This window comes from Mirounga leonina, unplaced genomic scaffold (assembly GCF_011800145.1).
Source record: "Mirounga leonina isolate KUSES-001 unplaced genomic scaffold, KU_Mleo_1.0 Mir_150, whole genome shotgun sequence".
NCBI lineage: Eukaryota > Metazoa > Chordata > Mammalia > Carnivora > Phocidae > Mirounga > Mirounga leonina.
In genome coordinates this window covers 34,970,575-35,085,766 of record NW_023270374.1, presented here as the reverse complement: position 1 = coordinate 35,085,766, position 115,192 = coordinate 34,970,575, and the positions used below count along the sequence as shown (strand labels likewise).

Here is a 115,192-nt window from a genome sequence, read left to right as displayed (position 1 = left end):
GGGGAGCCTGCTTCTCCCCCTCCCTCTCCCCCCAACTCATTCTTGTTCTCTCTCTGTCTCTCAAATAAATAAAAATCTTTAAAAATAAATAAGTAAATAACAAACCTTAGTAAACCATAATATGATAATAGCTTAAGAGAAAGAACCAATGGGGCACCTGGGTGGCTCAGTCGGTTGAGCATCCAACTTGTGATTTTGGTTCAGGTCATGATCTCAGGGTTGTGAGATTCTGTGTCTGGCTCTGTGCCCAGTGGGGAGTCTGCTTGAGATTCTTTCTTCCTTTCTCTCTGCCCCTCTCCACACGTGTGCACACGCTTTTTCTTTCTCTCACTCTAAAATAAATAAAATCTTTAAAAAAGAGAGAACCAGGGGCACTTGAGTGGCTCAGTCGTTAAGCGTCTGCCTCTGGCTCAGGTCATGATCCCAGGGTCCTGGGATCGAGCCCCGCGTCGGGCTCCCTGCTCCCCGGGAAGCCTGCTTCTCCCTCTCCCACTCCCTCTGCTTGTGTTCCCTCTTTCGCTGTGTCTCTCTCTGTCAAATAGATAAATAAAATCTTTAAAAATAAAATAAAAAAGAACCAATGAGCAGGGTTACTCATATTTCATTCTGTGCTTACTGAGCTACATATGCCTGGCACTGTACTAGGCTCTGGCTATGTAACAGTACTCAGGACATAGATGAGTTCTAGCTTTTTTTTTGCAATTTACAGTGTAGAAGACATAGTTGCTAGAGAGGTAATGTAGTGCTAAATTATATAAAACCATAATGTGAGAACCTAACCAAGGCTAGTAGGATCATGAAAACTCTGAGAAGGTCAGAACACTCATTCATTCATTCATTCATTCAACAAATACATATCTAGTATCTGCTCTGGGCCAAGCACAGTACTAGGTGCAAAGCAGTGAGCAAAATAAAGTTTCTGCCCTCGTGGATCTTACATTTAAGTGGGAAAGGCAATAAGCAAAGCAACAAAAACCATATAGACCAAAAAAAAAAAAAAAACCCAACATCTGACCGAAATGAGAGACTAAGTCACACTAATACTTTTAACAAGTATTTAAGGCAGACGGAACAACAAGGGCAAAGGCTTGTGTTGGAAGAGCAGCTAGAATTTGGCATGTTTGGAGCAGAATGAGTAAGGAAAAGTAGGAGATGAGGTAGGAACTGTGGCCAGAGTCACATTGAATAAGGGCAATGTAAAGATGCAAAAAATTGCAAAGAGTTAGTTCAGTGTACCAGTTAACTATCACTACATAAAAAACCACCCCAAAGCCCAATGGTTTCAAAGTAATCATTTTCCAGTTTTTGGTTATTACAAATAAAACTTACAGTCATTTATGTACACATGTTTATATGGACATACATATAGGCATACCTACATTTCATTTCTCTTGTAAACACGCAGGTGAGAAATAGCTGGGTCATATAGAAGATACTTGGTTAATGTATTAAGAAACTGTTTTTCAGGGTGATTATACTATTTCACATTTCCACCAACAGTGTATGGGAATTTCAATAGCTCTATGTCATCTACACTTGGTATGATCGGTCTTTGCAATTTTAACCGATCTAATAGCGTGTAGTGGTATCTCACTGTGTTGTCTTTTTTTAAGATTTTATTTATTTATTTATTGCAGGGGGGCACAAGCAAGGAGGGAGGGGCAGAGGGAGAGGGAGAAGCAGACTCCCTGCTGAGCACGGACCCCGATGTGAGGCTTGATCCCAGGACCCTGAGATCAGGACCTGAGCTGAAGGCAGACACTTAACCTACTGAGCCACCAGGCCCCCCTCTCACTGTGTTTCTCGTTTGTATTTTTTCTACTGGCTAATGAGGTTGAGGTTGAGCATCTTTTCAAGTGCTTGCCATCTGTATATTTTCTGAACTATCTGTTCAAGTCTTTTGTCCTTCCTAAAATTGCACTGTTTCCTTATTACTGAGTTTTTAGTGTTTTTTAATATTCTGGATGCATGTCCTTTATCAGATATGTGATTTACAAACATTTTCTGGGGCTTGTATTTTCATTCTCTTAACAGTCTTATTTAAAGAACAGAAACTTTAATTTTTAAGTATAGTTTATCCACTTTTTTTCTTTTATGAGTCATACTTTTGATGTCATACCTGAGAAGTTTTAGGGGAAGAGACCAACCCTGCAAGCTCACGTCCCAGGTTCCCATGTCAGCTGACTTCTGGCCAGTTTCAGCCAGCACTGGCAGGAGACGGAGGGCAGAACTAAGAGAGAAGCCAGTCTTTCTCTCTCTTCTTTGCTTCTGATCAAGTATCCAACAGTAACTTTGTCTTCAGCTCCTCCTAGAGCATCCTTACTTGGCTCCAGCTTCTACTCTACTGCAGCTTCTGAACTCTGTAAATATCACTGATGAAGGAGCATAGGCAAACTGAGGGCAAAGCACAAGCTAACACTCCACAACTCTCCCACCCCCCCTTGTGGGATATGTGTGACATTCCTCAGGCACTTCTGGCTGCCCTAGAACAAAGGAGAGGAAAAAAAAAAAAAGGTTAACCAGGGCGCCTGGGTGGCTCAGTCGTTAAGCGTCTCCCTTCGGCTCAAGTCATGATCCCAGGGTCCTGGGATCGAGCCCCGCATCGGGCTCCCTGCTCAGCGGGAAGCCTGCTTCTCCCTCTCCCATTCCCTCTGCTTGTGTTCCCTCTCTCGCTGTGTCTCTGTCAAATAAATATATAAAACCTTAAAAAAAAAAAAATGGTTAACTGATGGCGATCACAGTCCTGCCGGATGCAGGACACAAATCTCCTTCAGTTTGCAACTGTCTTAATGATTTATAAGAAAAAAGCAATTTCCAGAAACCTATAGACTCAATTTCCTGGAGCCCTAACATCACCCTCCTCTCCATAGGATAGAAAATCTTTTTTTTTTTTTTTAAGATTTTATTTATTTGACAGAGAGAGATACAGCCAAAGTGGGAACACAAGCAGAGGGAGTGGGAGAGGGAGAAGCAGGCTTACCGAGGAGCAGGGAGCCTGACGCGGGGCTCCATCCCAGGACCCTGGGATTATGACCTGAGCTGAAGGCAGATGCTTAACGACTGAGCCACTCAGGTGCCCCAGGATAGAAAATCTTTAATCAGTCACTCCTCATAACCCTAGTGCAGCTCTTTCTACCCCTGGGTCCTGCCTCCATGCTTTAATAAAACCCACCTTTTTGCCCCAAAGATGTCTCAAGAATTCTTTCTTGGCCATTGGCTCCAAACCCCAACACTCCAAGCCATATCATCTCCATTTCCTTTTTATATTCAAGTCCTGGGCATAGTAGTCATTTCCTGCTGCTGCTGGCCTTTGGGCTCCCTCACCGTTCTCTGTTGGCTTCTTGACTCCTCTGTCACCTCTGACACCCAATTCCCTGAACTAACTTCTTATTTCAAATCCCTTTCATAAACCATCTTACTCAGTGTTTTCAGATTAGATCATGATTGATACACCTGAATTGAAAAGCATCCAGAACTGTAAATTGACAAATTATGATGCTGTCTCTACTTCTTTCCCCAAGACTAATTGGTTCATTATTTGGAATCAGCATATAAAAGTATTGGCTGTGCCTGGCTCAGTTAAATGAAATGTAAGATTGTCCTGATTCTTTTTTTTTTTTTTTTTTTAGATTTTATTTATTTATTTGCTAGAGAGAGCATAGGCGAGAGAGAGTGAGCAAGAGTACAAGCAGGGGGAGCTGCAGGCAGAGGGAGAAGCAGGCTCCCTGCTGAGCAAGGAGCCCGACGTGGGACTCAATCCCAGGACCTGAGCTGAAGGCAGCCGCTTAACCGACTGAGCCACCCAGGCGTCCCAGACTGTCCTGATTCTAACACATCTTTACTCACCAGTGTCTCTCAACCAATGAAGGCAGAGATATTATTTAAAGAAACTACCAATTAACCCTGAAAAGAAGTGTTTAAATAACAAAAAGATTACTGTCCAATAATAATGTCTGTGCATATTATCTCACTCAGGAGACTACAGCTATAATATCTATTCCTTCCCCATTAAAGCTGAATACAAATTAAATATGACTTTGATGAGATGGTTAACTCAGAGAGATGAAATCTTAATAAATATCAAAAAGTTATTTCCTGCCCCAAAAATAGAACCCAAATTTCTATCAGCTGATAAATGTATAAATAAAATGGACACCCAAAATGTATACAATGGAAAATTATTCAGCAATAAAAAGGAATGAAGTTCTGATACATGCTACACCATGGATGACCCTGGAAAACAGTGTGCTATGTGAAAAAAGCCAATCACAAAGAATCGTGTGTCATATGATTCCATGTACATGAAAAGTCCAAAATAGGCAAATCTATCAGAAGGTAGATTAGTGGTTGCTTTGGGTTTGGGCTCGGGGATGGGGGAGATGGGGTAGGTGAATTGGGCCTGATGACTAAAAGATGTGGGGTTTCATTTTGGGGTAATGACAATATTCTAACATTGATTGTGGTGATGATTGTGCAACACTGACTATAATAAAAACCACTGAACTGTACACAACTTTAAATGGGTGAATTTTATGCTAGTGAATTATTTCTCAATAGTTATTTTTAAAAAGTCACCTCCTCCTAGAAGACTTCCTCTCTGCCCGGACTCCCCAATAGCTCCCTCCCCTAAATTCTTTCAGTTCTGCTTTTATCAGCTCTGCATTTATGGGAAGCATTGTGGGAAGGGATTACCATTTATCAGTTGCTGTGTAAGAAACCATTCCCAAAACTTAGTGGCATAAAACATTTTTTTTCTCTCACTCATAAATCTACAGTTTGAGCATGGTTCCACAGGGAAGGCTTATCTCTTTTCCGTGGTGTCAGTCAGGGTCAGTCACCATTTGGATGAATTCTTACCCAAAATGCCTCACTCACATGGCTGACAAGTTGGTGCTGGCTGTTGGCTGGGAGCTCACTTGGCGCTGGGGGTAGAGAAGACCTCTCTGTTTTGGTTAAAACAAATATGGATAAAGGCTAGGTTCTGAAGGATATTTGTGAGGGGGAGCCAGGAGGAAGCTGCAGTGCCTTTTAATGGCATAGTCTTGGGAGGTAGATAATGTCCTTTCCACTGTTGAGGGGACCCCAAAGTCCTGTGCAGTTTCAAAGAGAGCTGAATAGACACCACTCTGCATGGGGGAGTGGCCAAGTTCTGGAAGAGGGTAGAGGACTGGAAATTATTGTTTTGGTCATTTTTGGAAAATACAGCTTGACACAGTTGTACTTGTCTGGTGTACCATTTAGAATATATCCACCTCCAAGCAACAGAAAAAAAAACAACTAAATGGTGGCTTAAGGCCCCATGACATTTGTTGTTTATTAATAAGTAGCCCAGAAGTCAGTCCTCCCAGGGTTGATTCAGGGGCTCCCCAATGTCAGTTTCATCTTTCCCCTCCCGCCCTCCTAGCACATTGGTTTTTCATACCTGTGCTTATTGCCTCACAATTGCAAAATGACTACCACATGTCCAGGTGAATATCCTTAACCCAACAGTACCCAAATCATAAAGAGAGCAAAAGAAAACGTTATTTTGCAGTCCTGTACCTCTTATCTGGGAGGAAGAACTTTCCCATAAGGACCCAGCAGACATCCTGTAACTCATTGGGCAAATCACAGGCATGTCCACCCCTGATGGATCACTGGCAAAATAGAATGAGATTATTGTGATTGGTTTAAAGAAATCCTGATTCATTCCCTGGACCAGGAGAATTCAGACTTCTGGAAGCAAAGATGGAAGCTGTTGAGTAGATAACCAGCAGTGTATGTGCCTGGTCAGGTTTCCCCACCACACTAAGTGTTCATTCTTTCCTTGTGTAGGGCCTGTGCTGGACTGAGGGGATTCAGATGGAACAGCAACTCAGAAAGTTTATAGTCTGGTTGGGTTGGGTTTACACAAATAATTATAACTAAATTCCTGAGGGCAGGGACCAGGTGTCTGTCAACAGACCTTAGAACGGCATGTTTGGTGCCAGATCCGGTTCGGTCTTGTGGAGACAAAAATAAAGACCTATTTCCTGCCTTTAAAGACCTCACAGTCTTTGAGAAAAACTATAAACTGACAATCACAGAGTGATAAGTGCTAAATGAGGGATAAACCTTGGGAGCAATAGGAACGGAGGAGGGACAAGGTGAAAGACGTGAGGAGTCAAGAAAGGCTTTCAGAAAGGATGGTTGAGTTGATTATAGGTGGAGTCAGGATCAGGCAAGAGGAAGTGTTTGGAAAAGAACTGCAGGAGAGGGGCACATAAGCCAAGGTCAGGAAGCAAGAGAAACAGCTTCATGTGCGTAGGGGACAACAAGCAATTAAAAACACTGGCACATCAAGTGGGACATAGAGTTAAGTCAAAGGACGCTGAAGATAAGCTTAAGTTTCCCTCAGCGAAAGATCCTCATGAACCTATCAGTGCATTCATTTATTAAATCGACATCTACAGAGCACTAGGTACCAGTTAGTTTCCAGCCTCAGTGCCTTTGCACTTGCTATCTCTCGGTCTGGAATAGCACTCCCTAAATTTTCTCAGGCTTCTTCAGCTCAATTAGTCACCCAGAGACGCCTACCCCACCCCACCCCCCCTTACCTAAAATAGTCCCCATGTGGTCATTTTCCATTACATCACTGTTTTGTTTTTCTTCTAGCATTAATCACATGAGATTATCGTCTTCGTTTGCTCCAGAGTTAACAGCCTGTCGATTCCCACCAGAATGTAAGCCCCTCGCGAGCGGGGACCCGGCCTCTTTCATTGTTTCACCCAGAGTTTTAGCATCCCCAGGTTCTCAACCTACCTCCAGGGACCCTAACGCGCCTCGCTAGGTAAGTCCCGACCCGAGCCTGCGCAGAAGGCCCCTGGCGCGCGCAGCTCTGGCCCCGCCCCGTGCGTCCCGCCCCCTCCCGGGGTGGTTGGCCGTCGCACTCACGTCCTCGCCAGGCGGTGTTCCCGCTCGGACGCTGTTGCGCGCGCCTCCGCGCGGTAACGGACGCGCCCCCCGGTGCGCCGGCCCGGCCCGGGATGGGCCCCAAGCTCGCAGACTCCGTGGACGGGCTCCGCGCCGCCGGCAACCAGAGCTTCCGCAACGGCCAGTTCGCCGAGGCCACGGTGCTCTACAGCCGCGCGCTGCGGATGCTGCAGGCGCAAGGTACGACCCTGGCCGCCGTTTCCCCGCCAGGCCGGCCACTCCCTCCGGGGTCCCCCGCCGCGGCCGCCCAGACCTCGCTCCTGCCCGGGGTGCTTGCGACTTGATTTCCCCGCGGCCAGCTGGCTCACCAGGCCCACCGGGCACCCTTCCCGCCCATTCCCCCCTTCGGCATCCTACGAGAAACTTCCTTGGCCCTCTCTGCCCCCCCCCCTTTTTTTAAATTGTAATACGGTTTTATTACTGGTTCTTTTTCACTTACGGGCATATCAGAAACATATTTCCATATTAATGGGTGTTTTATCACATTTTTTTATCTCGGTAAAAAAAACCCAAAAAACCCCACAGCATTAAATTCACCGTCTTAACCATTTTTTAAGTGAAGTATTAAGTACATTCACGTTGTTGTGCAACAGATCGCTAGAACTTTTTCATCTGCAGCAGTGAAACTCTGTACCCACTAAACACTGATCTTCCTTCCCTCCCCTCAGCCCTTGGTTTCCACCCTTCTACTTTGTGTAGCTATGATTTTGACTAGTTTAGATAGTTGAGATAAGTGAAGTCATACGGTATTTCGCTTTTGTGACTGATTTCGCTTAGCGTAATGGTCCTGAGGACATTATAATCCATGTTGTAGCAATGTGACAGATGTTTTCCTTCTTTTTTAAGGCTGCATAATTTTCCATTGTATGGATATACCACGCTTTCTTTATCCAGATGTAAACAAGGCCTGTCTGATAAGGATCAGGGCTGCAAAGAAGACAAATACAGTGATGTGGTAAGAGAGGTGACTGGGGAGCTCCTTTGGAGTGGAAGGTCAAGGACAACTTTGAAGAAGAAGTGACCTTTGAAGTGACATCTGAATGATGAGAAGAAGCCAAGTGCACACAGTTTTGGGTGCTGAGCATTCCAGGTGGAGGGAACTGTTCATTCCACGGGCCCCCAGACAGAGTAAGCGTGGTGTTGCAGGAGCCAGACCATAGTGAGCCAGTGGGGAATTGTAAGTATTGAGGGCAGTTAGATAGGCAGAGCCCTATTGTGTAGGCATTTTACGCGGTAGGCTGTGGTAGGGAGTTTGGATTTTATTCCCTGATGGGAAGCTACTGGGGAGTTTTATTTTAAAAAGAGGAGCACCATGTCCTTTATCAGTTCTCCCAGCCTCCAGCTCCTGGGTAAGACACTTTGGAGAAGAGGTAAGCCTCATTCTAATCAGCCCGTTGCCCCAAACCTCTCCTCCAAAGTGTCTTACCCGTGCGCCCTCATTTTCTGTAGTACCTATTTCCCTTTGCCTTCTCTTCTTGGCTAGCATTTGTTGAGTGCTTTTCTGTGTGCTAGGCACTACAGACCTCATTCTTTTTTATCTTCTTACAAACCTACAGATAAGACTCTTTATGGACGAGGAGTCCAGAAGAGTTCAATTTGTCTACACTGGGTTATACAATGAAGACATATCAGAGGCAGGATTTGAATGCGCGTCTGACTGATTTGCAAGTCCAAGTTTTGAGTCATTTTGCTAGGCTTCTCCCCAAATCCTCTCCAAATTCCAGTCTGTCTTATTTGAACTTCTGCAATTTCAAGCCCCTCTTTTGCCCCCTCTTGTTTTTCTAGAACACTCCTCTTTAGGCCCGCCTCCTCATCTCAGCCTCACTTGATGAAGTCACTGACGAATCTGAGATATTGATATTACTGCCTTTTTCTTTCATCCTACCCCAGCTGGTCTGGAAAAGCATGTGCTTTTGTATGGATTTATTCTGGATCCTTAGAAGGGCTGGCCTGGGGTCTAGACTTAGTAGGGGAACAGCATTTGGTTCTGCTCTTGCTGTTAATTTTCCAGATGATTTCTGGGCAAATCCCTTGATTTCTCTGATCACTTTTGCTGACCTTGAAAGGACGGCAGGGAACAAGCTAACAAAATGAACCGTTCCAGCAAGTCTGTGAAGTGATATGTTTATGTGATAGGGGAGCACACGCGATCAGAGGGATTGAGTGACTCGTGCGGGCTCACGGGCAGGATCCTCAGTTCCTCTGCTGCCCTTCCCACCGCACCTCTGCTACTTGAGACTTGATATGGACTACGAGTTTTGAGTACTTGTGCTTGTTCCTCAAGGGCAAGGATATATTTTACTTTTTTCCTGTACTTTGATGTCTCACTCAGGGCCTGGCAAAATAAGGGGGAAAGTTCTTATTTTATTAGTTTGTTAATGTTGATATTGAATGAACGCCATCATGCCTCAATGGTATGGTAACATACTTAGTGAAAAAAGAGTAAGTTGCGGAAGGATAGGGAGTAGGGTGCCACTTAGTTTCGGAAAGCTTTGAAAGATATAAAATGGTATATTCTCTTCCCTGTGAATGCATATGTAATAGAAGTGGGCAGACATGCATACGGGAGGATGTTACCTACCAGCTTCAAGACTGTGCTGACATCAGGAGGTCTGGGCAGGAAGCAAAGGGAAAAGGGTGAGGATGAGTGGAACTTTAGCCATCTCGAAAATGAAAAAGGTTGGAAACAAATACAATGTATGCCAAGTCCAATGATGGATGTCAAGCATCTGTTTTACTGTTTTCTAAATGTTTTGTAATTTTCAGAAGAGAGTCTGTTTTACTTCTTTGGGGTATATACCCAGGAGTGGAATTACGGAGTCAACACTTAATAATTTTCGGGGTGTTTTGTTTGTTTGCTTTCCATTATGGCTTATGCTAGTGGGTATGAAGTGGTTGAAAAATTACTTTTTTAAAGATTTTAGTTATCTATTTGAGAGAGTGAGAGGAGAGCACGGGAGGGGCGAGTGTCAGAGGGAGAAGCCAACTCCCTGCTGAGTGGTGAGCCCGACGAGGGCTCGATCCTGGGACTCTGGGATCATGACCTGAGCCGATGGCAGACACTTAACCAACTGAGCCACCCAGGTGCCCCGAAAAATTATTTTTAAAATTGAAAGTCATTGTGGCTACACAGTAAAAGACATGGGCTTTTGTGATTCCTGAGGATAAGGTTTGCCTTTAGAGAAGTGTCTGATAATTCTCCTCCACACTGGGTCGCTTGAATCTTTCCTCTGATTAAGTTCTGCATAGCCCTGCCAGACCCAGAGGACTCTTCCCTGGCAAAATCCTTTCTGATTTGACCAGGTAGGATTAGTCTCTTTCTCAGAGTGAAGGAGACTTCAGTCTCCTTATCACATTTTTCTTTTCCTTTTTCAGGAACCCCTCTTAATTGGGTTTACATGCTTTTTGTAACAAAATTCACACACGTGCGCGCGCATACACACACACATAGTTACAGCATGGATCTCCTTGAGCAGAAGCCAGCTGGTTCATGTTTTGTTTTTTGCCTGGTCCTAGCTTCAGTGCTGGAGTGAGTGGAGAAGGTGTTTGGTTCCCCGTGAGTGGCGGGAAGCTTGCTGCTCTCGCTCCCATGTGAGAATGACAAACCTGGCAGCCCAACGAGCCTGAGCGGGAAGCCCAGAGAGCTCCGGGTATGAAATACACCCCAGAGTGCCGGGGCATCCATTTCCCACCCTGTTAATCTCGTACTTTCTGCTTCCCCCTGGCCAGGTTGTTCGAACCCCGAAGAAGAAAGTATCCTCTTCTCTAACCGTGCAGCCTGCCACTTGAAGGATGGCAACTGCAGGGACTGCATCAAAGACTGCACTTCGTAAGTGGGCGGGGGCGACCTCCGGGGCCTCAGGGTCTCCGGAGGGGAAGCTGTGTTCATCTGGCCTGTTCTCTTCTTGGGGTCAATCCCAGCAGTTAACAGCTGTGTCAGATAATGAGGACGTGTCCCTAAGTGTCACCAGCTCACTGAGGATAGGAGGCTCTACTTGGTGCTTACGGCCCCTGACTTGTGTCTTTGGAGTCTGCCAAAAGAGCAGGAGTCAGGTGGGGACTTAGAGGTGGGCCTTATGGGCCTTGTAAGATCGGGGACCTGAGGATGAGGGTGAGTTGCAGGCTAGTGACTGGCTCGCCCCGGTGTTTTCTGGGGTGGACGTGTGTGAGAGGGAAAGAAAGAGGGACCGAGGTTAGTGAATTGCCGCAAAACAAGCAAGGAGAAGAAGTTATCCATCGATGACCTGTTGTAACAGGTGTTCTACGGTTTGTCATACTTCTTTCTTCTGCAAGCCAGTCTGACACCGCCTTCTCTCCTCCTCACTGAGCTGACACACGTCTGCAGTGTCACCTTAGGTTTGTGCCCTGGTGGTAGCTGAGGGAGGAGGAGAGGGGAGCGGGCTCGTGGGGCCTGTGCTCAGTGGCTCCGTACCAGGCCCGTGCTAGGTTTCCTCCGCGGAGGGCTCATGACCGCCCTGCGGGGTAAGTTTACCATCCCGCCCAGGCTAGAAGTGGGTTGCAGCCAATTGAGGCCGTAAGGTGATCTGCCTGGGGTCCCGTGGCTGGTGGCAGAGGTAGAATTCAAACACCACTCCATCTGACTGCGGAGCCTATTTCTCCCACCGGGTCGGACTCTGTAGAAACACATGGAAGAATGAAAGCTACAGGCGCTTGTTCTTGATCTGGGGGGGTTGCGACTCGAAAATTGGTGCACGAGCACACAGATTTCACAGTCTTAGTGGTTTTCTGCTCATCGTACCTTCTCCACTTTGGTCGAAGATAGAAAGTCCCTCTGCTAAGGCCTGACATTTTTAGCAGCGTCTCTGTGCCAGATATGACCTGTACACTGAATGCTGTGGATGACGCTTCCTAGAAGGAGCTGCGGGGGGCGGGGCGGGGGGTGACTCAGCAGCTGGTGACATTTCTTCTTCTGGCTCTAGAGCACTGGCCCTGATGCCCTTCAGCATGAAGCCCCTGCTGCGGCGGGCATCGGCCTACGAGGCCCTGGAGAAGTACCCTCTGGCCTATGTGGACTACAGGACCGTGCTGCAGATTGATGACCGTGTGGCGTCGGCCCTGGACGGCATCAGCCGGTGAGCCTGACTCTGCAGACGGTCTCTCTGGACTCACTCGGGACCATGGCTTTGGTCATCTCTTGGGGGTCCCCCGAGGCCTACTGAGCACGTGGGGAAAGTGCAGGAGGACAGTCCGCTGTTGTGGTTAGCAGGGGCCTGAGGGGTCAGAGTGAGGGGACTGATGGATCGATGGCCCAGCTGCTCCCGATTCCTTACTGGGGTAATAAGGTATTGAGCTCTGTGTAAGGGATTGTTCCAGGTGTCCTGGGGAAGACCCCACTTGCTCCACAGACCTAACTAGAGCGGGGAGAGTGGGACACAGGTGCAGGCAGCCGGGACACGAGGCTATAGGCTGGTGTTTGCAGGGACGCGTCGGCCTGTGGTACTGTGACCCCTTCACGAGGCTCATCAGGCGCCATCAGGCTCACTGGCTGCCGTGTTGCAGGATGACGTGAAGGAGAGAGAGCAGAGTCGGAAGGGCTGGGCGGGAACTCAGATGGTGGAGATGCTGGAAAGAGGACAGTGGGACCAGTTCTGGGGACAGTTAGGTAGTAGTTTGATGAATCTGGGTGTTGGGGGTGGTGAGAAGGGAAAAATAGGAGAAACATCCTGGTGGCTGACATGTTGAGTTGGAGGGGACCATGAGACGAGAGACATGAGGACAGTGGTTGGTATTTACGTGGGTTTTGGAGCAAAAAGAGACAAATACAAGGCAGACCTATGGATTCGAAGGTCATCAGCATAGAGGTGGGTTGAGGTTGTGGGAGGAAAAAAAGACCCCCACAACAAGTGAGCCAGGGGAAGAGGATGGTGCTTAGAAAACTGCAACATTTGAGGGACTTCGGGGGAACAGCGGCCAGAGGGGAGGAGGAAATTCGGAGCCTTTAGGGAAGAAGTATTTCCAGAAGAATGAAAACCTCACTCCCATCAGGTGTTGCGATGAGTTAGTGGACTTCTGAGTTTAAGAAAGAGAGTTACTGGTGGTTGTGACGGAAGCATGCAGCGGGTCAGAAGCCCGGGTGGCAGGGGGTTCAAGAAGCCTGGCCGTGAAGAGGCAGAGGAGTCCAGCTGCGATGGCAGAGTGGGGTCTCCAGGGGGGTCTTACTAAGTGAGGAAACGGTTCAGTGCGGCCACCTGGAGTCGGTAGAGAGAAAGGCTGAAGCTAGAGGAGAGCTGCTGGTGGTGGTTCCTGACAGAGGCAGGACGAGGAGAGACCCAGAGCTGAGGCAGAGAGACTGGCCTCGTCACTTCTTCATCTGTGACAGGAGAGACCTAGGAAGGATTCAGTGCCCACGCAGGTGGGTTTGCATTTGTGGGACCTGGAAGTTTGCCCTGAAAAAGGAGGAGGGTAAGGGAGCCGGGCTGAGGAGGGTAGAGGTTTGAAATAGCTGTGCCAGTCAGAAAAACAGCTGTGAGGGCTTAGTCAGAGGCGGTGAGTTTGTAGTGATCGCCACCTGGGACGCCGTCCTTCTAGTCGCACGGAGCACCGTGGTTGGGGCAGAAAAAGCATACAGTTGGCTTTATTCACTGATCGAGCACATGCTTACTGGGCCCGGGCGGGTATCAGGTGATGTGCTAGGTGCTGGAGATTTCTTAGCCAAACGGACGTGGTCCCTGAGCAACATTTGAAGCAAGTTAGCTGGGCCCAGAAGGGGGGGGGGGTGGAGAGTGAAGAGATCATTCCAGGTAGAGGGAAAAGCATGGGCAAAGGCTGGAACATACGGATCAAGAGGGAATGCGGCTCCCGGTAAAAGTGGAGCGGGGGCGGGGGGCACACCAGATCTCGGGCCCTGTCAGCCTAGGGAAGTGGGAACCGCTGGAGGAGTTCAAAATTTGAGAATGACACAGGATTTGTATTTTATAAAGATCTCTGAGCATTGATCAAAGGTCAGGTGCTTGCCTGGCCTTTTAATAGATCCACTGAGAAAATATAAGATATGTGATCCTTCCTTGGGGGCATGTGTGGTCCTTTGGGGGTAAGGTTTAAGTACCCTTAACAAGCAGCCATCCCCACTTCGGGCTTAACAGAGTGTGGCCAAGTGACGGCCAGGTGGGGCACGAGTGTCATGGTGGCAGACATCTGTTCCTTTCCTGCTGTGTGTCAGAAGGTTGTAGAGGGATGGTGGCTCTCTCTACCCCCTCTGGATTTATGAGAGGGGGAGTATCTTCTTGACCCAGCTGGAAACCTCCCTGTAATTCTGTCTGCCTTTCCAGAATGACCAGAGCTCTCATGGACTCGCTGGGGCCCGAGTGGCGCCTGAAGCTGCCCGCTGTCCCCTTGGTGCCTGTCACAGCTCAGAAGAGGTGGGATTCCGTGCCTTTGGAGTACCACAAAGAGAAGGCTAAGAGAAAATTCAGAGAAACCACAACTTCCAAGGGCAGAGGTAAGCTGTGACTTCCTGCCCAGAGTGTTAACAGTCTCCCTGTGGCCACTTCCTTTAGAGTCATCCTGTAAAAATTGGCCTTGCTTAAGCTGAGCTCTAAAAATTATGGTGAAACAAAAAGTCTTCACCTCTTAGAGTCTTCTCAATTCTATCCTCGATAGAATTGAGATGCGAAAGTCCTCCCACTGCTGTCTGGATTCAGAGATAGAGAAGGCACGTTGGACGCTCAGTGTGGCTCAGAGGTATACAGCTTTAGTTCCCTTCTCTTTTCTCTGGCAGCAGTGGGGATGGATGAGCTAGGATGGTTTAGAAAACTCAACACTTTGGTAAAAATAACAAAGAGAACGTATTGGCTCATGTAACTGAAAGTTCCGCGTCAGGTTCAGGCAAGGTTTGCTCCAGCAGCTCACTACATTATCAGACTCGGACTCCATTCCTCAGTACTCCTCTCAGCTCTCTTCTCTGGTGTGTCTGCTTTGTCTTGGGGCAGTCTTCCCTCCCAGTGGTAAAACAGCTATAAAGTAGTTCCTGGCTTCGTCCCCTTAGGCCATGCCTCATGGCCCAGAGGAAGAGAAAGAGGTGATTTTCTTCTGAGAGCTCCCTAAGAAAGGGTTTCTTTCCTTTAAATCCCTTTAAATACACTGTCTCGGTGTATTCTGGCCTGTTTGGTCACAGGCCATTCTCTGGGAACTGGTCACTGGGACCAGGGGCTGAAATTTTGTGATGACCTCTGTCCTAAGCCATCTGCCCCCACCTTCATAGCGAGAGGGTGATGCTTCCCCAGGAACACACACACCACGTGAGGCCCTGGAGGTGGAATAGGGAGGGGCGATCAAAGCCAGGTAGCCCCAAAACAGGAGACTGTTCACCTTGACCGTGTAAAATGGAGGGGCCGTTCTTCAGGCAGCGGTTCACCGGCACCCCAGGGAATTAGCTGGGCCCAGTGAGCTAGGTGTTGAGGGGCGGAGATGCAGCAGGTCTGAAGGCTGGAGCCTGCCGTGGGTGGTAGTGGAGGGCAGGGTCACCCCCCCCCCCTTCCTGGGAGGGAACGTGTCTGGCCGTGGGTCACATTCACTGGTTTGTGGGAACCTGGCAAGTGTCCCCCGACTCTTCTCCAGAATGGAAATGTGGGGCGCTAACGAAAATGGCTTCAGGGCACCTACCAAGTATTTCATTCTTTCAGAGTCACCGAGCCATCTGTTTTCCAGCTCTGTGCCGAACGGCGTGACACAGGGCCTTTAGTGTTTGGGGAGTTTGAAACGGGCACCAACACGCGTGCACTTGGAGGAGTCGGGGAAAGGCTCCCGGAGGAGGTGACAGGTTGAGCTGGACATTGCGGGGGCTGAGGGGGGCGGTCTTCAGCTGGGCAAGGGGAGGGAAGGGCATCTGTGGCAGGGACGGTGGAGAGAGCTAGAGAATGCAGTGCAGTGGGTATCACTGGGGAGCAGTGGGAGTCCATCCGCGCGCCTGCGGCTGGTGTGTGGAGAGCTGGGGCAAAGCCGAAGGGGTGTGGACGCCGCAGCCCCCCCAGGAGACGCGCAGGAAGGTTCACAGCAGGGTGTTTGCAAGAGCAAACAACAGAACCGGAAACAGCGCAGGGCTCTCAGTAGAAGGGATGAACGAGCCGTAGCACAGCAGTGCGAACGAACTACAGGGATCTGCATCAGTACGGCCGAATCTGAGGAATACTTGAATTATTTATTCTTTTATACGAGATTTAAAAACAAAATGAACAGCAAACGGTTTGTAGGAACTATCGTATATAGTTAAGCTACCAAGAAAAAAAAGGGGGAAGGAAGCACAGGATTGGGGATCACGGTTTCCTCCAGGGGTGGATTGACTTGGGGAGGGGGGCCCCACAGGGCTTTAAAGGTCTTAGTAAGTGTTCTATTTCTTAAGGTGAGGGATGAGTTCAAGGGTGTTAGTTTTGTTCCTAAAACCTTACCCATGTTGCAAATATTCAGGATCTTATAGAGTTTTTTAAAAATTAAAGAAACCCGGTGATCTGGGAGCTGGGGCTGGAGCATTGAGTTGCGGCTGCGCAGTGAAGGGCCTGAGGGCCCGGCGAGCAGCCCGGATTTCACCTCGTGTCTCTGTCCGTCAAGGCTGGGGCCACGCGGCGAGGGGTAGGCGAGGGAAGGTGCAGGCTCAGACCAAGCAGAGACGGGGAACGGTGGGCTCTTCTGCAAGCCCGGGAGCTACACCCTTTCTTTCTGAGATGCTTGCTTATTGAAATACTTTTTTTATTCTCCTGCTTTAAGTTTATAGGGTGTTCCTCACTTTGTGGTGTACTCTCAGGTTTTGTCCTGACACTAGCCCTGGGTGGGGTAGCTGATGGCCCAGCGTACAGAGAAACTGAGGTGCCAGAGACTTAGGCAGGTCGCCCGAGGTCCCCGGCTACTAAGGGGCAGTGCTGGGGCTAGAACCCAGCTTGCTCTTTACCACGTATCTGTTCTTACGTGCATGTCTGTGTGTGTTTCCATCAGGACTCCCCAACCTCTTCTGACTGAAAACCTGTTGAATTTCCCAGAAGCCCTGTGAGGGGGGCTCCTTCCCCCCGGGAGGCTGCTTCCGAGCAGTGTAGGGAGTCTCGGGGCGGGGGGAGAAGGCCGCAGACGACGCGGGACAGCCGATGCCGGCGAGGCCTCGTGGATCTCGGGCACCCGCTCCATGGCTTTTTCCTCTTCTGAATTTGCATCTAGTGTCTTCTGCTGGGGATGTGGAGAGAGCCAGAGTTCTGAAGGAAGAAGGCAATGAGCTTGTAAAGAAGGGAAACCATAAGAAAGCTATTGAGAAGTACAGTGAAAGCCTCTCCTTTAGTGACATGGAGTCCGCCACATACAGCAACAGGTATCTGCCACCAGCCGCTGGCCTGGGGGATTTCAGGACGTCGGCTGCTGTCCGTAGTCTTCTCTCGGACTGGGGCGGGCTCTTCATTCCTAGCGCTTAGTCAGTGTGTCAGTGTGTCGCAGCTCGAGATAGGCATTCCCAGTTGTTTTGGTCCCCGTGAGGCAGGTGTGGCCAGTGGCATTTGCTCTCTTAAAGGAATAGACACTGGGCGATGCCGGGGCGCCTGGGAGGCTCGGTTGGGCGACTGCCTTCGGCTCGGGTCGTGGTCCCAGGGTCCTGGGATCGAGCCCCGCATCAGGCTCCTTGCTCGGCGGGGAGTCTTCTCCCTCTCCCTCTGCTTGCTACACCACCTGCTTGTGCTCTCTCTCTGTTAAATAAATAAATAAAACTCTTATTAAAAAAAAAGAAAAGGAAAGAAACTGAGCGATGCCAACATGGAGCCTGGGCTCTGTCAGCCTCCCTCCCCCTCAGGTTTTCATGAACCTTCCAGAGGAGCACACTCCATAAGTAAGAGCAGTGTGCTTGTACAAACACAGCCTCAACGTGTGTCTCGCAGCCCTCCCCCTTTGCCCCAGCCCCACGGGTTCCCCGGACCCTCCTGTTAGAAGGCTTGGCACCGTCTCAGCACCAGGACAGAACCCAGGGTGTGGACTAACTATCGCCTGGCCCGGGAGCGAGAGATGGTCCCGTCTAGCCTGAAGGGTGTGACCTGTGGCGCAGCTGAACACCCCGCGCCACGAGCTGCTGGACGTGAATGCCGGTTTCTTCCACCGACAGTGGGGTCACTATTCCTTTATTGGGTGGGAGTCACGGTTTTGCAACACACTCGGGCGTGCTGGTGGTAGGTGGTCTTGCCCTTTTAAAGTCAAGAAATCAGAAGCTCAGAGCCAGAAGGGCTTTACCTCTGCTCACCGGCCAGTAAGTGGCGGAGACAGACTTGCAACCTGGCTCCGATGAGGTCTTTCTATCAGTTTTACTGTCAGAAGCTTGAAACATTCAGCAAGGGACCTTATCTGATCCAGATCTTGCTTATAAAAGATTTACTACCCAAAATATTATAAATTGTTTCTCCCGCCCTGCTAACATACACATAACTACTCTTGAGTTCAAAAATCTTGGATCTACTATAGTCTTGCCATTCCCTATCCAAAATTCTTGGGATAAAATGTGTTCCAGATCTGAGTAAGGTAATCTGGTCTGTATATTGGATCACATAATACTCCCACAGGGTCTGGGCAGTGGCTGAAGTTCATTGTTAACATTTCTGCCTGAAACACGGGGAAATTCCATGTAACCTCAGGCCTGTGCAGGTCAGGTTTTGCTGTCCAATAAGTTCAAAAGAGAACTTTTTGTTTTAAAGCGTGGATTTTCGAATTTGAGACCTGTGGTTTTACTGGCTGATTGGACCAGGGATGCCTCAGTCTGCCAGGCTCACCGAAGGAAGGGCTGTTGCCCGTTTGTTCTAGGTTTCTGCTGCAGCATTTTGACGCCCCCATCTCTGGGCCCTCTGGACTCACTTGCTTCATACTGAGAGAGACCTCTATTAGCCTGTTTTCCTGGATTTTTAATACATTCAAGACAATGCTTTGTTTTGTTTAAATACAATTTTTCATACAAGTATGTTTTTGCCACAGGTTTTTTTTAGCTTTTATTTATTTATTTGACAGACAAAGAGGGAACACAAGCAGGGGGAGTGGGAGAGGGAGAAGCAGGCCTCCCACAGAGCAGGGAGCCCGATGCGGGGCTCGATCCCAGGACCCTGGGATCGTGACCTGAGCCGAAGGCAGATGCTTAATGACTGAGCCACCCAGGCGCCCCTGTGCCACACTTTTAATTATTAGTGCTTTATACTATCTTGTAGGGCTGGTCTTCTCCTTGTTCTTAATCAGAGCATCACTGGCTATTTTCCCAGGTTTGTTCTTCTAGCTAAACCTTCGGATCATTTTGACAGACTCCAAAAAGTATCTTGGTGGGCTTTTGGTTGTGGTTACATTGAATTTATAAATTTAATTTTGAGGACGGATAACTCGACACAAAACTGAATTTTCCATCCATTGTGGCTGAAATTATACCACATCCTGGATGCCATTTTAATGCTCCGCCTTGTGCCTATGCAGCTCTGTGTACCAGCTCATCATCTTTGGCTTCCTTCCCTTCTCTCTGTGCAGTTGGTACCTGAGTGGGGATATCACTCGGGTGCCCAGCACCTACAGCTTGCCCTGAATGGACCTTCAGAAGAGTCTCATTTAAAATTAAAAATGAACCTGAATCCCTACCTCACTCTGTATTTTAAAGTAAATTCTAAGTGGATCACAGTTTCAAATGTAGAAAATAAAACCACCAAGTTGTAGAAGAATGCATGGGTTAATTATCTTGCAGTGGGGAAAGTATTAAAATAAAATTGTTGTGGGGTGGTGGGGGATAGGGACCAGAGAGGTCGTTAAAGGAAAGGTAAATTTGATTTCATGACGTTAAAAAGCCTTATGTAAAGATACTGAGCTTTGCCCATATTTAAAGCAACTACATTAAAATGGACTTTGTTTTCTTCCATTATTGACTGAAGTTAAAGATTGACCCCAGGGTTAGTACAGTTACAGGAAAATAGACAGTTACTGATAGCGCCTCAGAGAGCAGCTCCTTTGCAGAGTATTTTGGCAATAATAGTCACGATTATAAATGCACGTATCTGCTGACCCATCCGTTCCTCCCAGTAGGCATCCTGAGTTTTATGCACAAGGATGCTCATGGCAGCATCTTGTATTAGCAAACCGGAAGCAATGAAAAATATCTCCAGATAAGGAATTGGCAAAATAAGTTGTGGTTCATCCAACTGAGTGAATAGTGCTCCCATCGGGAATGGTGAGGTAGAGTGGGTGGAGTTACAGAAGGAGAGCCAAGACACACCTGTTCTTAGTGGCCATCTCCGGAGAAAAGAATGGGGAAGATGTACACACTTTTTTCCCCGTCGATGCAGAACATTTTGTTGTATGGATATATGCGGCTATTTTTTCCCCATGATTATGAAAGTTTTCACGGTGTAAGTTGAAAGAATTGTACGTTGGACACTCACACCTACGACCCAAATTCCCCGTTAACATTTTGCTACGTTTGCTCTATCGCACGGAGCCACTGACCGGTGCCGCTTGGTTTGGGCGCATTTCAGAGTGAGCCGCAGACCCTGCACCTGCCCGCTGACGTGTCCGCGTGCGTGTGCTCAGGGTCCAGTACTTACGGTAGAGGACTTCTCAATCCGTCGGGGGCGGGGCGGGCGGGGCGGGCGGGGTTCAGGAGCAAAAGAGCGCAGGCTGGGAGCGGGAGGCAGCCCAAGGGACAGGCCCCATGGCCAGGACGGCCGGGACGTGGAGCGTCCGCCCCACGGCAGCCCTGGTGCTGGCGCCGGTCCCCTCGCCCCCCCGCACCGCGAGGGTGAGGAAGCCGCACGGCCACCGGCCCCGAGCGGTGTCTGCCGCCTCCCAGGTCACTGCTCGGCTGGTGGGCGGCCGCTGAGCAGTGACCGGACCCTCCCGACGGCCTTTCCCGGCAGAGCGCTCTGCCATCTGGCCCTGAAGCAGTACAAGGAAGCGGTGAGGGACTGCACGGAGGCCCTCCGGCGGGATGGAAAGAACGTGAAGGCGTTGTACAGACGAGCGCAAGCCTACAAGGCACTCAAGGTAAAGAGCCTGACCGAAAGGCACCAGCTGAGACGCCTGTGCCTGTGGTGGCCCCACGCCCCCAGGGCAGCCCCCGCGGTGGCTCAGGGCAGGCCCGCAGGCTGGGGTTCGAGACCCTGTGGGCCTTGGCAGCCCCGGCCCACCTCAGTCAGGTCTCCGTTCTCAGCCCCTTCTCTCTCCTCTCAGGACTACAAATCCAGCTTGGCAGACATCAGCAGTCTCCTGCAGCTTGAGCCCAGGAACGGCCCTGCCCGGAGGCTGCAGCAGGAAGTTAAGCAGAGTTTAAACTAAAGACCCAGAAGGTTAGCGGGAAGCCTCTGCCCGAGCTCCCTCCTCTGTGCCTGCTCCTGGGACCCAGCATGCCCCCGAGCGAGCTCTGAGGCCACTCAGACGTGCTGGCTTCCCACCCCTTAAGAGGCTTTGCTTTGTTCAGAATTAAGCTCAGAGTAGTAAAAAGAAAAAACAAAACAAAAAACCCCCAGATGGTGTTCTGCTGGAACGGTCCCCACTGCCGCCTGCCCCGGACAGCTAGCAGAGCACTTGGCTCCGACCCTGCCCCAAGCATGCTCCCCACGGCTGCCCTCCTAGCTTCCCCAGACCCATCTCACTGTGGTTCATCTGAGCAAAGTGAGCGCGGGGGTCGGGAGGTGGGGAGGGGTAAACTAGAGCCCAAAGCAGCCTGTTGAGCTGGTTCTCCAGGGCTGCCATCCCCACCCTGTCCGTCCCAGAGCTCCTGGTGTTCTGAGCTCCAGTGCCTTTTGGCTGGGCCCTCCTCTGGTAGGGACACAGAATCCTGACCCGCAGGTGGCCTTGTCTGTAGCTCTGGGCTGCTACCCCCTCCTGCGGGGAGGTGCCTGAGCGGTTTTAAGAGTCCGGAGGTGTGGCCGCTCCTAAAGGTGGGATGGAGAGAAAAGGCCTTGAAGTCTGTGTCCTTCCACTCTGGGCAGGGACCATCTTTTGACCTCAACAGTGGCCCCCTCCAAGCTTCTTGGTTCTTTGTCACGCGAAGTTAATTTGAACTAAATGGACTGATTTTGTTGAACTGTGTATCCAAGCTATTGCATTAAACATCTTTCTGGTACGTAGATGCCTGCCGTACTTCCGTACACTTCGTGCTTGGAACTTTGCAGGAACAAAGAGCTACAGCGTGTTGAGCACTTGCGCACTCGTCGACCAGACTTCCCGGACTGTGTGCGTGGGTCAGGCTGTGTGTACAGTGCGGGGGAAAGCACGGTAACCGACACGGTCCCTGCTCTCGGATGGCTGAGGCCGAGAACCCCAGCAGCAGACTGCAGCCTGCGCATCTTAGAGGAGCCATCGTGTGGCGCTTCTCCCCGACTTGGGGGGCAAGGGGTCCCTGAGGAGGTAAAGCTTGCATTGAGTTCTAACGTGAGAGTTTAACTGGGGAAGAGGGCAGAAAGGCAGTCCCAGCAGTCCCAGTTCCTTTGTAAAGGCCTCAGCTGGGAGGAGAGGGTGAGGACCGGGACCAGAAAGTGCTTTCCTGGGCTGTGTCCCAGTTAAAAAAAAGGGGGGGGGGGGGGCAATTTTTTTTATTTGAGAGAACAAGTGGGAGGAAGGGCAGAGAGAGAAGCAGACTCCCTGCAGAGCAGGGAGCCCGAGTCGATCCCAGGACCCCGGGATCATGACCTGAGCCAAAGGCAAATGCTTAACCGAAGGAGCCCCCTGGGCGCCCAAATTGTTTTCCCCTTAATGGAGCAGCGAGCAGTTTGAGGACTCTAAGACACAGCAGAGGGATTTCATTGTCCCTCTGCTTGCTGTCACAGGAGTGCTGAGCACCATTCAGCTGGTAGCACAGCTTCTGACCTCTGAAGGATGAGTCCACAGACCTCTGAGCTAAGCAGATTTTAGGGTTCACAGAGAGACCCATATGCGTGGCCAAGGGACCAGAGTGGGGAGCTGTACCCCTTTTATTGTCACCTCTCAGGCAAGACTCTTTAACTGATGGGAGGCAGGCTTAGTGGTGACATCCATTCACAATTGACGTTTTCTTCTCAAGGTCTGGAAGGCAAGCATCTTGATTTGCTCATGAACACATAGAAGGTAAAATCATGACTTGGGCAGGTATCCGAAAGCGATTCTGTGTGGTTTCTTCTAGAATTACGTTACACAGCCCCTCAGTCAGCCAGAGCCCAGAAGCAGTTGGTGCTTCTGGGGTGTATACCTGCGCTGCAGGGCACTCAAGCCAGGCGCCCAGAAAGCTCCATGTGCGTCAGACATGGGCACCCGTAGCTTTAGTTCTTCTCTCAGTGCTGTGTGAGGAGCACTGCTGGGTGCGGATCTGCTCGCGTGCACACACCTACTGCACTCTGGGTTTCTGCTCCTTCCAGGCAATTCCCCAGCCCAGTCAAACCCCCACCCCTTGCTCTGCCCCACCTCCCTCAGACACAAGAAGGCCTCCTGGGAGACAAGACCGAGTTTGCAGCACTTTTAATGCACAAAGCAAAAGGTGATAGGCTGGCGGGGTGACTAGCCTTCGTTCCACATCCAGAGCTCAAGTACAGATACGGCCCCGTGGGGAAATAAGTGACGGTTCCCAGGGACGGAGAGCCAAGAGCAGGAAACGCCATTCTCTTGTCAGCCAGGGGAGTGAGGATTCCGTTTTCTGGGGATGAAAGGGTAGGAATAGATGTTTCTGACATAGAGCAGACTCGCGGCCTTCAACGAAGAAGGTAGTGGGCCAAGGCAGGCCTTCCGGCAAGGAGTGTGAAGCCGGCCAACGCGCAGGGGAGCCCGGCCCGTCCCCAGTGGGGCCAGGCGGGGTAGCTGGTAAGAGGACACCGCACTCTGCGTGGTGGTCGACACTCCTTCTGATCCTACCGTCTGTCCTTTTCCTTTGATCCTGACAGCTTCCCCCAAACTCCTTGGTGCCTCAGAGAAAGGCAGCCACCCAGTTTCTGAAAGTCAGTCCCTGACTAGTTTTTCCCCGCTTCCCTTGGGCTCCGCGGCTTCCGTGTCCGTCTGTGCCCCCGGCCCCACCCCGAGCCGCCCACCTGGTTTCAGAGCACGTTCCCCGTCGTCAGCTCTGCGGCCTGGTGTGCGTGCAGCACCGCCAAAGCCTCTTCCACCTGTGGGACACGGGGGGGGGGGGGTTGGTGCCGCTGCCCGGCGGGCCCTAGGAGAGGAGTGCCTAAGCGTGCCGGGCACTCGAAGTCCCCGCCCTCCGCGGCACTGCTGCCCCCAAGCACCCCTGACGGAAACCCAGTCACCTGCTCCCGACAGGTGTCCACTGCTGGACAGCTGGGACAATCTTAACCCTATACTCCGCCACAACACAGCTCCTTGTACCAACACCTTGCACGGGGAGCTGCTGCAGAGAATAATCTGGAAGGGCCGGGATAGTACCCCCCCCCCGCCCCCCTGCCGCTCAAAGATTCAGCAAGTGCTAGCTGGCATTAGGGAAAAGGGAAACCGTCCCAGCCACAGCCTGGGAGCCCTTCTGGGAGAGGTCTTTGTCATGAGCTCTCGCAGGGCACCCTGGCACCCAGACCACCTTGGCATTGAGGGACTCTGGGGACTCCAGCATGAGCAGCAGCTCCGAGTTGTCGATCTCCAGCAGCATGCCCGTGATCTTGCCCGCCAGCTGGGTGTGGGTATCGTAGATGAGGGGGTACAGACGCTCACCTGTATAGAACACCTGGCTGATACCCCAGCAGCCCAGGGGCGGGGGGCAGGGTGGTGGGTACCGTGGAATGGAGCAGTGAGGCATCTGGGGGCTCGTCCCAGAACTGCTCCTTCCAGGCTGTGTCCCTGAGCTCCACTGGGAGCCTCTTTCCCAACCATAAAGTGCGCAGAGCAAACCCTGCTTCGGAGGCTAATTTGAAGAATCAAATTTGATATTCTAGGTGAAGTTACCTACACAGGGTCGGACACTGACTTGGGGTTTAAAGACTACTCTTGCTCATCTTAAAAGAAATAGTTCCCAAATACACACTGAAATTCTAGACAAGATATGCTAATGCCGAACTGGACTTTTGAGGGGGCGGGGGGAGCCACATATACAAGATAAATTCACCTTCCACCATCAGGCACTTCTAGTGACAGGGCCTAGCACTGGTAGCCAGCCCCTCTCGGCCATGTGGGGAGGGTCTGGCCAGGCTGGGGTGCTGGGGTGGGAGAGGTTTTCCCACGAGTAAAGTGAAGAGGTTTACAGGGAACGGCTAACAGCCTCCTGCCTCCATGAAGCCCATGAAGAATTTCCTTTGAGCAGTGGGAAGTGGCAAGACCCCAAGTGAGCTGAGGAAACAACAGGGTGGTGGCAAAGGGGGCCCTCAGAGCGGCTCTGGACATCTTGGTGGCCACGGACGGAAGAACCTGCCACCCAGTAGCAAGCCTGTCATTCATTCGACAGTGAGTGGCATCCTTTGGCAGGGCCTGCCGTAGACACTGCACTGGGGACGAACTGCACAAGGAACTCACAGCCCAGCAGGGAACGTGTGTTTGCCCCATGCCCCATGCACACTTATCTCCCACCTCCCTGCAGTGGCCACTGGGAGCTGGATGACATGTGGGGACAGCCTCTTCCCCTTCAGGAGAGGTGAGGAGCTGCGACGCCCACCGGCAGAAACCCAAGACCACACCCTGGCTCCTGGCCCCCAGTCTGCCCACAGCTGGGCTCTCTCCAGCCCATCGGGGGCCTGGAACAGCAGAGCTGAAGAAATCTCGGGACCATCTGCTCTGACCAGTGTTTTAAGAGAGGGAGGGAGGCCGAGAGAGCAGAGGCGACCCCAGCAAGGTCACCCAGCAGGTCAGTCCGCAGCAATGCTGGACCTCGTCCACACGTCTGACCTCCACCCAAGGTCTCCCCCCACCAGGCTGGCCCCCTCTCAGCCCCCGCTTCCGGCTGCAGCCACCCACCGATCATCTGCTTTTGCTCGGGCAGCGGTGCCGCGGCCAGCATGGACGCCGTCAGGGGCTCCTGTCCCGGGATGCGCACAGCGGGCTCCTGCATCTGTACACGGGACAGGAGGGGAACACGTCCCTCAACCACCACGGACAGGCAAGGCCTCGCCACCCTTACCCTGTCAGCGGGGCACAGGCCTCCAGGGAAGCTCTGGAGAGCGGGGCAGGGGGCAAAGTACGGACAATGTCCCTAACAAGGGCACAGTGGGCTAGACACTCCAACTCAGATGCCTTCCCCAGTGCCAGGAACCTAGAACGGCCCCCGCCTGAATGCTGCCGCAGGAAAGCATTACTATTCGCTTTGTGCCAAATAACGTACTTTTTATCACGTAGCTTTATGGCCACGTCCCCAGCATACTCCTGACCCTTCCACATTACGGGAACTTCTAGCGCATTTTGCCGTTTAAAGAGGACATCTGTTCTTTTTGCAAGAAAGAGTTTGAAGTATACACATTGAAATTCTAGACAGGCTAGGATAATGCCGAGTTTGGGACTTGGGCAGGGGGCAGGGAGATAAATACATAGCTTTTTTAATCACAACCTTTCAAATATTCAGCGTATTTCTAGAAGCTCTTTCCTTGCTGCTCAACGCTGAATACTAAAGAAACCCAGATTAATTTTTCTAATAACCCAGGCAGAGCAAATCATAATTAATAAACCAAATGTGATCTTGGCCCTTTCCCTCCTTCTGTTAGTAAAGGGGATTGTTTCTCGATTGCACACATTAGTAAATGAAACTTCCCAATTCAAGAAAAGAAAAGAAAAAAGACAAAAACGAAAAACAAGGCCCAGAGAGGGCCAATGCCTCCAATGCCTTAGCCAAGGTTCTGAGCCAAGCGTCCCAGAGCCCGGACTAAGAGGGCAGTCAGGCCAGCCTTACCCCAGGGTTGTGTGGTGCTGAGGGATATTTGTGCGTCAGGAGAGGCCCGCTTGGTGTAGAATATCCCACCGCACTGGCTCCTGTGGTCTGGGTGCCGATGTTGGCTGTAAGAAATAACGGGGCTGTTACGGCCTGACAGCGATCGAAAGCCACAAAGCCTCAAGATGAGCATCCACGTAGCAGCCCAGCGCGAGCCAGGAGGCCGGCACATAGATGTGCACACGGCTCCCGCGTCCTTGCTAAGGTCCGATCTGAGGCTAAGCCCTGGCACGTGTGAGCTCGTTCACCCGCAGGACCAAACTGGAGTGCTATTTTCATCCCTCTTTTAAAGATGAGGTGATCAGATGGTTAGCAAGGCCACAGAGTGAGCTGGCCCCAGGAGCTGGGTCTGGGGGACTCCGGGGCCCACGAGAACTCCTATGCCACACGGCCTCCAGTCGGCGCTGCTCGCCAAGAGGGCCCATGACGAGGTCCCCGTGGAGGCCAGTCCTGACTCCCCACCTGGGCCGACCCAGCACCAAGCCCTTGCCCCGCCCTCCTCACACCCCCATTCGTCTTGGCCCTGCCCACACTCACCCACTCTTTGGGTGTGGGGCAGCGGGGGTGGCACCTGGGTAGAGGCCTGCCTGACACTGCTGACCTGGGCCGGGGGGCGCCGCAACATGGCTGGTGGCCGGACCACTGAGGCAGCTGGAGGATAGGTGGCTTGTGGCACAGAGAACATGGACAGAAAAGTTGGTGGGGCAGGACAATCCGAGAGGCCCACTGCACCCTGAAGGTCCCAGGGTGAGGAAGGGAATGGGAAGGGGGAACCAGAACGTTCTCAGCAAAAAAGATGAGTGAATTCACCGAGTCAGGCAGACCCGGACTCCGGGGAAGGGGAGTGTGTGGAAATCTACAACTACAAAGCCAACTTGTTTCTACCCAGAGCCCAGGAGGCACAGGCATCATGATTGCACCCACGGGGCCCCCAAGACACTGTCAAGTCAGGGTGAGGGCCCCTCCTAGGGAGGGGCCATCCATCAGCAGCACAGCCCCAGGAGTTCATTGTGACGGTCACAGACCAGTCTTGGGCGCTAACTGAAGAGAATGGCTACACCCGCGAGTCTTTTACAAGCTGGGCACTGCGTGGTGCTTCGTGCACACCTCGTTCAGAAGAGGAAACCAGAGGTGAAGTTACCCACCGAATGAACACCCAGGGGACTAGCAGAGCCGGGCTTGCCCCCAAAGCCGGTGTCCTTAGCCCCGGGTTCCACACTGCCCTGCGGGGCCCACCCCCGTGGGCCAGGCTGAGGGTACCAGGGGCTGAGTCACTCACAGGAGGGTCTCGGAGGCTGGGCCGTCCACCTGGGGGCGGTCTGCATGGGGGGGCCGGAGGCATAGTACGCAGCCTGGGCTGGAGGCTGTGAGGGAGAAGACGGGTAGTCAGGGGCCTGCAGCAGGTGAGAAACCACATCCCCTCCTGGACACCCCCGAGGGAACGCCACTGCCCCCTCCAGGGACTGGTTAGTGAGGCCCCACGAGCTGGGATGAGGCCCCTGCTGCTCAGCTCAGGCTGTCCGTGAGCCCTAAGCCCTCCGGGGAAAGGGCTTAGGTTCAATCCTTGACCCTGATCAGAGCGGGTAGCCCAGAGAGCGGCACGAGATGGTCACACCTACTCGGGCCTGTGCTGGCTGAAGCTACCGCTAAAAGGAGCCGGTATGCCCATCCCAGTAGCTGCTCATGGCCAACACCTTTCCGCTTCCTCTAAGGCCCGTGGGCTCCCTTCGGAACACAGGCCTCCAGCAGGGAGGCTGGCGGGCGGCCCAGTCAGGACCGGCTGAGCCGGGGAAATGCTACTTGCTCTCTGCTGGGGTGGGGAGGCGCAAATGCACAGCAACACGTTAGGGGAGAGTAATGTGCATAGGCGAGTGTCGTGCAGCATAGAAAGCTAGGTCCCTTTTATTTAATGCATTGTTTCTCAAACTTACTTGACCGGACAGGGTCTCTGCGCAGAACACAAATCTCTCCCTGGGCGGGAAGGGCTGTTCGACAGCAACACGCCTACCCGCCTCTTACGGACCGGGTTAAAACGGCCTGCCTGCCGAGTTTCCAGCAGAAACACGCGGAGAGCCCACATCTACCTGGGAAGCCGGCGTCCTGCTCTACCTGGCTGTCAGGGAGGGGGCGCGGGCGGGTCATCACCTGGGGCACGGCGGGCAGGAAGTAGCCGGCGGGCTGCTGGAAGGAGCCCAAGAGGGGGCCGCCCAGCGCCCGCACCGTGGACAGACGCTGCATGTACTGGTTGGTCAGGATGGCCTTCCGCTCCTCTTTGCGCTGGGCCAGTGCCACGTACAGTGGCTTGGTGCCCACGATGCGCCCGTTCATCTCGGTCACGGCCTTGGTCGCCTCTTCTGGAGAGGAAAAACACACAAAGCCAAACCCCTTGCTGTGGCCACCCTCTGTCATCACCTAAAAGCAAGACAAGACAAGGGCTGCTGGGGGTGGGGAAGGAAGACTCCTGGGGGCTGTGCTCCCCTCCTCCCCGCCCCAGGTCCCAGCCCGGCACTGAGCAGGCCCAGAGAAACCGTCCCCCCGACATTGACTGAGGCCCACTGCATGCCAGATACTGGATGTGCCTTCTCATGTCACGTGTACCGCCACCTGATGGGGGGGCACCCGATGGGGGCGCCACTCCCACTTCACAGGCGACGGAAGTGGGGCTCAAGAGTGACTTGGTGGAGATCAGGCCACTTGCTAACTGGGGGCTGCTTGCTGTTTAATAGGACACTCCCCAGAGTCCGTGGGAACCGCTGCATTTCAGGATTTTTGTATTTTCTTCCTGAAATGATTTTCCTAAGCTGTGATGGAAAGCTGGTTTAAACAGAATCTACCTTCATCACATGGGCTATCATGAAGGAAAAGGATAGTTTAGGATTGCTTAAAATCTAAGAACAGGGCAGGGTTCTTTTCCTAGAGCCACAATCTTAAACACTCCATTTGAGGTCCCGGTGATGAAAATCCGCATTTCGACTACTCTTTGGTTTTTTTAAACTACCCATACAATTCTTTTGGTTTATTTGGGAATTAGGGAAAGAATACAATGTTCTTAAGAGTAAGTTTCCTAGGCGCCTGGGTGGCTCAGATGGTTGGGCGTCTGCCTTCGGCTCAGGTCATGATCCCGGGGTCCTGGGATGGAGTCCCACATCGGGCTCCTGGCTCAGCGGGGAGTCTGCTTTTCCCTCTCCCTCTGCCTCTCTCCCTGCTCATGCTCTCTCTCTCTCTCTCTGTGTCTCAAATGAATAAATAAAATCTTTAAAAAAAAAAAAAAAAAAGAGTAAGTTTCCTAGAAAGTCCAATTAGATTTGCATGGAATATAAAATGATTTAAATTTATATTTTTGGTGACTTATTCTATTTTCTTTGTGGTAGAAATAACAGTCCTTACTACAATTAAAAAAAAAAAAAAAAAGCGACTTCTCTAGGGTCACCCAGCCTGTGGACACCCATCAGCCAGGATTCAAACCCAATGCAGTGTTCTGGTAAATGTCCACTGCCTCTCCAAGGCACTGAGCCAAGTTCGTTAGGAGTCTGGGAAGAGGTTCTTAGCTTTGCTAATAACGTTTAAATTTTGGAATAACTTTAGGGCACCTGGGTGGCTCAGTTGGTTAAGCAACTGCCTTCGGCTCAGGTCATGATCCTGGAGTCCCGGGATCGAGTCCCGCATCGGGCTCCCTGCTCGGCAGGGAGTCTGCTTCTCCCTCTGACCCTCACCCCTCTCATGTGCTCTCTCTCTCTCAGTCTCTCTCTCAAATAAATAAATAAAATCTTTAAAAAAAAATATTAAATTTTGGAATAACTTTAGATGTACAGAAAAGTTGCAAAAATAGTACAGAGTGGCTATCTTTCAGCCAGCTTGCTCCAATGTGAACAGGGTACATGTGTATATTAACATTGGGACAATACTATTATCAGCCACAATGCTATTATTAACTGAACCGCAGGTCTCATTCAGCTTTCACTAGTTTTTCTAATATTTTTCTCTTCCAGGATCCAATCCACATTGCATGTATTGTTCGTAATCTTTTTTGGGATCAAGACACTGGCCTGGCTCACACATTTGGACTTGAACCGACATACTTTTTAAATCTGCTCTATTAGAGCCCGTGTTCTACATAATTGGTGTTCAAACTGCACTTTGCTACCCATTCACATTGGGGCCTGGGCCTGAGGGTTCACAGATCCCCCTCAGGGAGGCCAGTGGATAGAAGTCAGGAGGTCTATGAACTTGGATGGGGGAAAAAATGGCCTCTTTGTTTTCACATTAGCGTTCCCTTCTATTGTGAATATGGGCAACAAAAATAGGGGAGTCTTGGCTGTGCTTGGGATTTTGTCAGGAAGAAAATATTTTCATATCATGTTAATCACTGCTGCCCCCCACATATCCTCTATGCTAAGGCCACCTCCCTAGATCATATAGCTGGGTACAGTAAGGAAGCACCTACTTCTGTCACCTCCATATTTTGAGAGTTGTGTTTCAATATAATTGTTTTTTTGTAATCCTCTGAACTTTTTTTTTTAAAGATTTTATTGATTTATTTGACAGAGACAGAAAGAGCATAAGCAGGGGGAGCTGTAGGGAGAGGGAGAGGGAGAAGCAGGCTCCCCGCTAAGCAGGGAGCCCGATGTCGGGCTCGATCCCAGGACCCTGGGATCATGACTGAGCCGAAGGCAGACGCTTAACCGACTGAGCCATCCGGGTGCCCCTCCTCTGAACTTTCTTTTATGCATTGAAAAATATTCTCAGAAGGGATCCATAGGCTTTCATAACCCAGATTTTCTTGGCACAAAAGTATTGTCTTAACAAGTAAATAAGAACTTCTGTTAGGTAGTAAATAATGACAAAATACATTGATGCAGCTTACTATAAACATGATAGTACTTTTAGCACTTTATATGCCTTAACTCATTTTCATTCTCACTGTATTTTATATACAATCGAAATCATAAATATAAAGGTACATAAAATCCCCACTTTATAACCTAATTGGTCAATTAACAAGATAGTGCTGCAACTCTGAGCAACCCAGATTTTTACAATTCCCTTCCCTCAAGGAGTCCTCAAGGAGGTCGGTGAATCTCCAGAAATTAGACACTACGTGTGAATAATCAGATCATCATTTCACTACTTGTTGTGGGCAGGTGCTCTGCATGCAGGCTCCTTAGTGCTCAGGATACCTCGAGAGGTAGGTAATGTTGCTCCCATTTCACAGATGGGTAAACAGACTCCAAAAGGCAAAGTCACTTCCCTCAGATTCTACAGTAGTTAATGTAGGACTGGGATTTACACCTAGTTCTAATTAACTTTAACATCCCAGTTTTCAACCACAATACTACACAAGGTATATATTTGCTGGGAAAGAGGGCCCATAGCTTTTTCATAACGTTTAAGCAAATTTACTGATGCTTATTTACATGTCCCATAGCTCTGTCATTTTTTCAAAGATCCTTAACTCAAAAATTGTTAGAACCTCTGCCCTAAACACCAGGCTTCCTGAAGGACATTTAAAATTGGATTCAACAGGGATGCCTGGGTGGCTCAGTCAGTTAAGCATCTGCCTTTGGCTCAGGTCGTGATCCCAGGGTCCTGGGATTGAGTCCTACATTGGGCTCCCTGCTCAGTGGGGAGCCTGCTTCTCCCTCTGCCTGCCGCTCCCCCTGTTTGTGTTCTCTCAGACAAATAAATAAAATCTTTAAAAAAGATTTAAAAATTTAAACAGTGCAATTGGATTCAAAAGGCAAAAGAACTTCTAGACCACTTCCCAAGAACCCAACCATCACATCACATATTCTGGTCTCCAGCCCCATCACTCACACTGATATCTTTGGAAAGTTCTTCATTCCTCCCTGTAGCTCCCTACCTCCTCACAGTCAAGCCAAATGCTTCTGCCACTGCCACTTCTTGCAGGAAGCCCTCCTTCCTGTTCCCCTGAGCTACCACAGCTCTGCCTCCAATACCCCCAATCACCCCACAAACACCTTATAATGGATTTGAGTTAGTGATGCATCTGACATCCTCACTTGATTATAAGCTAGTCAAGGGCAAGAACCACATCTAACTCGTTACTATAGGCTTCCCAGAGGGCCTGGTAAGACAGGAGGTGCTTAAGTATGGAAAGAACGAACACTGGGTTATATGAAAATCATCTGAGGAGCTTTAAAATAAAATGCCCAGGCCCTACTCTGAAACCTTCCATTTGTCTAACTCAGGTATCTGTAAGAGCTCCCCGGAGGGAGGGGTTAATAAGCCAGGGCCGAGAAACATCCAATGAGCCCAACACTCTCATCGTATAGATGAAGTTCAGAAGACATGGGCTAAAAAGTAGAACAGCCAATCATCACGTGTCAGGTGCTAAGTGGGCTGGGCACGTGGCAAGTGCTCAGTAAATGGGGAAGAATGAATGACAAATGAAGCAGCCCAACCCTCTCATTTTCCAAATGGGGAAACTGAGGTCCAGAAGACAAGAGTCAGCGGAAATTCTGAGACATGAATTTCTAGAATCTGGCATACAGTAGGCACTCAATAAATGCTTTTTGAATGAACCAAGGTTATAGGGAGCCCCAATAAGTCCAGCTGTGTGACTGGGACTGGACTTCCACCCTCTGCCCCTCCAGAGCAGACAAGGCTGCAGATGGACATCAAGCTCCAATGGGGGTCAGACATAGCCCCCCAAACCCTAAAAGGAGTAGCTCAGCACCAACCCCTTGGAAGCCACGAGGGAGGGAGGGAGGGAGGGAGGGGTGTGCAGGCAGCAGGACAGGACAGGCAGGCTCTCTATCCCCTGTAAGTGCCCCCAGTCCTCACCTTAGCACTGGTAATCACTCCATAGGGTGAGAACTCTTTTCTCAGCTTCTCATCATCAATGCAGTCATCTAGGTTCTTAACGTACAGGTTCACACCCTAAAAAGAAAGGTTATTGCTCAGTGTGTCCCTTCCCCTCCAAGCCCCAGGTAGCTTTGTGTCAGAGGCCAACGCAGGCCATGGTGGGGCCTGGAAGCCCTGGCCACCCAGCCTCCTGTTTCCAGTCTTGCATGGCACCCATGCCCCCCACTCACTCAGCCTGCCCATCCCCTGGAAGCTACAGCCACCGCCCCCCTGCCCCCCCTTTAAAGCCAAGTTCCCAGACGTGGGATTGCTGGAGGAAGGCTTCCCATTCAGGGCCCTCCACACACGGACACGCTCACTTAGCAGGGGGCTGTCACCTGGTAACGGGTCAGCCGGTCCTGCTTCATCTGCTCGAACCTGCGCTTCAGCTCATTCTGCCGTTCCACACGCTTCTGGGCCCGGCCCACGTACAGCAGCCGCCCGCTCACCTCCTTCCCATTCATGTCCAGCACAGCCTGGCCAGGGGAGGGGAGAGAGTCCTTGGTAACCACCTCCCCCCACCCCTCCCCCGGGGCCCTGGTCTCCAGTCCCAGTGTCCGGTCCTGAAGGGAGCCACCTGCAAGCTAGGCCAGCCTCGCTGGCTGAGAATAATTAGAACCAGGATAAAGGCCATTTAAAGTGAATCCACTTTTTGAAAACATGGGACAAAATTTCAGAGTAAACCACAGATATAAAAAATGTGGAGACGCCTGGGTGGCTCAGTCAGTTAAGCGCCTGCCTTTGGCTCAGGTCATGATCCCAGGGTCCTGGGATCCAGTCCCTCATCAGGCTCCTTGCTCAGCAGGGAGCCTGCTTCTCCCTCTGCCCGCTGTTCTCCCTGCTTGTCCCCTCTCTCTCTGGCATATAAAATCTTTAAAAAAATAAAATAAAAAATTTGATTGGAGTTGTACTTTAAAAAGTGAAATTGAAATAAGCAAATTTCCCATATTTAACATTTAGGTTCTTAACTGTATCTACACCTGAGACTGCCATGTCCTAAATTGTCAGTGGCTTTCTCTTCTTCAAGACATGCAACTTCTCTTAATGCATTTATCCTGAACTGAATTTACATGGACTCATCTGCAAAAGGTAGACTCATGTGTGTACCAGCTCAATGGTTAGGATTAGACACTAGCAGTAGTGAGGAGAAATGTTTGAAAGGGGACTTTTTAAAGTAAGCCCTATGCCCAAAGTGGGGCCTGAACAAAAGGGAACTGACTTTTTAAGTGGTCAGCTAGTTAGTAAATATTTTCACATAGGGGCCTGGGTGGCTCAGTCAGTTAAGCATCTGCTTTCAGCGCAGGTCATGATCCCAGGACCTAGGATCAAGCCCCACATCAGGCTCCCTGCTCAGCAGGGGGTTCTGTTTCTCCCTCTGCCCCTGCTCCCCACTTGTGCTCTCTCTCTCCCTCTCACTCACTTTAAAAAAAATATTTTCACGGGGAGCCTGGGTGTTAAGCGTCTGCCTTCAGCTCAGTTCATGATTCTGGGGTCCTGGAATCGAGTCTCGCATGGGGCTCCCTGCTCCTTGGGAGTCTGCTTCTCCCTCTACCTCTCTCTCTCTCTCATGAATAAATAAAATCTTTAAAAAAATAAAAAAATACTTTCACATAATTGTGACTTTAGCATCCCCCCCTAAACATGCAAATCCATGTAAACATACTCTCGGGCCCCAATAAAGTTAGTTCCACCTCAGTCTTAAAAGGTCGTTACCTGGGTTTTCTATTCTGTTCCATTGATCTGTGTGTCTATTTTTGTGCCAGTAACATACTACTTTGATGACTACCGTTTGGGATTATTATTCAGCCTTAAAAAAGAATGAAAGCTTGCCATTTCAAGGACATGGATGAAGCTAGAGAGTATGATGCTAAGCAAAATGGTCAGAAAAAGATAAATATCATATGATTTCACTCATGTGGAATTTAAGAAACAAAACAAATGAGCAAGGGGAAAAAAAAGAGGGAGGCAAACCAAGAAACAGACTCTTCACTATAGAGAACTGATGGTTAGCAGAGGGGAGGAGGGTGAGGGATGGGTGAAATAGGCTCATTAACACAGTATAATATTAGTTTCAGGTGTACAATATGGTGATTCAACACTTTCATACAGTAGCCGGTGCTCATTCCAACAAGTGCACTCCCCAATCCCCATCACCTATTTAACAAGAGTTCATTTTTTATAGGTAATATTCCACTGAGCATGTGTGTATAAGTATATACATACACACACACACACACACACACAGCCCACATCTTCTTTATCCATCTGTCAACTGATGGACACTTGGGCTGATTCCATAATTTGGCTATTGTAGAGAATGTGGCTATAAACATCACGGTGTGTATGGAATTGTTTGGAATTGTATGGAATCACTATATTGTACACCTGAAACTAATATAACACTGTAAAAAAAAAATGTACGCTTACAGAAAATAAATAAAAGTCATTGCCAAAGTCTCTAAGACCTTGGCATCTATGGATCCCTGAAGCTTCAGCCACCTATTCCACTTGTCATTTTACAGTTGAGAAAACCAAAGCCTAGAGAGAGGGTGGGATTTGTCCAAGGACACGCAAGAGGTCACCTTTGAAACGGGCCATTTGCACTTAAGAACAAAGCTCCGAGGTCAGAAAGAGCGGGTTCTAATCCCGGTGATGCCTCTTACCAGCTACACCCTTGGAGCACTTGGTGAAAACGGCCGAGCCCACGCTGGTGGAACAGAGAGGAGAGTGCATGCAGCCCTTAGCACAGTGCCTGGCCCCTGCTAAGTGCTCAGGGAGTCGTGGCTGCCATCAAGGTGGCACCGGGTCAGATCTCTCTAGCCAGAATCCACAGTGAGCTGAGATCCCCCATGTCCAACGGTCTTAATGGGGCAGCAGCCTGGGAAAGAGCTTTAGAGTGGAAAGCCAAATAGGAAAACATTACTCCAGCTCTGTCACGACGTGACCTCGTTCCATTCACTTGTTCAGCCAATAGGTATCTGGTATCTATTGGCAGGTGCAACACCAGAGATTTAGCTGTGAAATGAGACCCAGTCTCTCCCCTCAGTTCTATACATGGAGATCTGTGTTACTGATGGAGAGAGGCAGAAGGGGTACCTCGCCAGAAGCATGAGGTTAGAGGAGGCTTCTCGGAGGAGGGAAAGTATAAGGGGAAGCCCACAGGGTAAGCGCTAAGTTGTCTAAAGCCACACTGTCCAATATGGTGGTCACTAGCCACATGGAGCTACTGAGCACTGGAACTATGGCTAGTCTGAGTTCACGTGCTGGGAGTACCAGATTTCAAAGAATTAATACAAAAAAAGGGGAATGTAAAATATCTCAATTTTTTTATTGAATATACACTGGAGTGATAATTTCAATATGTTAAGTTGAATGAGACATTATTAAAATCAGTTTGTTTTTTGTTTTTTGTTTTGTTTTTTTACCCTTTTTAATGTGGCTGCTGGAAAATAATGTGGCTCCCATTATATTTCTATTGGACAGCACTAATCTAAGGAGCAAGAGAAGGGAAACATTTTGAGAAACAGCATTTGCAAAGGCCTGGGAGCTAGGAATCACATAGCACTTCCCCTCCCCAGCCTCAGTCCCACCATCAATTCAAGAGGGCCGTGGCTATCTCAGAGGCCCTTCCACCTCCCATGTGGGCAAGAATCTATGAAAAGCAGTCGGCCTTAGGGTTTGGAAGCACCCAAAGGAGGCTACAACCTTCTGCCTTTGCCACAGGCAGGAAGGGCCCTGACTGGTGTGGGCCCAGGCTGGGGAGGGACTTTCTTCTCCTCCGTGGCAGCTGGAGCCCCCTGAGCCTGATCTCCTTTCTTCCTAGTGCTGGCTTGGTGCCTCCTCCATGAAACAGAGCCATGGGGAGGCTCCTACCTTCTGGGCTTCCTCATGCTTCTCAAAGTTGACAAAGCCGAAGCCTCGGGAGTGGCCACTGTCGTCCCTCATCACCTTCACACTCAGCATCTTCCCTGGGAAGGGCCAACCTGGCTCAAAGGGGAGTTTGGGAAGCCCCAGGGTGTTCCCCTCCCTTACCCCCCCAACCCGCCCCCACCCTCTGGGGGCTTGAGACTACTTAGTGCTGCCTCCTGCTGACTCCTCAGGAAGCCCCCAGAAAGGCTGCCCCTCCTCCTAACCCAACCTGGGGATAGAGGACAAAGTGATCCCTGATTCCTTTGGGGAACACACCCACCAAACTGGGAGAAGAGGTCCTGCAGGCCCTGCTCGTCCACGTCCACATGGAGGTTCTTCACATAAATGTTGGTAAACTCCATGGCCCGAGCTCCCAGCTCTGCTTCCCGCTCTCGTCGGGACTTGAAGTGGCCGACGAAGCTGTGGACACACTGACGGGGTAGGCAGCCGCCAGCCCTCTGCCACCCCCATCCCACCCGGCAACCCTGGGTCACTGACATCAATTGCTGCCAGCCCCCAAGGCCCCTGTATCCCGAATCGGGAGGCTGGGCAGGGCAATACTCTTTAGATGGACTACAGTCAAGGCCAGACCACTTCCAACAGCCAAGATTCTATGCTCTAGCATAAGGTTAGGAAGAGTTCGTTCTTGGGGCAAAAGCACAGGGAACTCCTACCATACACCAGGCAGCTGCGTGTGCAGGAGAGAAGAGCAAGCATGAACTTGAGAGTCATATAGATGAGGGCCTGAATCCTCACGCTGCAGTTGCCTAGCGGTGTGACCCTGTGCAAGTTACTTAACCTCTCTGAGCCTCAGCGTTCATTCCTATAAGACGGGATGAAGGGCGCCTGGCTGGCTCAGTCAGTGGAGCATGCGACTCTTGGTCTCAGGGCTATAAGTTCAAGCCCCACGTTGGGTGTAGAGATTACTTAAAAAAAAAAAAACAAAAAAAACCCTACAGGGGCGCCTGGGTGGCTCAGTCGGTTAAGTGTCTGACTTCGGCTCAGGTCATGATCCCAGGGTCCTGGGATCGAGCCCTGCATCGGGCTCCCTGCTCAGCGGGGAGTCTGCTTCTCCCTCTGCCCCTCCCCCTGCTCATGCATGCTTGCTCTCTCGCTCGCTGAAATAAATAAAATCTTTTAAAAAAAATACAAAATAAAATAAAAACTGGGGATGAAACTCTGATCACAGGCATTTGCTTATTCATGTAACAGGTACTGGATGCACTAGGGAAGTAGTGGTGAGAGAACCAGACACGGCCCACGCGAGAGTTACCCCATGAAACAACACAAGAGGCTTAAGAAAAAAATTCACAGTCATGCCAAGAAGGCTGGAAAACAGCCCTGAATCCAGCGGTGATCTGGCCATTAGCTGTTCCTGCTGGAATTTCAAAAGCCCCTCACTTACGACTCAGAGCAATCCTCTAAAGAATATCAGCAACCCCGTTCTTCCCTGGGGAAAGGGAGCTCCCGAGGGACTGAACTGTTCCGAGGTCACACCGCCAGGAGAGTTCTGGCTGAGGCTCAGTGTCCGGTGCCCAAGAGGTGGTGACGGGCAGCCTCTGGCCCCCCCACGTCCCACCACTCACACTTTGCGGTCATTCAGCAGCATCCCGTTCATGGTGGCAATGGCCTGCTGTGCAGCCTCATGGGTCTCAAAGTGGACAAAGCCGAAGCCTCGGGAACCGTGATCATCACACACCACCTGGGCCACAGGGGAGAAGCAGGGGGTTGGGGGGGCCCCCCACAGAGGGTTCAGGTACAGAAGAATGGCAAAGGTAACAAATAACTACTATCTGAGCGCTTACTCTGTGCCCCACACAGAGTCCCTCCACGTTCCACTCCAGCCCGAGCTCTTCCACCCAGATTTAATCATGTTGACTGGGGCCCCACTCTGGGCCAAGAACCTGCTAAGGGGATCACATTCTTATCTTGTCCTATTTGCTATAAGAGCCCCTCCAGGCAATTCTTAACCTCTGAGCCCCCACTGCTTGATGGGGGGAAATGGAAATGAAGGACTAGTCCAAGGTCATTAGCCACCAAAGTTTTTGATTATGATAGCTACCATTTAGATGGTGAACAGGGTGCTGGGTGTCCTTTCAATGTCGTGAAGATTACCAGACTTAAAACACATGCACAACAAGCCTATGAGGTAGGTTCTACCACGGCCCCTAACTTTTAGAGGAAGCCGAGGTATGGAGAGGTTACTCAGCTGGTCCAAGGTCACAGTGCCAGGAAGTGGAAGAGGCGGAATTTGAACCCCAGACAGTCAGTACCAAAGTCCAAGATCCGACCGACTGTGTTGTGCTGACTTCTCAGTGGCTGGCCGGACTCCACGGGTTTAGTGCTCTTCCCACCCCGCTACAGAACCCTTTCCAGGGCAGCCCCGTGGAACTGGTTTCTATCCTGAGCCTCTGACTACACGGCTCACTAGGCTTCTCCCGCAGAGCCCAATTTCCAGCTTTTCCTAAAAGTCTCACCGTCTCCAACCAGTCTGAGAGCTCCCAGGGTAGGCCCCACACCGTGCGCCTTGCATCTAACCTGGCCCACCACCACAGTGGGTCCTCGTTAGGCCTCAGAGACTCGCCCAGGTCACATCCAGCTTTCTGACCAATCCTCAGTGGCCCAGAGGAAGCCTCGAGGCCTGACCGCCCTGATGGCCTTAATTAGCAGCCTTCCGGTATCCATGCCCTTTATCCTGTCGTGTCTACTGTCCTCTCTCTCTCTGAATTTGGACTGGTCTTACGACTTGCTTTGGCCAACAGAATGCAGTGGAAGGAACGGCGGGCCAGTTCTGAGCTTACATCTCAAGAAGCCTGGTGAGCTTCCAGTCTCCTGGGACGCGGCCCTTGTCATGAGACTAGCCTGGGCTAGCCCACTGGAGGAGGAAAGACCGTAGGGAGAGAGCCGAGGTGCTCCAGCTGACAGCCAGCCACCTCTAGAAGCAGAGCCAGTCAGCTTGCAGCGGGCATATGAAGGAGCCAGCTGAGAGCAGAAGTGCCCAGCCAAACACAGCCCAGATTGCCAACTGCAGAATTATAAGCTAAAGAAAGCCTTGTTGTTGACAGCTCAGCAAGGTGTGAAGCGGGGTGCTGCTTGGGATCCTTCTGCCACATGGGTATTTAACACAGACCCTCCCCCGCAAGGACACACACCCACCTTGCAAGAGAGGATGTTCCCAAAGGTGGAGAAGGTGTCATATAAGGCCTTGTTGTCAATGGAGTCCTCCAGGTTCTTGATGAAGATGTTGCCCACACCCGACCTGCGGAGTCCTGGGTCTCGCTGGGACCACATGATGCGGACGGCCTGGCCTTTGATCACTTCAAAGTTCATTGTGTCCAGTGCCCGCTCCGCTGGACGGGGTGGGGGGATGGGGAGGAGGAGAAAAAGGAGCAAGTAAGGGTATTTCTTTCCCTGAGCCCCCAGGTGCTTCATTGGAAGCAAAAGAGGGAAAAAAGAAAAAAAAAATCACTGCCTGGGTCTCACTTGAGAGAAGAACCTGGAGCCTCAGGGGAGATATGCAGAAAGAATTAATGTGCGGCACGCTCCTCCCACCTTCCCATTGGGGTCTCATTCAGCTCCTCGTAGAGCCGCGTGAGCATGGATTCCTATCCCCACTTCGCAGAGGGAAAAGAGGCTGGGAAAGGGGGAGGGTCAGGGGCGGAGCAAGGTCCACTGCGGTTTTCGAAAGCACACCAAGTAGATGAAAACAAAAAGGAGAGCCCATAAGACGAAGAGTGGCAGCAGTTAGGGGAAATCAGAGCTCAGAGGTACTGAGGAGCAGAGTTGAGACTCAATCCCAAGTCGTAGGGCTCTGGGGGAGAACACCTCTCTGAGCTGCTTTCTTCACCTGTGAAGTGGGGATGAGGAGACAATTACCCCCTTTCCACATCCAACAAAGGGGGATAATACTATCTTCCTCCAGGGGGTCGGACAGGTTGAAAATTAAATAAGATACACAAGATGCCTCACACTTTGTGCCTGGCACAAAATAGGAGGTTGGTAAATGGTAATGTGTCTGAAAACAGCAGGCTACGCCCATCCTCCTGCCACTGCTAGAGCCTGTTCCCTCCCAGCGAAGAGGCAAAATCCTTTCTCTTCCCTGGAGCTCCATTTATCTCATCTGTGAAGTCTGGCAGAAAGGTCAGAGCGTGCAGGGCTTGGAGGAAGAGGTTAGAGGCAGTGGTGGGTAAAGCAGAGCAAAGGAGAAGGCTCTCTGGAATCCAGCTCAGTCACCTGCTGGGAAACAGGCAGAACCACCCCAGCAAACCCTTGTTTGGGAAACCTTCCCACCCACCCAGGGTGTTTTACCATGCACCAAAGGATACTGGAAATACTTCACTGACACAGCTCACTCCTTCTGTGCTATTGGGGAATAAGCCTTAGCCTCTTTTCACAGACGGGAGAGGTGTGGAGTTTCGTGAACTCTTGCTCAAGTTCACACCCTGGCGGCAGAGCTTTAGGAAAACCCGGTGCTCTTACTTTTTATCCTCTCCACTGTCGCAGAGAGTGTGGCCATAACCACCCAAGAAACTCTAATCAATCCTATCAGCTCTGAGAAACCGGTTTTGGGGCCTGGAGTGGAGACCAGATCTGGTGCAAACTCAGATCTCGCAGCTGGGAAAGGCGCGAGCCCAAGGCCCGGCTCTCCTGGCTTCCCCACCCATCACCTGCATCCTCACCAGGTGCTTTGACTTTCTCATCCTCCCAACCACTCTATAAAGGCAGGTACGCTCCCCATTTTTCAGACAGGCAACTGAAACTCAGAATGGCTGAGTAATTGCTCAAAGTCACACAGCTGCCGCCTTGCTAATCCGAGGTCGGCCCGACCCCAAAGCCCTTGGTTGGCTGTTTTCACTCAGCCTAATATTTGTCCTCCGCAAGACCGAGCACCAGTAAAACACACAGCAGGCGCACGCTAATTGCCCGTTCCCGTCTCAGGGCGAGGGCCCCTTCCAACGCCCTCTGGGCCTCAGTTTCCCTGGCTGCAAAACGAGCCAGAGATGCCAGCGCAGGCCCCGAGCTGCTGTCGGTCGGCCCGGGCGTCCGGGTGTCCGTGCGTCCGTGCCCCCTCCCCCGGGCTCACCGTCGGCGGGCTGCTGGAAGTTGACGTAGGCGTAGCCCAGCGAGCGGCGGGTGGCCACGTCGCGGCACACGCGGATGGACAGGATGGGGCCGGCGGGCGAGAACTTCTCGTACAGCATGGCCTCGGTCACGTCGGGGTGCAGGTCGCCCACGTAGAGCGAGGCGAGCGGGTAGCCCGGGCCGCTGGCGTTCATGGTGCTCGCCGAGCCGCGGCGGGGCTCTCGTCCCGAGCGGCCGCCCCTCCCTTTAGCCCCCGCCCCGCCCCGCGCCCCACCTGGGACCCCTCAGCGCTCCAGGAGGCCCAGGTGGGGCCTCTGGGAGCCCGCCTCCGGAGGCGGGGCGCGCCCTCAACCCCGCCGCGGGTCGGGCTGCGGGGACGCGGGTCAGGGACGGCCCGAGACTTGTTCCAGTCCCGAAGGTCATTGCCTTCTGGGCCTCTGGGTCCATTTCCCTTCGCAGTGAAACCGGGACGGCGCAGAGGGGAGCCGGTGCCTTCTGGGCGTCTCACAGACGAGGAGAATCCTGAGCCCGACACCCAGTTTCAAAGCTTGTGCCCCTTGCCTCCTGGAAGGAGTCTTTTTCTCAAGATAGCCCAAATCCAGTACCCGCTCTGGAACCGGCCTTATGACCCGGGACTGCCTGCTCCACTTGAGAATTCGAGACCAAGGCCTTCCTTGACACTGACTCTCCTATCACCAAGGGATATTCCTGGCCCACTTTTTTTTTTTAAGAGAGAGAGGCGGGGAGGTGCAGAGGAGTGAGAATCCTAAGCAGGCTCCACGCGCAGTGTGGAGCCCGACACAGGGCTGTGTCCCACAACCCTGAGATCATGACCTGAGAGGACATCAGAGTCGGATTCCCAACCCACTGAGCCACCCAGGCGACCCCCACCCCACCCCAACTTTCTTTTGACTAAGCCATTCCACCTGCATTCCATCAGGAAGCTTCAGTTACTGTATGGGGACAGAAGGGACCTCACAGCACAAGGCGGTGGCAGTAGCCCCAAGGTGCGCTTGCAGCCTCAACCTACCGGTGGTGTGGAGGCACCTAGAAGAAAAGTTGCAATGCGCTGTGGGCCAGTCGTACTTCCCAGTATCTCCCCTTGCCCCTCACAGGGACTCCCCCGGTTCCCTACTGCAACGAAGCAGGCAGGCTCCCACTGACCTTGCTTGAGTGTGGTTTCCACAGGCGGAAGAGCTCTGAACTAGTCTGGTTGCTCAGCTTCCATGCAGTAGCAAGCAAGCGCCACTTATTCTAATCTTGGGCTGAAAAATAACCCTCATTTCTTCCCTCTCCTTATGGGAGTGTGGAAGTTTTCAGAAAGGGGACAAATGCCATGAGGAAACAGTGCTGCGGGCTCCCAGAAAGTGTTAGGACAGAGGACAGTCTGGTAGAAGCCTGCGGATGCCCAAGCCTTAGGCAAGCATCTCTAACAGGCTTGGTTACACCTCAGGGTCAAAAAAGGGTGTGCGTGCGTGAGCGCGCATCTTGATGGGATGCAAAGTAACTGTTCGCAGCAAATCTTCGAAGCTACAAGAGGACCTAACACCTGGATGGTCTGTTGTGGAGGGTGGAGAAGCGTCCCCTAATAGGTGGAGAGTGGCTGCTTATTAATGGTAATTTCTTCCCCTTTACAACACCTTGACTTCTGGTTCTAAATAGGATGAAATAAAGATGTTCCCTACTTTTAAAGAAAGAGGAGAGCCACGAGTGAGTGTGACCAGAAGAGGTAGCTGGTCCTGGCAGTGACAGAGATGGCGCCATACATCCGTTCACAGGCAACTGATAAAATTTTTTATTTCACTTTTGAATTTTTACACTTTTCCTGATTATTCCGTGTTAAGGTGGGAACTAGAACTTTTAAAAGACATACACAAATCTAGTACATCAATAACCGGGGATTTTTCTTTTTCTTTTTTTTTGCTATACTATTTTCACAACCACAGGAGTGCTTGCTAGGCAATATGACCGTCACAGAAGCAAACGTGAGGCAGAATACTGGTAAGGAAAAACGGAAGCAAGATAGAGCTACCAGATATACAGACAGGCTCGTTCCACATTCACTACTGCATTTTCAAGCGCCAAGTATTAACTGCACATTTTTGTTCAGCTAGAAAGGGGGGAGGGATTTTTTTTCTTTTTTCTTTTTTTTTTTTGGTTTTAAATCAGTGCATGAATGTTTCTTTTCTCATTTCAGCAGATGGACAAACAGGTGGACACTACAGCTACGTGGAATGTTCAAGGGAGAGGGGGTACTGTGAGACTGGTAGGCCTGGCTATTCTGGACTCTCCCCACTGTGGTGTTCATGCAACTTCCCTGCATTATAGGGTCTTGTTCAAACAGGTCTGTGAACTTGGCTGGAGGAGCACACGTGGGAGATCTGGTGACAGGTACTAACAAGCGTCATCAGGGCTGGCTGCAACACAGGGAGAAATCATGGGTATTTAAAAACACTTCTTTGATTCAATCTTGGTCTGACTGAAGAGCAAAAAGCGTGCCGAGAACCGGAGGAAGCCAGAGCTGTGTGCTGGAAGCTCTTCTCAACTCTCTGAAGCGAGGCCTGCTGACCAAAGTGCTCGCCATCTTTGCTCACCCCCTTCAGGCCCCCACCCTGCCCAAACAGTATTAAACAAAGAACAGAAGACAACGACAGAATTCAAAATGAAAAAAATGTTAAGGAAAGAGGACAGAAACTTAAAGAGGGAAAAGAAAAACCAAAGTCAACAGTCAAAAAGGACAGTGGGAAGAATGTTTGATTTCAAAATTTAAAAGCCCCAAGCTAGGAAGCACCCAAAGACTGAGTACTTCTTAAGTGAAAGGCAGTCTCTGCAGAACATGACTCTTAAAGGTATCACCCAGGAAACAGATAAGGCCATTCATGAGATACACGGCTTTTTTCTTCTTCAGGTCCTGGTTACAAGGAAAACAGATTCCACTACTGGAGCACAAGTTGCAAATCAGTAAGATGGCTGTGGGAAAGGGGTGTCAGTCACGTGTTCTAGGAACACTGGACCTTTGCATGGTGTCAAAACCCAATTATCTGCCACAAAGAGTTTCCATTTCAGGCTTCGAGTTTACTCAGAGGAAGACACTGTGGACATCTGCAGTCACGAACTTTCGAGTGGCAACAGCCCAAACTGGCCAAGTGTCTATAATCCCCAAAAAACAGGCAGAACTACTGTGAGTTGCTGTCACACTTGAATGTCACAGGACAGGTGTCTCACTCCACGTCCCAATATAATCTCTATAACTTTCTGTACAACTTTACAATGGAACTGTTATTTCAGTGACTAGTTTGATATCAGATTAAACTTTCCAAAAAGTTACACATAATTCAGGTCTAGTTTTTCTACCAGTAAGAGTTCTGCTAAGTTACAAAACCCCATAATCACAGTGTTCAGTTTAAAAAAAATTCAACACACAGTAATCCTATCAATGTTAATCAAAATCAAAATTTCAGAATGCCGTGGCATTTATGTGACCAATCTGAGTTTTAGATACAAACACCAGCTGTTTATCCCATGGACCATTTTGCTAGGCTGAGGCTGTGAAAAACTGAAAGTCGACGTACGACTCTTTTTTTTTTTTTTTTTTTATCGCACAAAGGGATATATGTGGAGGGTACAGAGTGACATTGAACAGATCACGAAGCACAACAGACATTAGTTCTCTCCCTCCCCAGCATCTCCTTCATCTCCCTGGTTTTCCGACGTCCACAGCTGCAAGAGAAAAACAGAGCTCTAATCAAAACAGGGCTCCTAAAATGCACTCAGGGAGGCAGGCCCAGTCTGGACCACCTTATCTCACTTAACTGCTTCCAATTCTTACTGTCTTACTGCAGGCCGCAAGAACTGCGAAGGCCAAAACTTCAGCAGTCATTTACAACCAATTTAGCAATTTAGTACATTTAACTCTACTTACAGGGTCCAAATCCCCTCAAGTTTTAGGCAATAGTGAATTCTTAGGTCGGTGATAGGAACAAGACTCTAAACCCTCCAGAAGCAGTGTTGTAAACCAGCAGTACTTACTGTGAGATTGTCCCTAAGCAACTGCATGATCAGGGTGCTGTCTTTGTAAGACTCTTCATTCAGTGTATCCAATTCAGCAATTGCTTCATCAAAGGCCTACAACAAAGAGCCTTTAGCTGACTGTCACAGGTTCTCTGGAGCTAGTTTAGCCCAATTTTTTTCTGTTAACAAATGAATATACTTTCTTTTCCTGTACAGTACTTTGGGGGAACTGAGGCTATTATTAATGACCTTGTTTGCTAGTTGTTTCAACAAACAGATAATGCATGTTTATAAAGCACCAACCAACAATGACAAAAAATTCCAGATAAGAACTTCACTATATGTGATAAGACAGCAGGTATTACTGTCAACCCAGCACAAATCCACATAATTTTTTAATTGCCAAAGATACTTCTGGTAATCCTTTTCTTTCTTTACTAAAACTCAAAAGGTCTGGATACAAGGAATAAAGGGAACACCGAAGTTCACACCACTAAATCTGATTCAATTAAGTGACAGACCTTAGAGAATTCATTTCATGTACTTTTTCCAAAATAAAAAAAAATTTAAATAACACTGTGCATGTTGAAAGACTAAAAAATATGTAGAAAAGGCGACTGAATTACTAATAGAAGATAGGAGGTAACCCAGCACACACAATGAAAACCTGGTCTGAGTTCTTTCACACAGCTGTAACTTCAAATCTCGGTACAAGGACTACAATACGTTAACAGAGGCCTACAGAGCCCAAAGCTTGACAAGAAACAACACGCTACCTTCCCCCTGAATTTTCTACAACCACCCCCAAACCAGTAATTACACAACGAAAACAAAAATCAGCAGGAAGTGTTGAGAAGAAATCAAAAAGTGACAGGTCTGTATTTATGTCACAAAAGATCTACTCCTCTCTCCAGAACATCTTCAGAGAGGTCTAGGACAATCAGTTGTTAAATTCAGGCAATAAAAAGAAGTTATTAAAAAAAAAACCACCACACACACACAAGCAGTGTTTTACTACAATCAGAAACCACAGAGGGTCTTTCTCACCGTTTTTGCCAGGCTGCAAGCCTTTTCAGGAGAGTTTAGAATCTCATAGTAGAAGACTGAGAAATTCAGTGCCAGGCCAAGTCGAATTGGGTGTGTAGGCTGCATTTCTTTCTTACTAATTTCAAATGCTTCCTGGTAAGCCTGCTGGGAGTTCGACACAGTGGCTATAAGAAAGATAAGAACATTAAAGGGGAGGTTCTTTCCTAGGTCATCACATGCTGGATTACCATCCAGTTATTTTACCTCAGCACGCAGGAATGAGGAGTGATCAAACAAGGGGTCAGTGTCTCCACCATCTGATTAACAACCATTTGTTACATGTTTATTCTAAGCCAAGTACTACATTAAATGCTTTGGGGCAAAGCAGAAATAACCTTCAACAAAATAGAACATGGGAAACAATATGCTCCAGTGGAAGAATCATGGACTTTAGAGAGTCAACAGACTCAAACTTGAATTCCCAACACTCATTCACTAAATGTGAACCTTGGAATAAGTGAAAACCTCCGTGAGCCTTGGTTTCCTCATCAGAAAAATGGGCAGATCCCCACCGGAACTCACAGAATTGTGTAAGGAATAAATAAGACTCTAAAATACTTGGCACATAGTAGGCACTTAATAAAGCAGAGCTGTAGTTCTCAACATCACAAAACGCTTATGTGATAAGGGAAACAAATCACTATTTACTACGGTGGTTTTGTACTATCAGACATTTTGAAGTTTTACTTCTAAAAACAGAGATATCGGGGCGCCTGGGTGGCTCAGTCGTTGAGTGTCTGCTTTTGGCTCAGGTCATGATCCCAGGGTCCTAGGATTGAGCCCCGCGTTGGACTCCCTGCTCGGCAGGAGGCCTGATTCTCCCTCTCCCATTCCCCCTGCTTGTGTTCCTTCTCTCGCTTTGTCTCTGTCAAATAAATAAAATCTTTAAAAATAAAATAAAAACAGAGATACCAAATAATCCTCAAGTTGTTGTTGTTGTTTTTAAGAAAAAGACCTCTTTAGGGGCGCCTGGGTGGCTCAGTTGTTGAGCGTCTGCCTTCGGCTCGGGTCACGATCCCAGGATCTCGGGATCGAGCCCCGCATGGGGCTCCCTGCTCAGTGGCAAGCCTGCTTCTCCCGCTCCCACTCCCCCTGCTTGTGTTCCCTCTCTCACTGTGTCAAATAAACAAAATCTTAAAAAAAAAAGAAAAGAAAAGAAAAAGATATCTTTAAATGCACTACTTCATCACACTTTTAATGTTCCCTGCACTTTCCCCTTAGATACATTAATTTGTCCACCCCCATTATGCTGACCTGCTAACCACAGGTCAGCATAATGCTAATGGTCTTTTAAATTCTCAGTACTGTGATGTTCGTATCTATGGTAAACAAAGCAAAAACTGTTTAAAATTAGTAAGGAGAACTGGCTCCACTATTGATCAAATTTCTTAAAGAAAAAAAAAGTTACTTACTTTGTTTATTATCTCCAGATGCCACCTCAGAAAGATATCTAAAATAATCTCCTTTCATTTTCAAGTAGAACACCTTGCTTTCTGGTTGTGTAGCATTGGGAATAAGATATTTGTCCAACAGCTCCTAAAAAATGATTCACATTCTGTTAAGAATCTGGAAATATTATTTACAAGATGTTAAAACTATGTTTGAGATTCAAGACACACTACCACTTCTAAATAATTTTGAAGATTAAAAAATAATAATAATTTGCATCCAAAGCTTTTAAGTGGTTTTTAGCCCAGGTCCTAACAGCAGATGCCTGTATTCTTCAATTAAAAATCACTCTGACCATCCACAAGGGGTTGATTAAAGTATAGCCATACAATGGAATGCCACGTAAGGCCTTAAAAATGATGATGCAGAACTACACCGGTAACATGGAAAGGTTCTCAAAAGAAGTCTGAGTGAAACAAAAAGATCATAAGTACCACATGAATCCTATTTTAATATTAAAATATGTATGTGTACACGCAAATACATAAGGGAAAACTCTTGAGGGATATTGATCAATATGTTAATAATGATTCTCTATGTGATGGGATTAGAAATGATTTTTACTTTCTGATTTATACTCTTCTGCCTGGTCACCCCCCGCCCCCTTTTTTAAAACCATGAACCTGTATTACTTCTGTAATTTAAAAAAAGAAAAAAAATCTTTCTTTGGGGAGGAAAAAGGTGATAATAGAGCAAAACTGCCAAAAACTAAGTTGAAAATCAATCAGACCTGGGTAGAAATCCCTCCTCTGCCGTTTACCATCTGTGCCCCTGGACAAAAGATTTAAGCACCCTGAGCCTCAGTTTTCCCGGCTATACAATGGGGAAGCACAATAGCCATCTTCTAGGGTAGTTATGAGGATAAATGAGCTAGTGTACATAAAGCGCTTAACACGATGCCTGGCACGTAGTAAGCACTCAAAAAGTAGCTAATACTATTATTAATAATAAATTCCTTTAAACATTTATGCTTACAACAAAAGCAGTTCTGAAGGAGTCCAAGCTTCGTATACAGAGCAATATTTTCGAAGAGTTGTTTTAGAATGTGGCATCCTGAAAAACTGGTTAAGAGGCAGTAAGTACCATGCTTTTCTTCACATTCTTTCAGATGCTCTTAAAAGCTGGTCTACATTTCAGGAATTATGGAACTTTCTTGCCCTTGGAATGCATGCCATACTTCATGTGAATACCAGATGCACCTAACATTCAGGAATTAGTGCACCATTAACAAACCCCCAAATTACCAGCAGGCAACAAATTTAGCCGTGACACTCTTATACCATGAGTCTAACAAGAGCAGCTCAATGCAAAAGCTTAGTTGTAAGGGGACTTAATCAAAGTGAGAAGACGCAAGGGGCAGTAGTCATTTTAATACTCTTTGCAGACAGACAGGGTGTAACTCCTTATGGTTTAGGGAGGAGGAGTACTGCCTGATGGCTGACAAGCTTTGTACTGGTTTTCAAAAGAAAGGTGTCATGGGCAGTAATTCGGAGAGGCAGCCAGCAGGGGAGGAGGTAGATCCACAAGTGTGAATTCCTTTTCCCTTCAAAGCAGCCCTCACCGTTCATTTTTACCTGATTTCACCTGGAAGAAAAAGAAAGTTCCCAGTGGGCTCAGGATGTGAGGGAAAGACAATATGATCATGATTTGCTCTAGGATACGCACCCCTCCCGTCCAACCCCAGACCTTGGCCAGAGCGAAATAGTTACGAATCAATCATCTGACTAAGGCTTATATAAAACCCAGGAGATGACGATCCCCAAACCATTTTTGATTTGGCTTTGGAACGCAGGCCGAACTGACAGACGTCGCTTACTTTCAGGACCTTACGCTGTGCGGACATGACTGGGAGAGGGTGACCGGGAGCTTGGCTTCTTGCTCCCGCCTCCCCGGCTGGAGATGACATCGCGGCTCGGCCACAGAACAGCCTATCTGTGGCTGCACCTACCTGAGAGCCTGCCTATATGCACTCAATTTCTAAAGAAAAGATGGAGGGACGTGGATGCATCGCTCCTGTTTGTCACAGGTCTTTTTGAAGGGAGAGGAAAATACCCATTCGTGATGAGCAACCTCTGATCAAACAGGAGGTGAGAAAAATCACATCATATGCTTAAAAATCAGTTCCGACTGCAGCTTTCCAGTATATTCAGACACCTTTCTCTCATGAGCCGTTTGAGAGTTTGCATTTGAACGTTACATTAATACTGTTTGGAAATCGCCGTTTGACACTGAAACCCTGGCCTCTTACCAGAACATCATTGCAGATATCCTGCAGTTCGGCCTCTATCTTCTCCCGGTACTCTTTGCCCATCTGCTGCTTCTTCTCATTCCTCTCAGTTTTCTGCTCAATGCTGGAGATGACGCGCCAGGAAGAGCGGCGGGCGCCCACCACGTTCTTGTAGGCGACGGAGAGCAGATTTCTCTCCTCATTGGAGAGTTCGTGCCCCTGTTCCGTGACGGCCTTCATGGCTGCAGCCATGTCGTCATAGCGCTCGGCCTGCTCGGCAAGTTTGGCTTTCTGTACCAGCTCACTTTTATCCATGGTCGTTCCCTAGAACAGGAGCGAGAGAGAGAGAAGGGAGAGAAAGCAAGTGTCAGGCTTCAGGGCCCTGGAAATGCATGTGTGAACCTCCTTCCAACCCGTCTGGCAAGAATCATGTGTAAATATGAAACGTGCAGTTGCAAATGCCCTCCGCCATACTGAACATGAGCACTTACAGGGCTAAGTACCTTGCTAATTGTTTTGCCAATTAATTTTCCTAACAGTCTAAAGGGTAGATATGTTCACAACAATCCCTTCCCCCTCTTTCGAGGTGAAGAAATGGAGCTTCAGAGAAGGCAAGGGTTGTGCCCGCAACACTGCTAAGAGACCGCACACTCCAGTCTCTCTGTCCCCACGAGCCTGATCTGCGTCCCCAACACATGCAGGCTGCTGAAGAACTTATTTCTTTAGAAGCTTATGCTAAATACACTTCCTTAACTTCTTTCAGGAATTGTCTGGTTTTGCCAAATCTGGTTTTCCCCCACAGTATCAGGAAAAACACCTTAAGTCTGAGGATTGCCTCAATCTTAAAGCAAAGACAGGACTTTAAATGTTACATCTGGCAGTGCCCATCAAGCAGGAGGAACCTGAAAAAACAGGAGCCATTTTTGTCTTATCTTCTGCAATTTGCTAACTTGGAGGACACACGGTAGACAAGAGCATAAACTAAAGGCAGGCAGATCTGGCTCTTTCTAGCACCAGCTCTGCTACTTACAAGTGGAGTATGACCTTGGTCACATCACTTAACCTCTGAGAGCTTCAATTTCCTTACTGGAAAGTAAGAACATTACCTACTCTCTGTGGGGCTGCTGTAAGAACAAATGACCTAATCTACGTAAAGGTGCTTTGAGAAGTTTAGAGCATTATGTACAAATTATCAGGCACTAATTTTCTATATGGTATAGGCTGTAAGAGATAGGTGTATTCAAGACACAACTTCAAACCATAATTGAGTTCATTTAAAATTTTTTCTGAAGTAGACAAAAATTTTAGTGACTTCAGCTTACCAAATCCTCTATACACCGATCAGGAAATACCCCTCAAATTATTCACCTCACCTTAGTCAATTCCCCACTATAATAATAACTATTTAGAGAGAATGCAGTAATTTTTGGATAATATGTAGCTAAAAATTTTTGTTAACCAATAAGTTTTATGCACTGTTAATTTAAATTTCGATGTCTCCATCTGTGCCACAGTGTAAAAATACACTACTCTCTTAAAGTATAATACGGTAAATACTACTTTAAATAGTAGCGGAAGTATCAGTATTTTTAGAACAAATTCTTACAGGGACACCTAGCTGGTTCAGTCAGTAGCACATGCAAGTCTTGATCTCGGGGTCATGAGTTTGAGCCCCATGTTGGGTGTAGAGATTACTTAAAAATAAAATCTTAAAAAAACCCCCACAAAACCCCAAATTCTTTCATTACAATATACACAGTATCACAATTTAAGACTGAAAACAATTAATAATTTTAAAATAGCAAAAGAAGGGGCATCTGGGTGGCTCAGTTAAGTGGCTGCCTTCGGCTCAGGTCATGATCCCAGGGGCCCTGGGATCGAGCCCCGCGTCCGGCTCTCTGCTCAGCAGGGAGCCTGCTTCTCCCTCACCCTCTGCCAAATACGTATTTATTTATTTATTTATTTTAAAGATTTTATTTATTTATTTGAGAGAGAGAGAATGAGAGAGAGAGAACACCTGAGAGGGGATAGGGTCAGAGGACGAAGCAGACCCCCTGCCGAGCAGGAAGCCCGATGCGGGACTCCATCCAGGGACTCCAGGATCATGACCTGAGCCGAAGGCAGTCGCTTAACCAACTAAGCCACCCAGGCGCCCTGCCAAATACATATTTAAAAAAAAAAATAGCAAAAGAAGTATTGCCCTCTCCTCACAAAATGGTTTTGCCTCAAGTCATTTCTGTATTTTCAAGTGAGAAATCCTACAGACAGGGCCCTACCACATGAAACTGTTTTATTAGACGGAGCACAATGGTAAGATCTCCCCCAAATCTAAACAACTGAGAAGGAGTTGGTTCTGTAAGTCCAGGACTCCTATTTTTCTTCCCATGGCTTATTATCTAAGTCATACTCGAGCTGTGTCCTCTATAAGGCTCGCCAATTCTAAGCTTCCACTCAAGTGAAGCAAGTCTCACCTGATCTGCCTGACATCTTCACCCACGTCACTGGAATGAGACTGTAACAGAGATAATAATCCTCACAAAACATTCCACTTGCTCTCCTACATTTCCTGGCAGCCCCCAGGCCCTCAGGATGGGTCACAGGGTGAGTTACGTCATGAAACAGCAGAAATGATGCCATTTCCAGGTGAAAACTGTGAAAAGCCTGTATGTCATTTGCCAGGCTTTCTTCTCTGACATCAGGCGCCTAGAAGGCCATGTGCTCTCGATGGTGGCTAGTGCCTGTAGCCTGAGTCCCTGAGTGACTCTGTTGTACAGAGACTCCTATAGGCTGGCACTGGCCATGGCAGTGTGAAAAAGAAATCTGTTGGGTAGGGGCGCCTGGGTGGCTCAGTTGTTAAGCGTCTGCCTTCGGCTCAGGTCATGATCCCGGGGTCCTGGGATCGAGCCCCGCATCGGGCTCCCTGCTTGGTGGGAAGCCTGCTTCTCCCTCTCCCACTCCCTCTGCTTGTGTTCCCTCTGTCGCTGTGTCTCTCTCTGTCAAATAAATAAATAAAATCTTTAAAAAAAAAAAAAAAAGAAATCTGTTGGGTGAAGTCACTGAGATGTTGGTGCTGTTTGTTGTCACAACACAGCCTAGTCTACTCTGATAAAAGTACATCAAAAGGGATGCCTGGGGCGCCTGGGTGGCTCAGTTTGTTAGGCGTCTGCCTTTGGCTCAGGTCATGATCCCAGGGTCCCTGCTCAGTGGGAAGCCTACTTCTCCCTCTCCCATTCCCCCTGCTTGTGTTCCCTCTCTTGCGGTCTCTACCAAATAAATAAATAAAATCTTTAAAAAAAAAAAAAAGGGACGCCTGAGTGGCTCAGTTGGTTAAGCACCTGCCTTCAGCTCAGGTCATGATCCCAGGGTCCTGGGATTGAGTCCTGCATCGGGCTCCCTGCTCAGCAGGGAGCCTACTGCTCCCCCGGCTTGTGCGCGTTCTCTCTCTGACAAATAAGTAAAATCTTAAAAAAAAAAAATAAAAAAAAAAGTACATCAAAAGGACACCATTCTGCGGCTTCCAATTACATACTTTCTCAGTTTATGTCTAACTTTCTTGACCGCAAAGTCTTTCAATCAGGATACAACCTCCATCAGCAAATAATCCTACTTCTTTGTTCCTCAAAGTGAGAAGACAGAAGTTAACTTTTAAACAACTTCAGAAATGTCCAGTCTGCAGACAAATTCGAAGTTAGCAGTCATTCAGCGGCCCACTCCAAAGTTCATCAAACAGCACCTGCACAACTATACCAGGAAAGATTCCAATTAATAAAGTACTGGCCAAAAGCCAATTCAGAGCTAAGCCACCCCCTGCAGCATTATAAAAGAGTAATAGAGAAATACAAAAGACCAACACTGCTAAAGATGCCATGAAGCTCTTTGGCCTTACCAGGCCCCCCAATTAAGCTCCCCTCCCAAGCACTGAAAGTTCAATCACACCTCTCTGGAGAACCCTGACTGCTCCTTGGGAGCTCCCAAAGGTACATGCCCTATTTCTCTCAAAATCAAATGTGGCCTGTTTGGGGAGCCAACTATTTTAAGATTCTTTAGGATCACTGGAAGAGCCCTTGGACACTGAGAGCCATCATGATATGGTAAGACCAAATGCATGCTTAAAAAATGTACCCATCTGTTTAAAAAAATGTAATTCCACACACACACACACACACACACACACACACCCAACTACAACAAACAAAATCCACAGCTAAACGTCCTGCTGCCTACTGCTTACGTAACTTTTGACTTATATAACACGGATTTTGAAGCAGCTCGACCAATTTCAACAGGAAATGGGTTACACAACACCCAGCAGTTTGGAGGAAGGCAGGAGACAAGGGAGATCTGGAATTCCTCCTAGTTCTACATCTGCACTAAGCCTCCCATTCACGCTCTCCCTAGATCCACTACCTGCAGTCCCCTTCATGTCTCTATGATCAGACCCATTCTTAAAACCTTGATCGAGTCACTTCCTGCTCAAAATTCTTTAAAGTTCCCTCCTGCTGATATAGCCAGATTCCCTCCTGTCATTGAAGATTTTCCAACTTATCTTCCTCGACTTTTGCCAAAACATGCCTTCCACACAATTTGTGCTTCTGCCAAACTGGTTTTCTTACAGAGTCTGCTTTTGTGTCTCCTTGTCTTTGCTCACCAAGCCACTCCCTCTGCCTGGAATGTCTTTTCCCATTTACTCAGCATACAAAATTCTTCACAGCATGGCTCAAGTGCCATCCCCTTCATGAAGCCTTTCTTAAGCCGCTAAGCTGGAGATGTCTCATATGATAGCCACCAGCCACATGTAGCTAGTGTCACATGTGGAAATTGTAATATACTCTCAACAAAGCATTTCATCTATACCTCGCTTAATGTCCTATCACATTTCTCCAGTACTAAAATTATCTGTATATATCTTGAAGTCCCTCGCCACACCATCAACTCTTTCAGGCAGATCTCCCACAGTGCCTTGCACATAATTAGTATGAACAAGCATCTGCTGAATGAATGAACAGATCCCCAAATGAAAGAATAAAACTGCAAATTTGGCAGAGTTCTCTCTCTGCTCAAATAATTCAAAGCACCTATTCTTTACAAGCACATTAAATCCTCATGTTTTGTATTCCTGCACCCTACTTTAAAATTACTCAGTCAAAGGTGCAGCACAGGGAATGTTGTTAGTGGTACTGTAACAGCGTTGTACAGTGACGGATGGTGGCTACATTTGGGTGAGCACAGAATTAACACATCAACTCGTCGAATCACTATCTCGTACACCTAAAACTAATGTACCATTGCATATCTACTATACTTCAATTAAAAAAAAAAGAAGAAAAACAAAGTGACTCTTAGTCCTGCCGTCACCCTCACTCAGTCACTTTGAATGACTCTCTTTTGGGCAGCTCCATCTAAACTCTGCCTGGCCTTCGAAGTCCTTCATGATTTTGGCTCTTCCATACCTGTCAGGCTTTATCATTGGCCACACTCCAGAATGCTCTCCTATTTATTTCCTTCTATGCGAACTCTATCCATCCAACTGGCTAAAAAGTCTTCCATGGTTACCCCAGCCCCCAACTGAGGTACCAGCCTGTGAATCCAAGCGCACCTGTAGCCTATCACACCGTCCGGGGCCTACACTACATATGTTTGCTGGTACAGATGAAGAGTAGTGTCCTTTTACAAGCAGTTCCACGTGTATATGTCCTCAAAGGAAAGCTTCACATTTGTTTCTCATTTAAGGTCTCACACTGTGCCAAGCACAAAACTAATGCTCAGATAAGTAGCTGTAATTTTTTTTTAAGATTATTTATTTATTTGAGAGAGAGAGAGAGAGAGAAGGTGAGAGAGAGAGCACAAGCTGGAGGGAATGGGAGAGGGAGAAGTAGACTCCCCACCGAGCAGGGAGCCCAATAAGGGGCTCGATCCCAAGACCCTGGGATCATGACCTGAGCCGAAGGCAGACGCTTAACCGACTGAGCCACCCAGGCGCCCCTGTAAATTTTTTCAACAAATCAGTACTGAGAGAGCAGAAAGAACCCAGGGCAGCTGTATGCGGGAGAGCAGAAAGGCAGCACGACTAGGTCTAACAGAGGGATGTGTATTACAAAGCCATGTGCACTTGTTCAACGTCAGCCTTCCGATCTGTACACTGGAGATACAGCACCCTCCTCAGAAGACGTGCTGTGAAGAGGAGATGCAGGGAATTAAAGGAAATCTTTTCTAAAAATGCATCGTGCAAACCAAATCGAAGTACTGTTGTTCATCTCACGGGACCTACATATCACTGTTTCAGACCACAGTGTGAGCTTGGATTCTTATTTATTTATTTGGCAGAGAGAGAGAGATAGGGAGAGCAGGAACACAAGCAGGGGGTAGTGGGAGAGGGAAAAGCAGGCTCCCCACAGAGCAGGGAGCCCGATGTGGGACTCGATCCCAGGACCCTGGGATCACGACCTGAGAAGGCAGTCGCTTAACCGACTGAGCCACCCAGGTGCCCGGATTCTTATTTATTTAACATACAACCCATGAGAAGGAAAGCAAGTCTAGATTCATCTCCTACAGGAAGGGAATATGTTACAGTGTTAACGTTAACATTCCTAGATAAGACTCCACCCTTCAATAGCCTCAAAACGGACACAGGTTAACTGTAACACTTTTATCCAATAGTTCCTAATTGAATTTTCTTGAACTGAATGCTAAGAAGTGATGGTTTATAATCAGGACCTACTTTTCTTCTAAGACTTTCAATCAATGTCCTACACCAAGAAAAACCTCAGCAACAGAGCCTTTATTTGCCTCCTAAAAAACCTTAAAAGACTGCAGTTTCACCATCAGGCCTGATACTAATAGCACAAAGACACCAGAGCAAACTTTTCCTTGTGCTGGGCACAGATCTGGAAGACACAGAGATGCCTCCGAACAGTTCTCAAGCACAGCCACAGGATGATGATGGGTGTCTATCTGTTCTAAGCCACTGGATGCAGCACTTTAGACGAATGGGAAGCATGTGCTGGTTAAATCGGCAATACTTAGTGAAAAATTGGAAACAATCTAAATATCTAACAGGGGAGAGGTTAAGAAAAGGGACAGTTGGTCCAAGACTATGTGGTTGTCAAAAGAAGAGATTTAATGTCATAGATCTGGTTAAAGAGATACATATAATAGGAATAAGGAGAAAAAGATGTGCAAAAGTATTTTATTTTCGTAAAACACCCCTAAAAAGAATATTATGAAAAATAATTCTAAGGGTGCCCATGAAATAACAGGATTTCCTTCAAATACATGAAACCTCAAATCTGACAGTAAATGCTGAAACAAGAGTATCTATGAACCAATCAAGGTCCTCTGTTTCAAAATTCTTTGCCTAAGGGATTTCTCTTATCCAGGTTCAGGATACTCAGAGGCCATCTCCCAGGGGCCAGAAGTAGACATCCAAGTATAAGAGGGAAAAAATAAAAATACAAATGACTTTTTTTTAAAAAAAAAAGCAGCCTTGCAAAGGAAGGAATGAATGAATGAATGAATGAATAAATAAATAAATAAATAAAGCAGCCTTGCAAAGGAAGAGAATGACCTTGTGAAATGTGACCTTTAGAAGTACTGAACTTTCAGCTATGTTTTGTTTTTAAAGAAAAGAGGCTCAATTTTTTTTTAAAGTAGGTTCCACACCCAATGGGGGGCTTGAACTCACAACCCTGAGATTAAAAGTTGCGTGCTCTACTGACAGAGCCAGCCAGGTGCCCCATGCTCAATTCCGAAATACTGAGCTTTAACTGAATTTGATAATTTCCTAGAAATTTAAAATTATGGATTCCATTGTCTATCATGTGTGAGGATTACTAAACCTCTATAATGAAACACACAGGAATGGAATTTGTTTCTAGGAAAGCCCTACATACTACAAACCTCAGCTTCTAAAGAGAAATCAGGCAATTTTTAGAGTAACTTCTCTGAACCTGAAATGTTAAAAGGAAACATTAGCAGCTTTCAAGGATGTACAAAAAAAATGGCTAGATGATGCCGGTCAGAGTAAAGGCTCAGTAGATACATTCTTACTCTTTTTGTTTTGGTTTGGGCTTTTTTTGGAGGGGGGTGACAGAGGGAGAGAGAATCTCAAGCAGACTCCACGCTCAGTAGGTGGAGCCCAACGCAGGGCTGGATCTCACGACCCTGAGATCATGACCTGAACCGAAATCAAGAGTAGGACACCCAAATGACTGAGCCATCTAGACGCTCCAACACATTCTTACTCTTATGCTATTTCATAAAAATGTAGTGCATATAATTTAATGTGTGTTGAAACCACTGTAATGAATACATTACCAGTATGTCCAGGAACTTTTCTCAAAATTCACAAGAAATACAATTAGAACAGCGTGGTGCTCGCCTCTGAGAGCTTACACTCCCACAGTAGGAAAAGAAGACGGCACATATTTAAGGGTTATAAAGCTTCTTGAAGAAGCAACCAGCTAGAATTAGAGGGAAGAGGTTTGGTTTAAAAGTGGCTGGGACGGGGCGCCTGGGTGGCTCAGTTGGTTAAGCAACTGCCTTCGGCTCAGGTCATGATCCCAGAGTCCCGGGATCGAGTCCCACGTCGGGCTCCCTGCTCAGCGAGGAGCCTGCTTCTCCCTCTGACCCTCCCCCCTCTCATGTACTCTCTCAAATAAATAAATAAATAAGTCTTTAAAAAAAATAAAAAATAAAAAAAATAAAAGTGGCTGGGTCCTCACTGGTTTTCTGGGCTGGAGAGGTTCTGCCAGGAGAGAAAAAGGATACTCCAGGTAGGTACAAAAAACACCAATGTATGAATAAAGAGCATATTATGTTTTTCTAGACGAAACTGAGGAAATCAAAGGCCAAAGGAGATAAAGAGATGAGCAGAGTTATGAATCTGGAGAGAAAACTGACAGGAGCATCTTAAAAATCCAGACTCACAAGCTTCCATGGGGTAAGGAACTGACAGTAAATTCTGACTAGTGTTCACAGTGGTACCATTCCAGACAGAGCACCCACAGCACCACAAGGCCAGAGTTACAGTTCCGGAGTCACTCTGCTGAAGGAAAAACAGATGCCAAGCTACAGCAGGAGGGACTTGAGAAAGTCAGTGGGGCCGGGTGGTTAGGGGGTGTTACCCAGAAAAAGTGAAGTACTCCTAGCTCTTATTCACTGAAAAACACCCACTCTAAAATTGTCTCTGTGCCATTCTACACACAAATTTCACAGTCCTGTCATAAACTGAACTCCATTCAAACATTTGCCAGCTCTCTGTTAGAAAATTAAACCCAGCATGTCCTAAGTACAAAATCATTAGCACTGATGTCCAGCAAACACAGAATTGTGGAGGGAAACTTCACTTCCACTTCAAAATCTCTTCCCTCTTCCATATCAGTTGTTCAGTATCACTGTTAATTATGTCCAATTAGCCAAAATTAAACTTTAAAAAATGGGAAGTATTGAATGACATGCCCAAGGTCACGCACTGTGAATCAACAGCAGACAGGACAATAAATTAACCTCTTGGCGTTAGGTGATCAATCCTAGACAATCTGCTAATTCTGATCCATAAACACAGCTCCATTGGTCAATTCTGTGAATAGGGTTCAAAAGCTTTGAGCCCACCAACATAATGGACTGACCCAGCCCAATTTACCAGTACCATACACCAACGCCATAGGTTACCTGATCTCTGTTTTCTCATGCATAAAATAGGCAAATCTATTTAATATGGCTCTTGGAAAGAGTAACTTAGTTCATGATGCAAAATACTGAAGTCTCTACACACTGTAAGCACTCAAATGGCAGCCACACAAAATTCTAACGAACGTGGTCAGCCAGGGAAGGGATACTTCCTACACACCTCATTTCTTTTAAATCCAGACGGATTTCTTCAAAGACTTTCACAAGAAAGGCACATGTTAACTTACCTATGCCTATTTCTAAAGTAGCACTTAGCATAGTTTACTGTAAATGTCTTTACTGACTCCCACACTGGACTGTGAGCTTAAGGTAGGAACCCAGACTTTTATCTTTGGGTACGCAACGTGTGGCACAATGCGTGCCATGCTGAGTATGACTATTTGATCACTTGGTGCACTTTTTAAAAGAAGTGAACAAGGCTGTTATTTCCTATGTGGACAGAGGTAAGTAGACCACTTCTTACCTATAAAGTACAGACTATATTTATCCTCTGCCTTAGTCTACTTTAGAATAGAGCCACCCCAGCTCCAATCAGGAAACAACACTATGCTTTTTGACTAACATTTCTTAGCTACCAATTTTTATATTTATAGATTCAAACTGAGTTTCAACAAGCCCTTGGAGTACTTTCTGTCCATCTCCTCTTTTCCCAAATGTCCATACCAGCTAACTGATTCAGTAAACATAACCAAAATACCCATCATTTATAGTTTACCCAAATGTGTAAAGCACTAGGGCTTTATTATCAATGCATTTAATCCTAAACATTCTATGAGGTAGGTGCCACTGTCCCCTTTTATAGATGCCTAAAGTAACTTGCCCAGGGTCACACGGTAAAATGGGTACACACCTTTCCTGTGTGGCACTAACGCCTAACAATCAACTATGATTCTCAATGCTTACTTTTGGAAAAGACAGAATGGACAATTTTTCAAAAAAACCATACAGAGTTATCACAGCGAGGTTTCAGGGATTGGCCTTAATTTATCTAGCTTTAAAAATCAAACTTAAGTTAAAAACAGCACATGCCAAAAGCTCAACAGACTATCAAACAAGCTTTAAGGTGAGGTTTGTGGGCAAATAGTAACAATGGCCAGGACTCAGATCTACTTATATTGTCACCTCTGTCCAGGTCAAGGCCATTCAGAAATAACTTTTTACTGCTGGGTCTCTTAGGGAAAACAATGAAATAAAACTAACAGGAAGAAACTTACGTAAGTGAGGACTGGCCATATTAAAAAAAAAAAAGTCATCCCTCTAACCTACAGTCTGCTGGGAATGACTTGTTCTCTTGAGGCCATCAATCAATCTCATCTCATTATAAGTACATATTAGAAACACGTAACTATGCCTATATTAGAAGATCTTTTAGCCCAGAAGCAGTAAGCTTTCTTACTTGGCTTTTAGCACACGTATCCCAAAATAGAAAAGTACTTTAGTCTCTTTTTCCTCCCTAAGTATTCCCCTTAGAAAAATTCCCTTAGAATCCAGCTCCAACTGTTAAGTTTCTCCCCCATGACATACAGATGACTGCCAGAACCATACTCGTGTGGAGACCAAGATGGTTGTAATGCTTAAAAATTGCTTTTATCCAATGAATTTCTTGCCCTCTTGCTAGTGTGACTTGTCTGTCACCTCTCCCTAGAAAAATGTAGGAACCAAGGAACGAAAGTCCCTTTACCAGTCAATCTTAGTTCATTCTGGGGTATCCTTATTCCTTAAAGGAAAATTGCCCAGTTCGGTGCCTCCGAAAGAACAGGAAGCCAAATAGGACATAATTCACTATTATAATTTACTATTTCCTCATCTCTTCCTCCCTGACAAAATATGGAAAATCTAAAAATCTACAGAAAAAGTAGTATGATAAACCAAAATTAGTGATGGGAGTCCTGACCAAATTCTGTTAGATGAAGAACCAAGTCTTAAGATAAATCAGCATGGCACAAAGTAACTGATGAAACACTGGGCTTTTCACAAGCTTGCTTCCTGATGCACACCAGCAGTATCATCCCCACAGGCCAGAAGGAATATAGTCCCTCCAATAAATTACACATGTATCTTCAAAAATAGCTAAAATTCCTGTCCAAACACATTCAATAGGATACATGTAAAGAAAAATTAAGGACTGGGCGCCTGGGTGGCTCAGTTGGTTAAGCGACTGCCTTCGGCTCAGGTCATGATCCTGGAGACCCTGGATCGAGTCCCACATTGGGCTCCCTGCTCGGCAGGGAGTCTGCTTCTCCCTCTGACCCTCCCCCCTCTCATGCTCTATCTCATTCTCTCTCTCAAATAAATAAAAAATCTTTAAAAAAAAAAAAAAAAGAAAAATTAAGGACTAAACGGTGTTCACATGAAACATGCTCCACCACTGCTAGACACTTACCATTAAAGCCAGACTGCCTGGGGTTGATTCCTGGCTCCAGTACTTACTTACCTTGTGCTGTGTGGGTGTGTGGGTGTGTGTGTGTGTGTACCCCGGGGAAAATTATTTAACTCTTCTACGCCTCAGTTGCCTCATCTGTAAAATGGGGCTAACAATACTTACCTATCATTGGTTGTTATGAAGGCTTCGTTAGCATGTGTAAAGGGCTTAGAACAAAGCCTGGCACATAGTAGGCAATGTGATACTATTATTATTATAGACTATTTGCCCTGATGCTACCTCATCAGTTGCTGAATAAATCACATACAGATAGAGTCTATGTGTCTATGCTATATAGCAATATCCTGTATCTAGTCTCTATGTATATTCACGGATATGGTCAAATAATATTTATTAAACACCTACTATATCCCAAATGCTTATTTTGATTATTGAGTTTATCACAGGAACACAACAAAGACTATTACCATTTGCATTGTACAGATGAGAAAACAGGCTCAGAAAGACTGCAGATGCTGTACACAAGTTCTACAATAACATATCAATTTTTGAAAGCAACACGTATACAAAGCAGGGGTGGGTCTCATCAGAATGCAGCTAGAGAAAAAAGAAAGCCATTAATAGTGAATTCTGTGATTAAAAAAACAAAACCAAAAGCTTGTACTTAACAGTTTACAGCTTGTAAAAAGGCCCCAAGACAACTCTGGAGATAGAGAAACTAAGAACCAGAGATTAAGTAACATAGTGAATATCCCACAGTTAGAAAATGCTGCAGGCAAGACCTGAGTCAAATTTATCTGACTCCGGGTCCAGTGCTCTTTGTTTCTGTATGCACAGCCAAATGAGCAAAAGGCACTTTTCGCAGTGGCTCAAATCTCTGGAGACTCTGCCTCCAGAACTAGCATCAGGGGATTTGCTCAGCCTGGTTTTATGGAGGCTGCCTCCCTGATCTATAGAGCTCCAATTCTAAAATGGCTTCAACATAACACAAGCACTGCATGATGGGAAATGTACAGAAGATTATAGGGTAGGAGCCATACTCCAGGGGCTGACAGTCCAGAAATATTTGCTCCTGATGAATGAGGATATTCAATCTAAAAACTAGGCGTGTGGTCTAGGCCAAATTACCTCATTTCTCATAAAGACTTCATCTGTAATATGGGTGAATGGTTTCTTATCTCACTGAAAAGAGAGGCTAGGAAGATCATTCAGCAGTTGCTACTGGATTATTACTCTTCCATTTGGAAGACCACACCTAAAATTCTAAGTTGGGTCTAGTAAAACTAAGAGGTTTTACCCTCACCCTCCTGTATGCTTCTAAGGAAATAGATCCAAGAAAAATGAGGGCTCAGACAACTGAGATATTCCTGAGAAATGGGGTACACTGGAAGCAGTCAAGAAGAAAATCACTAAGAATCAAACATTATTTATACATACACATTTCCAAAGAGAAAATGCAAAAAGCTGAGTAGCCACGTGTCCAGTTCTATAAACTGCCTATATGTGTGGTTTCGTATGAACAATTGAGACACAGTGAGAAATGCAGACAATTTTCATATTCTTGAAAGTGCTTCATCTTTCTTTTTGGATCCTGTGGCCACCTGATTTTGTATGTTCCCAACATCATCCTGCCAAATCCGGTCTCCCACATACAGCAAGTAAAATCAGAGTCTGATGCTTATCTAGCCTTACTAAAAAGAAAAGAAGTGAAGACAAGGACAAGAGACATGCATTTTTACGGAAAGGCTGGCAAATTGTCTTACCAATACTGCCACCTTTGAAAACCCCATTACATGCATTCTCCATTTGCAATAGACAAAGATGTACTCAATCCTCTGAAGAAAGGGGGCCCAAATCAATCCTATCCCTTCCCTACCACCAGGGAGGCCACCAGGCAAATTTCAGTCCTAAAAACGTGGTAACACACAGTATGGGGGAATTTGGGGTGAGGACAAAAGACTCTGGCATTAAATGACGGTAAATACCGTGGGAAAACGCTCCCGATTTTCAGTCTCTGATCTTTTTTTTCCTGGAGATCGGGCCTGACTCAGTAATCGGTTCCAACAAATGCCTTTTCTTGACTCAACCCTCAACCCTGTGCTTCTCAGGAAATCTCGGGTCCTGCTAGGCTCCCAAACCAGCGAACGATGATGAAATGGCTTTACTGCAAAGTGGGAGGGGGGGTTTTCCCTCTGCTCTCTCCCAAGGTTAAACCCCTTACCCATCCAGAGGGGGTCAACAGAGGCCCTGGGGCTCGAAAACTCGCCCGTGTTTGGTTAAATTTTAATTTTTGGAAACCAGAAAGCAAGGAGCAAGGGTGACAGGGCTTAAAGGGTCGGTTTTCGCCGCCCGAGGAGCAGGGAGGGGTCGCGCGGGCATCGAAGGTAGGTGGGGAGGGAGGATCGGGGGTCCGCGGCTCAAGGTCCCTTCCGACCCCGTACGCAGCCGCACCCCGCCTGCAGGGCAGGGCCGCAGGCGGCGAGGGCTGCCTGGGCCTTTCCGAGAGCTAAAGGGCCCGGCCCCGGAAACAGGGAGGGGCCGCGGCCAGGCCGGGCCCGCGCCACAGACGGCCGCGCGGGGCCGGGGAAGCTGCGCGCCACCCACTCCCGGGGCCCACCCGCGGGTCGCCCGCGTCGCCACGGCGGTCGCCGCCGGGGGGGGCGGGGAGGACTTCGCGCTTGGGCCCCCAGGGGCCCCGGGCGGACCCCGCGCCGCACTCACCGGGGGAGGGCAACAGGAGGCAAACACGCTTGTGAGCGAAGCTCCGAGCGCGGTGACCGCTTCCTTCCCAAGCCCACTCCTCAGGCGGCAGCGGCGACGGCTGCAGTAGCGACGGCGGCAGCAGCTACCCCGGCTCCGGAATCGGCGGCGGCGGTGGCGGCAGCTCCACTTCCGCTCCGGTCACCACTTCCGCTCCGGCCCGAGCCCCGCCCCGCCCCTGCGCCGGCTCCTCATTGGGCGAGCGGGGCACGGGGTTGCCCCGGCCGCCCGAGAGGGGCGCTGGCGGAGGGAGGAGGAAGGAGCGCGGAGACCCGGACGCCGCGGACCGGGAGCGAGGAGGAGGCGGGCTGAGGAGGACGGAAATGGAGGCGGGGGGCGGAAAGGCAGTGGGAGAAGAGGGGGCGGAGCTGGGGGGGAATGTGTGGGAACCGGGGGTACTGGGCGAAGCGAGGGCTTGGGCGGGCCCGAGCCCCCGGTGCTGTGCTCCCTCCTTGGGCTCGAACCCGGCAGGGCCAGGCCCACAGACGCCGGGGTCATCGGTTCCCTCCCCACCCAAAAAGGAATCGCCACCGGTTCGGAAGCTGAGGTCAATCCCCTTTGGCTGTGTGGTTTGGGAATACTGGACCTAGGGAAGGACAGAAATTGCTCATCCCTCAATTGTCGCTTAATCTTCCGTTCAGCCCTTCGAGGCACTCATCATTTTCTCCTTTTGTGGACAGGACAGGCCACGTGAAGTGCCAGGAATCGAACCGGCCAAGTCTTTTGTTTTGTTTTGTTTTTGAAGCCTGTGTCTCCGATCTCTTCGTTGAGACACGCCCTGCCCAAGGCTCCTAGGGGAAGCTTAAGGAAAAGAAACCGGCCTTTACAGCCCCCCACTCAGTTCTCCAGAATGTCTCTCACCTCCTCTCCCTCCCTTTCATTCATTCTTGGAACAAATATTTATGGAGCAGGCTTTGTACTTAGTGCTGGAGACACAGCAAGCACAAGGCTGCTGGGCCCTGCTGTCCTGGAGTTTACAGTCTGGTACAAGAAAGAACAAAGTAAATAGGCCTTTGTCATCTCTCCTTTACTCTTACTTAGCTGAATGGTGGACTTCTAACTCATCACCCTACCGTCAGCCCTGCCCCCATCAACTCTTTAAAAAATGCCATTCTTATCTTCCTGTTCTTGCTTAAATCCTTTGGTGGTTACTCAGACCTGGAAGACAAGTGATAAGCTCCTTGAGTGTGACCGTGTTAAGGTTCCCCAGAAGCCGCCCTTAACCTTCCGCCTTTCCTTGCTATTTCCCCTCATCATAAAACCCCATTTCAATTGGATGATGCCTTATCCTCCCACTATGCCCGCTCCAGTATTTCTAAACCATTTGTGTTAGTTGCCAACATTTTTTAAAGACTGAGCGATTTCTGTGTGACCAGAAATCGGCTTCAGTGCCTTGTCTGGCAACACTGTGTCCACATTTCTGTGTGGCAACAATTGGCTGAAGCCAAGGAGTGACTGCCCACTCTAGGTCAGGCATAGACTTTTCAAAGTGCCAGGGTCCCCTCCTGACTCGAGTCTGCTTTTCTCATTTACGTTATCTGTCATATAGGCATTTGTGCCAGTGACCCCTACACTTTTAACTTGAGCAAGAGTGAAAGAGGATGTTGTGTAATGTAAACAGCATGGATTTGACATTAAAAACACAGGATTTGGGGCACCTGGGTGGCTCAGTTGTTGAGCGTCTGCCTTCGGCTCAGGTCATGATCCCGGGGTCCTGGGATCGAGCCCCGCATCGGGCTCCCTGCTTGGTGGGAAGCCTGCTTCTCCCTCTCCCACTCCCCCTGCTGTGTTCCCTCTCTCGTGTGTCTCTCGGTCAAATAAATAAAAATCTTAAAACGAAACAAAACAAAGCACAGGATTTGAACCCTGGAAGAGTTTCCCAGTGCAAAAACTTCTCCATGGGGATCCATCTTTGGCAAACCAAAAAGATCAATAGTCTAGAGATTGCTCAGGTTGAAATAAGACTTAATGTAATCGGACTGTGCCTTCTGTCCCCATCCAGAAAATGCCTTGGTGGGTCAGAGGGCTCATGAAAATTACACCCAAGTGATGTCATCAGTACGCTGAGGGAACAGAATGCCCTTTGCCAGGCATCCCTGAGTATCTGCTAACTGGTTGCATGGTTACCTGCTTTCACCATCTCTGCATTCCAGGCCAGAGGTCAGCAAACCACAGCTATTAATTGACAGACACAAACAGATATTAAAATGTTACAGATGCAGCCATAAGAATGTAAATGCCCAGGATATTATGGGAGCCTGGGGGAAGGGCCCCAACCCATCTTGGGAGTGTGGTGGGAGAACAGGAAAGACTTTCTGAAAGGGAAGATACTTGAGCCTTGGATTCCATAAAGGACTTTTTTTTTTAAATTAATAGACTATTTTTTAGAGCAGTTTTAGATTCAATAGAAAATTTAAAAAGATAGTACAGAGAGTTCCCATATACCCAATCTCTACCCACCCATAGTTTCCCTTAATATTAACATCTTAGTTTAGTGTTGTACATTAGTTAGAATTGATGTACCAATATTGATATGTTGTTATTAACTCAAGTTTACATTAGGGGGAGAGAGGACATGAGCGGGGGTGGGGGAGGGGCAGAGAGAGAGAGAGGGAGAGAGAATCTTAAGCAGGCTCCATGCTCAGCGCAGAGCCCGACTCTATCTATCTCACAACCCTGAGATCATGACCTGAGCCGAAATCAAGAGTCAGATGCTTCACTGGCCCAGCAACCCAGGTGTCCCAGGGTTCATTCTTGTACAGTTCAGTGGATTTTGACAAATGCATAACGTCCAGTATCTGCCATTACAGTACCATACAGAACAATTTCACCGTCTTAAAGCTCCCCTGTGCCTTCTGCCCCCTGGGGCAACAAGAGAAGATGCTGAACAGGAGGCAGAATTGTGCTGCTTGTTTTGCCCCATCCTGTCCCCAGGGGTCTGTGCTCTTTCTAAATAACATTTAGGCTAAAAGCAAAAAAATAAAAGACAAAAAAAACCACAAACAAAACTCAACTATTCACTTATTCAACCCTCACCCCCTGCCCTCACCCTGATCCTTGGCAATCACTTCTCTTTCACACTGGCTTTAGTTTTGCCTTTTCCAGATGTCCTATAGTTGGAATCATATAGTCTGTAGCCTTTACCGACTGGATTCTTTCACTAAGCAGTATGATTCAAGGTTCCACCAGGTCTTTTTATAGCTTGAGAGCTCATTTCTTTTAATCACTGAATAATATCCCATTGTATGAATGCACCGTAGTTTGTCCATTCACCTGCTGTAATGGATTGATTCACGTCTTCCAAAAAGATATGTTGAAGTCCTCGTTCCTGGTACCTGTGAACGTGGCTTTATTTGGAAAAGCCTTTGCAGATGTAATCTAGGCAAGATGAAGTCATTAGGGTGGATTCTAATCCACTATGAATGATGGCCTCATAAAAAAAGGGAAACTGGCCCTATGATGACAGAGGCAGCCACAAGCCGAAGAACACCAAGGACCCACAGCCACACCTGAAACTAGGAAGAGGCAGGAAAGGACTCTACCCAGAGTTTCATAGCGGGGGGACCTCTGACCCCGCCAGCCCTCCTGACACCTGGATTTCAGACTTCTAGCTTGTAGAACTGTGAGAGAAGAAATTCCGTTGTTTTAAGTCACCCAGTTCATGGTACTTTGTTATAGCAGCCCTACCAATACTTGATCTACCTACTGAGGGACAGCTACCTTGATTCCGTTTCTGACAATTATGAATAAAACTGCTATAAACCTCCGTGTGCAGGTTTTTGTGTGGACATAAGTTTTCAGCTCATTTGGGTGAATACCTAGGAGCATGACTGCTAAATCACATTTTAGAACTATGTTGAGCTTTGTTTTTGTTTTTTTGTTTTTAAGATTTTATTTATTTATTTGAGAGAGAGAATGAGATAGAGAGCATGAGGGGGGGGGAGGGTCAGAGAGAGAGGCAGACTCCCTGCTGAGCAGGGAGCCCGATGCGGGACTCGATCCCGGGACTCCAGGATCATGACCTGAGCCGAAGGCAGTCGCTTAACCAACTGAGCCACCCAGGCACCCTATGTTGAGCTTTGTAAAATATTGTCAACTGTCTTCCAAAGCAGAATTGGAATTTCTACCAGCAGTGAAAGAGAGTGCCTGATGCTTCCTATTTGTGTCAGCATTTGGTGTTGTCAGGTTTTGTTTTTTATTTCAGCCATTCTTATGTAGATGTGTAAAGTAAGAACCTAGTTTGTTTCTCTAAAAGTTTCTTTTTGTTCCTATTACTCTGAAATTTCATGGTTAATAGGCTTGAGACACCCAGTGGTCCTCCTTCCTTCCTTCTTTCCTTCCTCCCGCTTCACTTCCCCTCCCTTCCTTTTCTTTCCTTATTTCCTCCATCCCTTCCTTTTTCCTTTCTTTCACTTTTTATTATGACAACAATTTTCAAACACAAAAGTAGAACAGTAAAGTCCACGTACCCATCACCCAGCTTTATTTTAATATTTGATCTATCCTTCATACCATTTTTTTTTTTTGAGAGAGAGAGAGAGAGAGCACGTGCATAGGGAGAGAATTTAAAGCAGGCTCTATGCCCAGTGTGGGGCTTGATCTCATGACCTTGAGATCATGACCTGGGCGGAAATCAAGAGTCAGATTTTTTTTTTTTTTTAAGATTTTATTTATTTATTTGGGAGAGAGAATGAGAGAGAGCACATGAGAGGGGGGAGGGTCAGAGGGAGAAGCAGACTTCCTGCGGAGCAGGGAGCCCAATGCAGGACTCGATCCTGAGACTCCAGGATCATGACCTGAGCCAAAGGCAGTTGCTTAACCAACTGAGCCACCCAGGCACCCAAGAGTCAGATTCTTAACCGACTGAGCCACCTAGGCGCCCCTATCCTTCATACCATTTTTGCAAGAGGATTTTACAGCAAATCCCAGATATTTTATCATTGTATTTGTAAATACCTTAGTATGTAGCTCTAACAGATCTCTCTATCAGATGAGAATTTAAAAACTAATAGTGACATAACTGCCATTCTGTGATCTCACTTAAGGAAATTAACATACTGTCTATGTTTGATTTTCCCTATTTGTCTCAAAAATGACTCTTTTAATATTGGCTTACTTAAGTCAGGATTCAAGGTCTACCAACTGTATTTAGTTGCTAATTCTCATTTAATCTGTAACAATTACTCCTCCTCTTTTCTTTTTTTTTTAATACAATTGATTTGGTTGGAAAACCTGGGTAAATTATCCCATAGAATTTCTCACAGTTTGAATTTGGCTGATTGGGCCCTTGCGGTGTTTTTTAAAATGTGACACCATGACTTGAATATCCTGTAGTAGATTCCAGTTCAGTTTTTGGCAAGAATATTTTACAGGTGAGATTGTGTATTTCCTATTGCATCATATCAGGAGGCACATAATGTCTAATTGTTTCTCGATGATCTCTTTCCATTTGAAAAACTTCAGCTCTGGGATATTTTTGGGAATTCTTTCTTTGAAGATGTCTTTCTTCCATCTCCTATTTTCTATGTCTTTACTTTCTGGAACTCCCAATTATTCACATATCTGAGCTCTTGGAATGATTTTCTAATCTTGTTTTTTCTCCTTTTCTTATGTTTCGTGTGTGTGTGTGTGTGTGTGTGTGTGTTTGGGTCTCCTTTCTTAATATCATCTTCCAACCTGTATTTAGTCAGAGTTCTGTGTAGGAGACAGAAGCAGAAACCACTCAAGATATTTTAAGCAGAAAGGAATTTAATATAGGAAATTAGGTGCTTGCAGACTCATTGAGAGAGTTGGCATTGCCAACTTGGGGAGGGCGGGAAGGGGGAGGGCAGGGAAGGGACAACTCTCGTTTTAAAGTCACCACAGCTGTGATTGAGAGGTAAGGGTTGTTAGGGCTACTCCTGCTGCCCGTGAAGCTGGGGACTGGGCACGTCTGGCCACTGACATTTGGGTCAAAAGTAGAGTTCAAAGACAAGAGAGTTGTTGTCTGGCTTGAATAAGAAGTTGAAATTGTGGGGTAGTCTACGACAGGTCAACTCAGTGAGGTCTTTGATATCCATCCAACCCATTTTGGCTTTTTGTTTTAATGGAACAAAGGCTGAAATCCTGATTTAGATCAATCTGTATGATCAGAAACAGAGCTCCCATGGCTCTCACTAACTTTGCCACAGAAGAGTAGACTGTGTCAGGAGACCAAAATTCTCCAAGATCGCTGAATTGAATTTTGGTCACATAATCACCTTTGCTCTCATATAAATGAGGTCATTGAGGAGGCAGGCATCATTAACCTAAAAAAAAAAAAAAGATTATGAGTCTGCATTTCAATTTCATGATAAATGAACCAGAGAGAAGTTTCACAGTGTGTCTAGGTTTTGCCTATTTCTACCTGCAGAGAAAGTGGCAAGGCATTATCATGCTCCAGTACTTCCTCTAGCCCTGGAAAGTTCTCAGAGCTATCCGCCTCCAGTCTGTTTCTTCAGAGTACCAGCTGGGCAAAAAGAACCATTAATTTGTTGAGTGTTTGTGTGTGTATTTTAAGAATGATATTTTTTAGCATTTAATTTTAAGTAAGAAAATACCTGCTGTATTCATTTTTAAAAATGTATTTTTGTTACATGGTGATGCAAGGGTATACTTTCATTGTAAGAAAACTAAGATATTAAAGATTAAAAATTAAAGTCCCCTGTGATCCCTGCTCCCCAATGCCATCCCCCGTCCCCCCCCAAAGTAACGAAGTAGCAATTATAGAGCAGAGCTCATTAGTCATGGTAGGTCAGGTTATGCTGCAATAACAAACATCGTCAAAATCTCAGTGCCTTACAACAACAAAGATTTCTTTCTTTCTTTCTTTCTTTTTTTTTTTTTAAGATTTTATTTATTTATTTGACAGAGAGAGACAGCCAGAGAGAGAACACAAGCAGGGTAAGTGGGAGAGAGAGAAGCAGGCTTCCCTCTGAGCAGGGAGCTCGATGCGGGGCTCAATCCCAGGACTCTGGGATCATGACCTGAGCCAAAGGCAGACGCTTAATCTTTGAGGCGCCCCTCAAAGATTTATTTCTTGATCCTTACATGTTTGTCATGGGTTGGCTGCAGCTGTTTCTCTGGACATAGGTTGAAGGAGCAGCCAGGTTGTGCTAATCTCATGGCAGAGGGAAAAGAAAGAATGATGGAAGCTTTTAAAGCTTCTGCTTATGGGGCGCCTGGGTGGCTCAGTCATTAAGCAACTGCCTCCAACTTAGGTCATGATCCCAGGGTCCTGGGATGGAGCCCCGCATCGGGCTCCCTGCTCAGCGGGAGGCCTGCTTCTCCCTCTCCCACTCCCCCTACTTGTGTTCCCTCTCTCGCTATCTCTCTCTGTCAAATAAATAAATAAAATCTTAAAAGAAAAAAAAAAGCTTCTGCTTAGAAGTATCACGTCATTTTCACTCACATTTCCTTGGTCAAAGCAAATCATATGGCCAAGCCCCACTTCAGTGGGGGCAGAGATGTATAATCCTTCCACAGGGAGGGGCAGTGAAAATTTCTCCATAGTTCTATAGAATTCATAAAACTATAGAAATAGGTATCATTTTAATATAATTTATGATGGTACTGAATCTTTCTTTTTTTTTTAAGATTTTATTTATTTATTTGAGACAGAGAGAGAGCAAGAGAGTGAGAGAGCACAAGCAGGGAGAAGGGCAGAGGGAGAGGGAGAAGCAGACTCTCTGCTGAGCAAGGAGCCCGATGCGGGACTCAACCCCAAGACCCTGAGACCATGATCCAAGCTGAAGGCAGACGCTCAACTGACTGAGCCACCCAGGCACTCCTGAATCTTACTTTCTGCATGCAAAAATATATCTTAGAAGTCTAAGTCTTTCCATGTTATGCAAATAGATCCATCTCCTTTTCAAACAGCTGCATAATATTCCATAATAGGGATGTACTATAGCTTATTTAGCTATTTCCCTATTTGAAGACGTTTAAATTGTTTCTAATTTTTTCTTATTGCAAACAAGGGTGTAGCACATACCCTTGCACTTGCCCCATGGGCATATGTGTAAGTGTTTCTCTAGGGTGGGTGAGGAGAAGTGGAATGACTGATGAATATCTCTGAATCTTAATATGGCACACTCACAAGAGAATTCCAAAGAGAGTTTAATAAAGACTGCTTACAAAGAATAGTGCAGCGCTCCAGGGCTGGTAACCGCGGAGCTATCACCAGCCCTGGGCCGAAGGAGCAAGATGAGAGAGCAGGGAGTAGAACAGGGAGGAGAGTCATGTGGAATGGGATGGGTGAAGCCAGCCCAATATGGTCCCACAAGGAAGGAGCCGAGGGAATAAATGGCTCAAATCACTCTTTTCCATCTGGTCTACTACTGGGAACTGAACCAGATGACTGAGGACCAGGGAATCTGTTGCTATAGCCCACACAGTCCTGCCCCCTACCCTAGGACACGGAGGAGGAGGCAGAATAAAGAGCCAATGTGGAGAACCAAATAGAAGATATCCCCCCAAGTCTCCTACCCACAGGACAAGAAATGACTTAACTGTTTGCCAATATCATAAGCAAAAAACCAATACTTAAAAGTGCATTTTGGGGGCACCTGGCTGGCTCAGTTGGTATAGCACGTGACTATTGATCTCAGGGTTATGAGTTCAAGCCCCACACTGAGTGTGGAGCCTACTTAATTAAAAAAAAAAAAAAGTGCTCTAATTATTAGCAAGGACTTCTGTTGATAATTCAGGGACACAGATTGTCTCTTCTTCCCTGGATACTGCTTCAGGAATTGTGTAATCATATTTGGGCCAGTGGGCAGGAAGAGCTGAGAAATGGGTCTGGTAGCATCTTTTGAGTCCTGGATCAAGCCTTACCCAAGGCTGCACATGACTATTTGGTAACATGAGCCAATGAATTCCCTTTTCTTTCAGAAAATTTTGTTGTGGGTGTGATATGTATGTGTGTTGGTCACTCATAACTGAAAGACCTCCAACTGATCTGGGATTTGAACCCCATTCTTTGTATACTGTATCATGTTTTATGTATGTTTTGTGCATATAAATTTAGGGCTGAATGAGACCTTAGATCATTCTATTCCAATTCTTTCATTTTCATGTATATATGCAAAGGTTTAAACATACAAAATCATAAGGCAGTAATGAGACAAATCTCTTGTCAGTTTTGCTTCTAATTTTAAATAGTAAAAATACAGAACATTGTAAATAAAGTTAAAATCACTTTCATATCCTTCCTCAGTTCATCTCCCCAGGGGAAACCACTATCTGGAATTGGTTATATATTTTTTCCCACCGTATTTTAATAGTTTTACCACATACATATATATCTATGAACAATACGTAGAATTGCTTTCTGGGCTTAAAGTTTTTTATATGAATGCCATCTTGTTATATGTAACATTGTGTACTTTGCTTTTACCATTGAGCATTAGGGTTTCAAGACCTAAACATGCTCATACACACAGATATGGTTAATTTTCACTGTTATGGGGGCGCCAGGGTAGGTTAGATCGGTTAAGCATTTACCTCTGGCTCAGGTTATGATCCCAGCATCTTGGGATCAAACCCCACATCGGGCTCTTTGCTCAGTGGGGAGCCTACTTCTCCCTCCCCCTCTCCCTTTGCCTGCCACTCTGCCTGCTTCTGCTCTCTCTGTCAAATAAATAAAATCTTTAAAAAAATTAAAAAAATTTTTTTCACTGTGGTGACAGTCCTCCATTGCCTGAATATATCACAATGTATTTATCTAATCTATTTCCATAACACACATTGAGATTATAGGTTGTTTCCACAAAGCTGCAATGAACATACTAGAACATCTCATGGGACACACTCGCAAGAATGTCTCTAGGGTATGTATTTAAAAGTTGAGCTGCTACATCATAATATATGCACATTCTCCAGCCTTACCACAAATCGTTAATTTACATTGATTGTACCAAGTTACAGTTCCACCAGCATTGTATGAAAATCCCTGTTTTCTCCATATCTACATCAACACCTGGAATTATTAGGCTTTTTGATTTTGCCAATTTGATTGGCCTGAAATTGTATCTGCTTGTCTTAATTTGCATTTCTCTTATTCCTAGTGAAGGTAAGCACCTTTTCCTATGTTTATTGATGATTCTGCTTCCTCTTCCAACCTTCTCACTGTACCAGTGGAAAAAATATGACAAAGATCACACAGTTTGGGGCGTCTGGGTGGCTCAGTTGGTTAAGCATCTGCCTTCGGCTCAGGTCATGATCCCAGGGTCCTGAGATCAAGCCCTGCGTTGGGCTCCCTGCTCATTGGGGAGCCTGCTTCTCCCTCTCTTTCTGTACCCCGCTCCCTGCTCATGCTCTCTCTCTCTCTCAAATAAATAAATAAAATCTTAAAAAAAAAATCACACAGTTCATCAGCAATCGTGCTGGGTTTAAAACTTGGGTTTTCTAACTCCAATCGAGTCTTTTTTTCCAGCACATTGAACCGCTTCCAGATATAAATTTTTAAAATGCTATTGTTTCTACTAACAGTTACAACAAAGAAAAGATCTTTTTCCTTCTAGTTAGATGTTAGGACTATGAATTGTCAATAGTTGGATGCTGTATCAGTAAGGGTTAGGTTTGTCTGTGAATAAAAGAGATGACAAATATCAGTGACTTTAACAAGTTAGAAGTTGTTTTATTTCCCCTCTCTTGTAAAAGTGGGAGACAAGAAGTTTGGCATTGATATGTGCCATGAAGTCTTCTGGGACTTAGGTGCCTTTAATCTTGTTGCTTCATTCCACATAGCTGCTAGTTCCAAGTTCGCCTCAGGTTCCAAAAGAGCTGCTCCAACTCCTGCCATTACATCTGCATCCAAACCAGACAGAAAAGAGGAAGAGGCCAGGGGAAATGGTGGAGGTATTGGATGCAACACAGCTGTCTCTTAATGAAGGTTCTACAATCTGCTATGTGATTATCTGATTTACATCCTATTGGGCAAAACTCAGCTACATGGCCATACTTGACTATAAGGGTAGTTGGGAAGATGAGCATTCATTTGGGGCACCATGTACTTAGGCACAAGGGAGATGATCTCTACACACTATTCAGATTCCAGGAATTGTACACTCATCTTTCTATGGCAGGTGAGTTGGTCCTGCTTTCTAGGAGGAGTGTCCCTGTCCTCTGACCTCCATGACCCCTGGCTCTTCCCTCAGGGAAACTCTGCCTTGTCCAGAATCCTCATGGCCGTATCTAATAGACACCAGTGTCACATTTTGGGGGCCTGCACAGATTTTCATAGTCCTGTTTCCCAATGGTTTGGGAACCCTGGAACTGCTCATTGCCTTGTAGAAGAGAGGGAGACACTTACTGGTCTCTGCCACAGATGCTAAGAAAAATGTCTGGCCCATTTTTTTCCATGTTTGAGTGCACGAGTCTCATCCTACATGGAGATTAAGGTCTAAAGACAGTTCTTAAGGAAAGATCATACAGAGTTGAAATTATTCTTGACATATGCATGTGTAGTATCCTCTACGACTCTGGACATGTACCAGTCAGTTACTGCTGCATTATGAGCCACCCCCAAACTCAGTGGTATAACACAACCATCATTTATTTTCATGTCTACTTCTGCAGGTTGACTGATCTAGGCTGGGTTCAGTGGGGCTTGCCTGGGCTTGGCCCCAAGCTGTAGACGAGGTCAAAATCGTTCTACGTGTCTCTCATCTTCTTTAGATTAGCAGGCCAGCCAGGCCATGTTCTCTGGGATTACAGAAGCTCAAGAGGGCAAGGTGAACCATGCAAACACATTGCGAGCCTCTGCTTGTGACAAAACTGCTATCATCCCGTTGGGAAAAGCAAGTCACACCGCCATGCCTAGTGTCAGTGGGTGCAGAAACAAGGAGTACAGGGCTTTGCCCCAAGCTAAAGCAGGAGCATAACCAAGCCCACCAGCCTCCAGCATCAAAAGTTCTCTCCTTCTATGGAGGTGGTGTAGGGGAAAGACAGAAATATTTTTAAACAATTTGTTTTACCACAAAGTGATTTTTATTTATTTATTTATTTATTTATTTATTTATTTATTTATTTATTTTTAAAGATTTTATGGATTTGAGAGAGAGCAGGAGCGGGGGGGGGGGCGCAGAGGGAGAGGGAGAAGCAAGCTCTCCACTGAGCAGGGAGCCTGATATGGGGCTGGATCCCAGGACTCCAGGATCGTGACCTGAGCTGAAGGCAGACGCTTAACCGCTTAACCAACTGAGCCACCCTGGCTCCCCAAAACAAAGTGAATTTTTAAAAATCAGTTACTCCAGGGGTGCCTGGGTGGCTCAGTTGTTAAGCATCTGCCTTCGGCTCAGGTCCCAGGGTCCTGGGATCGAGCCCCACATCGGGCTCCCTGCTCCGTGGGAAGCCTGCTTCTCCCTCCCTCACTCCCCCTGCTTGTGTTTCCTCTCTCGGTCTGTCTCTCTCTCTCAAATAAATAACGAAAATCTTCAAAAAAAAAATAAAAAAATAAAAATAAAAATCAGTTACTCCAATGCATTAGTCAAGTCTGTGGCCCTCAATCCCTCTGTTCCTTATTTGAGGATGTGAAGAATCACAATCACTTGCCCAGCTAGCCGAACATTGTATTTTACTTCTTTGTTAATGGCTTGGAACCCATGAAATAATCTATATATTATTTCTGTATGAATTGGTCAAAACACACTGATTTTTGCAGCTGGATGGCAAGCCTGGCCTGAGCCACAGGTTCATTGCGCCAATGGTGGGCAGAACCACTTTCGCGATTTCAGTCCCCCTCCCACTATGCATGCCACTGACATTGTCTACCTACCAACTGTTCCCCTTATTTGAGCGGCACTGCAGATAAGATACGTGACTGGCTTCATAGTGGAAACTGTGGCATGCTGCCCAGAAGCCCCACTCCCGGACCGAGGCACCTAATCCCCCAGCTGCCGGGAGCATTGGCGGCTGACGGTGCTCAACTGAGTCCCTCTTGGGGACTTGCCCTTGGCTGAAGAGCACAATCTAGCCCAAGTACTGCATCTAATGACTATGAAGTGGGAGTCGCAAGGTCCAGCCTCCTTGCCATCCCCGCTCCATACTCCTCCTCCCTCCCCCCAGGGTGGGCATCAGCTGAGGCCTCCCATAAGGCGGCATTGCAGTTTGACTTGTCCCTTGCATCTGTGCTCCTGAGAGCACTCTGCAGTAAGCTTTCTGCGTGCACACCTCCATGTTAGAGTCTGATTCCTGGGGAACCTCACCCTCAATAGGCTCTGAAGTCACACAGAGCTGGGTTTGAGTCTTATCTCAAATACCCACTATGAATCCACTGTAAGCCTCTGTAAGTCTCAGATTTTTAATCTCTAAAGACACAATAATAGTAGTATCTGCCTCTTCTAGTGACAGAAGAGGATGAAGAGAAATAATGCATGTAAAGCACTTAGCATGGTAGCCGGCGCATGTTAGATTTTGCTGAAATGTCCCCCCCACCCCACCCCCCACCGTTGACTCAGCTCCTTGCAGGCATTTCCAGAAGCCTGCGTCCCCACGCGCTACTAAAGCAGAAACAGACCTGTTGTGCTACCTTGTGTCCAGCAGATGGCGCCAGCGAACAAGACTGCAGTGCTGTCCCTCGCGGTTACAATTTCCACTTCTCACAGATTATGCATCAGTTTCCCATGCATTAGCTCATTTGATTCTCCTTCATCAACCATTTACCAAGTGCTGACTATTCTATTGTTTATTCTTTCATCCCTTCCCCAACAAATGCTACTGAGCACTTCCTCCCGCCGACGGGCCGCTTTAAATCTCTTCCAAAACGTCATAGTGACTAAGAAACAACAACAACAAGAAATAAAATTCCCAGCCCCTCCTAGAAAGTTGGATTGTGAGATGAAAAGACAAGTTGTAGGCCCTGGTATTGCGCCGGTGCCAGATCGTTCAGGAAGGAGGCTGCTTTAATAAAGTTGTAAAGCTTAATTGAGGAAATGTATGTCAAGTGGTTACGCGGGAAGCTCTCACTAAATGATAAATATTTATTACTAGTAATACTACTACTACCAATCAATGGTTCTTATGATCTTCTCTGATGTAATTGCTAAGGGCAAGGTTTTATTAAAGGCAATCTACAGAGACATTTGATTAGTTGGGGGTTACAAGAGGATCCAGGACTCTGAAAGTAAAGAGAACACCAAGTCAGGGAAAGGGACACACAGATGAACTCAGTCAAATTTGTTGAATGGATGGCTGAGGGGGATTCTCTTCTAACAGCAAGAATTACATTCATGATTCCAGCAAGCATTTATGGAGACCAACTCTGAGCGCGGCACTGTGCTTGCTGTTCGAGCCACAGAGCTGAATAAGCATCCTGTGTGTTTTCAAGGCGCTCCTAGTGCAAGGGTGGAAAGCCAAGGTGCCTAAGGGTCTAGCCTGGTCATGGAAATGAGGGAAGGGGATGAAGTATGAAGAGGGAACATGGGTAAAATAAATATTTTACTTTCTTCCTTAATCCACTATAAAAAAAACCCCCCAGTATTGCAAGAGTTATGACAAATAGCTCTGATATGAGGCTTTAATGCAGAGACCATAGGGCATGGTGGGGACTGCAGAGAAATAGAGGAACCATGCTCAGTCCAAAGGGGCCTGCTATCTCAAGGGTGAAGGACTGTACCCATCTTACTGGATTTCCAATTTGTCAAGAGAAGCCAGAAGTTGGAATTTTTATGTGCAATCTCTTAATTTTTAATTTTTGGCAATGAATGCAAAAAAAAAAAAAAAGTAAAAACTCCATGTGGGCCCAAATAGTGCAGGCCAAATAAAATATAATTCTGTCTGAATGCCAGATCTAAGCCTTAGGGTCCAGTGTATGATCTCCAGTCCAATTGGAAAGACAGATGCGTGTATGGGCAATTTTGACACAGCTTGATAAGTTTAAAAATGGCAAGACGGGATGTGGTGGGTGCACAGAAGAGCTGGGCGCAGGGGGGGGGGGGGGGGGCATTGTGATCTCTGAGGAGGAGAAGACACCTGATTTGAGTCCTAGAGGAAGGGCCCAACTGGCCCAGGAACTGAGGTCTGGCAATCCATTCAGAGGGAATGGCATAGGGGAGTTCAGGAGCCCCTGGACCGGCAAGGCTCAGGTGTCAGATGGGGCAGGGAGCAGGGGGAGATGAAGCTGGGGAGGTGGGCAGGACCAGATGAAGGGTGGCCTTAACCGCATCATCTGTGTTCAACGATTTCTTAGTTTCCCCTCCTTGTTATTTCTGCTGATTTTGATAGAAAACCAGAGGTTGTGTCTGTGCCCCCAAAACAGCCATTTCCTGTGATAAGAAGAAGCTCTTTCAGCTCTCAAAGTTGGCAACACCCCTCTTTCTCCTTTCCCCGCTTTGGCTCACCCTCATCTGTGCCTCACTCTGATCCCCACAGTATTACAGAAAATAAATACTTTTGACCTTTGTCAGAACACCTTGGACTTGCCAGCACAAAAAGAAACAAATTTACACAGGAGGAAATGATTCCGTCCCTCCCAAATGAATGCTTCTCTATGTCCAGAGCCAAATTCGGTTCTGATTCAGAGACCGTAGGGCTGGCCAGCAGGGCCCTGGGCGGGAAGACAGGAGCCCATTCTAGTCCTGGTCCTGTGGATTGACTCCTTGTGTGGCTGTGGATAAGAGCTGGCCACTCGTGCCTAAGCAGGTGGGTTGGACGGTCTCCCAGAACCTTCTCTGTCGGGACCTGGGGCCCAGATCTCTGTGCACAGAGCCTCTCTGGACCTGAGGTGTGTGATGGGTCGCCAATCTAACCCGTGCATGCTGCATGTCAGGCGCTGTGCCAGGCTCTTGCCATACACGAAGATTTCACGTAATCCTCATAATAGTCTTGCCCCACTTTATAAAAAAAGAAGCCGAAGTCTGGGAAAGTGGCCCAACGTGGTGAATCTTGTATGTGCGACCTCAAAGACTATGTTACTTGAAACAAAATGGAGTTCATTGTGATGGTGAGTTCTCTGTGTCAACCTGACTGGGCTGAGGGATGGCCAGAGAGCTGGTAAAATGTTCTTCTTGGGTGTGTCTGCGAGAGTGTCTCTGGAAGTGATTAGCATTTGAATCCGGAGACTAAATAAAGAAGATCAACCTTGCCAATGGTGTTGGGGGGGGGGGGGATCACTCAATCTGTTGAGGGCCTAAATAGAATAAAAAGGCAGAGGGAGGGTGCATTTGCTCTCTCTTCCTGAGCTAGGCCATCTTTCTTCTCCCGCCCTTGGACACTGGCACTCCTGGTTCTTAGCTCTTTAGACTCAGACCAGGACTTACACCGTCTGCTCCCTGGGGTCCCAGGCCTTTGGTCTGTTACACCACTGGCTTTCCTGGTTTCCAGCCTGCAGACATCAGACTGTGTGTGTGTGAGCCAATTCCTGCAGTAAGTCTCTCTCTTGCTCTCTCATACACACGCAAGTACAGACACATGCATATCCCTATCTGTTCTCTGGAGAGCCCTGCGAAGACGTCCATACATGTGGTGATACATCAAACAGCACGGGACCGTTTACCATGAAAAGCAAACTCTCGTGCCCATATCCCAACTCCCTTGGGGCAACCTCTGGTAATCATTTTGATTTTCTAGTGATAATCTCCCTAAATATGAACAATAGCTAGGCAATATTTACTGTCTGTAAAGTTTACTTATACTCCCTGCTTTCTTCTACTGTTGATATTTATATACTTACTTGTAGTTCTTGTTTCTCCCCATAAGTTCAATAAACATAACCTCTATTTTCTTCTTCCCTCACGTGGACAATCCCTTTTGACGCCCTTTCCAAAGGGGAAGGCATGAGCAGTATTTTTTCTCTGTCTTTCCTCCCTGCTTCTATTTTCCACCTTTTGTCCGCTTTGCTGATTTCAGAAGCTCCCCACCCCCTTTTAGTTGTGTGTAACCATGTGACTAGTGCTGGCTGAGGGGTTGTGGGAGGGAGTGACCTTTGTCACCCTCGGCTGGAGCGTCTAATGGCTGTGGGAGTTCCATGCCCTGCACGAAGACACTCATGCTCTCCTGCCTTTTGCTACACCTAGCAACATTCCACATGGAAGAGTCTCCATTCGTCTGGGTCCCAGGAGAGCAGAGCACCCCCACCCGTAGACCGTCAACGTGTAGTCTGAGGGAGATGTAAATCTTTGTTGTCCTAAGCCTCTGAGATTTGGGGGGTTATTTGTTACTGCAGCATAACCAAGCATATCCTAACTGATGCAGTGAACATTATTATATTCTGTCCTGCAAACACAACCAAGACATCCATGTTTTGTCCATACCTTAAAAAAACAAGATTACAGGGGCGCCTGGGTGGCTCAGTCGTTAAGCGTCTGCCTTCGGCTCAGGTCATGGTCCCAGGGTCCTGGGATCAAGCCCTGCATCGGGCTCCCTGCTGAGCAGGGAGCCTGCTTCTCCTTCTCCCTCTGTCTACCACTCTGCCTACTTGTGCTCTCTCTCTGTCAAATAAATAAATAAAATCTTTAAAAAAAAAAAAACAACAAGATTACAAAAAAAGACAAACTTTTTCTTGTCCTGGCAAGTCTGAAAATGTCTTAAATTTACCCTCCTACTTGATTACATTTGGCCAGGAATAAAGTTCTAGGTTAAAACTCTCAGAACTTTTAATATACTACATTATGGGCATTTGGCTTTTCACTTCTGATGAGAAATCTTTCTTCTTCTTCTTTTTTTTTAAGTAGGCTCCATGCCCAGTGTGGAGTCCAACATGGGGCTCAAACTCATGACCCTGAGATCAAGACCTGAGCTGAGATCAAGAGTCAGCCACTTAACCAACTAGCCACCCAGGTGCCCCATTCTGATGGGAAATCTAATACCGGTCTGAGTCTTTTTTCTTCATAGATGAATATATATATATATATATATATTTTTTTTTTAAAGATTTTATTTATTTATTTGACAGAGAGAGAGAGAACAAGTAGGCAGAGAGGCAGGCAGAGGGAGAGGGAGAAGCAGGCTTCCCGCTGAGCAGGGAGCCCAATGCGGGACTTGATCCCAGGACTCCGAGATCACGACCCGAGCTGAAGGCAGCCGCTTAACCGACTGAGCCACCCAGGCGCCCCCATAGATGAATATATTTTTAATCCATGAAAAACTTTTAGAATCTTTAAAATGTGTTGTGTCTGACACAGTCTTTTAACCGAGCCACCCAGGTGCCTCTCTCTGTCTTTTCCATCTCCGTCTTTTTGTTCTATGTTGGGAGGACTTTCTTCAATTTCGATTTCAACCATCTATCAGTTTTCATTTTAGCAGTAATATATGAGACATTTTAATACATATTTATGTAAGTATATCAAACAAAAAAAGCATGAATCGTAAGTGTACAAATGGATGAATTGTCACAGCCAGAGAACAAGACTGAGTCAAGAAATAGCTTCTTACCAGCAAGCAGTTGGCCCCCTGTGCTTTTCCCAGTCACTACCTATCCCTTTTCCCCAGAGATCACCCATTCTTCTATTCTAACAGTGTCAACTAATTCCTTTTGTTTTTGGAACTTTATATAAATGGAGCGAGTCATTCATCCTCTTGAGGGATAAATGTTTCCTCAGCTGTAAACTGGGAGTGAAGATACAACTGAAAGAATGTGCTAGATTACAGGTGCCTAGTATGTGTTAGTTAAATCTGTAAGACCCATTGTGCCACAAATCGTTCTCACATATTTATCTTACCTCTCGTGGACTTGGCATAAAAACAGATAATGTAGTCAATTAACCAGACAACTTATGGGTCTGGGATCTGATGTCAGGCAGACTGGGAGGTGGAAGGCCACTCAGTAGGAAGGGGGACATTTCTCCAGACACTGTACAATGAATTAGAATTGCTGTCATTCCACATCCTCACCAGCATCTAGTGTCGTCGATACTCTGTGGAGTTTGGCCCGCCTCATGGTCGTGTGGTAGTGTCTCATGGCATTGATTTTGCATTTCCCTAATGATGTACGATGTGGAACATATCTGCGTATGTTTATTTGCCATGTATGTATCATCTTTGGTGAGGTGGCTGGTAGGGTCTTTGACTTATTTTTTAATTGGATTGTTTGTTTTCTTATTGTTCCGTTTTAAGGGTTCTTTGCATATTTTGGATTGCAGTCCTTTATCGGATGTGTCTTTTGCAAGTATTTTCTCCCAACCTGTTGCTTGTCTTTGCGTTCTCTTCCGATTATCTTTTGCATAGCAAATGTGTTAAATTTTAATGAAGTCCAACTAATAATCAATGATTTCTTTTGTGGATCGTGGCTTTGGTGTTATATCTAAAAAAGCATCACCAGACTTAAGTTTTTCTGTTATCTTCTAGGAGCCTGGGATATGTATAATTTTATCTAACCTGTGGCTGTTGCCCCATCCAGTTGGTTTCCAACAATGTCCTGGGCATATAGTCCTCTTACGGCCTTGGCAGTGTTAACATTCTGCAACCTTCTCTCCCTTATCTTGTTGAGAAGCCATTTTCAGCCCTGCATTTAAAACCTACCAGTACTTATGTCTGCCAGATTACTTCCCCTCTCTTTACAAGTCTTCTTATCAAATTCAATTGAGACTTACACTTCTGTAACCAAGATTTGTTTGATTCTACATGGGCTTAGAAGCTGATGTCTTCTCTCCCAGGTGGGATTACATTTACCAAGCTCACGGGACTGATGTGGAAAATCAGAATGTCAGTGTATTCACTGATAACAGGAAATATAATTGCAGAGCAGACTGGAATATTCTCATCAGCATGACCAGCACATTCCTTTGTGAAGGCAGTGAAAAGCCAAATTATACAAATTATACAAAGAAGGTGGTTTGGTGAGCATTTGATCATTCAGCTCTACTGATGAAGAGCCCACCGCATGTCCAACATTATGCTGGACACTAGGTGGAGAATAGTAAATGAGATGAGACCAAACAGACAGGTGAACATCAGAATGAGAGAACTAGGGTTCTGTGCCCGTAGGTCCTAAGATGCTGGGAGAAGACAGGCCCTGAACAGAAATGAGATTTCTAGGTAAAAAAGACTATACACCTTAGCTACTGCTTTCTCCTTGAACCTACTAAAATAACTAAAATAACAGTTACAGGGATTTTTTTTTTTTTTTTAAGGCAATACACAGAGAGGTCAGCGAGCTATGGTCCATTAACCAAATCTAGCTTGCTGCCCGGTGAGGTACAGCCCGAACTAAGAATAGTTTTATCTTTGCAAATGGTTAGGAAAAAAAGTCAAAACAAGAATAACATTTGGTGACACGTGGAAACGCTATGAAAGTCAGATTTCAGTGCTCATAAATAAAGTTTGGTGGGAACGTGGCCATGCGTTCCAATGTGTGTTCCATGTATTGTCTACGGCAGATCTCAGGCTACAATGACATAGTTAAGTAGGTGCGAAGGAGACCATATGGCGTGCAAAGCCAAAAATATTTACTATCTGGCCCTTAACAGGGGGAAAAAAAAATGCCCACCCCTGCTCTAGAGCAGTACCGTTCAATGGAACTTTCTGCAACGACAGAGATGTCAAGCACTGTTCAATACAGTAGCTGGCCACTGGCTCCGTGGGGCTACTGAGCCCGTGAAAGGTGGCTACTGCAACTAAGGACCTGAACGTTTCTTTCATTTATTTTAATGAATTTAGATCTAACTACCGGCACGTGGCAGAAGCGGCTGTCTTGGACGGCAGTGGGCTGTGACAGGGGGGCATCTGGGTCGGGAAACGCCACGTGTGGTGGAGGATGGGGCATCATCCTGAAAGCAGAGGGATTAAGCGACAGTTCACCTATGGAAGGTTGACGTGCCCCACCCAATCTTCTCCTTACAGGCTTCTTTCCTGACCTAGATTCCAGAACTCTGGCAGGGAGAATTATGGGCTCCGAAAAAGAAACTAGAAGAACCGTCTCTGGGGAATTTGACCAGCTCAGGAGGAAGAACCGAAAGATACGTTGGGGGCTTCCTAATAGTCTCAGGGAAGCTGGCAGTGAATAAGACCTCCTGCCAATCACATGGTGTCCAATAAATTTTGTGTGGGTCCCATGCTCCCATATGAGCAGACAGCCAAGGACCCTCGTACATTTGAGGAATAATGTAAATGAGAAAGAGATCAAACAGACAGATGAACAGATCTAAGCAAAGATCTCTGGGAACACATATTCTATTAAATTTGGAGGTCTATGATGCTGGAGGAGAAACACGGTCTTTATTTTCACAAAGCTCAATTTCAATGCAGCATTTGCTTCACTTACGTACATAAGGAACAAACGGGTAGTATCAGCACTTCCGGTGACTTCATCACCCATAGAAACCAGATATTTTTCTATCATAATGCTATTGTTGAAGTCATTTCAAAATACCGCTTATGCTCGTCACGACTTTGAAATGATTGCGGTTATTAGACACACTGCTAAATCTTCTAATACAGAAGCACATATGTTACTATATGACAGATTTGTTTTTTAAATATTTTGATAACTGCCTTTTGATATAAATGATTTCCTTTGTAATCTTATGCAGGGACGCTTATTCATTTAAAGATATGATGCTGAGAAAAGGTCCACAGGCTTCACCAGACTGCAGGGGGTCCAGGGCATAAGAAGGGTTAAGAATCCCCTCCTATTAATGTTCTCTTTAGGGCTGTAAGTGGATGGGGGATGGAGATGATAATCATCAAGCACTATGGGCCAGATTTTAAACCTCATAATTCTAAGAGTGATTATTACTATTATTTTGATAGCTTTCATTAGTCCTTTAATGCTCATTTTGTCATTTCAATGGGATATTTGGAGGGAGGAGAGATGAATAGAAGGACTTAATCAGCTCTCTTGACCCAAAAGCTCAGTTTTCTTTTGTAAGAATAGGTACACGCACATCATAAGCAAGTTAGGAAAGCACAAAGAGGAGAACAAAAATCACCTCCAATCCCACTACTTATTCGGTGAACATTGTTCTAGATGGCACTGTGTGCATACACACGTAAATATACATATACACGCACACAAACATATAAAGATCAAAATATATATAAAGAGACATACATAATTTTTTAACAAAAACAGGGTCAAAGTACACATTTATCATTATTTTATTCTTTACTACACATTTATTATGACCGTGTTTCTTCCCCTGCCTTTATCTTCTACAGCAATAACAAGATGTGAGATAGGTAATTATTTTCACCATCCACACAAGGAAACGGAGACTCAGATCATGGAAGCCTTGTCCGTGATCACACATGGTGAGAGAGGAGGGAATCTCTTGGTCATCCCGGAATGACTTACTACTCTTCAAGGACCTAATGTCTGTGAGGGGGCACACCCTGGAGTTCAGCTGGACAGAGAGATCTTTGTCCTCTTGGCTGCATTGAAAGCTTGAAAGCCTGAAAGCTTGTGACCTGAAATCTTAGTGATTTCCGGGGGATTTTAGCTCGGGTGGAGGTGACCCATATGCCAAGTCCCAACAGAGATCTGCTGACAAGCTTCAGTTGAACTGTCACACTTGGAGGCAGGAATCTGGCACATCCTGGGTTCCTTTCTTTATTTCCCTTCTGATTCCTTTGGGAAGCAAATGGGAACAAATCTTCGCACTAACCCCAAATGCAACAACTCACTCCGGGATATCTGCATGGGCACCCCGTGCTGCAGTGGGCAGATGGAAGGCCATGCACACAAAGGCTCACCTCTTCATCCTGTCTGGCTCCCAGGAACTAGAGGAAGGAGAGAGAAAATGAACTTCCTGAGGTCAGTCCCAGAGTTTATTTAATCTTCAGGATCCCAAAGCTTGGATGGGCTACATCAGGATCAGCTGAGGAACTTGTTGAAAGTAGTGATGCCAAGGATCCCAGAGTAGTGGATGTCAACCTTGGCTACACATTAGAGTCAGCAGGGAAGCCTTTAAAAAACAAAATGGTGGGGCACCTGGGTGGCTCAGTTGGTTAAGCATCTGCCTTCAGCTCAGGTCATGATCTCAGGGTCCTGGGATCAAGCCCCATGTTGGGCTCCCTGCTCAGTGGGGAGTCTGCTTGTTCCTTTTCCCCCCCGGCCCGTGCTCTCTCTCTCTCTTGCTCTCTCTTAAATAAAGAAATCAAATCTTTAAAAAAGAAATGGCAGAGTAGGCATGTTATGAACTGAATGTTCATGTCTTCCCAAAACTTGAGTGTTGAAACCTTACCCATCCCCTACCAGTGATGGTATTAGGAGGTGTAGCCTTTGGGAGGATGAGATGAGGTCATGAGGGTGGAGCCCTTTAATGGGATTAGTGACCGTTCGGGCACCTTGACCTTGGACTTCCAGCCCCCAGGACTGTAAGAAAGAAAGTCCTGTTGTTTAGAAGTCACCCAGTCTATGATGTTTCTGTGGGAGCAGTCCAAGCCACTGCTAAGACAAGGCGCTCTGAGCGCCTCCAGAAAAACATTGAAAGAACAAGCAGAAAACCGTCAGAACTAACTTTGTCAGAAAACTCTGGAAAACCGTCAAGGTTTAGAGCAACCAGGTGAATGCTGAATGAAGAAAAAAGCAACTTAAAAACGACTTAGTGCAAACAGGGGTGCCGTCTGGGGCAGAGTTGTGAACGAGGAGCACCCCAGCACAGAGCCAGTCTGTACATACTGAGCGGGGTGTGTGCATGTGTGTGTGTGTATGTAATTGAAGTATAGTGGACACACAATGTGATATTAGCTTCAGGAGTACAACATAGAGATTCAGCCTGTGCTCACAAGGGTAGCCACCATCTGTCCCCATACACTATGACATTACCCTTGACTCTATTCCCTCTGCTGTGCCTTTCATCCCTGTGACTTATTCATTCCGTAACTGGAAGACTGTACCTCCAACCCCCCTTCACCCATTGTGCCCATCCCCCACCCCCCTCCTCTCTGGCAACCACCAGTTCTGAGAAGTGTGTCTTGTTTGTTCTGTTTTTAGTTCCTGGTGTTCGAGGAAATCTGTCAAAACACAGTGGGACGGGAGCAGCAGGAACAGAGACTTCAGCGATTAACTACGTGTGGGTTTGTGTTCATTTGTTACAGCAGTGATAGAAAGCTAACACACTGCCCGGTCAGTGTTAGCTCTGGCCGTTGGGGATGGACTTCGGCTTTGTGTCACACGTGGTTAGTGTGCTCAGTGCATATGAATCAAGATAAAAATAATGAAGACTAGGGCGCCTGGGTGGCTCAGTTGGTTAAGCGACTGCCTTCAGCTCAGGTCATGATCCCAGGGTCCTGGGATCGAGCCCCACATCAGGCTCCCTGCTCTGCAGGGAGCCTGCTTCTCCCTCTCCCACTCCCCCTGCTTGTGTTCCCTCTCTCGCTGTGTCTCTGTCTGTCAAATAAATAAATAAAAATCTTAAAAAAAAATAAATAATGAAGACTAGAATTCACCAGAAGCTGTATATCAGGATGTCTTTTCCTTTTCTGCTTGACTTTTGGCATCTGAAGCGTCTGAAAGCACTTTGTTCAGTTTAAAAAAAAAAAATTGGAATTCTGAACCTGCTACTTTGTTCCACTACTCGGGCCTAATCCCAAACTTTGGTGAAAGTTAATAGTTTTCTTTAACAGGGAGAGTGGTGGTGAAATGGAACACAGCCCAGGCCGGAAGTCGGAAAGCTGGCCCTGGTCTCAGGTCTTCCTCTGTCTGGCTGTGTGACCTAGGTCATCTTGCTTCCCCTCTCTAGGGTTCATTTTCACCATTTAGAAAATGAGGGAGTTAGACCAATAATAACTCCCATTTGTCAGATGCCTACAATGTACAATTTATACATGGGGTCTTGCTTGGGCCACACAAAAACTGCAAGTTATCCTCCCCATTTTATAGTTGAGAAAATTGAGAGGCCCAGAAAGGTTAAGTGACTTGCCCAAGGTCACAGAGTTGGTATCCAGCAGGGCTGAGATTTAAAACCAGGACGTTTGGCTCTTTTTGATAAGCCCCTCTACCTTTCCCATGTTTTGGAACATGTCTTTACAGAACATATTTATGTGGTGCCTGGTTTTCTCTGTATGTCACAGTGAGGATGATGGCTCTCTATCTTGCCACTCAGAGGCTCCAGAACCTGGTCCATCTCTTGTGTTTCTGACTCAGCCCCTCAGAGACTTCCCTCACAAACATCCATTCTCCATCTCGCTTTCTGTGACAGACATTCCTAGTTGCTTAACCAATGTCTGGTCTCCCCTTTTTACTTAGTAACAGAATCCTAATTTTGTTTGAATAAAATGCACCCAGTTTAAAAAAAACAACAAAAACCTGCCTGTACTCCCTTGCAGCTAAGGGTGGTCCCCTAACCCAGTTCTGACCAATGAGATGTAAGTGGACCTTTGGATGGGGCTTCTTGGGAATCTATCATCTTCTTCATACTAAGGGGTAGGGGAAGTCAGCAGGGACAAGCTTTTTCCTCATTGCCTTTGTTTTCATTCCTGCCTGGAATGTAGGTGAGGTTTCTGGAAGTATAGCAGCCATCTTGTGACTATGAGGGCGAGAGCCACCTGCTAAGGATAGCAGAGCAGGAAGACAGAAGAAGCTTCAGTCCTTAGTGATTTCTTTGTAATAAGTCCTCCGTACCAGCCTGGATTGCCTACCTCCAGGCTCCTTGTTACGAGAAAAATAAAGCTTTATTTGGTCAGATTTCTGTTCTGTCAACTTCATGCAATCCTAACTGACAGGTTCTCCAAGAAAAGTCTCTCCTCTGCCCTGTAGTCTTGACATGTGGCCTTCATAAGCACCTGTGGTGACTCAAAAATAGACTTGGGGGAGGAGAAATTGGCCATGGCTGTGATTCTGAACTTGCTGAGCCATCACCTGTTCAGTCCATGCTCTGAAGAAGAGTCTGTTAATTACACTCTCCTTGGCCAGCCAGAGAACAGGAGGCTGTGTCTGTGTATTCTCAGGGAAGCTCAAATATAGCTCAGGCTCCTTCACTGCTTCTGCTGACTATGCAGCATCTGCATGTCTGGCAGCCCCAGCGAAGAATGGGGAAGCTTTTCCCAGGAGGTTAGAGTCTGAAGAAGGTGCTAGAAAACAGGGATGTTGACAAGAGCTTTCCTTCTGCTTCCTGCAAGGTGGATATTATGCCTCCTAGTTAGCAGATCACAAAACTTGCCTGAGGTCCAAACTGAGGCTCAGAGGGTGAAGTGGCCACATGTCAGTCTGATTATTTGATTGCATGCAACAGAAAAGGATTCTGTTGAGCTGGAGAAAAAAATAGTTTGGGGGAAGAATATCCGATGGCTCACAGAATTTCAGGCGAAGCTGGAGAACCAACTTGAACACAAAGGGAACCATAGTTCCAGGCCATCTGGATAGCAGAAACCAGCACTGGGATGATATAGCTTGAGTCATGAGCCCACTCCACAGTTAAGGAGGGCAGGGTGTCTTGACTGACCTTCTTTCTAGATGGTGTTGGAAAGAGTGGTTTTCTGGAAGCAATCTGAGGTTTCAAGTACCAGAAGAATGGCAAGAAGATGTTGGGTGCAAAACCAAAAAAAAAAAAAAAAAAATAGTTCACTGCAGGTTAATATAGAATTGGTCAAGGGGGATGGGTTTTGAGAGCTGGCTGACCTTAGTTCAAATCTGAGCTCTGAACTTTGGTCAAACCAAAGCCTCAATTTCCTCCTCTGTGTGTGATAAGAACGGGACATATTTAATCTACTAGAACATAAGCTCTGTTGGGCGAGGACTTTTGTCCCCCATCCCCTTCCAAATGCTTGATCCCCAGCACCTAGCTGAGTGTCTGGCTTGTAGCTGAGGCTAAAAACATATTTATTGAATGAGTGAATGAATTCTACATTTGTCCCAGAATACCTCTCATGTAGGGAGCTACTTTGTTGAAGCTATAACGTGATAGGTGCTTGGAGTGGAATGCGAGCACCCCCTCCTGCCTCACTGCCTCCCTCCAGGGAGGGAGGAGAAGGAAGAGAAATCCAGGCAGACACTGAGGTAGATAAAAGGACGTCCACTCTGCAGACTCTTCCCCTGACACACTCCCCACCAGCACGCTGACCTGCTTACTCACATCAGTCACTCTGCCCTCGTCCTTACAAGCGAGGCTCTTTGGCTGAAAACACCCATCCCACGTTGAGTGCAGGATGGATTCATTCTAGCAATCTCCAGGACGTCCTGGTATAATGTTGGCGTGTTAAACTCTGCTGATAGGTTTGATGGGTTAGGAAGTCTGCAGTCACCACGCCCCTATATTTCACAGTGAACCAAGACATAGAGTGGCAAACGGAATAAATCACAGCCCTGGAGAATGTGTGCATTGTCAAAAAACAAAACAAAACAAAACAAAACACACACACAGCAGGTCATCACTGGTGAAATGAATGCATTTCAACTTTCTCGGTCATGTTTTCATTCACCGGTCTCGACAAGATGAAATCCTGAGTAGTTTTGTTCCCCAGGGCTGCTGTAGAAATACGAAGCATAGAAGAAAGAGACAGCCTTTGAAGAAATAGGGATTTTGGTATCCTTGGTCCCTCCCAGTAACCACCACCTTTGCCGTATTCATCATCACCCACAGGAGCTCGGCCATCAGCATGCCTCCAGTTACTGCCACCACCACCACCGCTATTCCCATCAAGCCACCAATTACCATCAACACCACCGTTTACCATTACTGTTTTTTTTTTAAAGATTTTATTTATTTATTCATGAGAGAGAGAGAGAGGCAGAGGGAGGAGCAGGGAGCCCGATGCGGGACTCGATCCCAGGACCCTGAGCCGAAGGCAGATGCTTAACCATCTGAGCCACCCAGGCGCCCACCATTACTGTTTTTTAAAAAATATTTACTTATTTATTTGAGAGAGAGAGAAAGAACAAGAGCGAGCAGGGGGCGGGGAGGGGCAGAGAGAGAGAGAGAGAGAGAAGCAGGGCTTGATCTCATGGCCCCGAGATCACGACCTGAGCCAAACCCAAGAGCCGGACGCCCAACCGACTAAGCACCCAGGCGCCCCTGTCATTACTGTTACACGACCATTATTACCGCCGTCACCGCCGTACCACCAAGTGCCACCAAGTGCCATCAGCACCAACCCAACCAAGCCTAGTGTTGCCAGCAGGAGCAGCCTGCCGACCGCAGCTGCCACTTCTGATGTTTCCATCTCCATCATCTTCACGGTAAAAATTATCAGCACGCTTATCACTACCTAGTAGATGACACCATGGTAGATGACACCCCACCCCGATGCCCTTTACCAGGCCGGCGCACTCATCTCCCAGCTGCTGTGAGGGTTGGTTGCTCACAGGTCATGGCTACTCCCCTCTGAGATGACCCCTCAGCCAATGAACTCCCTTGCCAGCAAAGGCCTGGAAAGTTGTGCCCCTGAAGGTAGCCACCAGCCAACGACTTGACTAACTGGACGTGTGGGTCTCCCGCCCCCTTGCCGCAGGCTGGGATAACTCCCTGGCAGTGCTCACGCTCCTCGAGCTCTCTTCGAAATTAGACAGAGGCAAGGCTCCAGCTGAACCCACATTTTTTGGCTTATCTTTCTCCCCTGTCCTATTCTGCTTCCCTTAGCCCCTCAAAGGCTTCACCTGAGCGATCCCTCAATGAATCACTCGAACAAGAGTCCCATTTCAGACCTTGCTTCCAGAGAACCCAGGCTAAGACACACTACCACCGCTTTAATCACTATGCTAGGAGACAGCTTTTGGAATGCTTTCCCTGCCCATACCCCCTTCTGGGGAGAAATTCCACCTAGCATGGACACCGGTGTGCAGGAGCTGGCCAGTTCTAGCTCGTGAGGGTCAGCTGCACACATTCTTCCCAACTCTGTGTTGAACGACATCGCGCTGATAGCTTGGAATCAGACATGGAAGGAGTATTTACACTATGGAAATCAGCAAAAGCATTTTTTGTTAACGTTTATTTTGGAGCACTAGTTGTGAAATAGTTACTGACATAGCACCGGACATAGGTTGGCCATACAATTCCAAACCTTTGTTGGAATGCTGGCTCTGAGTTGTAACTTAAGGGGCAGAGGTAGACTCCTACCCCTGGGCGGACTTCTCCATAGGCTTCCAGTGGCATATGAATTATGTGGTGAGAAAAAATGGCTTAGGTCTGCAGGTGTCTCAGGGAATTGGGAAATCAACAAGTTGTGACCAGTTGGCAAGGAGAATTGAATAATGCTAATAATCATAACTGCCATTTATTGAATGCTAAGCTCAATTTGTGTTGTGCTAAGCACTTTGCATACATTATCTTGTGTAAGTCTTAAAATATCCCTTGCAGGAATACCATCACCCCATTTTATCAGACTGAACAAGCTCAGGGAGGTAACGTCCTTGTCTAAGGCCATATAGCTTTTTGGTGCAAGAACTGGGATTTGACCCCCAGTCTCTCTGACTCCAGAGCCTGTAGCCATAGCCACTCATGAAACAGATCTGGGGGCCCAGATAGGCAAAAGCCACACAGGTACAGTGATAGTAAGAGTGAACAGAAACCAGAGTAAGGCAAATGTACTCGTCAGGACACTTTGGTTTCAAGTTGCAAAAAGTAAACTTGAATCAGCTTCAAAAAAAAAGGATTCTTCCTTGGCTCAAATCTATCCTTAGGAGGGACAAAACTAGGGCTGGTTTTGAGGCAGACTAGAAGAAGAGTCTAGAATTCCAAACCAAGCAATCAATTCATTCTCTCTCTCTCTCCCCTCTACCAACCGCCCCCCCACCCGCCCTGCCCCTTTCTTTCCCTTTTCCCTTCTCCCCTTTGTTTCTCTTTGCATCCTGGCTGATGCATCCTAGGGAAAGGCTGTCCCAGTTACCCTGGGCCTTTGGTCCCATCTGATTGCAGAGGGTAGCTGTCCAAGGCATCCAAAGGGGAGGGGGGTCCTGAACCCAGAATTCATGTGAGGTGACTCTCTGATCAGTAAGGAGACAGAGAGATTATGAAGAAGATGAAAAATCTCATGGATAGTAGATAGTCTCCATAGCTCACCATCTTTCCCCATGATTGGAATTCCTGGACTTGATCACAGCTCTTCCCTGGCAGCAGGTGGTGCGAAGTGGAAGAGAGTGAGTGAAGTTTTGGTGTCCGGGAGATCTCGATTCAAACAGCAGCTTTCCCATACCCACCCAATACATTGCCTGGGAGATATTTAATGGTTAACTGGCAGTGTGGCTTTGGGCAAGTCGCTTCACTTCTCTGAATCTGAATTTGCCCATCTATGATGTGGAGATGATCATCATGCTTAGCATTGTGAGGATGAAATGAATAAGGTGAAGCACCTGGACCAGAGATGGGGCTTAGTCAGTGTGAGTTACCACATCCACTGTCTTTCCTAGCAGAATCAGCTCTCCTCTCTTAGGTCATTTCTGACTAGGCTAGTGGAGTGGTCTTCACTCTTACCCAGGGATACAAGGGAAAGGGAAGTATATTATATTAAAAATATCTGGATGAGGCCCTAATAATCTGTTCTGCTAGCAGTTACATAAATCCCAAAGTCATCTCTATCTTTCCCTGCCATCCTGGCTAGCCTCCAGACCAATTAAACATTGATGATGTAGCTATACTTATCTCCAATTCCCTCTTCCCACCAAGGCTTGGACATCAATTCTCTCTTTCAAATAAAAAATTTAACCCTCACATTTTTGGAGTTCTTCAGTTTATGAAGTACTTCCAGACTCACTGGTTTCACATCCTTATTATAGCAGGTAAAGCAATATGGAAAAGTACAAAAAAAAAAAGTAAGAAAGTCAAGTGATCAAGGTCAACATCATGAATGGTAAGTCATGTTGATATTATGTGTCCCTACTGTGATGTGGTAAGAAGAGTACATCACTCCCCCCCAAACCTACAACCTCAGTCTAATCATGAGAAAACATGAGGCTCGCCAAAATTGAGGATATTCTACAAAATATCTGACCACTCCTCTTTGAAAGTGTCAAGACTATGAAAGACAAAGAAAGATGGAGAAACTGTCAGAGGCCAGAGGAGCCTGAGGAGACATGACATCTGAATGCAAATGGTATCCTGGTTCAGAAACTGGAACAGAAAAAGGACATCAGTGGAAAAATTGGACAATCCTAATGAAGTCTGTAGTGTAGTTAATCACATCATACCTATCACCAAGTTAATTTCATTTTGATAAATGCACCATGCTTCTGTAAGGATGTTAATGTTAGAGCAAGTTGAGTGAAGAATAAATGAGATTGGACTTTCTGCACTGTCTTTGCAACTCTTTTGCAAATCTACAATCATTTCAAATTTAAAAGTCTAAAAATAAAAACAACCTAAAAAGCCTGAAATTTGCATAATTCAAATGAAATGAACGTCATGCCAAGCATCTTTCGATGCATGTACACAGATAATCAGAAATAATTTTATCAAAATTGTTTCATATTATAATACTCTTCTTCAATTTTGAAATACATTTCAAATATCTTTTATCATTTGCATCATTTATTTGACTGGGATTTAATAGAATTTTTGTAAATGAAAGTAAAGATGAAAGACTATCTGAACTTTAGATAGCTCTTTTTCCATCGAAAGCAGTATTAGCTCATCAAAGATCCCTCCGGAAAACATCAGGAGGTTGCAGTCATCATTGTTTTTAGCTAAATATTTCAATTTCAGGTGGTGACTACCTGTGAAACATTAGCATTGTTATGCTTTTTCCCATCTCTTCTCCCCAAACTTCCCATTTTGTATTAGCTATATTATTATGTTTACATTGTTGGGTGAAACAGTTAAAGATCACTTTTAGTCATGGGTTACAGAAAACCAAACAGTAGCTTAAACAAACAAGTAGTGAAGAGTTACACAGTTGCTGCCTCTGGTTCAGGGCCTCAAGGATGTCAGGACTGGGGTCTCTGCAAGTCTCCTGGGGTTTTCCTCATGATTACAAAACAGCTGCTGCAGCTCCAGCACCATGTCCTTATTTCACTAGAAGAAGGAGAAAATGATTCTATCAAGAAAACTTTTAGGGCACCTGGGTGGCTCAGATGGTTAAGTGTCTACCTTCGGCTCAGGTCATGATCCCAGGGTCCTGGGATTGAGCCCCACATCAGGCTCCTGGCTCAGCGGGGAGCCTGCTTCTCCCTCTCCCTCTGCCTCTCTCCCTGCTCATGCTCTCTCTCTCTCTGTGTGTGTCTCAAATGAATAAATAAAATCTTTTTTTTAAAAAAAGAAAACTTTCCACAAATTCCTAGTCTATATCTCATTGGCCATAACTGCATTATATGTCACCCCTGGCTGCATAAGAGGCTAGGAAATGTGGGGGGTTGTTTGTTTGTTTCTTTTGTTTTGTTTTCACTAAACACATTTGATGGACCTAATAAAATTGGTATTTCTTAGCAAGGAAGGGAGAACTGCTAATTCGCCCAGTTATTTTCTTCTTGTTCTATATTTAAGCATATTTAATATTTACAGGTAATCTTATATACCAAAGCTTCTTTATACCTAAATTTTATATTCTGATCCACTTCTTGGTTGGCAGGATTTCATTGTCAGGGATGAGCTGAGGCTTAGGAAGCAGCCATGAGAACCTGCCTTGCACCCCGTCTCATTTCTCCACTGCCCTGGAAATCAGACTCTAAATGGAAAGAGAGAGGCAAGGGGGCCCAAAGCCAGCTCCCTTATCCAGGCAGAAGCTGTCCTTTTAAGAGAGGAGGCAGAGACAGCTTCCTGCTGCCAGGAAAGGCTTCTGATTGACAGCCAGCGTGCTCCCCGGAGGTCTGATGTCATTGCCAGGGAGCAACACGGGTGTCTGACTGACAACAGAACGAGGAGCCGAGGAGCCAGGAGCCGTTGCCGTGAGTGGGACGGCTCTGTGTAGCACCCGCCCCGGCAGGCTTTTAAAGTTGCAGTAATTTGTCTTCAGGACGTTACTTCAAGTCCATCCCAGGCTCTTCAGAGCCTCTCTCTCAGCTTTACCTATCAAGCAGGGCCAGGCACCGGGCTTCTCTCCTTCATTCTCTCTATCCTTGGAACCGTGGTGTCCTGCCTGCAAGACCAGACTCCAGTTCACCCCCAGAGTGCCAGGTCTGGACCATAACTGGCTCTCAAGTGCGTGCTCTCCTTCCCACATCCCCTCCGATGACGAACTTGACATTATTTTTTTTTCTAACTACAAAACTAATACAGACATTGTAAAAAAAAAAAAAAAAGAAAGGAAAGGGGGCGCCTGAGTGGCTCAGTTGGCTGGGTGTCCAACTCTTGATTTCGGTTCAGGTCATGATCTCAGGGTCATGAGACGGAGCCTTGCCTTGAGCTGTGCACTCATCATGGAGTCTGCTAGAATTATCTCTCTCCCTCTGTCTCTGCCTCCTCTCCTGCTTGCGTGCTCTCTCTTGATCTCTCAAAATAAATAAATAAAATTTAAAAAAAAAGAAAGGAAAGAAAGTACCCATTGCTCTTGGACATTGATGACCCCTGAGCAGTTGAAAATCATACATAACTTTGGACTCCCCCAAAACTTAACTATGAAGAGCCTACTGTTGACCAGAAGCCTTATTGATAACATAAATGGTTAATTAACACGTATTTTGCATGTTATATGTATTATATACTGTATTCTTACAATAAAATGAGCTAGAGAAAAGAAAGTGTTAAGAAAATCATAAAAAAGAGAAAATATATTTACAGTACTAGACTGTATTTATTGAAAAAAAAAACTGTATAAGTGGACCCGTGCAGTTCAAACCCGTGTTGTTCAAGGGTCAACTGTAGAGAATAGTATAAAGAATAAAAAGAAAATTACATTTAGCAGCAATCACTATTAACATTCTTCTGTTCCTTTGCTTTAGGACTTTTTCTATTCATTTACGTATTTTTTTTCTTTTTTAGTGGAACATGGCTTATATAAACTTATATAAAGCACACAGATTTTTTTAAAAGATTTTATTTATTTATTTGACAGAGAGAGACACAGCGAGAGAGGGAACACAAGCAGTGGGGAGTGGGAGAGGGAGAAGCAGACTCCCTGCTGAACAGGGACCCCGTTGCGGGACTGGATCCCAGGACCCCAGGATTATGACCTGAGCCGAAGGCAGCCGCTTAACGACTGAGCCACCCAGGCGCCCCTAAAGCACACAGATTTTAATTATACAACGGGATTGCTTTTTATGTGTGCACAGACCAATGTGACCCCAACCCAAATCAAGATCTAGAACATTTCCAGCACCCTAGCAGGCCTCCCAATTGACAACCCCCCAATCTTGATCACCACACTCTAGTCTTTCCTACTTTTGAACTTCATAAAAATGGCATATATGCATTTTAAAAGTTAAAATAGGACCTAGCTGTTTTACATATTTTTGGTTAGTATATCATGAATATTTCCGTCATAATTTTTTCAAAACTTCTTAATGTCTATGTATTTTATCATGATTCTACATGATTTATTTAATTATCCTTCAGTTTTTGCACAATTAAGTTTATTTCTGAATTTTTGCTATTCTAAACAGTACTATGTGGAACATGCACTCATCATGGAGGGTAGGATAGTGAGGTGGTTCAGAGCATGGGTTTGGGAGTTAGAGATCGGGGTTTGAGCCCCAGCCTATCACTTGCTTGACAGGCTTGAATTTGTGCAATTTACAACCCCTTGTTGAGCCTCAGTTTCCCCACCCGCAAATGGACATGGCAATACCCATCCCATTGGATGTGGCTGTGAGGCCTAATTGAGGTAAGCATAAAGAGCTTAGCATATTCCCTGGCACAGAGTGGACACTCAGTAAATGTTAAGCTGCTATTATTCATCTTTGTGTTCACTTCTAATTATTTCCTTAGGAAAAATTCCTAGAAGTAGAATTGCTGGATCAAAGAGTGCTTGTCTTTAGGGTTTTTAATACAGTCTGCCAAACTGCCCTCCAGATAAGCTGTGCCAATTCACAGAACTATCAGCTGTGTGTGAGCGCCCTTCCACCACTGTCTCTCAACAATCAGTATTGTCATAAAGAAGAGAGGGAGCGAGCAAGCAAGAACAAAGAGAAGGAAAAAGAAAAAAAAACCTTGCCAATCAGATGGGGCAGGGGGGAATCCCTTATTATTGTTTTGCTTTCTGGTGAGATTGACCATTTTCTTTTCTTATATTGGCCCTTTTTTTTTTTTTTTTATTTGGAGATTTGCCCGGTCAGGTCTTTAGCTACTTTTTTTCTCTTGGGACATGTGCTGGTGTTTCAATAACTGGACTATTACTCGGTTCAAGAAGTCCTGTTCCACCCCTGTATGGGCTGCAGTTCCTGTGATGGGACTTTGGCCTTGGTCCTCATTCCCAAGTTCCTACCTTGGTGGTCTACTTGATTTCCTGGTCTCTTTAGGTTCGGGCTTCTGCTTCATTCTTGTCAGGACCCCCTTGCTCTCTCACTATCCCATACTTTGCCAGCCTGAGATGCATAGTGCCCAGAGCAGCTAATAATCCAGTGTCTCTTTTTCCCTTTAAATGCCTGTTCTAAGCATTTGCTTAGAAGGGAGGTTGGGAGGGCGCCTGGGTGGCTCAGTCGGTTAAGCGACTGCCTTCGGCTCAGGTCATGATCCTGGAGTCCCGGGATCAAGTCCCGCATCAGGCTCCCTGCTCAGCGGGGAGTCTGCTTCTCCCTCTGACCCTCCTCCCTCTCGTGCTTTCTGTCTCTCATTCTCTCTCTCGCAAATAAATAAAAAAAAAAAAAGAAGAAGAAGGGAGGTTGGGTGAGGCATAAGAAAAGAGCTGGGATGGGTGCCTGGGTGGCTCAGTTGGTTAATCGGCTGCCTTTGGCTCAGTTCATGATCCTGGGGTCCTGGGATCGAGTCCCGCATTGGGCTCCCTGCTCCGCGGGGAGCCTGCTTCTCCCTCTCCCTCTGCCTGCCTCTCTGTCTACTTGTGCTCTCTATCTCTCTATCAAATAAATAAATAAAATCTTTAAAAAAAAAAAAAAGAAAAGAGCTGGGAAGGAAGAACCCTTGTGGCAACAAGCAATTCAGCTCTGGCCCCAAACTTGCGTAACTGGCTTAATGAGACTAGGGCCCTGCAGTTGAGCATAGCTGTCTTCCTTAGAAGGCAGTTCAACAGTGCAAATCATCTTTTCCCTCCCCCAATACCCAAGCAGTTTAAGTATCCCCTTCAAATGAGCCTAGTGGTACCCTCGAAAGGAATCCAGGTCAGCGTAATTCTTTCCATCTCATTTCATATGCAAAGTTGTTTTAGAGCCTCAGAGATGCACAGCACCTTTGACAGATTAGAACTCTTGACAACTTCCCATCTGATGATTGCTTTCCTGGATCTGCCTGGTCTTGGTAGGGGCCTGGGTTTCTGAGATCTTTGGGGTCATTCCTTGCCAAAGAGGTGATCCAGGAGACAGGGTCATGAAGGGAAGTTGTCTAAAAAACTTGGCTGTCCTGAAAGAAGATACCATTCCCATCGATTAAATTGGAGAATATTAAAAAAGAGAGCAAAAGAAGGAGAGAAAATGAATTATGTAGAAATTAACTTAACCAAGCATGTCAGAGAAAGCTCACAGAAGGAGAGGTTTAGTTCTTAGATAAGTGGAGATATGTTTGTGAAAGGTAAGGCACAGCATTGTCATGGTGTCAGTTCATATAATTCTAACTAATATTTGGGGGAGAGAAATTGGATAAACTAATTCTAAAATTTGCATGGAAGAGTAAGTTTCCATGAGTAGCTAAGACAAGTAGTCTCAAAAAAAAAAAAAAAAAAAAAAGCAAAGGTGGGGATCTCACCCTACCCGATATTATGACATACTATAAAGTCTAATTTTTTGAAGTGTAAGCACTACAGATCAATGGAACAGAAGAGAAGAATCCAGAAAGAGACCCATGCATGTGGATATTTGATATGTGATAGAGGGGGCAACACAGATTGGTGGGGAAAGGATGGATTATTTTAATGGTGTTGGGAAAGTGACTCCACTGTATGGAAAGAATAAAATAACATCTTATCTCATACCATGTAAAGACAAATTTCAGATGGACTAAGAAGCTATAAAAAATTGAAAGGCAAATCTTTATGATATTGAGTTAGGTAAGCATTTTTTAAATAAGATACAAAACCATAAAGGAAATAATTGATGGATTTCCGTTCAATAAATGACATCACAGACAAAGTAACAGTCCAGGAAAAGGTATTTGCAGCATATTGTACAAAAACAGATGATAAAGAATTAAAATCTCAATTATATAAGAAACTTAGTAGTAAATCAGCAAGAAAAAAATCTGGCAACCCAAGAGAAAAATAGGCAAACTCACTTCCTGAGGAACTCAAGTAGTGAATAAACATACGAAGAGAAACAACTTATTAGAAATCAGAGAAAGAAAAATAAAAACAGTGACATTCTGCTTTAGATTTATCAGACTGGCAAAAAAAAAAAAAATCAAGTGCTGGCTAGGACATAGGGAGATGAGAACCTAATACCTTGTAAATTAGTGTAGCCATTCTGACGTGTAATTTCAAAGTATTTCATGAAACTGAATACATTTTAATCCATTATTTTTCAAATTGTGAGTCATGGGCCATTAACAGGTTATAAAATTAGACTAATAAGTTGTGATCAATGTTTAAAAAAGGAAATTGAGTTAAATGGAATAAAACGCACCAGAATGTTTTTCTTACGATAAGCATAAGCACTATTTCACAAAACTTTTGTTTCACTTGTGTTCGTGGAGGGAGCCTTACCAGATTCTGATATAAAAAATGTATTTCTAATGATGTGTCATAGTCAAAAGAGTTGGAAAGATACTGTTAACCCTGCCACCCAGTAATCCCACTTCTGCTTAGAAACTCTAGCAGAGATAGAGACAGGTATGAAGATGTTCATTGCTGCGTTGTTTATAACAGCAACATGATGGCAACAAGTTCCATTAGTCTGAAAATGAATCTCAAAAATGAAGACAAAAATTAGACAGTCGTTAAAACAAATGAATTTGAGTTACATAAGTTAGCACAGATCTCAGTAAAAAACAAAAACAAAAAACCAAAACACCCGTATTGATTGAACGAAAAGGGACAATAGAATGTAATACATAGCACAATAGCATTTACATGAGGTTTTATAAATGCCCTCCCAAAGCAGTATTATATATTGTTTGGGGATACACATGCAGATATATAAACAAAGGTTTCAGGGGTCGATTGTCGATGCTTACACATCTGACATGTGAGAGTGGGTGCCCGGTGGTGGTGGGGAGTGGGAGCTATGCAGTCATGGGATTGTGATGACAAACAACAAAATGAATCATAAAGAGAATAGCTAGTTCAAGAGAATGGGGAATAATGTCATATGCTTCTGGAGAGTGAGGAGTGGGCCAATATTGTTTGGGGAGATTTGTCAATACTTATTACAAGCTTCCAAAACATGCATCTTTTTGACCAGTGGTTCCACGTCCAGAGAGGCCATTAAATGTGTGTCCAACAACTGAACTGCAAAGAATATTTCTTTGAATTTTAACACGAAAGCAAAAACATTAAATCATGAGAAATGTTATTCAGTAATTTAAAAGAGTGACATAGAAGTATATTTATTGCTGTGGGAAAATGTTCATGATAGGAAGCTAAGTGGAAAAAAACAGATCATAGGCCATGAAACTGCTTACAGTATGAGACCATTAAAAAAGCACTTATATGAAACACGGTCAAGGGCGGAAAAGGGAGAAAGCACATCAGGTTAAAATGAATCTCAAGGGGCGCCTGGGTGGCTCAGTTGGTTAAGCGACTGCCTTCCGCTCAGGTCATGATCCTGGAGTCCCGGGATCAAGTCCTGCATCGGGCTCCCTGCTCGGCAGGGAGTCTGCTTCTCCCTCTGACCCTCCTCCCTCTCATGCTCTGTGTCTCTCATTCTCTCTCTCTCAAATAAATAAATAAAATAAAATAAAATGAATCTCAAAAATGAAGACAAAAATTAGTCTGTCTCTGGGTAGCATGATGGAGATGATTTTCAATTGTGCCTTTGTGCTTATTTTCTTCCCACAATTTCCTAAAATGTGCAAAAATTATTTTTGTAATAAAGTTCATTTATTTTGATTTGCAAATTGAGCAGGCTACCCAGATGATTTGTCAAATGGAAGGAACTAGGTTGAGAAGAGAGAACAAGGCACGAAACTATCAGGATGGGACACTAGGAGATGGGCAAGAAGCTCAGAAGCAGGGAGGGCAAGGAGAAAGTCTAGAGAATAGAGGGTCTGGCGGTGTCTTACAGGGACTCTTCAGCCTAGGGGCTTGGCCAGGACAGAGTGTCAAGGTGCAGAGTCTCAGCCCTGACCCAGCCCTACCTCCTGCAGGCAGCTTGCCAGTCTTCAGATGCCCAGTGGCCTGGACTCCACCCCCTCCCAGCCTTGATCTTTTGCCACTGTCCTGTTTGTCAGGCTGGGAGTGAAGATCCCCCAAGTATGGAGCTCTGTTCACCACGGGGAACCTCAAGCCACGATCAGCCTCAGCTGGATGCAGCCAGAATGAGACAGGGAAGGGTTCCTTGAGGATCAGATATAATAGCATCAAGTCTAAAGGGTACATAAATGAGCCATCGAGATGGGCAGGACCTGGAGAAGCACTGGGACAGAAAGAATGTCTTAGTCATGTATTGCTGAGTATCAAATTACCATGTATGTACATAAGGGCTTAAACACACACACACATACACACACGTTTATTAGCTCACAGTTTCTGTGGGTCAGGAGTCTGGGCAAGGGTCTGCTGGGTTTTCTACTTCAGGGTCTCTTGGGAAGATGCAGTCTAGGTGTTGGCCTGGGCTATTGTCTCATCTGCAGGCTCAACAAGAGAAGAATCTGCCTTCAAGCTCACATGGTTGTTGGCAACATTCGGTTCCTCTGAACTCTTGGATTGAGGGTGTTCATTCCTAGTGGGCTGTTGGCCAGAGGTTGCCCTTGGGCCTGCCTGATGTGACCTCTTGCTTCATCAAGCATGCAGAGAAGGGCAAGAGAGAGAGTATGTCAGCAATACAGATGTCACCATCGAATGTGATCTAATCATGGGCGTGGCATCCCATCACTTTGGTCTCCTATTACAGGTTAGAAGCAAGTCACAGGTTGCACCCACACTCAAGGGTATTCTTGGGTACCCGGTGCATGGGCATAGATCCAGGGGGTGAGGATCATCTTGGAGTCAGCCCATGAAAAGGGCAACCCAGAAAACAACAAGCTGAAACAAGAGGTTGTGAGACTAAGGAATGGGATAGGGACCCCTGGGGATAGGATGTCCAGAACCATCTCAGTTATAGCCCTGAGAGAACATCCTGGGCAACCCCTCAGTCCCAGGGAAACCAGAACAGTTGGAACACAGATGATGTGTCACACTACCCAAATAAGAGAGTCTCCGTTTCATGGACAAAGTCTTCATTGGGGACTGCTGTGTCTTACGGCTTCTCTAAGACTGTCAACCAGCTTGTTATCAAAGAGATCGCTGGCTTCAGACGACCCAAGCCTTCTGCAGGCTACAGTATCTCCCTATAACTCAGTGTTGTTTCAGTTTTGTCCTATTTACTTATCTGTTTACTTTTATTTATGGCAAGTAATACTGGGGTCTTCATTTAAAGTAGGGTTATAAAATTTTCATTTCAAATAAATGCATCTAAACAAAAAGTAAGTAATTTTAAAGAAGAGCAGCAAAATAATAATATTTGTGGCTGATGCTTATTGCACAAATCCAGAAGGCCCGGACCACCGGCCACTCCTGCCCGTTAGCACCTTTGTGACCGCATATTGTTCTACCTTCCTCTTCATTCATCCACACCGGCCACACTGGCCTCTTTGCCTCTTCCCAGCACAGCAGGCACACTCCCCACCTCAGAGCTTTTGCTCTGCCTAGAACATTCTTTCTCTAGTTGTCTGCATGAGTCACCCCTTCAGGCCTTTCCTCAAATGTCACCTTCCCATGCTGCCTTCCCTGGCCATCCTGCATGACATTATCAGTCCCACTCTGGACACTCCCGATTATCTTTCTCTATTTCATATACTTTTTTTCAACAGCACTTACTACCATCCAAACACTATAGTTTTTTTTTTTCTTGCTTATTTCTCTTCTCTATTCTCTGTTTCTCCCCATTAGCATATCAGTTTCACAAGGACAGAAAGTTTTGTCTGTTTGAGTATTGTTTTTTGCATTCCCCAGGACCTAGAATGGTGTCTGGCTCAAAGGAAGTGCTCAGTAAATACTTACTCTCCAACGGCTCTGTGATGTGTGCGTGAGTCAGCAGGGTTCACAGGTACAAGGCTGGGGGAGATGGCTATCATTGCCTTACTCCTCTCCCACATGTTTCTCCCATGGTCCAGGACTGGCACTCACATTCCTCCTTCCTGTCTGCTCTCTTTACCCCCAAATCAGAAACAAAGACACTTGCCACGAAAATCAACATTTAGATGTGACTTGGAGAAGCTCTGGCTGAGTCTGGGCTTACTTGGTATCCAATAAAAGATATCGAAGAGATGCCAGGGGAATGTCAAAGAGTCACTGATAGGAAATAGAGTCAGATAAGTATATCCATGGGATGCTTTTGGTGACAAAAAATAAAACACCCCAAAAAACAAAAAAACAAAAACAAAAACCAAGAAGCCCAGAGCAAAATGTATTAAACAATAATGAGATGTATATGCTAACAATTACACCAACCCACAAAGTAGGACAGCTCCAAGGTTGGTTAATTCCGTGGCTCAATGACATCATTAAGGATCTGGGTTCTTTTTACCTGTTCTGCCATCCACTGTTGCAGTTTTGTCCTAATTTAGCTTCCCTCTTGGTTGCAATAAGAATATGTCCAGCCATGGAAAAAGTGATGTTTCTCTCTTGTGTCTGTTTTTCAAGAGTGAGGGCACATTTCCAAGTAGCTGCTGGCTCCCCAAATTTCACTCACTTCACCATGGTCAGAACTGGGTCCTATGCATACACCAAACACTGGCCAAGAGGAATGTGGGGCTTGTAGTGGAGGGTGAATTACTCAAATAAAAACAGAGGAAGGGGCAGGAAGAGGGATTTGGGTAGGCAACCTACCATGTAGGTTTCAGGTGACCTCATGAAGGAATGGAACTGGGAACTGAAGTATCCGGCATCAATCGAGGTCGCCTGCTCCCTATTCCCACGGCTTGATTTGCTCTGTTCATTTCCACAGACTTCTTTTTCGCTCTCCTGCTTCTCTGGGCAACCTGGCTTTCTTCACTCCCATGGTCCATGGCCCAGACAAAGCTCCATTACCCCAACTTCAATCTCCTCCCTGTTGAAGTACAAATACCCAGTAGTGAAGGCGTTAGCTAGGGAAGGTGAACCGCTGTAACAAACACCTTTGAAATCTCAACGACTTCAGAGGATACAATTTTATTTCTTGCTTACATCCCAGCCCAATTTGGGTCAGTGTGTGTGTGTGTGTGTGTGTGTGTGTGTGCACGTGCTGATCAGGATGATGCAAGAAAAGTAGCAGCATCTTGATCCTGGGGCTGCTACAGGTGAAGCCTTGCTTGGGGGCAGCCCAACCGGGTCTCATGATGATGCTGATGATGTTACTATAGTTCATATAATAAGCACCTACTATGTGCTCTGCAGTGTGCTAAGTGTTTTATATGCAATATGTCACTTAATTCACCCCACCCACCCCTCTTTCAGGTAGATATTTGTATCATCCCCATTTTATAGGTGAGAAAACAGAGATACACAGAAATTTAGAATTTGCCTCAGAGAAAAAACCCCATAACTAGTAAATGTCAATGCAATTGAGAAGAATAGGTGGGTGGTTGGATGGAGGGGTGGATGGATGGATGGAAGAATAAAATAATGGTTAGGTAGTTGGTTAGGGATTTGGAGTTAACAAAAGATTTGGACTTGGAGGGGCGCCTGGGTGGCTCAGTCGTTAAACGTCTGCCTTCGGCTCAGGTCATGATCCCAGGGTCCTGGGATCGAGCCCCACATCAGGCTCCCTGCTCCGCGGGAAGCCTGCTTCTCCCTCTCCCACTCCCCCTGCTTGTGTTCCCTCTCTCGTTGGTCTCTCTCTGTCAAATAAATAAAATCTTTAAAAAAAAAAAAGATTTGGACTTGGAGTTAACAAAAGATTTTAATACCTCTATCCCCCTCAGCTTAGTCATGTATTAGCCACTTAAGGCAAGGAAGGAGTAAGCCAAGGAAATACAAGAGTCCTCTCTCAAGCTACCAGTCTACATGGACAAGCTGCATTCACGCTCAGTCAAGGATAAATTCATACCAACCAGGATGCAGAGAGGCAGATACACATGCACAAGAACAGAATCTTACAGTGATATACAAATATAACTCACACAACCCAGTTACACACATACAGCAGGATGAATGTTACATTTAAGGCCAGACTGGACTCATTTCACTCAAGAACACACACCTTGCAAGGACATGTTTAGAGACAAGGTCATTCACAGACAAGGACGCAGATATGCAGAAATGCCCATCTCTTCCAAGACAGGCACACATAAACAGAGATGTTTCACACATGCATACACACACGCGCGCGCACACACACGCACACACACACACACACGCACACACGCACACCCCCTACTCCGGTAGGCAGAACACAGACAGGATGAGTCTCTCTCTGACAAAGCTGCAAACAGGGCCCTGTTGGATTTAGCTATATTCTAGCCACTTCTCCCTTTCTGGAGAAAGGCACTCACCAGGGTCTTGCTAAATATGCAAAATTTAGGGGCCACTTCCCTCAATGCTTTGTCTTAGAGGAGAACTATTGAACAGGAGGTGCTCCATCCAAATACGGTGTTTTCTCTTGATGCTCTAAAGCTGGGCAGTACCTCTGTCTTTCCTTTTCCTTCCTGGTCTTTCTAGTCCAGTCCATCTCTTAATCTGGCTCAGGTCATCTCTGGAACTTCCTCAGGGTCAGCCCTTCTGGCTCCTCCTCAGCCTTGTCCTTTGTTGCATCCGGCCAAGGCCCAGAGACTTAGGACCCAGGGTCCCCCTCCCTCCTCTGCTTCACCTTTCCACAGGGCACTCCTGCTCAGCCTCCCCGGCCTTTCCCAGGGAGGAAACAGTCAGTGGTCTTTTGGTTCAAATTAGAACTTATCTGAAGAGAAGGAGGAAGGCAACCCTCTGAATTGACTCCAATCTATTCCTTCCAGAGAAGCCCCGGGGATTATTTAACATGCAAATGTAAGGGCAGTGACTTTATTTTATTTACTGTTGTATATATCCATCCTCAGGGCCAAGAACAGTGCCAGGCACATAATAGGTGCCATTTTCAGCTTAAACGCCACTCCCCAGGGAAGTCTTCCTAGATTCCCGCAGGCTGGATTAGATCCGCCCTACCCCCCCCTCAACTTGCAGGTGCAGACAAGCACACACGTGCACTCTAAAGCACGTAAATATATATCTTGTATGACACTCATCACAATTGTAGTTAAAATTATTATTACAATAAATGATTACATCATGTTATAATTAAATAATTATTGGCATAATTATCTGTTTAATGTTGCCAGACTGTAAACTCCATGAATTTGGGGACCAGGTCTGTCTTACTCCTCTCTGTGTGTTTGGGGCTGAGTACAATGACTAGACTGGGTGGGCACTCCAAATTACTCAATGAATGTGTCTATTAAGTACCTACGATCTGCCAGGCATTATATTTACATCCCATCTTCACCATGACTTGGCAAAGTGAATGTGAATTATACTCATTTTTTGATGGGAACCCTGAGGGGACTTGCCCAAGGTCACACAGTTAAACTAAGGATAGGCAGTTCCTATCTCAAGGCAGGCAGTTCTTCCTCAATTCCAATCTACTGAGCTGTCTGGCCCTTGGCATCCTCCCTCTCCCCGGGCTGTGAAGCCCACGCCTCGAGTCTGTTCCTGATTCCCCACTGTCCCCTGTTCCAGACTCACCACTTCCCCCATCCGCCATCTCGAGCATCTCCCATCAAACTTGTTCTTAGAACACATTATTCATACTCAGGTGCAAGTAGTGGACAACTTCGATTTCCCATGGGAAAATGATATATTTACAAGGGATCAAAGATTTAAGTATACAGGCCGAAACCCTACTGGGGGAATTTTAGGCATGAGCTAACCAAGAAAGGAGAAATCACACCAGGAGTCTGCTGCCTATATGGCTGGCCAGAGGCCAAGTCTGTTTCCGTTGGCTGCCTCTCTTCCTTAACACCACCAGCTTTGTCTGCATTCACCCCAGGGACCCCCTACCTCTCTTGCCAGGTGAGCAGGCAACCTGGAGCACAGCAGGAAAAGCACTGGCCTAGGTCAGGAGGCTTCTGTTGTTGAAAACAGCTCTGCCCCCATGGCTATGCGGCTTTAGGCAGTCCCTTGCACTTTCTGGACCTCAGTTTCCCTCTCCCCCAGCGGAGGGAGGCGTTGGATGACCGTTCCAATTCCTCCCAGCTCTGGACGTCTACCTCTGACAGATGTGGCTGTCCGGTCCTGAGTCGTAGGAGCTCACACTTGCAGAGCACGTACTGTGTTTGGGCACTGTTCTAAGAACTCCACATTTATAACTCACTCCATGATGACACTCACACTGGGAGGCATTGTCCCCATTTTACAACTGAAGAAACAGGCCCGGAAGAAGTTCATTTGCTTGCTCAAGGTCACGATTCCATTGTGGCATACAATATTATCCCCAAACTTAGTGGTGTCAAACAACCACCATTTATTCTGTGGGCCAGGCATTTGGGAAGGGCTTCCCCTGAGCAGTTCCTGCTTGTGTGTCCCTCATGCAGCTGCCATCAGATGTCAGTTGGGGCTGCATCAAAGTTAGACACCTGAGATCACGCACTCACATGCCTGGTACTTGATGCTGGCTGTTGGCTGGGGGCTCCGCTGGGCCCGCTGTGGCCTCTCCAGCAAGCGTGGCTCAGGGTAGTCAGGGTCCTTATGTGGAGGCTGGCATCGCCCAGAGTGCGCAACCCAAGTGAGCCAGGAGGAAGCTGCCGGAAACTTTCTGACCGAGCTTCGGAAGTGACGCATGTCACTTCTGCATTCTACTGGCTACAAGCCAGTCACTAAGGTTGACCCAGACTTAAGGGGAGGGGACGTAGACCCTACTGCTCAATGGGAGGGCAGTCAGAATGTGCACACATGCTTTAAAACCGCCATCATGGGGCGCCTGGGTGGCTCAGTTGGTTAAGCGACTGCCTTCGGCTCAGGTCATGATCCTGGAGTCCTGGGATCGAGTCCCGCATCCGGCTCCCTGCTCGGCAGGGAGTCTGCTTCTCCCTCTGACCCTCCCCCCTCTCATGTGCTCTCTCTCTCTCCTCTCATCCTCTCTCTCAAATAAATAAATAAAAAATCTTTAAAAAAAAAAAAAACCGCCATCGTGACTCAGATGGTAAGTGGAAAAGCTAGAATGCGGGCCTCCAAGCAGGGTCTGCATGCTGAACCGGCACACATGTCTACTTTTAACATTCAGGCGTGGTTCCTGGGAGCCTCACTGCTGGTCAATCAGACATGCTTCATGGGTCCCTGAGACTCCTTCCCCAGCTCTAGGCCAGCCTTCCCTGGCCTCCCTGTTGTCCTGTCCCTTCTCTAGGCCTCTGAGTGCTGATCTCCCTCTGGCCTGTCTTCCTTCTGCCATGGTCTTAGGCAGGCAGCAGGGCAGTGGACAGCGCACTGGCCTTCTCCACTCCCTGTGACCTTGAGTGTGTCATTTCCCCTATGAAAGCCTCTGTTCTTCATCTGTCAGACTGGTGGGGAGGTATTTATCCAATCAAGTATCTACTGAGCACCTGCTTTTTGCTAGGCACTCTTCTAGACTCTGGGAAGGGGGAGAGAGAGACAAGAAGCAAATAAACAAGAAAAAATATGTATGGTGTCATATATATATGATATGTCAGATAGTGATAAGGGCTAGAGAGAAAAAATAAAGCAGAGTAAGGAGGATGTGGCATTTCAGGGAGGGGTGCTGCCACTTTACAAAGGGTGGTGAGGGAATACTTTACGAAGAAAGTGATGTTTGAGCACAGTGCTGTGAGAGTGAGCCACACAGCTATCTGGAGGGAAAAGTGTTTCCGTCAGAGGGAACAGCAAGGTCAGGACAGTGGATCTGGAGCGGAGTGAGCCAGTGGTGTGGTAAGAGGTAGGACAAAGAGGGAGCAGAGCCAAAGGACTTAGGACTGCGTCCAACTTGTAAAATGAGTCCAACAAGTGAGATGAGACCCCGGGAGGGTTTTTGGTAGAGGAGCAGCAACCTCTGACTTCTGTTTTTGACATCCTGATACTGACCTTGAAGATGGAGGAGGCCATGAGAAGAACCAGAGAGCCATTTCTAGGAGTTAAGAGCAACTCAAGAGCAACTCCCCAGCAAAAGGTCTGCGAGGAAACAGGGGCCTTGTCCCATAGCCACAAGAAACAGCAAACTGCTAACAGCCTGAAGGAGCTTACAAGCGGATTCTTCTGCAGAGCCTCCAGATAAGAGCCCCGTCTGGCTGATACGTTATGAGGCCCCAAGCAAAGAACACTGTTAAAACTGCTTAGATTTCTCACCTATGTGACTGTCCACTAATATGTGGATGTTGTCAAGCCTCTTAGTATGTTTTGCAGCAACAGAAAACTAATGTACACCCTATCTTAACTCTCACAGCCACCCAAGATAGAGGGCCTCCCCAATGTACAGACAAGGGAACAGGTCAGTGAGGTGACCCGCTTTGCCCTAGGCCACACAGAAGGGTAATGCCACGGCTGGGATCAAAACTCTGGGATCTTGCCCTCGCCCCAGGCTGCTCTGTAAAGAGTGTGACAGCAGTTGGCTGAGGTTAGACATCCGGGGCTTGGCTGGATGGGGACCTCAGGCCCTGGGTTAGAGAATGGAGTTCGGGTTTCTGGCTGTGATTGTGTTCATCCTGGGGGCTCCGAGTGTCTGAACCCACATGTGCGTGAGTCTGAAGACTGTGGGTCCCTGGAGGCGTATATGTGGGTGTGTCTGTGTGAGCGTGTGATCCTGGTGGAGTGTGTCTCATTGTCTGTGCGCGCGTGTGAGGGAATGGATCCACCACCCGGAGTGACTGAGACTATATGTCTGTGTCTGGGTGTGAGCACGTGTGTGCGCACTGAAGTGTGTTTGAGTGACTCTCTGGGTCGGGGTCTGAAGGTTACCGTGTATGAGTCGGCCAGTGTTTGCTAGCATCTGTGTGTATGAGTGAATCAGTGCTCAGGGAGTCAATGGTGGGGGGCACTGCCTCTGTGTGCAGATCTGAGAGTGTGCATCATCAGAATGTATGAGTGTCTCTGTGTGTGAATTTTAGGATGTCTGTGAGTAGTGTGGGTGCATGAGAGTGTGTGTGCCTGTCTGAACTTCTCTGTGGGTTTGTGTGGGATCTGAGGGTCTCCCTGTGTGGGCGGCGGGGGGGGGGGGCGGGTGTCCCTGCTTTTCACTCTGAGTGCGTCTGCAGGTCTCCTTCTGAGTCAGGGTGTCTGTGGGTGTATCTACCTCTGTGGATCTTGTGTGAGAGTCTGAGGGTGTCCACAGGTGTATCTACCTGTGTGGGTCTCTGGAGACTGTCAGAAGGTGTCTGTGGATTGGATTCAGCAAGTGTCTCTATGAGTGAGTTTGTGGGTGCATCTCTCCGGGTGTGTGTGTGAGTCTGAGGGTGTCTTGCAGAGAGAATGCTAACGTGTGGGAGCCTGTTTGAGCTCCTCTGCGGGTTCATGTGTGAATCTGAGGGTCTCTGTGTGGGAGGCTGAGTGCGGTGCGCCGGTCGCTCTGAGCGTGTCCCTTCTGAGCTTGCCTTCGTCCCCGGGTGAGGCCTGCCTAGGTGGGTGACTGGACGCCTGCGTCCGGGGCGAATCTGAGGGCTGAGCGTGGGGTCGGGACAGAGCCGGGGGTGGGGGGGCAGAGCGAGGGGCACGGCCCCGGAACCAGGGCGCGACCGGCTCGGCCCGCTCCTCCCACGGGGCGCACACACCTGCCGGGCTGGGGGCGGCGAGGAGGGGCCCCGCCCGCGCCCTCCCGGCTCCCACGCCCCCGCGCGCGGCGCCCTCTCCCCCGGGCGGCGCCGATTGGCTGCGGCGGCTGCTCCGAGCCCGCCCCGCGCGGCCGGCTGGGGGCGCCGCGGGCCAGAGCGCTGCGCCGCCACCTCCGCCGCCGCCGCCG

The 115,192-nt window shown here is 47.0% G+C and overlaps 3 protein-coding genes across 5 annotated transcripts; 1 reads left to right on the top strand and 2 right to left on the bottom strand.

Moving 5' to 3' along the window:
* The first annotated feature begins 6,896 nt into the window (after positions 1 to 6,896).
* On the top strand, positions 6,897 to 22,288 carry TOMM34 (translocase of outer mitochondrial membrane 34). 3 transcript variants are annotated; one of them, XM_035006392.1, is made up of 8 exons: positions 6,897 to 7,131; positions 10,681 to 10,780; positions 11,892 to 12,044; positions 14,241 to 14,410; positions 17,113 to 17,260; positions 20,805 to 20,931; positions 21,118 to 21,233; positions 22,018 to 22,288. In XM_035006392.1, exons 1-7 carry the CDS (start codon positions 7,005 to 7,007, stop codon positions 21,220 to 21,222), a joined length of 930 nt encoding a protein of 309 aa, XP_034862283.1. In that variant the 5' UTR covers positions 6,897 to 7,004; the 3' UTR covers positions 21,223 to 21,233; positions 22,018 to 22,288. The 3 variants fall into 3 exon arrangements, with proteins under 3 accessions (XP_034862283.1, XP_034862282.1, XP_034862284.1); XM_035006393.1 differs by lacking the exon at positions 22,018 to 22,288 and adding an exon at positions 7,798 to 8,079 and having other exon boundaries at positions 7,070 to 7,131; positions 21,118 to 22,016; XM_035006391.1 differs by lacking the exon at positions 22,018 to 22,288 and having other exon boundaries at positions 21,118 to 22,016.
* A 1,074-nt stretch (positions 22,289 to 23,362) lies between these two features.
* On the bottom strand, positions 23,363 to 42,892 carry PABPC1L (poly(A) binding protein cytoplasmic 1 like). Its single transcript, XM_035006394.1, has 14 exons — positions 42,627 to 42,892; positions 40,700 to 40,893; positions 39,130 to 39,245; positions 37,824 to 37,963; positions 37,508 to 37,602; positions 33,973 to 34,110; positions 33,575 to 33,670; positions 28,916 to 29,182; positions 28,050 to 28,134; positions 27,308 to 27,436; positions 26,732 to 26,835; positions 25,807 to 25,900; positions 24,443 to 24,573; positions 23,363 to 24,017 (listed from the first exon to the last, which is right to left on the bottom strand). Exons 1-14 carry the CDS (start codon positions 42,817 to 42,819, stop codon positions 23,949 to 23,951), a joined length of 1,851 nt encoding a protein of 616 aa, XP_034862285.1. The 5' UTR covers positions 42,820 to 42,892; the 3' UTR covers positions 23,363 to 23,948.
* A 1,513-nt stretch (positions 42,893 to 44,405) lies between these two features.
* On the bottom strand, positions 44,406 to 66,380 carry YWHAB (tyrosine 3-monooxygenase/tryptophan 5-monooxygenase activation protein beta). Its single transcript, XM_035006389.1, has 6 exons — positions 66,190 to 66,380; positions 51,420 to 51,722; positions 49,135 to 49,258; positions 47,684 to 47,847; positions 46,655 to 46,750; positions 44,406 to 46,345 (listed from the first exon to the last, which is right to left on the bottom strand). The coding sequence occupies exons 2-6, from the start codon at positions 51,711 to 51,713 to the stop codon at positions 46,289 to 46,291; spliced, it is 735 nt and encodes a 244-aa protein (XP_034862280.1). The 5' UTR covers positions 51,714 to 51,722; positions 66,190 to 66,380; the 3' UTR covers positions 44,406 to 46,288.
* Positions 66,381 to 115,192: the final 48,812 nt, after the last annotated feature.

Bases quoted from the DNA above. Each gene is read 5' to 3' on its own strand.
- TOMM34 (XM_035006392.1), top strand. From the start codon at position 7,005: ATGGGCCCCAAGCTCGCAGACTCCGTGGACGGGCTCCGCGCCGCCGGC. The intron at 7,132-10,680 runs GTACGACCCTGG...CCCCCTGGCCAG, and splicing joins GCGGATGCTGCAGGCGCAAG to GTTGTTCGAACCCCGAAGAA. The intron at 12,045-14,240 runs GTGAGCCTGACT...CTGCCTTTCCAG, and splicing joins GCCCTGGACGGCATCAGCCG to AATGACCAGAGCTCTCATGG.
- PABPC1L (XM_035006394.1), bottom strand. From the start codon at position 42,819: ATGAACGCCAGCGGCCCGGGCTACCCGCTCGCCTCGCTCTACGTGGGC. The intron at 28,135-28,915 runs GTGATGACCCGC...TCTCCCTCACAG, and splicing joins TCCTGCCCGCCGTGCCCCAG to CCTCCAGCCCAGGCTGCGTA. The intron at 27,437-28,049 runs GTGAGTGACTCA...CTGTGCCACAAG, and splicing joins CCAGCCTCCGAGACCCTCCT to CCACCTATCCTCCAGCTGCC.
- YWHAB (XM_035006389.1), bottom strand. From the start codon at position 51,713: ATGGATAAAAGTGAGCTGGTACAGAAAGCCAAACTTGCCGAGCAGGCC. The intron at 47,848-49,134 runs GTAAGTAACTTT...TCTTTCTTATAG, and splicing joins ATCTGGAGATAATAAACAAA to CCACTGTGTCGAACTCCCAG. The intron at 46,346-46,654 runs GTAAGTACTGCT...TTTCTCTTGCAG, and splicing joins TGCTTAGGGACAATCTCACA to CTGTGGACGTCGGAAAACCA.